The sequence below is a fragment of the Poecilia reticulata genome, linkage group LG7 (genome assembly GCF_000633615.1).
Source record: "Poecilia reticulata strain Guanapo linkage group LG7, Guppy_female_1.0+MT, whole genome shotgun sequence".
NCBI lineage: Eukaryota > Metazoa > Chordata > Actinopteri > Cyprinodontiformes > Poeciliidae > Poecilia > Poecilia reticulata.
In genome coordinates this window covers 21,585,603-21,729,781 of record NC_024337.1, presented here as the reverse complement: position 1 = coordinate 21,729,781, position 144,179 = coordinate 21,585,603, and the positions used below count along the sequence as shown (strand labels likewise).

Genomic DNA, 144,179 nt, shown 5'->3' with positions numbered 1-144,179 from the left:
TTTGTGGTAGAAAAAGCACAGTTACTTTATCCGTTCATAGGCAGATGGAGACCCCAGAATGTTTGCAGCTGTAATTGAAGTGAAAGGTGCTTCTGCAAAAAACTCAAGAGGTGATATGAAACTATAAAACAGGCTTTATTCACATCCACTTTTGAGTCATGTGCTTGCATTGTTCTACCCAAGAGGCGCTGGACACTTTTTTTTTATTTCACGAAGAGAAACTGGAGACACGTTCTTACTGGACGGCATGGCCTCAAACGAGTCATGCTTGTTTATTGATGATATGCGCGACTCCTTTCTTTTTTCACAGCACAATCGTTCAAAAAAACAGTGACGATTCCGCTTATATACAGAAAAAAAACAGGAATAAGCTCTGAAGCGTAAAAAGAAGGACAAGGGGAAGATTTTTATAGCACAACATATAAATATGAGTTAGTTTACATGCAAAAGGAGACTGTGAAGAATGACTTTATTTGCTACTTTTATTTAAAGGCTGGTGCTTATAGGGGGAAAGGTACGCAAGGGAAAGGCAGAATAAACTTTTCTTTCTTTTTTTTTTTTTTACAGTACAGTACTTGGTTTCCATCACATCACTAAAAGGGAGAGTCAGTGAAAGACTGAACTGCACAGACTGGGGTTTCTTTGTCTGTGTGCAAGTGGAGATATTAAGGCTGACCCTGAAGTGAAGCCACGTGATCGAGATCTGTCACACAACAAAACATGAGTGGAAATCACACTCGGATCAGACGTCTCAGACTCCAGTGACAATGACAGAGAGGGAATAAGTACCAAAGTACCACAAAAAAAACAAAAAAAAAACAGGATGGGGTCAGAAGGATGGGGGCTAAAAGTGGAAACATCAGGTGGCCAGCCACAAATGTATGTTGTTTTTTTAAGTTAAATGTCGTTTTTACTTTGTTTCCTTACATCACATTATAGTACACACACTGTACAAGACCCACAGAACCAACACTGTGCCCTCAGCAGGAGTGAAAGCCTCAGAGGGGGTTTCTTACACAAGCATTCAATACTTAGTATAACACCGGAAGGGACTCAAATGCTCAGACACACAAACGCACACACACACACACACGCACACACATGCACTCTAAATGCAAAGACAGACACCTAAGAGTTAATGCTTCATGACACCTTGGAATAATGTACAAGAACTTCATCTAAAAACTGGATTTTCCTTCAGTTATATTACAAATAAATGTTCTTCAGAGATCCAGTTGTTCAAAACACTGAGAAATAAAACATGACCAGTGGCATCGGAGTATTGGGTTTGTGTGTTTTCAGAGAAACACGAAGACGAAGAAGTAGCTGTGTGGTCGAGAGGCTACGAGTCAGACGGCCCGGGACGTATTGAGTGGTCCGTTCAAAGAGGAGGGAAAACAAAAGTGCCAAGGTAAAGTGAATTCAAGTAATGTGTGCTTCATACACAGGAGAGGGAGAGGGAGAGAGTCCAGCTGTTTCGGAGTGGCCGCTACTGGCTTTTCCTGTGTTCAGTCAGGCTCATCGACGCCTCAGCAGGCGCTTCGCCCCGGGAAGCTTTGGAGAGGACTTCCACCCATTTGGCCTGAAGTTCTGCATCTTGGGCACTTAGGAGGAAGGTTTGCTGGGAGTGGCTGAGCTTGAACACGTTTTTGACTTCTGGTTTGTCAGCCGTGGCCGATGGGACCATGCTCACCTCCAAGCCGGGCAGGGGGACAGCCCGCGACCCTTTCAAGTCCTGCAAAACAGCGGGAAATTTGTTTTTAAGGTAAAGGTGAAGTTGTGCAACTCTGACGAGTTACGGCTTGCATATACCGTACTTTTACATCTCAATAAATTAAAAATATCATTAAAGTTTACTTTATTTCACTGCAAACAATTAAACTAATACAGATTAAAATTTACACATGAACACTGCACTATTTTAGGTGTTAGGGGTGGACTAAGATGCAGCAGATGTTGCACAAGTCTGTGTATTATGGAGTGTTTCCTTCACAGTAATACTGAAATCTGCAGTTATTCCAGTTGCCTAGTCAATTTTTCCATACGTTTTTCTTCTACTTAGCTTTCTAACTATATGCTTGGATACAGAAAATTATTGGACCTCCAGTTTTTAGCAACTAACTTTTAGATAAAAAATAAAAAACAAAAAACATTTTCATATATATTTTTTTACACCTGAATTTCCCCACTGTGGAACAATAAAGGCTATTTCTTCTTCTCCTTAACCTGCTATGTACATATATCAATTAATTTAACGCCAGATATTCTTTGAAGATACTTTAATTCATCGAGGTGCACTAGTATTTCACGAGAGATGCACAGCTCTCTCCCCTCCCCCCCTCTTTCTTTCTGTTGATTCAGGAAATGCTCATCCATCTTCTATTAATCCTAATCTTTGTGATGGCAGCTTCCAGCTGTGGGAGTGGGACATTAATCTTAAAAATGAAATGCAGGGAGGCTTCTCCCTGCATTTCATTCTGTTGTGAATAAAACAACAACACACACACACACACACACACAAAAAAGAATCAACATTACTTGCCGAAAACCTCATTTATGGTTGAATTATGCATACAGACTAATAATTACTGTCTATAATGTGAAACCCTGGGTGCTATAAGATGCAGACTTATAAGCTGTCTGATGAGAGTATAGCCGGCTTGGTTTGGTTTTGTGTGTGCGGGATCGTTGCTAAGCATAGGGAGCCGTGCTTTCCCGTTAAACGATACTGCCGTTCCAATCCGGTTGTTTAATCCCTGCTTTACTCTCTCATATATCCTGTATATAGGAATTAAAAGCTCTGTTTTGAACAGATGAGCTCCTCTGAATCTGAATATCTGAACAACAGCTCAAATGAAACGGTGACCATTTTATTTTTATATAAACAACCAAAAACCTGATTTTTCTGATTTTACCAAGTCCTAATGAGCTAGGACGGAAAAAAAAAACACTAAACTGTTTCTAAAACAACTTGGAATCAGCTCAAAAACAACTGACTGAATTTATATTGGTTGAATAATTTAGAAATTAAAAGTCTGAACTGATCAGACTTACTGCATAAGATGGCTTCTGCAATGATATCAATGATTAAACATTGAAAGATTGTTTCAGTTCTCTGTGGTGGATGTTGCAGGGTTGCATTTTTAGTAGCTGTTACTCTTTTGACATAGTCCAAGATATTTTAAATCTATTTATCTTAAATACACAGTTGAATAAAGGCTCAATAATAAATGTGAAAGAATTAGCATTTCTGATCATACAAAACTAAATGGAACCTAGATCTCGTAATTTGCATGCGATGAACCTTTAATAAAAACAGTTAAGCACACTGATGGCGTACTTTGGAGTGAGGAAATTGAGCCACTCCTATCAGTATTAACAATGATTTTTCATTCTGAATAAAATAACTAGACATGTCATCACGTTTCCACAGCATTGTCAACAGACACTTCAGAAAAATGTATGAAAAACCTCCAAAATTGTTTAAATTAATTTTTTTAGAGCGAGATTGTCCTAACGCAAGGAAAAATTAACAATTTTTCAGCTTTTCTTAAAGGTTTATACTTATGCTCCATATCTGCTAAAAGAAGGCTTTGAACCACCCATGATTCATTTTGTACTTGCGGTAAGAATTGAGTCTTTGTTATAGCGCTGATTTTTAACTATTTGATCGTCTAATGTAGGAAAGGCTGCTCATTTTCCTTTAAATTGAGCCACATTTATAAGGACAATGCATCTTGCAGAGTGTCTGTGTGTGTGTTGAGCCAAACCCTCTTCGTCAGCGCCAAAGTGCTTGTTGGCTCTTACTTGATGTTTAATGGATTGGATAATTAAAATTTGTAGAAACAAGACATTTTGACTACTTAACCACTTATTTACTTAAACTGGGTCCACAGTGATGTGTGGGACAACAGAACACGGCCACAACAGCCTGGCACCTTCTCCTCATGCTGGTTATCAGCTCAGTCACACACTCTTGTGGGATGGCATTGCATTGTTTGACAAGTATTTGTTGCATGTCGGTCTCCATGTCATGAACAGCACAACCGTGCTGATCCTACAAATATCCAGCAGGGCGGAGGTCAGGCCTGCAGGGACGTCATTCCATCTCCTACACCAGTGTTCCACAAATCTGGTCCTCCAGGCCCACAGTTTTAGATGTTTTCCTGCCTCAGGCACACTTGATTTGAATTGCTGTTTAACAGGTTTTCGCTGAACTGCAAATCATCTGAGTCGTGTGTGTTAAAGCAGAGAAACCAGTGAGGGATATGCGTGTCCACTGCCTCTATCACTGTTTCTATAATTTAGGCTGTACTGTCTGTCATCTTGGAGAATAAAATAATAATAATTAAAAAAAATAAAAAATCAAGAAACTTCAGTGCGACTCTTTTTGAGATTTCTTTTGTTGGATTAATGAAACTTGTGAGCTTCTAATTATTTTCCATCTTTATCAGTCTAAATCTGGATATAGCTCTCTGAAAACCCTCCTGCAGAGCGTGGACATGTTTTACCTGTCCACTGCTTTGCAAGTACAGCACCAGTGGCTCCGTCTTCGTTAGAGCCACCCACATCTTGGTCCAACTCTTGCCCTTCTCCTGGACCTGGAGGTAGCCGCACAGCAGGCAGCTGTCTCCTGTCAGAGATGACTGTCTCTAAACAAAGAAACAACAAGACCTAAGGTTAACAGAAGCGTTTCAGCATCGCAGGCACAATTTATTTAAAACGAGTTTGCAATTCAAATGTATCTGTGTAATATTGACGGGGATTTAAATGTGATGAGTAAAGGAGAGGACAGATCCTCCAATCTTATGTAACGACAATGTAGGACACAATGGGATTTGTTCAGGGACAGGAGCTTAAGCTTCTATGGCCCTTTTCTAAAGCTCTCGTAACCTGCAGCTCCCCCTTGTGGCGACTGTGTCTCTCTGCAGGGTTGTTCTTTTAAAGCTGTGGAGTCTTGTCATTTAAACACATGAAATGAATCCGAAACACAAAAGGTGTGACTACGCCAGTTATCTCCTTTAGTAAACTGTGTAGTCGTTGGCTTTTTGTAGGTATAGAGTGAACATAGAGATGATTTCTGTTCTGAAAGACAGGGCAGGCGGTCAGGTAAGCCACCTGAAGCTGCCAGACTGTCATGTCAGCAGAGGCGACTGAGCCAGTCTGTAGCTGAGACCGTATTAGCATAATTACTAGCCATCATAGGGAGTTATGTACAAAGCGTACTTCAGTGCATTCTGTGAAAACAGTCACCTTATGAGATCATGCAATTTTATTTTTAGACCAATATTCCATCCTGCTACAATTATGCGCTTCTGTCATTATAAGTACGCCAACTTTTAGTGCCATTTTACCTCAGGTGCAGCTTTTCTCTTCTGTTCACCTCCACACATCATTTCAACGCTGAGGCTGGCTTCGAAACATTCGGGACACACTCGGCTCGTTTTGTTGTCCAAGGTCTTTGAACATTTTGCACAGATGGGCTGCAGACAGACACGGTGGAGGGGTGGGGGTGGGGGGGGAAACAAAAGCACATTGACTGTCTAGGTTATATTTTCCACTTGTTCCAACTTTTTCATTTCCATCATTCCCTTTCTTTATCCCTCACAACAAAATGGCTTCCTCTGCACCTACCACTCCACAGGACTTGCAGTGATGCTTGCGCTTTGTGAAATTGAAGCTCTCATGGCAGCCTCTGCACGTCTGCTTCTCCTTTTCCTTCTTCTTGGAGCTCTTCTAAAAATAATAATCATAAAAAAACCAAAAACAAACAGGAAGGTGTGTTAAGGTGTTGCAACAAGTTAAGAGGAAGCAACATCTGCTAGCTTGCTTTGTCTTCCTCTTCATACTTCTGTTAAGAAAGAGTTAGTTGTCTCAGTCAGCTAGACAAATTTTCTTAGCAGATTCCATCAGGCTAAACACATTCTCTACAAATTGAAAGTTTTTAAGCACATTATGAAAAAAGTGTGAAAGAAATCATCAAACCCTAGATGGAAAATAATCCACTTTGCTATATTTAAAGAATGATCTAGATTTTAAATAAAATGTGTCCCATACAATAAGAAAAACCAGACAATGAAAAAGTGTAAAATGTCCAGTAGTTTTACACTTGTTTTAAACTGTACTAGAGTAGAATTGTAAAATACACATTACCAAAAATATACTCTATGTGACATTAATTAACGATTAAGTGTATTTATTTGAGAAAATATGTGTTTTTTATATTAAAATAAAAATCTACTAAAATTGTTCGATATTGATTTTAACAAGATATTAAAAAGTATATTTGTAAAATACAGATTTTAATATGGGTTGTGTCTTAACACTAAAATTATACTTTCACTTAGTTTTTTTATATGCACTTTTATTCTTTCTTTATATTTACATTTGCATCTGATATACCACTTGTAACAGTTTAAAACATGTAGGTGTCTATTTATACATGCCATGCTTGTATATTAATTATTGTTTGAATGCTAAACACATGTACTGCTTAGTAATTCTGAACAGAGAATTACTCTACATCCAGCAGAGATGGTTTTCTTTTCTAAAAGATAAAATTGTCCCATTTTCTTAAGTTCGCCAGCAGGTACAAAGTGAGATTAGCTCAATTTAGTAGATAAATCAAGTAAACATTAGTAATGTCTGAACAGTTGAAATGCAAGAGAATATGACAGCATCTTACCCTCTCATGAAGTCCATCTGAGTCCATAAAAGTGTTGGGACCCTGAGGACAAGATGAAAAACTCAGTAAGGGCATCATCCTCCTGCAGTAATCTACATCTACCACTAGGTGTCAGCCTAAACCCCCTCTCAGGAGTCTGAAGGAAGTGTTTGGCTGGGTTCCAGCTAAGGCCAACACAAAGTGGGTCAAAGAAGATTCATAGCAGTTCAGTATACACTTTGACTTGTACTTTCCCTATTTGGTCATCAGCCATCTCTGGGAGAAGAGACTCGCAGACGCTACATGTGGAAATAAAGAGCCTCTTTCTGGGAGTGTTTTGTCTGTGTGATTCTACCCACATCCATAGATGGAGGGCTGTTCTGGCAGACAAAGGCCAGACTATGACAAAATCGTTTGGTGGATCATTCGTCTGCCATGATTCACTGGACATCATGACCCTCGCTCTGACTTCACAATGGAGTAATCAAGAGAGGAGGGGGAGATCGACACTCACCGGGGACTCCGGCACATGGTCGTCTTCACGGGAGAAGGAGCTACTGAACGCTTTATTGAACGTTTCGCTGTTTTGTTTGTGCCGCTCGATGGTGGCCTTGATCACCTGAGAGTGAGAGGGCAGAGGAGACAGGCGGGGAAAAAGATTGAAAACCTGCAGCACATGGCTGGAGCATTATAAACCGTTCTGACCTTATCTTCAGATCCCGTCTGGGCTCAGAAGATAAACTCAGGCTGAATGCATCACAATCCCACTACTGCAGCTTTCTGTTTACCTTCCACTATGTCATCAATCTTGATTAGGCTACCATATAACAATTTCCACTCGTCACTCATCGCTACATACCAGAAGTAAAGCCCATTATTTAAAACTATTAGTCCCTTGTCAAATCAGCAGAATGCATTGCTACCTTGTTGTAATGGGATAAATTAGTAAAAAGGGATTTTGTTATAGTTCAACAAGACTCGAATACTGAAAAAATGATCTAAAAAGATTTATGCTATTTCTGTTTCCTGATAAAATGGAATGACCGGAGTGCCGTCTGTCCCTCAGGGACTCAGATGGCGAGCTCATGTGTGTGTGGGTGTGTTATTCTTGCCTGGATCCAATCTTCCTTCTCCTCTGCTGTCCTGTAGAGCAAATTAATTAATGAAATGAAATATTTAGATAAAAATGTGACATTTTCTCCACACCAGAAATTCAAATTACAGAAATGTGAAACTGTTTAAATGACATTAAATAAGACATTATAAAAACTAGATTTTCTTCACCTTAATTTGTAAGCAAGAGTACGTTAGTTCGTCATGTAAATAAGCCACATTTAGCCATGCAGGCTAATTTTTATGCACGTCTTACAGAAGAGACCGGGTTAAATATGTAGTAGACTTTGCCTCGTAATATTTTCCTAGCATTTTACCCTTTTTTAGATTTTATTTGTCCTCATTTCTGTCGCTGTTGAAGAAAAAAACCAAAAAAAAAACATCCCTATAGCATGATGCTGCCACCACCACCATCTTTCCACTTGTTCCATCTCATCATGAAGCGGAGTCATGTATTCATTACTATGAAGATTGTTTGTTCAGGATGATGCACCGATTAGTTTTCCCACCACACAGTTGTGGGCCAAAAAGCTAAATTTGGATTTCATCTGACAACAGCAGGTTTCCTCCTGAAGATGGCTTCTTTTAGTTTTCTTTCAACAATTCAGAAACTTGAGAAAATTACGAATACAAATGAAAATAAAAATACGTAGGAACATATTCAAAAATATTTAATTGCTTTGTTATGCTCAGAAAAAAACACACTTTTAAGTAAAACTGCACCATAATAGCTTAAGAAGAAAACTACCATATTTTCCATCCTTTAAATCCTACAGCAAGAGGTCTTTTAATTAGACTAATTAACCACTGATTGGAGTCATATCTATAGAGCACAGAGGACAGCAGGGCTGTTTTCTCCCCAAACTTTTGCTCCACATTTTCAGTCAAGTTGCAGAAAGAAGACAGAGACACATTCCTATCTTACAAGCAAAAAAAACTGTCATTTGGAAATATTTATGGTTTCCCAACTTGAAAACTAAAAGTGCACCACCCATCGCTTTTATAAAAGTAGTATAATTTGTTGAGGGACTTCCCTCTGTAATTGACTGCAGGCTACCTGAGCTGACAGTCCGTCGACTCATACAGTTAATGAAAATGTTCAAGAGTCCCAGTGTTCCTCAGTAGAGCAGAACAACTAAAAGGCATAATATTAAACACTTAGCATTAAAAAATGTGTCATTAAAAATAAACAATACATAAAGGTTACAGTACATATAATCTATCTGTGATCAATATTTTGTTTTTTTGTTTTTAAATTAAATCAATTACATCATGAATACATTTTGGTTTAAACTGCACATGTGAATACTGTGAAACGGTAGCATTTTTACTCCACGTTGTCACACCATAATAATCTTATACTTGCCTATTCCCAAAACAGACATGAACTCAATTACTTGCACATCCGAATGCATACGAGTGTGGGTCATTGGTCTATTTTAATTGCCTTTACCTAGCCTGCAGCTCCAGTGAACGTTGTTTACCAATTATAACAAATGTATGAGGAACGTTCTGCTTCACATTTTCTTGGACCTGAGATTAAAACAAAAAAATAAACAGAATAAATGTATTAAACGCATGACAATGCAAGCAGAAAAAAAATACAACAGGATTATACCTCCATTCCTGCAATGTCAATCCTCTCTCTGACACTGAACTTCTGCCCCATCAGTCTGAGTTTAGGGACACAGTATAGCACCATATTGTTGAACTGAAAGCGAAGAAGATGTTAAGCATTTATTGAGCAGATCTGACATTAAGAGCCGTTCTGAGTCCGTGTGACGCGTCTATAATTACACAGTCTTCTCACCAAGTAGAGGTATCGGTCTTGTGCTGTTCCATTTTTGGCTGACATCTTTTTAATATGCCCTTCTTTTATGAGTTCATTGGCAGGATTTACTATGTCCTCCTCTCCCCCAAGCCTCTCGTAAACCTCCAACAGCTTGTTCATCTTTTCCTGAACAAAAATAAAAATAAAGGAAAACAGGAGGATGAGAGGAGCAGAGACACTCTCCAGTCAGAAGACAGACGGAGCTCTAAGCTTAGCTCTCCCTCTGGTGGTGATCTGTGTCAGGCTCGTCTTTTTTTTTGTTTTTTTTATTTTCAGTTTCACACGAAAAGTAGGAAAGCAGAAGTTTTGTCCTCTTCATTCTGGCATTTGTAAGTTGTTTGAAGGATGTGTGAGAAACAGGTGTTATGGAGAGGTAAATGAAAAGGAAAGCAGAGGACCAGTGTTGAAAACATGCGGCCATGATATCTCAGTCATGACACATCAGGCAGGAAGCAGCAACTTCCTGTCTGGGTTAACGCAATGTCGCTGACGGGGAGACAACATGAGCAAGTGTCTGGGTAACTTGTTCTTATAAAGCTGACCAAGACAACACCAGAGAGATGAAAATAGTTAGCTAGTTTGTGTGCAGGAAGAATTTAAGGCCATACCATTTTCCTGATTGCTGCATTGGAGTGGTTGGCTGCAGTAGAGATCAGCTCCAGTGCCTCTGCAGTGCAAATATGAACAGTGATTAAAAAGTGCAAAACTGGCGAGCGAGATCATGTGACTGAAATTCAAACAGAGCAATATTTTTTCTACTTGTCACACAGATAGACATTTGTTGTTTGCAAAAGGTTAATGGTCATTTTTAATAAAACATTGTGCTTTAGAAAGGCTTCCAGCCAGCAGGGAGTAACACAACGACTGTGAGCACATTGGCTGGGTGTATTAATCATAACCTCACATAAACAGAAGAGACACTCAGGCTGCGGAGTGAGGCCAGAGCAACTGGAATGAATTGCTTCTCTGTAGGAGTGGACAGGGGACTCAAAACAAACAGCTATGGTTTTAGTAAATGAACACAGGGTTGATTGAATTTATAAGATTAGGTTAAATACGCTACTGCTTCTCTGCAAATGGGCAATATGTAAAGTTTGCTTTATTGTAACTTCTGCTATTTGTAATACATTTAGTTCTGGATACAGAAGTTTTGATGAATCGAGTTTTTTTTTTATCCTGAAGAAACATCCTGAGTGACACAAAGGGGAAGAAACTGGCCTGGAGGTTTAGGGATAAACATGAAAGTCTAGGATTATCTAAAGTGGAAGACGGTAAAAGATCACAGTCACAGAGAAGGGATTTTAATGTTAACATATATAGACAGAGTGACAACCAACAAATATTTGTCTATTTCAACGCTGATACTTTCAACATTCAGTAAAATTTACATGCGACGCTTTCAAGATTAACAAAGGAGCATAATACAAGGGAGATACAAAAATTAAGCAGGAGGACTACCTCTAGATTTTTCAACTTCAGTCAATTTAACAATTTTGACACAAGCAGGTTTCCAGTAGGACAATCATCTCAAACAGATGTAAAACTGGTTTAAGACAAACTAAAGTTAAGGTTCTGGAACTACTGCAAACATCACCAATCTATTAAAAAAAATAAATATGGGCAATACTTTTATTAAGTTAGATGAGGACCAAGAAACCAATTAACTAAACGAGGTCTACCATTTCTGGCAGAATCTTCATGGTCACCAAAAGTGTTTTGTCTCTTTGCAACCTGCAGAGGGACGATGTCCAGATATCAATATGGGGTTGACCTTGTGAAGTCCTATTTTTTAAAAAAATGCAAGTACTTTATAGTATTAATCTAGGAAAAAAGACTGTTCAAACAAATCATTAAAGGGTGAAAGGTGTTAAGACAGGTAGAGTTTAGACCACAAATGTAAACATGCGGCCATACAGCTATATACATACAGCTGTTTCACTGAAAATCCTCAAGTTCTGATTCACAATCCCTTAGAAGTATCAAATGTTAATATTTTCTCATTAAATCTGTAATCATTATTTTTTACAATTTTAAAAATAAATTCTTACATTTACAAACAGGTGAAAGTAAGCTCATAATTGCTTCCTCGGGTTTTCATGTTGCTTTAAATTGTTTCTTATGCAGGTTTCAGAACATTTTTTTAATCTTCCCAGACTCAAACCAACAAGTAACATCTTTTCTGAATCAGATGCATTTCTCTGTGACAGTAAAAGTTAAATAGCTTATTGCAGTTTGAAACATAATACTCGACTCTGTACTCTTCCAGTAGCTCTCTACCTTTGTCTTTGGGTCAATCCAGGGGGTGATTTCTAAAAAGTGTGTATTCCCTGTTATCGCTAGACACTCGTTTTACTTAGTTTCTTAATTTGCTCGGTGTGTTTTTGTCTCGTCATCAAAGTGAATTGCTACAAGAAAACCGTATCTAGCCTTTGAGGAAGTATTTCTGCTCTTTTCTAAGCATGGGAGTATAATTTTGATGTTGTGTGCAACAATAAAACTCCGATTGACTTCACTTTGCCATTTTCCCACCTCGCAGTGAGCACAATTAATGAATGTCTCAGAGACATATTGTGAGTGAGACAACCCAAGCTGTTAACACGCTGGTTTTTAATTGTCATTGAACAGAAAGGAGTTCTGCACTGGTTCCAGCATTTTCATTTTATTTCACTTAACCTGTAGAACAAGTTATTTCACAGCTTTTGCAGGACGCAAGACAACAGTTTTGCTTTCAGCCGACTCACATAATGATTTTCCACGTCAGAGCGTCAGAGAATCCTGCGTTTGGTCAGTTATTACTTTGTTACATAAACCAATCAGGCACAAGGAACCTGTCTGCATGTTGATACAAAGTTTAAAGATTTCAAAAGTGAAATCCCAGAAATGAAAAAAAACCTGAAGGGTTTCCTTTCAGTCTGTAGTTTACTAGTTGTGACTGACAGCAGTGTGTGTGTGCGTGTGTGTGTGTGTGTTAGCTTCATCATGTCTTACTTTCTGCATCTTTGCGGTCGAGAGCATCGTCGGGCAGCTTCTTCAGGTAGTCTTTGAGCAGGAGCTCGTAGCGAGGAATCCGTTGGACCGGCTCCAGCATGTGATGCTGCAGTGTCAGGTTCCCACACACCTCCTGTTTCTGTTGGATCAAACACAAATTGAGATTTTAGTTCCCTAATCATAAAACAAAACAAACACAAAAAAACCCCCACACATTTCCACACTTTTCCAAACTCACATTTGAGGTCATTGCTGATGTCTTTCCATTCTGTTATTGTGCAAATACTCACCTATATTCTAAAGGTAAACAACCTAAACTCCTACTTATACAGAAGGTGACCCTTGATAGTCAATCAAACATCTTAACACCTATTGGCTACAATGTTGCCTCTTAAATCCTAGAAAAGTATGTACTTAGTTTTTCTCCTGACCCTTCTGACATTCATTTAAACCTTTTTTTTTCTGTTGATAGTTTAAGCCTGGACTTCTAAAATGATCCGGATAAACAGTTCTCCAGGCTTTCTGAAGGTTTTTATTTGAACATTTGGCTCTTTTTTCACTGGTTTTCAACCTGGTACATTGTACGTTTTTGACAAATGAAGTACAAACAAACACAAAAAAGGTTGCAGGATGAAATGGATGAACCAGCATTTCATCGTCATCAAGCTACACGTTGAACCACAGAAACAAACCTGTATGTTCTGGACCACACTCTTGAACTGAGATGACCTCTGGGTCCAGGTGTTGACCAGGTCCATGGATCGGTCAAAGTTCTTCACATATTCTCCGTACATCTTCATAAAAGGAGCCAGTTTCTGGAGGATGTCTCCAATGCGAGGGTTTGATTCCCTGGAGCAAAAACACAAGTGTCACTGAAAAGCTTCCTTCGTCCTCCATGAACTCTGACCAGATTGCCCTGAAGAAAAACATCCACACGTCATCATGCTAAGAATATTGCGATGGGGTGTTTACTCCTCACCATTCTCCAGTAATCCTCGTCTTGAGCTCTGGGAGCAGGAACTGATCGTGGAATAAGTAGATGGAGGAAATGTTGGAGAAGATCCCTGTAATGACGTCCTGAGGGATTGAAGCCTCGGTGAGCTTAGTGCAAAATACCTGCAGACAAAAAACAAAAAAATAAAACAAAACACCTTTGTGAAAATGAAAATCATATCAAATAATTGAAGGTTCAGATCCGTTAACACTAACAGGAAATGTTTCATGCTGGTTGGTTAGAAATAATCTGTTGAATTTTGAGAGATTATTCAAAATAATGCACATTTATATTACACCTTTTTAACATATCTCTGTATTTCGAAGTTGCTTTGTGGAAGCGGCTGTAAGAAATGTTAACTGAAATTTTGAGAAAAAAAAGTCTTTCACTTTGAGACATTGTTCTACTGAAAGTATGTATTTAGAGTTATCTAAATGTATTAAATTAGATACTTGTGTAAACAACACAATGAAATAATTTCAATTTTCAAATAAACCCCAACATGTACTTGGTTAACGTTGACGACAAGCCTTTTTCAGACAGATTATGTTGACCACAACACAATTAACCCGATAACTTTTTAGAGCAAAGCCTTTACCAAAAAAAAATAAACGTCATAATTTTCTGTAGCAAAAACAGACAAAACCCATAAACTGTAAATAAATGATAGTAACAATGAGTTTCATTTATAGTCGGAATTTGGCAGCTTTGACTTCCGAGTCATAAAATTCTACTGAAACGATTTTCCGAAGCCAGACTTTCCACTCAGAAAGTCAGAGAAATTTTCTAACACCGACTTTGATATCCAACATGGCCGCTCCCGGCATCAACAGCAGCAGCTGCAGTGGAAACACGTTGGGTGACATGCTCGTCTGAAGTCAACGTTACATTTAGCGCTTGTAAATCTAAACTGAACAAATTAAAGGTGGCGTTTGCATGCAGAAAATACAGCCTAAAATAATGTTTGTAAGAAGTATTACAAGCAACTGTTGAGTGTCACTGTACTGCAATCAGTTGTGCCACATCATTCTCAACCCCGAGTTCAGACTTTTGAGGTAAATGTAAAGTAGCGCATTTCATTTGTAAGTACAAAACTGAAAGTTGATGGAACAGTTGTACATAAATGGAAGCTGTAAAAAACATCTTTAAAACTCCTATACGCATTGTTACATCTCTCTAATTACCCAGAATAAGTCGTTGGATCTGAAAAAGCTTCTGCAACACACAAGGTGATGAAGACAAAACCATTATTATCGTTTCAAATACCAGCTGCTAAAAACGAAACATTACACTCTGTTCTGCAACGTCTCATTTATTGGCTGCACAACACCGCTGTGTTTGATTGTGACCGATAGCTGCACCGTAGACATGGCTCAATTTGAAACAACCCAGCTTTTAGGAGGGCACAATTAAGATGCATTGAGTCGTTTTCTCAGCCCATTTGTGGAAATGCTTAAGGATCTTAAGCCATATCGCAGACCAGTTATCAGGATATTCTGACTTCTGTTGCAGCCGTTTAATTTCTTCCAAAAACCCTTTCTTCTAATTTAAGTTTAACTTTGAATCACTGGATAGAACAAAGTGGCTGTGAATTTTTTTTTTTTTTTTGGGGGGGGGGGAGAAGGGAAGAGTCTAAAATGTGAGTGGAAAATGTTACATTAAACTGATGCTTAGTTGCAAACCAACTTTCACAGCAGTTCTTTCCCCATTATACCCTACCTTTAGTAGAAAAAAAACAGTGGAAAAACCTTTCCACCTTCTTTTACCTTTAGTGGAAAAAGAAAAAAGTTAAATTCCCGTTTTATTGCAGTTACAAACGCTCACACTGAAAACATTAAAAAATAAATAAAATAAAATAAAAAAAATCAAACCTGTAATTTTCAAACAAAATTACTGGTGCCACACTTACTGGTACATTTACTGCTACTATTTTGCACAACCCTCTGTCAGCCAAAGGAAAAGCACTTGGTGTTCTCCTATAACATTTTACAAGGTTGGAGCAAACAGAAAGAGGACTTTCCTTTGCACAATCTCCAGATCAGTGGTGCCCAAAGTCGGTCCTGAAGGGCCAATATCTTGCAGGTTTTCATTTTTTCCCATTTCAACACAGCTGCAGCAAATGATGGTTCATTAGCAGGCATCTGCACAACATTATGACCCACTGAGGAAGTAGTTGGACCATTTCAATCAACTGCAATCTCCTGACTTGACAAGACAGACACATGTTTGCCTTACTTGAATAGCATGTTCTTTTGTCTTTCTCATTTTGAAGAGTGACTATGAGAAACACATCTTTATCAGGAGTGCCGGCAGCTGTAATAGGTGAAGCAACAAATGAAGGATTCACGGATTTGCTTCTTTAACAGTTGATGTAAAATATTTTCAAAAAGGCGAAATTCCACTTCTGCTTGCGTGCAAACTGGTTCTGTACAGCATGCACAAAAGCAGAACTTCCTGAAAGTAGAATGTGGCTCTCATCATAAATGTAAAATAATAATAATAAAAAAGGAAACACATCTGCTTGATGCGGCTGCTAACATTTCAATATATTACAGCGAGGAAGACGCAAGGTCAAAAATTTACAATCACACATAAAACTTTTGTCATGACTCATGTGACATACTCCTCTCGTTACCTACATCCACTTTCACCTCCGTACCAGCCCCAACCACAGGTGGGCTTTACAGTAACCATAGAAACGGGCACTGATGTAGCAAGAACAAAAACAGGAAGCAAACTATAAGGCTTTTCTGCCCTCGGGAAACAAATAAACCAACGCTACTCTGCGATAGGACAGCTGTTTATCTGCTGCACCACATGAGCTGAGCAAAGAGGAAGACAAGTCAACCACTGGCAGAGGATTCTCATCACAACGCAACAAAACCCTAACAGACCAAGGAGCAAAGAATCAGCTGAATATTCTGCATGAAGCAAATAATGAAGTAGTCATTTCCATGAGTGAACAGCGATTGTGTTTATTACACTGGATTAACACGAGCTGCTTACCAAAGCTGGTAAAACAAAATGACCAAAACAGATGCAGAGCAGTTGAAGATTATAGTACTACCGACCAAAAGTTCACACTTGAGCCACAAAGCTGATTTTTTTTTTTTTTTTTACATTTAAATATAACTCACATACACACAGAAATGTTCTCAGAAGATTAATCTTACACTGCTTCCAGTAACCTAGACTGATGGAGTTAGATCACGGTGAAAGCTTAAATCCAGCTCACATCTAACCACCACCAGAAAGAGATAAGTCGGCCGATGTGCATTACCTGGTCGAGGAGGTTGAGTCTTTTCACATAGGCCTCTTCAGTGTGGAGGAGCTCTTTGGCGATGTTGAGGAGCTTCTGAGCCTCCGAGCACTGAGGAAAACGGATAAACACAAAAAGATTAACAAACCGATATTTGTTTTTACAAAGCTTATTTCTTAGATGCCAGATCAAACTGATTTGAATTTTAACTAAGGGAATGATTAAGATGCATATTTTAGTTCATTTAGAAAAAAAGAACAACTGAAAAATGCCAATCAGCTCTTAAAAGGATGCGACAGTATCGCAGTAGATTATTGTAAACTTAACAATTGAAACCAACAGGATGTGTTTATTGGTTGCTTCAGTGAAACTGAGAAACGTCATTCCTCTTTCTTTTGACTCTTTCGGTGACTAGTTGAAACAGTCCAAGAAGCCGAAAAATGTTTGAGTAAATTTAAATAAAACGAGGCTGCAGACTAAAAGTATTCTGCAGACTAAAAGTATTCTGGCTTCGCCGGCTGAACACGCACTGAAGTCACGGAGGATCGAGTCTGATGCAACAACGCGGGTTTCACAACAGATTAATTCCAGATAACTACAGACATTAGCCCCCACAGGAAGATTTTGACGTTCCCGGGTACTTAAAGGGAACACAACATTCACCTCACAACGATCGTTGTTCTGATGAAAACGAAATGCAGCACATTCATTGTTCGTAAGCAGAGGCCACACAAAGTCAGCAGAAGTTGTTTTCAGTCGTCCTCCTGCAGCGTGCATCACTAAAAAACCCACATCCTCTGTGACAAGGCCGTCATTATGCACCCATCAACATGTCAGCTGCAATGTTAGGTTCACACACACACACACACGGAGCAGCAGCAACATGTATTTGCACACCCTTCCTCTGCACAGCAGTGTCGGGATCAGGAAGCGCTGAAGAGCAGCGGTGCCTTTTTCCTCCTGAAACGCTCAGGGTGTGGACAGACGGCAGCGGCTGCACGCGCTAGCTTTCATGTGACAGTTATGAGAAGTCTGGGTGTGTTCTATATGCATAAAAATCATCTGTGAGAGAAACATTTTGAGTTGGCACAAAGGTCTTCTTTGCACACGTTTTAATCTCTCTGGACTGTACTGGACTGGTCCCCATTTGATCCTCTGAAATCAAAAACTTCAGGGTACTTACAGGACAGTCTGTCTCAGAGGGAAATGCATGCACACAGTTTCAAGTACAGGTGCTGTTTACAATCAATAGCCCAGCTGAAATCTTAGTCCAGCTGTGGGAAAACCTAAAGTCGTGGACTTTGATCGAGCGATCCGCTCCAGCTCCTGTTACAGCTCTCGGGCAGGTATTTACCCTTTTATGTATGGGAAGAGCTGCTTTGAGATAGGAGTCAGTCACTTGTGCCGACTAAACTCAGGCTATTAGAGTGTCTAAGGTTTCATGCACAAGAACTCTTTGAAACCATTCACCCAAGCCGGGATAATAATAGACACAGGCTGTTTTTTTCCGTGACATAAAAGGCCGTCTGAGTGTCTGAGATGAAGTTTTTTTTTATCTGCTGAAAAATCCAGAGAAATTACCTCAAGACATGAAAATTAAACAGACTGCTAGAGATGAAAGCTTTGAATTGGATTAATGAGAAAGTTTTGCAGGAGATGGGCATGCATGGTACTCACTTTATGTGTGTCTGAGTGCGCATCTGTCAGATACCCGGTCTGTGTGTCTGTGAGAGACGGGATCTCCCCGCTGCTCCCCTCGTCTAAGTCACTGTCCTCGTCCTGCGTCGAGTCCCTCTTATTGTCCAGCGTAACACAGCAGGACACACTTTCCGTTTCGGTGACGCTGTCGTAATGATCCTCCTCGTCGATGGCGTCCTCGTTGGGGAACGCCTCCCCTTCGGTGGCACACGACGGGCTGTCGATGCCGCTGTCCCGGTTGGGGATCTTCCCGTTCTGTTGTGAGGAGTCGGTATTGTCCATAAGTTTATGGGAAGAGCCCTGTTCGCGGTCCGCGTCACTGATGCAGCCCACCCTCTGCGCGATGTCATGCTCCACGCAGTCATCCAGCCCACCGTCGTCCGAGCCGTCTATGTGCATTGAGGCGAGACGGGAAAGTTCGGACAGGCCATCAGTTCGCTCGGAGGGGCTTAGTGCAAGTTTGTCCACGCAGGAGGAGTCTCCCGCGACCTTCGCTGAGGCGTCCGCGCTGCAGGATGGAGGGAGGTCAGACGCAGTGTCCATTCTCAGACAAAGGTGCAGCTGCGACCGTGGGACCACCCCCAGGATGGGCACCCTGGGACAGAAAGATATTATTAATCACTAATTAATGACCAACTGGAAGCCTGGAAGAAGAAATCTGTTATATTTATCCAGCAACAAGTGCACATTTGTAAAATGCCTTGAAAAAAAGTATTCATACCCCCTTAACATGTTTACATTGGGTCTTTTTACAAACTTTATGGTATTTTATGATGATTTTATATGACAGATCAACGCAAAAAGGCATATAATTTTGAAGTGGAAGGAAAATGATTCACAGCTCAGAATGTTTTCAAAATAAAAATCTAAAAATCATAACCTGCATTTGTATTCAGTCCCTTTTATTCTGATCCAACCCAACTAAAACCCAGGGCAACTTGTTGGATAGAATCCACCTTCGTGTTATAATCTCGGTGTGAATCCAGCTGATCTGTGAAATCAGAGGTTTGCAGTACCCCAAAGTGCATCATGAAGACCAAGGAACAGTTATGTTTATGGAAGATTGACAAGAGAAAAGGCATTGCTGAAAGAAAGCTGTAAGTCCCACATTGTGTGGTTTGTCAGAAGACATATAAAGGGACACACTAAGCAGGTAAAAGAAGCCGCTGTGGTCAGAAGAGACCAAGATATTTTTGGCCAATTCTGTGAGTTAAAGCACATCATTCTGAACCCACAGCCCACATGTTAAAACATGGCGGTGGCAGCACCATGCTATGGACATGGATTTCTTCCCAAGGGACAAGAAACTTGGTAGGAGTTGATGCGAGGATGGATGGAGGCTTCTGTTAGAAGAAAACCTGAGACTGGGGCTGGTTTACCCACAGACAGGAAACGACCACAATGGACTTGTTTTGAGAAAAGCACAAAATGACAAAGTCAAAGCTTGAGCAAAAACCAACCCAGAATATGTGGGAAGACTTGTTGCATCAAATATCTCTGAGGTTAAGCTATTATGCAGAGAGTGAGGAAAAATGTAGATGAGCAAAGCTGGTAGAGACAAAACCCCTCAAGACCTGCAGCTTCTGGGGTTTTCACAGTAACATTTGAAAAAAATAAATAAAAATAAAAACACCAAGTGTCACTTTTTCTAAACTTCAAAATTATACAGAACATTGTGTGTTGCAAAAAAAAAAAATCTAAATAAAAATACTAAAATTTGTATTGTAACATGACAGAATCTGAGAAGATTCAAGGGTAGGGAGAACGGGACCACTAAAAAGTGCAAATTATGACTTTGATAAATGAACCGAGAGTTTCCTCACAGCCTCTTACCTGGAGTTATTAAACTTCTCGATGAGCTGTCCAACCTTCTGAGGCTCTTTCTGCGGCTGTGCTCCCTGGCCAGCAGGGCTCAGGCAAGGCTTCGGCTTAGGAGGAGGAGGGGGCGCCGGCAGAGGTCTGGAGGGCGCCGGGGGTATCCTCTTAGGTTTCTTGTCTTGGCCAAGGGCGAGCAGGTGCGCAGGTTTAGGGGGCACTGCACATGTATAAATCCAGACAATACGAGAGCATCAGAACAGGAGGAGACACATGGGGCTGATGGCATGAAGAGAAACGATCAGGTGACACGGATAAATCCCAGAGAGAGAATCTCCATGGCTGAGTCAAAAGCCTTGGTTGCTCCGTCCTGAGGCTTCGAGAGAGAAAACTTTTAAAAACTGAAAGGAACGGTAGCAGCAAGGCAGAGTAACATCGACCGTCTGCGACAGCTTTCGGACTACTTCCTTATTTCAGAACAGGATGCTGACAGCTCTGTGTTTCTGCGTGTGTAAGCCACAACACTTCCAGACAAAAAAAAATAAAAGAAAAAACTATAGTCTTGAAACCAACACTGCTTCATGCGTGCATGCACATTACTGGTTTACCATTTTGATCTCAGTCTTTATATTTGGATATATTTAACTTTAGGAACCCAATTTGTTTGAAAGCAGGAAATAAAGTTTAATGTCACAGTCGTTCTAGTGAGCACTTCCTCTGTGTGCATGTTTCAGTCTGATGAAGCTAGACACAGAGGAAGAACTTTACTTCGCATTCAAATGTCCAAACAGAGCCTCTGTTAAAGAGACCAACCACTGGTGGACGTTTTACACTGACAAATATAGGAGGATTCTACAAAATGCAAATAATTTCCAAAAGCAGGCTGAAAAACAAGAGTGTATTTGAGACGAACAAAATGACTCAATATGACATGTTCTACAGGAGACAAATTTTAGAGAAACCATCCAGCTAGTGGCTTTAACTGAAGTTGAAGTTAAATAAATTTTAATCCAGTATTTTTGACTAAATACCAAAATTATACATTTTAGATGTCAAATTTGAAATGGATTATCACAAAGTCTTAAAAACAAGTTTATTTTAGATCACAATGAATAGGTATTATTAAGTTTTCACTAAGCAAATTAATGGCTGCATAAATGAACGCAGTATCAGTCTAAACAGAAGAACAGGAAAAGACGTGGAGTAAATATAACTGTAGCACCAAAACACTAAAATAATGGAAACTTTCCATGAAGAAATAAACAGAATATCAAGATATTTAACTGTAGGTCTCCTTTAAGGGGAGTGGCTACCGACCTTATTTTGGATCTAAAAAGAAAATAGACCCTTCCTTCCTGCCAAACCTATACTGACTCACCGGCAGATGTGTGTTCAAACAAAAAGCCCGTTTCCAAAATTTACTCATAATTCCATCCCAGGAAGGAGCTTCACTCCCATTTTTTCCTCTCATGTCAGAACAAAATAGTAAACCCTATTTTTATCATCCAGCCAGGTGATTCGTTTGTGACAAACTGGATGGTGGCAGCTTTTCTTCATACAGTTTTGTATTAGATTATGAAAAGTCTACTCAGTGTGTGGGTGTAACGATGATAAACCAAAAACTATTCAACACTAAATCCTACATTCTATATCTCTTAGAGGTCAAATCAGATGAGGCAACACGTCAGAGTTGTTTTAATTCTTTTTATCCATTTCTATCTGTCTTGTTTTTTTTTTATATATATATATTTATTCAAACGACTTCCATCAATTCCCTCTTTTAGAGGCTTTTACTAATGCAAACTGATTAGTGATGTCGTCAGCTCAAATACACACTAAACAAAACTAGAAGCTGTTTTTCCTCATTGTGCTTCTTCAAAGCTTGGTTTTCTGCAAAAGTCTGCTGTGGAAATTCATATCAGATTATGCAGGTTTATCTAGCATCTTGAAAAGAGCAGATATTTATTCATGTCTTTATGCTCTATCAGACCATGAAACATGTCCAAAAGGAAGAATTTGTGTCAACACCAGTGGCAGATGAGTAAGAATAATTCTTACTCATCTGTTTAAAGAACAGGATTTGATCATGTTATACATTGCTATTTACAGTTTTGTTACTACAATGAAACCGTGGCATTTCTACAGAAGGATATCAACCGGAAAGTCAGCCCACACCTAATCACTGTTGACAAAACAAGACTTAGTTTCCTTTTAATTCGTGTAGAGTACATGTAGAGTGTTGTGCACATGCAAGCATAAATATCCACACAGAGGATTTTAAATGTGCCACAATAACTTGTTGTTCAACAACAAAAAATTCTAAACATTTCCAAATCTTTTCTGCATTCTCTTTAATTTTGAGAAAAGAGCATATTTATAGACTGGTGATTAAAATCAGGCTTTTTCATCCTGTTGCACTTTAGAGCGTAATCTATTTCAGGTCTCCTATTTTTTTTCCATTTCCATGTGTATATCTTTTTTAAGCAGATTTTTAGTAACATACTTATTTACTTTACAAAACCATCTAGTTTGCAAGTTTTAGCTCTTTTGGCAGTTACTTTACATTTCAAAACGCACAAAAAAAAACTTGGTATTCTGGAGCCAATGCTTTGTCATGAAGAGCTAAAAAAGTTTATTTATTTGTTTTAAAATATTTGCCTACAAATTATAGGAGTAAAAAGTATCGGAAATATTCAGATTCAGATATCTGTTCCAGTTCTAGTTCCTACTTCAAAATACGAAAAGTGTGACACTTATTTATTATTAAGTATACATTATTATGTTGAGTTCTCTGAAGGACCAAGACTTTAATTTTATTTCAAATAAACATGATTTTCACCCAGATTTTTTGAATCTTGTTAAATTATTTCACCCACTAACACACTTAAATGAACTGTGATTATATATTAATCTTCCCACGAGAATTTTCAGCTTTAGAACATTTCCAAAGACAGATTTTGCTTTAAAGTCATCACCACTTTGATGATGAGCTATGTACAGTTAGAGGGATTTATCCCAGCACCTCTCTCGGCATACGAGGGCTTTTAAAAATCGGGGACAAGTCTGTGGTGTCCCAGCATTGCTCCTCAGACGCCCTCTAAACTTAGCGCATGTTGTTCATATTTTTCATTCTTCAAATGAAACCAAAACACAAACACTTGGGAACCGCTGGCCTCCTTTTCCACCAGCTGCTCCTGCAGCAGCGACCTACTAAAACAGCGTGAGTGGCAGAGTGAGGCCGTACGGAGAAAGGAGGTTTGACGGCACAGAAGCAATGACAGATTAATAGCATGGGGTCCGATCCTGCGGACACCCTTCAATTACGACAGCAGGGGCCAACACCGTGCCAAAGGGGTTTTTACCTTGAGGTTTTTGTGCAGTCGGCGGTCTGGGTAAGGTGGAGGTCTGGGGCCGCGGCTTGATGGCGGGCTTGTCGTGACATGGTCTGGTGGTTGGGCCTTTCTTTGCCAGCCGTGGAGAACACAGGTAGTCCACTGATCCACACGAGTACTGCAGGGAGGAGGCCGGCAGATCTGCAGACAGGAAAACAAATAGCCCGCAATATTAGATATCGATCACTCCTAACAAGATTCCACTGAAAAACACATCTCTATCCCACTATAATCCTGCTGCCCCAGAAACGCAGCGGTGTCAATGAATGACCTTCACGGCAGTGTGTGCTTTGGGAAGTCGCTCTGAGATCAGAAATGGAGAAGAGGAGCCTGAGAGCATCAGTCCTGCAGAGAAGAGCCACGGGCTTCTGTCAGTCTTTGTGGCCTGAATCTGACTCATTACATCTGACCTACTCTGAACGTCTTCTACAAATAGATTGTGTGTTTCTATGTGTGAGTTACATAAACAGAACAGAAGTATGCCCTTCTATTTTCTTTTTCCGACATAGAAATAGAGATGCAAGATATTCCAGTCAATTGACTTCCACTTTGAGGCAAAGGTAAAATGCAATTTTATAAGAGCTTGATGTGCTTAACGGATATTGCAAATATCCAATTTTTTTGCAATATAGTGTTCTTGACTTTATGAAACTCTGGTGTCTTGTAGCCAGTTTCTGCCTAAGCATATACATGACTGTGAAGTACAAATTTTTCACATTGGACATAAAAAACTAAGTTAACACTAGTTCCAAAGGTGATATTAAAACCTATTTTGCATCTGCAATCGACAAGTAGGTCGAGCCAAGAACAGCTGGAGTTTTCCAACATAGTCTAATTATCTGAAGAAAAAGAAAACACTCCAATAACTGGAGTTGGCAGAGAATGTCTTCCTGAACCTGCATGCTAACGACAGAAAATCTGTAAAAGATGTGGTAAAAAAAAAACCAAACAGTTCCACTAAAAGGAAACATTTTATTCTTTGTCACAAGTCATGTACAAATCGCTCAGCTTTTGATCTGACCTGTATGTTATTTTGTTTATTAAATGCATCGAAACTGAACTCAATCTGCACATGAATAAAAAACATCGTGTTCTTGGATGCAGTTTTAATGTTTTGAGTTTAGTGAAAATCAGATAGTTTGGGGACAAAATGCCTTGATGCACAAAAAGGGATAATCTTGCAATCCCTTCATTCTCTGTTGGATTTTAAACTTCTGCTTCAGTCAAGAAGACTGCAGCCCTTTTTCCATTCATGGTCAGTGTTTAGTGGAATAAATTGTTAAAAACTGACGTATTTGCATCAGTTATACCTAGAGCAAAGTTTTCTTGAAAAGATAATGTTGCCTTCCATTTAAACAGTGGATGTAAAAGTTGCTCAGGCTAAACAAGCCTGGCTTTCGTCGCCTTCATTTAAGTTTAATGGGAACTAAAACAAATCAGATGGCAAACGGTTAACCTGAAGTAGCTGAGAAAAACATGTCGGTCATCTTGAAATCGCAAATCTGTCATTGATTTAAAACCTGATCAGTGCATCTCTATCTGCAACAGATGTAAAAAACCCAGAATTTGCTAATTTCCTCCCCAGAATTTAATGTGTGACATCAAGGGGAGAGATAATATGATAATATCCTGCTAGACAAGAGAAGATGACATTCAAAGAAGGTAAATGTGTGTTGAACTTTACAGGTCAGGAAATGGCTGCAATAAAACTGTTTAAACTTGATAGCAATAATTAAAACATTTAAAACAACTACAACAGTAAAAAATAAATAAATAAAAAAATAAATAAATAAATAAATAAATAAATAAATAAAACAAGGCCGGAACATATTATACCATGCAGTGAGGAGGTTTGAAAAGGAGGTATATAAAAAAATCTCTAAAGCTTACTGTTGCAGAACTGCAGCAAAGAGTGTCATCTCCAAAGTAACCTGAGGTTTTTCTGTCCTACCAACACGAAAGTAGACTAACATAGCCACTTTTAACCAAAACAATGGGATTTCATCAGATGAGAAAAGGATTGAGCTTTTTTGGGGTATGGATAAAAACTATGGATGGTAAAGCACACTGCAGGATCTCTGATGCTCTGGATCCGTTTTTCTCCTAAAAGTCCTGGGAACATTGTTAGAGCGCAGAGCGTCATGAGCCTTTTGAAACAACAGGACATTTAAAATATCAAGGAGGTGGACTTTAGCTACCATCTTCTAATGAGATTAAGATCCAAAATGTGTAGCCAGTGGTTCACCAGAACCAAAATCCCACTTGCATATGCAAAATTACCAGAACTTAGATCCTATAGAAAAGCTGTGATGTAACTAAGAAAAGACCCAGTTCCTTCTCTCTGTATATATAACAACTTTATAAAATCTGAGATCTACAATAAAACTAAGTGCTTTCTTATTGGCAGAAGAAGGTTGTATTAATAGCAACAAATGGGTTCTACAAATAATGGCAGCTGTTATTCCCTCCACTGAATAAAAATAATAAAGTTTGGATTTTTCTAAAATGTGCCAAATGCAATACAATATGAATTTATTTGAAGGATTTTCTTACATTTCTTTAACCATAAATATACTCAGCACCATATTTAGGATCAACTAAAGAAAAAACAGGAAGTAAAGGCATTTACTGATATATTTGTAACATCTACAGATCAGTTCTTTGTTCCATTTTGCTTTTGGCAAAGAATTTAAGTTAACTGGTAAAAAAAGAAAATCTCATGTTAAAACTCATTACATTCAAGACCTGTGATTGGCTTCAAAAGCAGCAAGAGAGTAGACTTTCGTTTGTGTGGCATCTAATTTCTTGGTTGGTTATTTTCCTCAGATTTGAATTTTCCCCAGTGACACAGTGTCACAGCGGTTCTTTCTCAAATGAATTTTAACCCAAAATTACCCCAAGCACCTTACAAGAGTCCTGGCACATCTAATTTGGTGTTTGCAAGAGGTGCTGCAGGCGGTGGAAGCAGAAAGAAATTCATTCGGTAATGAGTCCTGTTATGCGTCCCGCCCCGTGTGGCAGTCGGCAGTGGAATAAAAGCAGCTCTTCAGGCTCTGCGTTTTACACAGGAAGGAGGCAAAGAAAAAAAAAAAGAACATTCTCCAAGGAGAGGCTCACCAAATCAGCGCGGTAATCAGAGATGACTCGAGAAGGCAAGACAGGAAATGCTCAACCTGTGATGAAGAGGACAAAAATGTCCAGCAGGCAAATGAGTGGATCGTCAAGAACTCCCAGACCCAAGACTGGTTGAGGTCTCTCCTGGGAAAAGCAAACAGCCTTGGCAGAGGGAGGCACAAGAGCTGTTACCTATGGAAACACGGTGTAGCCATGGTTACCTGAGAGCTCAACCTGGCCCTCAAGTCGAGCAGCAACTTGATGACACAGCAGAGAGGAAGGCAGCTGATTCTCGCGCTTTTTAATAGGAAAATCCAACAAAGCAAAAGCAAAAAGAAAAAAAAAAGCTGCACAGCTCAACTAAACCATCAGTAGAACACCTGAATTAAAAAGAAGGAAAACACGTACAATGCCATTACCTTGTGTAAAGTCTTTGAGCGTCAAATATCCAAAGTCCAAAGAATAAGTGCCGGTAAAACTGTGCTCAGCCAGTATCACAATAAATCCTGCCCTCCCAGTTTTTTCCAGTGCGCGTGTGCGCAGCCGAGACCAGTATGTGTCACGCACACACCCTGGGAAGTCCTTCAAAGCTCACCTATGCATTACGCTCGAGCACACACGTTTTAGCTGCCGGTTCCCAGCAGTGTTCCTGAAGCTGCACCTGTCTGGCTCACCTGTTGAACTTGATCCTGGTTCCTCCTCCTCCGCCTTCTCCTGGGGCCCCAAGTGACAAGACTACATGTCACAGAAGGAGCCCCATAATCCCTGGACTTTGTCCATGACACGCAACAACTCGAATGACATTTAATAACTAAGCAGGCTTTACGAGTCCGGTACAGAGGAGATCCTTAAAATGATTACACCGAAAACAAGGAAGTTTTAAGAAGAGTTTTTGTTCTAAACAAAAAAACAAGACAGATCTAATCTCAGTCTTTTTTTCTCTGCTCACGGTCACAGACGAACTAGTAATCTCTCGTTTTACCAGTCTCTTTACACCCGGTGTGAGTCAGCACCCTGAGAGCAGTCAGTGGGAATATGTTAAGCTGTAACCTGAAACTTTGCATTATGGTGTTTTCTTAAACCCATTAACAGTGTCTGAACTGCACCTGAGTGATAGAAACATTCAAACACTTTCAGGTATTTCAGTCTGATGCAAACATAAGGACAGTGCCATCCTCTGTCTGAAACCTCTGGTTGCATCATGACGGGAGCAAAGAACAACCCAAAGGAATGTGACTCTTATCCAAATAAAAACAACATGCATTCCTCTGTGTATTTATCTTTCAGTTCTTTTATCTTGTGTACGATTCATAAACAATAAGCAACACAAAGAGCTTAACATAGCGACCAGTGGTAGGTGTTGGCATAGGTCCTTTGGGTGGTTTCCCAGGGTAGCATCAAAAGGGGCAGAGCAATGCACAAGCACTACATAATAAACGTAGACCCTATTCAGTTTCCCCTTGAATATGCTGCATGCATGTGCATAGAGAGCAGGAAAGAAAATGGTAGCCGTTTTATATTTCTCCAGGAGTTCCATGATTTTCCTGCATTTTCATTGGTTGGAGAGCAGAAAAAGGAGGGACTTTCCCAGGGAATCATTTCTGTAAGAAGCACCACTGATTAATACCAGTTATTACATCAGTGCAATCCATTGTGATAGAAACATTGCACACCAATATTGCAATTCTGCAGCTCTATTTAAAATAAACTAAAAGTGCAATAACAGCTTAACCTTATGTTGGTAGAAAATATGGATAATGTAAAATATGTTACATCCATATTAAAAAAACTGAACGCCTAATCTCTAGACGGCGACTTAAAGGGAAAGATTCATACCCTACCTCTTATCAGCCTTCAAACACGTGCAAACACACACAATTCACAAATGCAGCCGCCTGTCAGTCACTGTCAGCCCCGAGGCGACTCCCCTCCGTCCTCTCACAATCATTTATCACCCATCACCCCCTGAGTACAGTCCTCTCGTCCCACTGATATCTGGGAGACAGATTGCTTTGAGTCAGCAGAGTCTCCCTGCTCAGACAGACAGTCAATTGGGTCTCCAGCCCCGGAGAGGACGACCTGACAGTAGGGCTCTGATAACAGACCGCCATGTCTGTGATGCAGACACTAGAATAATGAAACGACACACTCACAAATGTTTGCATGTCCCAGTTTCTCTAACTTTGTTGCACACATTCCATTACTTCAATTGTGATTGGCTACATTGGAAATATTAACTGCATAACAAAAAAAAGGCAAATTTGACCAATACATGTCGGATCAGTCTTTTAATTTCCCCTAAAAATGAGGAAATGAGAGTGATAGGTTACCCATCACTAATATCTCAACCCCATTTTATATTCACTATTGCAATTTTTTTTCTCCCAATCTTCCTGCTCCTCCTCGTTTTGACTCCACTTGTCTATTTTACTCCAGGTGAAGCAGGAGACAGTAATGAGAGCTCTGACCTCGATCTACTTCAGCTTTTACCCCACGGTTTAACAACAGAAACAGAAATCCAGAGACAATAACAAATACAACAGTATATTCCGTTTATATAGATCCACAGAAAAAGAGAAACAAAACGCATGGATTAACATAAAAAAACAGAAAGCTGGCAGGTTTCAGAACATAAACAGATTTAATCTTTAAGTGACTGGTTAATTTTTATCCAAACCAGAAACAATCCAATATTTCATTTTGGTTCCTGATTTCCTATCTTTGGTTTTTGTGAAGCTGCGACCTGCCAACTTCTCTTAATTGGCAGCATTTTATTCTTTTTCTAGTTGTTTCTGTTGCCACTGGTCATTCAATGTTTATATTAGGGGCTGAGGCAACGCGGTTCGAGACAGAAGCCACAGTTTTGTTCTGAAACTATTATTTAAAAAACAAGCATATTTTGAACCATCTTTAGTCCTTTAGTATTTTATATTTGAGATAAACAGTTATTGTGGCTAGCGCTACAAACCAGACATCAGACAATGCAGATCTTTGCATAACTGTGAAATTGTCAAAACGATTTTTAACCCAACATGTTCCATGACAGACAAAGGTTAAAGGCTTTAAAAGAAGAAACGTAATTCAGCCGTCCTGTTATCTATCAGAAGTCTTGATCTCTCTCTCGCTATCTCAGCCTACACAAACTCTTTCTTCTTAAGCTGTTCAAAACCGTCCTTAAAAATTACTTCTTAAACCTCGGGGCAATGCACACATTTTTACTAGGAGAACCAGCACTTAAGGGTGCCGTAAATGAAAGCCAAAGTTCCCACTGAACACTAAAACAACAACATAAGAGCCTCACATTAGGAGAATCAACTACAAACACCGAAATAACAAAAAACACCCACAGTAATGTTAGTGTGGCGAACTGGTGTCAACAACATATAAAAACAGGACTGCTGCAGGATTTAAGTCGGTTTCTACAAAGAGGCTTATTTCCTTCATGAACCAACAAAGCTTCAACTGTCAGTCCACCGTTGGGTTTCTGAGCACTTGCACGCATAACATGCAGAGGGATCAACAGATTTCTAATCATCCATTGTGTGGCTGCAGATTGACCATCTACATTCATCCATTTCTTCTCTGCCCAGTTCCTCTAGTCAGCAGATCCATTTCAGATCCATATTTATTATGTTGTTTAAGGATCAGTGGCGCCTGAAGTTTCTGCTGTATCAGTGCTTCCTGGGAGCAAGCCAGTGGGGTGGTAGGATATCTTGTTGGGTGCCCTTACTCGGGTCAGTAGGCACAGCGGGCACAGTGACATGTCTCCCACAGTAAGTGGGAAGATTTCAGATAAGCGCTATGTGATATACTAGCAGGATAAGATGGGAAGAAGCTGAGAGCTTAGAAAGAGGATGAGGGCGCAGCAGACGGCTGGGATATGTTAAGGAACTCAAAGAATCAGAAAATGAATAAAAAATGATTGAAATTATTTTATAGCAACACTCTTCAGTGGGGAATGTCGTTACTGAGTGAAGAGAGGCTCACCAGGGCAAAGGTCTTATAAGAAATCATTTCCTACTGAGGCATGCGAGCTGTTTATTCAAGCTGCCTTGACATTTCACAGCCTGGCAGCTTGGTTTTATTCTGGTAAAGAGTCCAGGTTTATTTGATATTTGATGTGCATTTAGGAATATTTAGAAATAAGCCAGTTAAGCTAAGGGTGTATTTACGCCAGGGAACACAAATGTTTATATGCTAATGGGACCAATTATGGTAAAATATTTGTGAAAATAGACTATAGATCACAACAGAAAGAGTAGTTAAAGTCTCCTCTCAAATATCAGATGTGCAAAAAAATTGTTTGCGACTGATGGCATGTTTTGTGAAGGAGTAATCGGGTTTTACTATATCTTTTTTGTGTGTTCGTAGACACACAAAAAAGATATAGTCACGATTATATAAATAGTTCTGTTATTTATCATTTTTAAAGAGGATTTGGAATATGCTAAATTTTATATAGACCAATCAGAGCTTTACAAAATCAATTATATTTAGTTAAGAATAATCAAAAACAGTGATTGGCAAGTTAATATTAGACTAGTAACTCGAACAGTTTCAAAACGAATCAGCTCCCTCTAAAATGTGCTCCCTGTTCCCTGAGAAAACAAGGGAGAGGGCATTGCTGTGGCAACAGGCCTGATTTATACTGCTAATTTAAAAGCCAGGTCAGAGTATCCTCTTAAATGTAAACTCCCTCTAGCTGGAGCTCAAATCTGATAAAAGTGCGGGTGTTTAGTAAACGAATAAGTCAGAAATCTCTCTGAAAAGCACAGCACACATGTGCATCCTTTATTCCCCAGACGTTCCACTGTCCTTGGCGACCGGTCACAAGAAAAGCCGAGGGTGAGATATGACACATTTAGTGACCTTTTCCCCACCACATGACTCAAGGCTTCACAATCAGTAACCAGGAACACATTGAATAAGAGTCACAGGAGGACAGTCAGAGGCTACAATAAAAACACAATGTCATCAGGACTTGACAGAGGAGGATTATTAAAATTTCAATACAGTCCTGTGGTTGCTTCCTCATTACCAGAGCTAATGTAACCGGATGTTTTAGAGGCACGGTGCAGAAAAATGAGTCCCTGTTTGGCTGCAGTCGGCTCTGTAAGCCTGAGCATCCCTGTAAACAACTACAGATTGGCAATTAGGACAGCGCGCACACACATACACACACATACACGCTTTGATGAAAACAAGGGGGTTTACAAACCTGCCGTTAGAGATGAGTGCCCAACTGTCCCAGAAACTACTGAGGCCTTACTGAAAGCTACTGTGGCTGCTTTCAATGGTGGGTTTTCACGGAGCAACAGAAAAACCCAACTGGATTCTGTGAACAACAATCAAAGCTGGTGCTTTTTTTTTTTTCCATTCCCAAAGGGAGTGAGGGAGGTCTTGACAAACACAGTTCTGCTCCATGACTCACCGGTACCTAACGCCCAAAATAGCATTTTCAAAACAAATTTCAATCAGTTTCCACCCCAAGGGACGGGACTGTAATAGGAAAAATCCTCTGTGGTCAAGGCTTGATCAATTGTTGTACCGACAAAGGCTCTTTGAAGTGCAAATACATTGATTATCTCATGCTGACAGGTGGAATTTACCAATCATTAACATAGTCAAGACTCGTCAAAAAACGGCCTCACTGGCTTAATTCATGATTGATTAAACGTTGATTGAATGAATAAATGCGGTTTCCACCTGGAACAAATGCATCAATGCATGGATGCTAAGTCTCAATGCATAATAGCATGCAAACGCTGCAAAAAAAAAAAAAAAGCTTCAGTTTTTCAATTTATAGAAACCCGTCTGCAGCACGGACCACTAAGGAGCACTTCGCTCATCCCATATAGCAACTATCACACAGCGATATGCTAGCGTTTTACTGCAGACCACAAAGGGTTCAAATCCCACCAAAGAAAAACATCATGTTACCAAAAACACGGCCGTCTAAATCATTGGCTTTTCCAAATAAAACACAGCCCACAGGGAGAGAACATTCTGCAAGCAAACAAAACACAGCTGGAATGGCCACAAAACTACACCTCTACAAATGACAGAGAAGCAATTGGTTTATGTTGAACTTATTCAATGAGCACAGTTTTTTCTACCTATACATTTGAAATTAAAATTAAACAGATGTTGAAACCACAGGAAAATAACTTAAAAATATCATTCAATCAGGTACACTACCCTACTGGTCCTCCATTAACTTAATATTCACTTGCATAAAATATTTTTGAGGGTATTTTGACCCTGAAACGTGTAGTAAAACGAATGGAGTTACAACAGCTTTTATTAAAAGTAAGGAAGAATAAATGTTTATATTTACATACCTCAATGTCAATGCAGAGATGGTTAAGATTTCAACTGCAAGAGATCCACCACCATAAAATACGACACACTGGCGGCAGCCAGGAGCTCACTCTACACTCCTTTACGACATACACTGTTCTGTGTAACTGTGTCATCATGAAACACACAGCTGCACAGCTCATGCTTCACAAGATATAATCACAGCAGGTACAACAATATGCTCCAAAAAAAAAAAGAGAGAAAAGAAATTAACCCCACAGAGAAAACAGCTCTAACCCACACCGCTGTTAGCTCCGATCAATAAAACTAATCTGTTTAAATTAAAGACGATATATATATATTTTTAACATGTCTAATCCCACAGTGAGGCTGAAGCTCGTCTCCAGCGGTGAATGAGTGAGAGTCATGGCTTACGCTACACACCTCACGGTTTTTGTTTGAGGGCACCGTCTTACTTTAATCTTATTTTTAAGATTTAGTAGGAATAAACCCCGTTTTAAAAAATCCCATCTGTTCCTGTTTTTGCTCTAGAGTTGCTTGCTTGCCTTGGCGACACGAGCTGTAAGCGCTGCAGCCGCCGCAGCTTTACCCAATCAGCCTCTGGCAACCTTCAGATCCCACTCAGTCATCTCCGTATCAGGTTTATTTCTTTATCCTATTTAACAAAATAATATTTTTGTCCAAATATTCTCTTTTTCCAACTAATTTTATCCACAGTGCTCAACAATTATTATTTTTAATGCGTGTCCATGCCTTTAACCGGGCTCCTCTCACACCACCCTGCATCTGTTCCAGGCAGGATGGATGTCAGCATGTGAACAAGGAGTGCCTGAAAAGGTGCTGACAGTCAAACAGCCCCAGAGTGGCCCAGCCCGGCCCCGTGCAGGTCAACGTGTTGCTCATTCCTGTCTGGATCAGCCCAGTCTGGTTGGTCTTATCCAGGAAGAGTGTGTGTGTGTGTGTGTGTGTGCAGGTGTGCAGGAGTGGGCTGATGAAATCGAAAGGTTGAGGTGGGAGAGGAAGCGGGATCCTGCTCCTCTGTGCTGATACGTCTTGGATTCACACCAACACACACAGGGAAAGAGAAAGGTCACTTGTCCTGAACAGCGAAAAGTCTTTGTTGACGTCAGAATAATTTTCAAAATGTCACATGGCTCCTCGGAGGCAAAGTCAGCATCGAAGGCAGACTGAACTTTCAAGAAAACGTCTGACTCACAGCAATTTTCAGGACCGGTCGGTCCCTCGAACTTCAAAAAGTAGCAAAGGAGGTTTGTACTAAAAATCAGTGTTTGTAGGGAAAGCTCTGTACCGAAACAAACAGAACAATTTTGATATGTTCTGTGCATCTGAAGGGTGAGACATACCAACAGCCATGAGGAAACACTCACACAGGAGCCAGGTATACAGTAGACAGACTAATAAAGGCTCCTGTTTCCTCTGTAATGGCTCCCTTGAGTTGAGCACAGCGCAACGCAGCTTGGAGGCTCATTGGTGTTCTCACAGTACGGAAAGAAGAGGACCAAATAACGCGCTTATAAAATCAAACACTAAAGAACCTGTCTCAATATTTAAACTTGGTAAATATGTGCTGACCTGCATGCAAACTGGCACTATCTTTCAAAATGACTGCACCGTAATAGATTAGTCCCTCTGGGAATAAAACATGCAATTATTATAATCTCCGAAGTAATTAACATGCAGGCCACACACGGGCAAGACGTTAAGGGATTATTCTGAGACGTAAACTATAGATTTGATTATTTTTCAGCATGGGATTTAATTAAGGCAAATATATTGCTTTTCTTTTTTAGAGTCAACACCTTAACTGAGGAAAAGGTCAAATAAGAAAATAAAAGAATAAAAGTCAAATCTGCCAGTTAAGGTCAAAGGTAAAATTAACATTTTAATGTCACATAGCTATATAGACTGTCTGGGTGATCGTAGTGTTAAACACTTAATTCTGAGGTGGTAGCAACATAAATAAATCCACTGAACCAGAACCATTTTTGAGGGTGAAAATATTCCAAAATAGTTTCTGTCATGCCCTGACCTCTAATCCTAATCAAATGCTGACTTCTTACATTAACATCAGGCTTAAATTATTTTTGTTTAGGTTTCTCTTTTGTGTATAAGCATTGGGAGTTTTTATCCAAGTGTTACTAGACAGGAGCAGAAAGAGGGAGGTCGCTTGTTTAGGCTGGATAGCATGTTAGAAGATTTGCTGCTCAGTATTAGGATGCCGACGCTGTGCGGTACAGATCAGAAATCACTAGAAACAGAGAGAAAGTGGCTCTGGACTGGAATCAGACGATTTTCAGGATTATCCGCCCTGACTGTCCGTTGGAAACCAAGTAAAAACAACATTATCGTTTTCTTGTTAGTCACCATATTATTTTTATTTTCACTCCATCTGAGTTGAACTGGATTGGTAGTTTTCAGTATCACAAGTTCAGTCCTTGTGATCTACTATCCTGCAACTTCTAGATGCTTTCCAATAACACAGCTGAATCGACTGACTCATCAGCATTTTTTTTTAGCTCTACTCTGTGAAGAAGTTTGTCCAAAATTAGAATGGATTTGACAACTCGCATGAAAACAATCTTACTAAAACTGTCACAAATCTTTAATTAAGACGTAGTTACCCACTATTCTCATTTGGTCTTACTACAACTTTAAAATGTAATATTAGTAAAGAGAATTTAGAAACCTTTGGAAATTTCAGCTCGGACACACCTCCCCTGATTTATACAGTTTATATGGTTAGTCAACCTTTCTAAAAGCTGCTCATTGTTTTTTCTTTCACCCAACTCGTGGTTAAATCAAAGCTTTGGTGGAGATACTTTACAAAGAGCTGCAGGAAACTTAACTGCCTGCAGCTGGCTAATCTGCCCACCTGTCATCTGTCACCTCTCTCTGTCTCATTAGTTTGCTCCTCAGGGGGGTTTAATAACCTAGATTTATCAAGTGGGATCCCCACAGAAATCTCAACACAATTTCACTGAGATATACAGCACTATAAAAACGAGCGTGAAATAAACATATCTATATGAAGGCAGCACTTTGTGGATTTTAATTTTCCTCCCTTTTGTCTCGTTGACAACCGCCCCTGTGGCTGCTCCTGCTCAGAAAAATGAGTCCGGCTGCGAGACGAACAAAACAGAGATCACAAAGAATGGCTTACCGTCATGAAATTTACCATTTATGGTAGCTCCCCGCAAGCAGGACCATGTGTGCACAGGTACCGACTTCGCTTTTACGAGGAGAGACATTAAACTCCGCCTGCCACTGATGTGAATGCAGCAAGAAAAGGACTCAATAGAATACATTCCTTGAGACAGAAAAACTATATTCATAACAAAAGAAATCTCACAATTAAACATAAATATAAAAGAAAGAACATCAAAACACCTTCAGAGTTTTCAGAGCAGAAGAAAAGCATTTCAGCTCCACTTGGCAGCCTCTGGAAGCCACCTTTCTGTCCGCCCTGCAGCAGCAGGCTGCATCTACAAAGCCAGTTAATGCTGAAACCCTGGGCGTTTAAAGGAAGCTGTGATTTTACAGCACAAGCCCACAATTAAAGGCAAATGGCCTCTGTGTGTCTGAGGGGGGTCACATTAAAAATACGTGAAGTTGCTCCTGACAGACTTTTGCAAGATGCGAGTGACGTCTGTGGGCATGTGTCATTTTCACCCCGAGCGTCTGATGCCAAAGTTTTGCACGAAAGCAGGACACATGCTTCAGCAGAGACGAGAGCGCGTCTAACAGTTTCCGACTGACTGCCCCGACTAAATGGGGAAGTAAAGTATAGAAGCCCACAGATTGCACGCAAAGACCTGAGGAGACACATGATCCTCGAAAGCAGAAAAATATTTGTCTTGCTTGCTAAGCAGCCTGAGGCATGGGGAAAAAAATTAACTCAACGTCAAACAGCTAAAGGTTTTCAGAAGGCTGAATGGCAAGATGTCTGTAACGCACTTCAAAAGAGGTTCTTAAGTTAACCGAGCAAAAAACTCCAACTGTTGGATTACAAGAAAGTTTCCAGTATTTCCATACTTACAAGTAAATATGGTCGCTTCATGTCATGTTTTTGTTTTCTGTCTGTGTGTGCCATGGTCAGTGTCACCACACGTTCTTCATTATTTCTGACCAACACGAAGCACTTCCTTCCCCTGAAAATGACCAAGGAACTGAGAGAAAACCACAAGAAGGAGTTGAAAGAGTTCACATCCCCAAGAGCTTGTCAAATGAGAAAATCCACTTCACAAATACAAACTTTCTAATAAAGGGGAACAGTTTTAAGGAACAAGAGTAAATTGCAAATGGACACAGAAACTACAGCGATGCTACAGGAAACCACAACACCCAAAATATATGTTCAATTGCAAGTTTATAGAATGTGTGACTATATTCTATTTGAGTGAGACGAGGGTCAGTGAAATATTTTACCCCCTGCAATAATAGATGTACACGCAAAACTCTAAAATTGGCTCTGGTTTGCCATGTTTTCATTTAACTTTAAAATTCTGCTCTTTTAAAGTTAGTAAAAAGAAAAAGAGCATCAGTGGTTCCGGATTGAAATGAAACTCATGAGCAAGCAAAACCATTTTGGGTCGTCATCATGAACAGAAAAACATCAAGTGGTCTTGCTGGGGTTTTTTTAACGTCGTTGAAATGGAAACAATTGTTCAACCACATGAGCTAATTTATCAGTATACACATCAGCTGCTCACAAGAACGAATCAAGGGTTCACGCTCTCATAAGAAGAAGATTTAACAATTTGCCAACAACAACAAGCATATCCAGAGGAGTCGAGGTGAGGCTTTTAAAGAACACTAAACTAACCGACAGGCATGGTGGTAGCAGCATCATGCTCTGGGTCTGCTTTCCTGCTAATGCTGCTGGTGCAATGTAAAGTGGGAAAAATAATGAAGGAGCTTCAGCAGCCACGTGAATACCTCAACTGAGAGAATGACTGTTTTTAGCACCAAGTGTTTTTGTTCACTGAATGATTTCGACTCAAGATTCCATGTTATTCTTTTTAGCCAGCAACAAAAGATTGAGACACTTTCAGCTTTTAAAAAGTGCAAAAGCACAAGTACCTTAGTGATAACCTCGTCTCCGGCACAGTAGAGCTACATGCCAACCCGGTTACAGACCCAGCCCGGCATTAAATACTTGTGGACACTGTGGGCTTACAGAAATCCTTTCCTTTGGCTTCCTCTAAAAGCAAACCTGACCAGACGCAGGAAAATGGGTGCAGTATGACTAACTACTTTTTCCACTGCCAACGGGGTTCTGGGCTCTTTGCTTTTCACACAAGGTTACTGTGCGAGCCCTTTTGGCCTCGAGTGCTGACAATTTCTACATGGGAGCGCCAGCATAAATCTCAGCTTGAAGAGTTCCTGACTGGTCCGAGATCTCCTGGTTAACCTGCTGTTGTTCAGAGTGTACCGTAGCAACTGACTCTGTTTATGCCGTCTTTTGGAAAACATGGATGTTTCTATTGTTTTTGGAAAGAAGCAGCTATTTTGCAGCAAAAGACGTCCTTAAGATACAGGAAAGGAGCATTCAAATTCACATAATTTAGCCTTTTAAGACCACTGTGAGTTTGTTCTTGAGATTTATATTTAAAATTGAATTGAAAGAGAGAAATCCTTCAACTGCTAGAATCTAATGTCAGTCCGTTTTTGACTATAGTTTGTGAAGAAGGAAGCTGCGCTCGGTGTCTTCTACAGATGTTTTTGTGTCATTTCCTTCAGTAGTTCTTGGTGCAGCGCCACCACAGGGGATGGGGTGAACAGGTTTTTCAAATTATCGGATGGTTTGACACAGTGAGCCACACCAGCTGAAAATGTAACAATTGTTGCAGCTTTGGTCCACAATCGGTGTAAAAATAACTTTAGACTGCCATTTCATTTATGATAGCTGATCTAAACTACAAACATAAGAAATCTATGAGGACTTAAAATATCATTTAAAATAGTAAAACCCTTTTTCATGGTACCTGCCTTATCGGAGTGGTGCGACTTCACAAACACTAAGCTATTTGAAGGATCGGGGCATAAAAAGTCCTCAGGCTATACATGCTAGACTATATATGCATATCAGTTCCACTCTTAGGCTGCTAGTCTCATTTCATTGATCTGGGTCAAAAGGTTGTTGATCAGTCTTGCAGTCTAAGCAATGCGACAGTGTCTGGCGCACATTGGGCTTCGGCTCTCCACAGCTGCCACCGGTCCTCATGGAAACACACACAGACTCCCCTCTCTTCAAGACGCCTTCCTCATCGGTCAGTTAAATTATAGCGTGGCCTGAAACAACTTGAAAACACTGGCTCCAAACACCAACATAACTGCGAGAAATAACTGTCAAAGTACACAAGTGGCAGCTGTGCAATCTGCTAAGCTTTAAATCATCTGTTACGATGATTCGCAATGACATCATTGTGCAAAAGGGGGTCATCTGTGTTGCTTCAGCTGCCACATTAGTGACCTTTTATTGATCGGTCATTGAAAAATTGGCAAAGAAGAAGAATCTGAGCGTTTGTTTATTACAGAGACATCAGAGGGAGGATGAAATGTTGCCACTACTTCCCGCTAACTAAATTACTCACCAACTCTGAGCAGTTCAAAGACCCAGAAGAGCTCAGTGCTTACTCCAAACAAACTGCAAGAAGAAAACATCTTAAACTGTGATATTTCCTGAAAGAAGAAGAAGAAGAAAAAAAAACGCTGGAGGGAATCCAGGAATCAAGGCAGCAGAAAATTGCCCTCGATGTTCTCAATAAAACATGCAGCCTGGCATTTATATTTCAGAGGGCAGCGAAAAATAGCCTGGATTCAGGAGACATCTGCAAGCCCACACACTCAAACGTACGCCAGACTGAGGTTTGGTTTGGGGGAGAAGCACGTACAGCGGCTGCACGCCATCATCCTAATACCACCTTACATTAAATGTATGGTACACAACATGCTTATTTAAGAGGAGATGGTGAAGAACAATTACCAACTCACCGGACAAACTCAGATTCCCTTCGACCTCCCTGACCAGAAACTTGGTATTTCCAGTCAACTCCTGCTGTTTCACGCAAACGCGAACAGAAAAAGTAGATCTAGTCCATGGCAGAGCCACAAGGAGGTTTCCTGGTGACTGAATATTTTCGGCGTACAGCGCAAGTCTGCTACTGCCGCTACTACTACTACTCCTGCTCCCTCATCGATTCTGTCTAACCACCACGCTAGCCCTCTCTCTCCTCCTCTTTCCTCTTGCCCTCCTCCTGCTCTGTCTCCACCTCCCCTCACAGCCTACAAATGCACAGTGCCTGCCCTACAAAAAAAAAAAAAAAAGAGGGTGAGATGCGTTCTTCCTGTCCTACGCTCTGATCCCCACATCATTCAGAGTAGCGGACTAAACAATGCCTCCACCGCCGCCGCTCTGAAAAGAGCCTAGAAGCGGTTCTCAGTCGGCGATAATGCCTCCCCAACTGTCGCTATGGAAACTAATGACAGGAGGGAGGGTGAAACGCGGGGAGATGGAGAGGGAGGGGAGAGTTAAGTGAGAGGGAAGAGTGGAGGAGGGAGAGAGGAGAAGAAGGGGCTGAATGAACGATGGGGGAAGTGTGTATAACTACAAGTGGGTGTGACCGCAGTTGAGAGAGTGCATGGGGGTATGAGGGAAGAAAATTGCTGTAAAAGTTGCCACTTGGCACAAGGGGAGAAAAATTGATTTTCCAACTAATTAATTAATCAATTGGAAAAGTTTATTTTTTTTGTCCAGAAAATGCAAATAAAATCCAAATAAAACCAGTATGTCTTCCTTTTTAAATTATTTTAAATATGATATTAATTTACAGACCCATTAATACATTTGAGTATTTCTGAAAGGCCCACTTATTTCAGGAACGCTTCAGTGAAACACATTATATAGATTAACTGCACAACGATGGACATATGAAAGTCTGTATTTTTGTTAACTATGACGAGTTTTCAATTAGTCAAAAAAAAATTACATTTATAAAAACAGAAATGCAGACCATGTCTGATACCTGTTTAAAGATTATTTTTATGAAGTGTTTCAATCTTACAAACATGGCTCATCCGCACACAGATTCTAATTTATAGACTGTGCACATCTAATTTTTTCCCTATTTTTATATATTAATTATATTTATATTTTTTTTCATTACATTTATATTATATATTGGAATTTACATGCTTTTGTTACTTTTTAAAATAAAATAAAATCTACATTTATTCCGACCGCTGCTAAAATGTATTTTTACAATTTCAATAATGCTATGACATTTACCTATTGCTGCTTGAATTGCAAAATCATACACTATACTAAAAATAAATATTTTAAACACTTCCATCTTCAGAAGAATGTTAGATTTTAAGTCACCCATTAAACTGTCATGCTGCTTGTTGATATTTCCAAACATCCTAATTTGTCCTTTTTTGTAAGCTAGAGAAACGTGGAGAAGCCTTCCTTTAGCCAGCTGACCATCAGTGCGCAGGTACAGGTGGCGGAGTGACTCTGTTGCATCACTGTTCAGCATAAAGCCAGAGAAAACTCCAACGTCTCTCAGAAAGACTGAAGGGACGACATGGTGGAAAATTTGAGCAATTTTTAAATTGTGATGCAAATGAAAAGAAGAAAGGACTTTATATCACTGGACAATGCACTTTTCAGCTGCAGCCCTTACGATAGTTACTGTTTCTGATGTGTAAATAAATAAAACATGTTGCGTCTCCTGGGGACCCAGTTAACCAGCGTTCTCAGGGGGACGCATCCCTGTGCAGCTTCCCCCCACAGACATGCGAAACACAAAAGCTGGCAGAATGACGCGACCAAGCTGCTCCGACCCTCTTCGTATGCACATATAATTACAACCACCAACTCCCCCCCCCGTCCCTCCTTCACCCCAACCCATCCCCTTCATATATCTCTGTGCTCCCCCCTTCTAAACACTCATGAGCTGATGTGGGCTTTAAAGACGGGGTGACATTGCCTGACACCGGCTCTGAGACGAATGCCAGCAATAACCATGGAAACACTGGTGAAGTATCACCAGTTTCAAAACGATAACAGGGCTTCAGATATGGGTGTGAGGAGTAGAGTGGAAGCGATGAAGAGCAAGCAGAGGGGGATGGGAGTCTGTGTTCGATTTATATTTAAAGGGGGGGGGAGAAAAAAAAAGCAGATAATTTCAAACCAGAGGAGAGTTGTGAGTAGGAGTAAGTGGGTTAAATTACTCCTTAATTTATCTTCATGTCGTTCTACTGAATCATCAGTGACAGAATCCCCCTCCTCAAACCCCTCACCTCCTGCAGCTCTCGCTAAACTGGTTAAAACTACTTTGAATGGTGAATTATGCATCAGTCTGCAAGGACGGAACAGGTGCTACAATAAAACTGGCTGCTCGTCCCAGCAGACCTGACAAGGAGAAATCTCCTTACACAAAGCAAAGGTCAAGTAAAAAATTAGCTCCGCAGCCACGTTGGAGTCTAATCTAAAAGGAGGAAAACAAGACCACACTTTCCTTTGCTGGCAGCGAAACATGGGGCTAATGTTCACAGCTTCTCGACCAAACAGCGTTAGCTGATGGTTAGTTAAAAATATTGAATCTGGCTCAATTTAGTTACAAACTAAATTATGTCAAAATGAGAAAAAGGTTTAATATTATGTGCACATTTATTTAATAAAAGGTACTTAGTTAATCATGTATGTTTTGAATTTAAATGTTTGTGGTGATAGAATGATATTGTTAAAGTATTTTGACTCAAAGTACTGTCAGAATGACTTTTAGGTCCAATTCCTTAAAGATTGAAAAAAATGGCAGTTTTTATTTTTTATCAATAGCGACATTCTGACGGTCACCACGGAGACCAGGAGAAAACCAGCACAGATTGTCCGTCTTTCTTTCACCCATTTCCTCCTCTCGCTAATCACAACATTTTCTTCCCATCTGTCCACAAATGGAAAACTTTGCGAGTTTATTCTGCCCGCCGCACACAAACCCCCTGAAATATTGACGACCGACCGCCTAAATCTCCTTCGCCTCGCTTGACCTGCAGATGGCATCTGTCAGACATCTGCTGACATACTTTCTTCTGTCACTTAGACCTCGGTTAACTTGGGAAGGGAGATCAGGAAAGGGAATCTACTTCTTTTTATTAAGAAATAGACACGCAAAACAAGCTCTTTCTTTGTTCACGTTTGTTCCTGTGGACGTTCATGCATAAACTGTGTGGTCACAGTTTATAACTTGACAAGACTGCTGCATGAGCAATGCGCCGTCAACAAGAAGCGAAACAAAACAGTGCCGCTGTGTGAACGGCTGCCAGAGCTCTGTCAGCTTCCCCTCAGAGGTCTGCGCTGGGTTCCATCAGCACAAACACACCGCGCACATTTTCCTCTAGACACGCAGGCGAACTCAGGAGTTCGTCCAGCTCCACTAAAGGAAGGACTCTAAAAGGACATCTGCATGGATAAATCAATAAAGACTTCCTTATTAATTCTTTATTAGGACTCTTTTTTGTTTGTTTTTTTTTTTTTAATCTGTGACCGATTGCATGGCTGATCTGGCTCGGTTTCCTCAGCGCGCACCCCGCTGAGGAAAGCCGGAAGAAGGATGCTGGGTTTTTGTCATGGAGACAATTCAAATTCCTCTGCATGTTGGCCCGACCAGAAAGCCCTTTCTGAAACGCAGGGAGACACATGAATAAATCCCCCCCACACACACACACACACACACACACACACACACACACACCCACACACGCAGACATAAGCTTAATCTGAGAAAATAAATAACCCTCTTATTCACACATCCCTGAAGGTCCTGGAGCGCCAGGAAGACACAACAACGACTCAGACGTCTGGTGATCGAGCAAGGATGGAGCTTTATTCTTCCGTCGGTGGCACACATTCATGTTTCCTCATTTAACCTCTGCCTCAGCTAGAATTGCGCTCAGTACAAACTCAAATCTGTTTCCTGGAGTAGATTAGAGACGATGATGGAGTCGGCTAATAACAGCGAGGTGAGATTTTGCTAGTAAACCTTTTGCCGTCCTTGTTTAAACAAGTCTTTAGTGGTCATTCCCAAATATCTCCCTGCTCAAATATTGACCCTGGTACCCACCTACATTTCAAACATTCGGCAGCTAGAAATTAAAGGGCTGCTTAAAATTACTCCAACAAGCACGCCATCAGCCTCCCTCTCTCAAAGGAGCGTCTCATAAGGAGAGGTCATTAATATTTCACCCGGAGGACAATCTTTTAATTCATTATTAATGATTAAACTTATCTGCAGGAGGAGAGAGGTCTTATCTGAATTACAAAGAGTCTGGAGCCAACGATAATCCGTGCATCTACACAACCCCCACCTCTCGCCCCCTTTTTGAGAGGAAAGTGAGGCGGCAGACCTTCTGTCCCGCTCTGTTAGAGCTGCAGAGATCTGCAGAATATAGTTCTGCATTGGTCCCATGCTGTGAGCGAGCGTCTGGCCCTGGGGCAAGGTGGCAACGATGGGTGCAATGCGAGGAAGATAAGGTGGAGATTTGTCAGATGATATTTTTCTCTAGCATAAAACGGATACAAACTGCTGCAGTTTAGGATAATATTTGTGATAGATGCCAAGCTGAAAGGTCAACATTAACACAGAAATTATATAGTCAATTATTTTAATCTAAAAAAACAAACTGTAACTGGCTAGTTGAAAAATTCAACTCTTAAACCAATCATAAATGCCCTATGTTTGTGTTTTTCCAGCATATGTCTCCATGGTTCCTTCACATTATCAATAAGCATCAGTGTACTTGAAAGCATGACTGCAATTATTGTGTGCTGTTAGCTGGTGTAATTACACTACCTAATGCATTTATTGCAATATTTATGGCAAAGATTTATTTTTAGAGCATGCTTGTGTTTTGGGGGAACCAACAATATTCAAGGACAGAAGTACTGCCAAAAACTTAAATTCTTAAATACTCTTCATCATCACTTTTGTCATAATAGCATTTGCTGGAAGGCACCACCATGCAGGCCAAGTAAGAAATCTATATGTATCACACAAAACGATTTCACGAAAAGTAAAGTTTAAAGTGATGTAAAGGCTTCAAGCTGGGGATCGTCAGCAGGGTGCATTTATGGATCTCGGTGAGCAGGAAAGAATATACCAGGTTGTTGGGAGTCTGGTATGCATTTATGTGTAGGGTCAATTTGGGTTTTAAGGCTTTAAGGGTGAGTCGTGAGATTTTAGAACCGATTTATAAGTCTACCAAGAAGGCAATACTGGAAAGCCAAAAACAGAAAGTAACTTGTTTCTGCATTTTTAATTTGCCTATGCAAGACAGCAGGGGGAGCTCTGACTGATACGATCAGTCATTAGTCTCGGTGGGAACAGAACAAAAAAGCTTTTTGTACAAATTTAGCTGAAAAGAATGAGACCAGTTTAAAGAAGTCTGATTTAAGTAACTAGTCTTAGAGTAAAATTAAAATATATATATATCAGTTAAAACACAATGTATTTGATGTGTGGATTGGTACACTAGGGGATTAAATAGCTCAGATTAAAAGAGATTAAAATGAATTGCACAACCTGGCAAAGCCCAGATCAGTTTTTGATTAAGCCTAGAGATAACAAAGGGACCACTTTCTTTTTACCATGACTCAAGGTAAAAAGCAGGTCGTAAAATTAAAACAAGTACTGAAATAGGCTTCATATTTAATGTTTAGTTCTGTAGTTGAACAGCAAATGATTATTTAATGACTTCCTTCTTCTTCTAGGAAGAAATAACTCAGGAAGAAAGTTTCTTTATTTTCCATAACATTGTAAATATGTCATTTTTATAATTTTTCACAAGTTGTGTAACCCAATCTCAGTTTCCTGCTTTATTTTCAAGTAAACATCTCCGACAGGTCTCATCCGAGCAACTAACAGATAATCTGGTGATCACCACTTGCTTTAGTAAAATCACTTGATCTATATTACTATTCAGAGAACAACACTGTCGATATTCACTCACAGATTTATTTGTAGAATTATTTCAGCTACAAAGTTCTTAGTGAGCACGCTCTATTTCCACCATGTCATTATACATTAAACAAAGATTGAGCAAAAATGGGAAAACTCTGTCAAAACAGACACAATACGAGACATTCAAATGTGATGGTACTTTTACAATATGAGCCTTTATTACAGATTCTGGCACTAAATGTAACAAACTAAAATTAAATGGTTGCACAAGGCATATGGTTTTAAAATCCTGAACATTTTGGCAGTGTTTTTTTTTATGTCTATGTTATATCTAAAATGTAACTAAAATTAAATTTCAATTTAAAATGATTTGCTAATCAAAGTATTTCCATTTCTTCAAACATTTGCCAGTGTATTGCTACTAGGATCGATAAGAAAAAAGTTACTTTACACATTGCATCAATACAGCTTGGACCTGTCATCGCAGCACTTTTTAAAACATGCCTTACCTGGTTCCTATGCCTCGGTTTAAAACTTTAAAACCCAGGAGATCAATTATAGAGTCATTAGGTGGCTTATAATGTAAAACTGTGATCGGTTTTTCCACAAACAGGATGATTTAAGCACCTTTAAAATTTTGTGGCAGTCAGCATTTCCTAATGGTAATAAGCTCTGCTGCAGCCAACCATGAGGAGGGCATCGAGGACACTGCAGAGCAATTTTAGAAAGAGCCTAAAAAAAAAAACAATAAAAAGAAAAAACACAGAGAGCATGGTATTTGGATTGGACGGCTGTCTAGAGGTCAGATTATTAAATTTCAGACAGCGTGAAGCCTGTTTGTACAAAGCAAAAATTACAACCCCATTATTTTTTCAATTTTTCTACCTTGTTTTGGGATTTATTCCACACCTCCACCCCCTCTCGCCGCCTAGTTGGGCTTGATCCTCATCACAGGTACAATGGTCACTCTGTGGGAGATCAATACCTACAAATGAGGTTATTTTCTCCGCCATGAGTCACAGCAGCGGTGTCCTTGAATAAGCTCTCGTAAAGGTGTGATGAACATAAACAGCCACGTGGCAATTTGTGAGCATTAATGGTGTGACTGTGGATGTGCGTGTCTTTTTGCCCCCTGTGGGTTTGGTCATCTGATGAGCTGCAGGCTCATCTCTCCCTACAGCGCCCAGATGGCCTGTGATTATGAACGGCTCAGTAGAGATTACCGTGCAGCAAAGAGATGAAGAGAAATGGAGAGTAAAAAAAAAAAAAAAAGAAGTTCAAATTAGGATAAAGAACGGATACAATCGAATAAAATGAACGTGGGGGTATGCAAGGTCAAAAAAACGGGCCAACAACATGACACGGCGGCAACGACAGAAGGCGTTTGTCACAAAGTAAGGCAAACCTCTCATCTGTCCTTCTTCACAGAACCGTGAAGACTTTCAACAACTTATCGCTTCCCTCGGCTTGCTTTCATTTCAGAAATGCTGACGACCAGTTATTATGATCTCAGATTTCACCAGAGCGGAGTGCAGGCGGAAAAGTGTGAGTGTGCGTCAGATGAGAATGTGTATAGCAACAAATACACTCGGGGACATTTGTCCCCAGCAGCTGGCCGAAATGATGGATCACACACAGACAGGTAAGCTAGCCCAACAGAGTCGCATGAAAAATTATCAATGCTCCGCCGAACCGACAGCAGTTAACCTCTCGATGCGTTTGCTGTAGCAGCTTCACCTGAGGGAAAACACAGAATGTCTCCAAGAGAGCAAAGGATGGCAAAAACACCTCAATGCACATTTCTGATCCATGGTACACAGATATATGTCATGGAATATATATTTCTGTGGTAGCATGATGGAGAAGCGTTGTTACTTTAGTTCAGATTTGTTCTTATACAGACTTTTTTTTTCTGGTTGACAAATTTCATGTTTGGACCATTATTCCCTCTGGCTTTGGATGCTATGCATCAGCAAGGATTTTGCTCTGTATTTCTTTACTTTCAGACTTTATGATGCGCTACCATGGCAACACAATATCGTTTTTTTAGAACTGGGAGCAACTGATCAGCTTCTCAAAAGCTCTGATAAATCTTGACCTACAACCCTAAACCTCAGAAAGCTTCACGGATGCAGAGACGGACTACAGAGCAGAGTGCAGCAAAGGAAGTTCAAATTATTGCTTCCATCGAACACAAAGTTGAGGACGCTCATACACTGAAAGGCACATCAGTAGGCAAATTCGGGTCGCCTGCTGATCTCCACATTGTTGTGCAGCAGGACGAATTTTGAATGAAATCCTTACTGATTGCAGGATGATTACCTAGAGAATTACACCCATCCCAGTTTGTAGTAATGTTACTATTCATGTTTTTTTTTTTACCATATTACGTAATAATGTCTAAGGCCTTGGGTATTCTTATACATCCTTCTCCTGGCTGATACTCATTGACATAAAGATCTCTCTAATACTTTCAAAGCTCTCTGTGGACCATGGTGTTTTGTTGAGAGATCGAGACGTAAAAATGTCAGCGAATGTTTTATAGAGCAGCTAGACTTTATTTGGGGTTAATCAGAGGCAACTTGAGTGGTGGTGAGTGTATACTGACCTCTCCAAAACAGGAGTTTGAATGCAGTGGTTATTTCTGTAAATAACCACATCCCCAGTTATATGAGTGCTTGCACAGCATTATTTTAGCTTTATATTTCCACCCTTAAAATATATCCGTTTGCTTCTAAATCGAATTGTGTGGGTTATAGGTCGTGTCAAACGTGCAAAAAGCTCGATAATGATTTCTCAAGGCCTTATTTTTCCCATTTAACAAAAAATCTACCATTTGTATATTCATTTTCGAAGTACGATACATGGACATGCACAGATAGATTGAACTAGAACAAAAACAAGATTGCTAAACATTCAGGGAATCTCTGAATGAGCCAACGCATCATTAGCTTGGACAGCTCAACCATCACAAACACTAAACTGGTAGTAGCAGATTTTCACGGCTCAGCCCAGCTGCAAAACAGATCAGAAGAAAAGGCAGCACACCCTCCAGACTTGGTTTTAGATATCCTTCACTGAGTGAAGGCAGAAGGCCAGGTTTAATAAGACTCATCATTCACGCCACAGAGTGACAGATGACAGTTTAACAACCTACTGTACAAGCCAAGCGTTTTTCAAGGATGTTTTTACAGGAAGTCATTAGACAGATTCAGGGAACTCTGAGACAGCTTCAAAGGTAATCAGCTGATGCATGCAGACACAAACCTTCACACAACATACATGCCTGGACTAAAACCCAGATGTTGTACCACCCAAGGCAGTCATCTGTTTCGTTACATGTCGACCTTTTTAGGTTCTTCCTAAATCTAATGAGGAGCTCGTTAGTAACTAAAAATAACAAAACAAAACATAAAATAAAAAATAGAAAACAGGCAACTCCTGAGATATCAGCAGGAGGAAGATAATCCACAGCAGGACACAGGAACAGGATCCATCTGTGTGGATGTACCTCTCATCTCCTCATTAGGAGCAGGCCGTTATGACTGTCCTGTGATAAGAGCTGAGCAACACACACCATGAAGTGGGAATTTAAACTCAAATGCTCAAAATCACAGCATCAAGTCTTAAAAGCCAATTATATTTAAAAAATGAAAGTTTTGTCACAGAATAACCACGAAATTGAATGAATTGCAGGGATATTATATGATAAGAGCAGCATAAAATACTACGTAACTTTCTAAAGTAACAAAAATTTGGTGTGTTTTTCTGAATAGTGTTGCAAGAAATACTTTGTAAGACCACCTAAATTGCGATTACATCTCAGCCGACTTTGCACAGCTAAAGACTAAAATTTTAGTTTCAGTTGTTAATTGCACAAAAGGTCTAGTTCAGTCAGATTAGACGGCGAATGTCAGCACAGGGAACATTTTAGGTTTTGCCACAGATTCTTGACTTGGATGCAAGTCTGGACTTTGACCAGGTCATTCAAACCATTTTCTGATAATGGACAAAACAGTGCTCAATGAGCTGTTCAAAATTGGAAACATTTTAATTTTCTTTTCTCTCTGAGCTGCCTGGTGTATACTTGAGAAATAGAATTATTTCTCAAGTACTGTGAGTAATCAGTTTATTAACATAGTCCGCCTGTGTGTAAGTTTACTTACACACAGGCGGAGTGTGTAAGTAAACTGTGTGTAAGTTTACTTACACACAGGCGGACTATGTTAATAAACTGATTACTTTAAAAATATTTGCACTTCACATATTTAGGAGTATCAGATTAAATAATTAATAATTATTTTTTACAATTATACAAAACATTAGGTTGGTCTATCAAACTGAATTCAGATAAAATGGATTAGTTTTTTGTTGTAAAATGATAAAACGTGGAAATGTGCAAAAAATTTAAATACCTCTTGCAGGCGATGCATAGTTAATTCAGCAGCCATTAAGCAGTGAGCTAGAGTGCAATTCGCACCACCATCTGACAGGGCTACGTCGCTTCACAAACTCATTACAGGAGCAGCTCATGATTAATGGCCAAGGGCCAGCACAGACTATAATAGGAAGAAGAAGAGGAGTCCGTCGAGAGTCAGTCATCTGCTACTGGGGTGACCTTCAGCATGAAGAACCAAAAGGACACCAGCTCAACTGCTGCAGCTTAGAACCTGTCTGAAACGCAGGGACATGATCCCGGTGAGCCATCAGGGTTCACTGTCCCTAGGCCGGTCACTGGACATGTTTATTCCACTATACTGGATAGGAATAAAGCAAAGTTAAACATTTAATATGTAAAATGAAGTATTTAGGCACGTCTGACTTGAGTGCTTTAGCAGACTTCATTACAGGGTCTCAGTGGACTTTCAACAGTTTCAGTCTTAATGAGGCTGATTCCAAGATTTGGAGGTCTTTTACCCTTTATCAGGAGACTTCCTGGTCTGCGTCCCTGTGGGTGTAAGGCCTTTCTCATGCAGAAAAACAATTAAAGACAAATATAAACTAATGATATTTCTCAAAAAGAATTATTCACGGCAAACTTAATGCAGAAACCCTGCTTTTGGCATCCAAGTATTTTTAAATCAAGTGAAAAGAATTAAGGTTTGGGGTCTCCTGAAGCTGAGATTATGCTGCCACCTACTGGCAAAATAATAGCTGTACAGTCAGAGAACAACAATGATGTATCAATATAATTTTAATGGGGAGGGGCAGAGAAAAGTACCCTGAAGTTTCTGGCTTTAAAAGCAAAAAAAAAAAAAAAGAAGGAAATTACATGCCAGAGGTTTGTGAGGCCTCTTCGCTTGCTGTTTATTATATTACTTAGAGTAGCAAAAGGACTCCAACTTACTGCAACACCTCGATTCCACTAATGAAGTAAATACCAAAAAGAAAAAAAAAAAAAAAAAAGAAAAAAACATTTGTTGACAGATTGAAGCAGGTGCCTGTGAGGAGGAAAGGGACAGAAAAGTTTAGAGCTTCCTGCTGACAGACGGGCCCCGAGGCTGTTTGTTCATGTCTGAGTGCATGAATCCTACCTGTGCGACATGTCAGCTTTTAAGTGCAAAATGTTACACAGACCAGACACACGCACACACAACTCGGAGAATGTGAATCTTAAAGTCTGCTTGGCTTCTTTTGGATAAATACTTAGGGCTTAAAAGGAAGGAAGAGGACAGAGAAAGACAATGGTTTAATCAGAACAGAAGGACGCAGCAGAAGGAGGGGCATCCACAGGCGGAGAGAGCCTGGAGAATTGAACACAGGCTGCTTTTGTTGGCTACAATCAGCCGGACTGGGACGGCATTTACTGAAGGGTTTATGGTTGCATCTGGTGAGGCAGTGTGAATAGCAAAGATGATTTAGGAGGCTGGTTAGGCTGAAGGAGGAACATCAAGCATGAAAAGTCCCGCAGGACAACTTTCAAGAGTATAGATCCAGTATGGCTTGAAAGCAGTAGTATGTCACTTTTATAAAAAAGAAAAAAAAAAAAAAACACGCTTTCACATATTTGTTAAACCTATCACTATGTCATGACACAGATGTTATGTGGAAAGAAAAAAAAAGAGCTCATCTACCTTCTTCATCTGGACAAATACACACCTCCATCAGAACCAACCGATTAGAGCCAGGAAGAGGGTCTTAGCGCTGTCAATCATTCTTGCGTATGCACTGCTCACATCTTCCCATTTGTACATGACATTGACTGACATCACTACAACACCCCTCCTAGCTTTGATTGGTTGTTTTTGACTGGGACCAGTGCATTTCTTTGGACACCAACAGTAGCTCAGGGAGCAGGTGGAGGAGCTTGATCTTTTCACAGATTATCAGTCTCATATTATCATGTCACAACGTGGTGAAATTATGTAGAAAAAAAATGTATCTGCTGTAGCTTTAAAGCTTGCAGACTCAAAAAAAAAATGTGGTGTAAAATGAAGCTTCAGTCACATCATCAACCAGCAAGTAAAAATGATGCAGACTGCATTTTTTAGTTATAACTTGATGGCAAATAATAAAATACCTGAAGACTGCAGTTATTTCTAAATGGCTAAAAAGCCAATGCACAACTCAGCCATCCATCCATGTTCCTACAGGGTAACTAACCAGCTTGAGTATTTTCACAGAAAAAATGCAAATATCTGGTTTGAACTGTAGATACCCCCTTCATTAGGTTTTTAATAACCTGCAGAAGAGTACATCACAAAGTACATGTCAGGTGATTTATTTATAGAACAGAAAAGGCCAGAGCTCCTGCTTTTTTAACGCGTTTAATTAATAAAAACTGTCAAACGAAATCAAGAAAGAGAACAACAGAGTCAGATACTGAACCACATATCTCTATTGTGGATATTAGCCCTTCACCCAACATTTGACCACATTATGTTATTACCAGGTTTATTAAGTCACATTATGCTTAATCTAGTTATAAAAACTATTCTCAAAACCAAAATAACTAAATTATCTACCTTCAACAGAGGAGGCAAACAGAAAAAAACAAAGATAAATCTTTACAGGCTTTGTGACAGAGCCTTGAAGAGCAAATCTCCAGAGACAGAACTATTTTTGGGCATCAAAGTAGTAAAAGCAGTTCATTGTTGCACGCCATGCAGTAAAGAGCTCATCAAAGAGCAATCTCAGGCTTTGTGTATACAGACAATAGTTTATTTGTCGATGGCTTTGTGCTTAAGCTGGTTTTGTTTGGAATTATTAAAATATCTGTAACATAATATTCATATATTCAATAATAAAATGTGTGCAACTCACTTTTTTTTTTTTTACTTTTATCAATGGATTAGCTTTTATGGTTATATGCCTGTACAGAAGCTGACCCTTCTAACCTGACAGCAACCTTCACCTGGCTCCGTTTCCCACTCCCACCTCGTTTCTTCTGCCCCGCTTCCCTCCGCTCTAGATCCCAGGGCCTCACCCCACTGTGTACAGGAAGCTCTGATTCTGTGGAGCCTGCTCTTCTTGATGATGAGAGAGAGAGAGGGAAAAACACAATGCTTTCTGTGTGCTAGGAAGGAGCTGAACTCATAAAATGCACACACACAGAAGGAGAGAAAATATAATGGAACATGCTTTTACTATTAGGGCTCAGTTTTTTTGTTTTTTTTTACTTTCCATATGACTTTCCCAGGAAAATTCCCCTCATCAGGAAAGGTCAGATCCAGACAGACAGCAGACTGGAGAAGAGAGACAGAGATACAGGCAGGCCAGCAGAAAACGCTGTGCAGAGACATTCCTGTAGCTGAAAAACTTATTTTTCTGGAACCGACTACTGAATTGTAACGAAACCTGAGAGCATATCTGCAGATTTAAAATGATTTTCCACCACTTTAAGAGCGACCACGCTCCCACTCTCAGAAGCCCAAAATGTCTGCAGACAAACATCTGGCTTGCAAACATTTACAAAGATGACCAGCGTGAGATTTATTTGGTCGTGAAGTCGGTGCTCAATATCTCACGTTAGCCCCCTTTATTGGGTGACACAGAGTAATTGTGTTCTTTTCTGGAAGGCCTCCGCAGTTGGTACCATTTAGAAAAACTAGGTCACTTCCGCCTTCTGTGTGCGTGTACGCGCAAGTGTGTGAGGCAAGAAAACTCCAGTATAAACAAAACGTGCAGGAAGAAGTGCTACTCTGAACAGAAACATCCCAATCATAAACTACAGTTGACTCAGTTGTGCTGCCGTCGCTGTCAAACTCCAGCAGGATCTTATTAATCTGGAAATGTGACTTCTTCGGGGCAACAAAACATTTTCATCAGACTACGATTTGTTTAATTATGTTTATCTTAATCTGTAGTAGCTTTAGTAACAAACCACAGAGTTAATTAACTCTGTACTATTACTACTGAGATCTCATCTGAGGTCACTGGTCTTTCCAGATATATATAAACTTTCATGGAAAGAATAGGGCTGCTTTGTGTAATTTCGAGACATCGCAGTTTGTCCACAACACTTGTTCACACTCTGCCATTACAACACCTCCCGTCCTCTCCACTAACGCTTTTATAGCAGTGTACACCTCATAGCTTGGTTATGTTGTCGCTTAAAGGATATAATTAAGGGAACAAAGAGGCTTCGGTAAAGCCACCAATAGTAACTGATAGGCTACATTTTATAGTAGGGTGGGAATTATTTGAGTGACTTGAATGACAACACAAAAACATTCCTGAGGATAAATCTTCGCCTCGATACCTCAGTCAATTCAATTCACTGCAAGCTGCTAATTACAGGTGAAAAGAAAAAATCTTGTACTGCAAGGTGTTTTGATATTACAACAGCACTACTTTTCCAGTCCAAGTAAACTTTGTCTTACAATGTGCTATCCAGCTGACTTCAGTCCATGTTAAGCCGGCAAATACTATTGTTTCTATGTTTGAGACTTTTATTTTTGATGTATGCAAGGACGTTTCCCTGCGATTGACAAAGTCAGCTAATACAGACTCAAAGGGATTAACAAGTATAGAAGAGCACTTTCAATCTTTTTTTTTTTCAGAATTTCAGTCGTGAGACTTTGGTTGTAAGTTGGTATAAATAGTAGCTTTCATATATTTACAGCATTCATACACTATAGATAGTATCTGATTAATAGCTACATGTTGAAAGTAAACCTAACAAGTAACTCACAAAAAAAGACCCTGGAGTGAACTGTGTCATCTTTAGGTCAAAATCTAATTTATCAAAGATAATTTTAACATTTTCTACTCTGAAATGAGATTCTTCTACCCAAATTTTGAGAATCATGAAAATCCAAATAAACATTTGTTTGATTTTTTTTAGCATTCGCACCACCTTAATATGAGGGAATGTATAAAAAAAACAATATATAGATTAGACATGATAGCGCTACATCTATTACAGAGCTTTTTAAAAGCAATTTTATTCTATTTTTTAAGTTAAAATACATTTTTTTAAAAAAGCTGAGATTCTAAGTTTCCCTGAATGCAAAAATTGTCTGGTTCTTGTGAATCTTGTCCCAAGTATTGTCTTGTCTCATTAGTTGAATCCAGTCCAGCTTCAGTCAACAGGAGCGGCTTCTCCGACACACCTGAATTCAGTTAGGGACCACTTTCTGAAAAATATATATTTTTTTCTGTTTATTAAATGAAACAAAAAGAAACATTTTTTAATTTAAAAAGAAACAAATTAACAAACAGCCTACTCATTGTTTCACTTGCTTTGAGCAAAATTAAAATAAGGTTTGTGACATTTGTTTTAATAATAAAAAATAATTTATACTCCTGGCAAATTTTGGTTTACAGTAACGTTTTAAAATTTACCAGCACGCTTTTTGTGATTGCAAGTAATATTAATGTTTATGAGTGACCTACAAAAAGAAACATTTTATTCATGATATGTCACCCTGCTCTCGTTTGGCTTAGCATTACTGTAGCGGTGCGTGCTTGCTTATGGACGCAATGCTTGAGCCATGCCTAAAACTTATGCAATAACCAGTTAAACAGGAGAGTCAATTATGTGTCTGCCATAGTTATAATAGAAAAGGAAAAAAAAACACATTGAAACAAACCAGTTCCTAATTTCATACAGTCCACATTCAAATGATCCTGCGCTTCGTTCTCCCTCATCAACTAATGTTGCACCTGCGAAATACAGCAAACCAGTGTGTTTATTAGGCGCAAAAAAAAAAAAAAGAAGCTAAGCCGACTTCTAATGCTATCACAGTTTGAATAGAAAACTTGGTTATTAAAATGAAAACTTCTATGTTCCATAAAACATACTTGAGCTGTAGACAACAAAAAATGTTCTGGGTACACATGTTAACGTATAGCAAAGAAGACCTGTCAGAGAAACGCTCCGTCACCTCCAGGGCTGCTTTTCCGCTCACGCAAACAAACAAAAGTCACGCGTCACGTTTGGATGAATCTCAGCAACAGCCGGACACATGCATGACCACCATCAAGGGAATCAAACAGACACCCGGGCTGGCCAGGAAAGAGCCTGAAGCTTCTCAATGTTCCTGGATCTGAGTCATGCTGTCTCACACAGTTGTAACCAGATGAGACAGGAGGATGTAGAGATCCACAGGATGTGTTCTGATAACCGAAATACACCCAGTTCTTCTGTTTATAAGTATTAGTCACCAAGGAGTTTTGTTTCAGCAAATACTCAATGGGGTGTTGCTGTAAGAAGTCAAGCAGATGATTGCATTAAGCTCCTCAGATTCCGGCACATGCACTCGAGAACAACACAGGACGACAGACATGTTTGCTGTTATTCGGAGGCAACATTTATGTACGAAGGGCGGCGGCTTTGTGGTTTCTGGGTTGAAAGGCGCGAAGCACATATGTTCACATGGGCTAAAACCTCTCGACTGATATTGTTTCCCAAACTGCAAAGAAACAACCGGTGGAAGCTGCGACATACATTTATATCCTGTCATATTTTTTTTTGACACCTCAGATTAAATTCCAATGAAATAAAATCAGTAAATACTGTCCACCTGTGCATGCCTTAATCTCATTATAGGTGTAGCTGTTCTGTGGAGGTCTTAGAAGTTTATTAGAGAATTAGGACATAAGGGAACACAACGAACAGGTCAAAGATGAAGATTTGGAGAAGCAATGATAGCCTATAAAACAATACCCAAAGCTTTTGACATCTGAAGGAGCTCTGTTCAAACCATTATCCGAAAATGGAAAGACTCGGACTGCAAACCTGCCAAGATAAAACAGTCCACCTATGTACGTAGACAGATCAGACAAGGAGAGCATTATTCAGAGAAATGAGCAGTGGTGAATCTGAAGGAGATGCAGAGGTCCACCGCTCAACTGGAAGAATCTTGTGACAGGACGGCTATAAGCCATCCAGTCCACAAATATAGACGTTATAAAAAAATGGCAAGCAGAAGATCCGTTCTGAAAAGTAATTGAATACAGGACAGTCAAGAAAGGAAACAAGTTAGGAGCTGCAAAAGTCTTGAGACCGGTATCGAGCTTCCTCTCCCAGCAGAACAACCATAAACATCCAGCCAGAGCTGCAATAGAAAGTAGTTGAAACTATGTGTGTCACAATGGTCCAGTCAAAGTCGAGGCATAAGTCTAACTCAAAATTTGTAAAGTTAAAAACTTATGTTTCCGGTGTTCTCCAACCAAACTATTTGGGCTTTTTTTTTTTTAAGAGTAATGGGCTAAAAGTCCCTGATAAATGCAGCGAAAAGGAGCTGACTTTAATTTTCACTTTACACTAGATGGCAGTGGTCTACATAATACAAATGATCAATATACATTGAAGTTTGTGCTTGTAACTCGACAAAATGTGAAAAAGGTCAAAGAACAAAAATACCTTTGCAAGTCACTGTTAGAAGAACTATACTTACGACCGAGAGATCAGATTAGCAGTCTTATAAAATTCAATAAAACCTGAGCCTGATTTAATTTAACCCATGCGGTTATCCGATCCACATGGTTACACAGACTGAAAAGGTGCTGAAATCTCTTTGAAACTCACCACGATCAATATTTACAAGACACCTTGAGTGTCTGCTGGCATGTCTGAGGAACTGACTCACATCTTTCAACTCTCTGTCTGGTTCACTCTCAAGAGAAATAATTTGAGTTCTTGTAAATCCTGTTTTGTTTTTTTCCAGCTCTGTACATCTGTGTAGCATCTCTAACCAACTGCCAGATATGGTCACTGAGCTCTGACTTTGTATATACAGCTCTGTACAGTCTACGGTCAAAGTGTGCTGCGTTATTGTAACTCCAGCTACAGCCAATGAGCAGCCGATGCTAGCATCAACTTCTCTCTCACCAATCAGTAGAAAACATTTAGTGTACTTCATATCTGCTCCTGGAATGTATGCACAAGCCTAACAAGTCTTGTCTTTGATGCGTTCAAGCATGGTGATCAGTGGCTGCAAATCTAACAGCAAATTTGCTCAGATGTGGGCCATTTGCTTCCAATCTTCAAAGGCTAGAGCAGCTGTCTACTTTTGTTTGTAGGGCTTTACATTTTGTATAAATGCCAGAAGCTCATATTTACTCTTTGGCCAAAGTAAAGTGCAACACTTTATTCTGTCTTTTTGGCCCAAAACAAAGTGTCTTTTTTTAAATGCTCTGCTACGTTTTGGTTAATCGCTCAATCTCTAAGATCTCAAAGTAGACAGAGCTGAGTGACGACAGTATCACCCACAAGAGAGGTGTTGCACATGTCCACTTCTACTTCTACTGTGTATGCCTATCTTCTCCAGTAACAATATGTATTATTAATTCCGGGTTATATCAGCTTCAACAAACTATACACCCAATACATGTTTATATTTACCTCCTGAATACTAGCACATGCACTGGTTGGCAGAAACCAGGAGAGAACTACATTATCAGCACCAAGATAAAACTTTAAACGAATCGAGATAATGCTGATTTTCAAAGAAAACAAGCAAACAAAAAAAAATGCTTCCTCCAAACCCAGAGTGGGGAGGAATGCTGGAGAGGCACAAAATCCGAGCTGCTTGAGTTCCAGTGTGAAGTTTCCACAGTCGGTGCTGATTTGTGGAGCCGTGTCACCTGTTGGTATGGGTCCAATGTGTTTTATCAAGTCCAAAGTCAGAGCAGCAGCAGTTTGGGAGAATATTTTACATCACGTGCCTCTGCTGACTGGGTTTAAAAAGACTGACTTCATTTTCCAGCCAGACTTGGTATGGCCTCCCACACTGCAAAAAGTACCTCTAACCGCTTTAATCATCACATTATCGCTGCACTTGATTGTCCTGGAAACTCACCAGGAAGGTGAAAGTCACCAGATCCAACAATGCAGACAAGTTGCTCAGCAGGCTGATAGGTGATGCAATAAAAGGAGCCCAGACCAAGCATTGAGTGGATTTACCCTACAGTACTACATGGAGATACTGTTTAGTAGGTCAAAATCTATTTTAAAAGTATTTTTTATTAGTCTTAAGTAATGAACAAGATTTCATCTCTTTCTGCTTTTTAAACTTGTTTAAAAACACGTTGTTTTCTCTGGCTTTTAACCCCAAGACAGAAAGCATCTGCGACTTTTTAATTTCTATTTTCTTATAGCTACAATTCACTTTTTCCAACTTAAATAATGCATTGATGATTACAGATGATGGCATCTGTAGTACTATAACAAGCAAAACTATATCTACTAGCTGTCACATTATGTAGAAGTGCAGCTCATCCTCCATTATCCCCGTGTTTCGTTTCCCATTTGAACCAGTGATTAATCATCTAATGCCAACGACAACAGTGCATAGGGACACATTCAGAAAATCTTAATTTAGTAATAGAGCTAGATTCATTTTAATCTGTTTTTTAAAAATAACCCAGGGTGTGTAAATCCTGTTTAGAATCCAGGATTGGAAAAAAGGCCACGCTGTTCAAGAGAAAATTTTCTCTTGAATACTTGGTGACCCCTTTAACCCAGAGTAACTGCTGGGTACTCCCTCCGTGAGCTGCTGTAAACGGTTTCATTTATCATTACTGACACACAGACTTTACTATAAACAAGAAAAGATACAGTACAGGGCTGAAACCCTCCTCAGTGCTCCACGGGGTTCCTGTATAATAATTCACACCCTGGTATAATTATGCTATGTTGCACAGACAATATTTACCAGCTACGCTAAACAATGGTCTAAATTGCAAATAGTTGTGGGCAAATTTTTGCTGCGCAGGAAACTTTCCTTCCCGTCCCGTTCTCAAACTCCTAAGAAAAAGAGGAGGTGCTAGTAGTAGATCTGATGCTGAAGGATTTTCTTTTCATGATACAAACTCCAAAGCAGCCAGCCAGGACATCCATCCTGCCACTCGTGAACCACAGTCCCCCCCGTTTTTGTCAGAAAGACACTGACCCACCTCTGAGTGTAGGAATAAGAGCAAAATCTGTCCATAAAGTTTATATAAACAAGTCAGAGGACTGCGGTGGACCTCAGACTGAGAGGCATGCTATCCATCCCACCACAGTTTATTTGTGATGTGGTTTGTTTTAATAGATTCTCCGATGATTCGATGCAAGCAGCCCGCAACCCGCACGACCCTGCTATCGTAAATACAAAAATAAGCATCGGAAAGCGCTCTGACTGGGGTAGGGTTCCCACGTGGTAGTACAGTTAAGGGAAAAAGAAATAACATATCTGATTGTGTGTGCTGTGCTGTGCTTGGGGGAAGAGGGTTTAAGGAAGAGGGGGCAAAAGATTGATCTGAGACAGTGTGGGAGAGAGCAAGGGAACAGGAAAAACACAACAAACAAAAAAAAAAAATTATGAAGAGCAAGGCCTTGAGAGTGAATATGAATGTGTGTGGGAGAGAGACGATACAGTGCTGAACTGCAGGAAAAAGAAAGTCAGCCAGGAGGACGGCAGATCGATCCCTCCCTTGAGCCTCACAACAAACAGACTCTCTTTCACTCTGCATAGTTTACCTCAGCTGCAGCCTGATATCGTCCCATCAGCACTTCACGTCAGCCATACCCTCCTACCACTTCTTTGTCTTAGGCATTGCTAAAGCAGATGTTTACAAAAGTATGAAGAAAGAAAGAAATCCCCTTTTTTTTTTACTTAATTTCCAGTAAATCCATGGTTTAATATTAATAAAAACAAAAAAAAACATTAAAACTATGAGTTACACTATCCTGTAAAATCAATCAATCTCCTTAGAACACGTCATGCTCAGGTTTTCTATTTGGTCTGATTTTTTTGTGGTAAATTGTAACGTGATCCATATTTTCCCAGGAAAAAAAAAACAAGAATATTTCTAGTAACGTCTGAGTTCATTTAAAAATGTAGGTTAGCTTTTTTTCCCCCCCATTTTTATTTGTAATCATAAACATGTTTAGTAGTGTTCTGTATGGCAGCAACACATCTATCATGAGTTTTCTGTTTACTGTAAGCATTTGCAGCTCCAATGATGATGTTCCAGTGAACATCTAATGATGTTCTGGACGATCAGAATTACTTTGATTTGATCAGGACTCATATATCATAAGCCGTAATCAGAACCACAATCAATACAACAATTTTTGAAAAATACACTACAAAATTAAATCATATATAGAAGTTTAGCCTTTTAAATGAGAACTCATCTCCATTATATTACCCAATTACAAATAACAATAAAACGACGCACAGCTATTTATGCACATGTTGACGAAATAACTTGCTTATGTCCATAAGCAAGCAGAAATTTAAAGGAATGAAATGGCAAGGGTTGGGCAGAAAATGTCAAAGGGGCCAAACTGACCTGGAGCCCAATGAAACACATGGAAGCGGTTTGTGAAGGGGACCAGTGCAGACCGGAATGGCCAGATATCATTATCAGAGATCAGACCGAGTTAAAATAAAAACCATCTGGTCTGGTCAGTGTGTTGCATTAAGACGGTCTTAAGGTCCAAAGGTTTCCTGCAAAACTGCCGGCTCACAAGCTACGTTTGCTAATAGATACAAATATAAATCAGCCTCATACTGCCAGTTATAGTACAGTCTGTCCTACTGCCATCATTCAGTCAACATCAGAAGGAAGAAAGGTAATCCCAAAGATCGGCAGTCAGCTCCACAATACTCACAAATCATTTAACAATTTAGGTCTTGCAGGCGGAATACACCTTTTTACCCATTTTACAAACAAGGAATATGAACAGGAGCCAATAAGATGAAAACATTCAAAAAGAAATATAAATAGATTCAGACCATTATGCAGGTCCTGTCATAGTTAAATTTACCTTACCCTCATCAGTCAACGCACCATTAATCCTGGCTTGGGAAAGATGCAAAAAATGTGCAGTGTTCCAACAAAATGCATCACCATCTTTGTTAAAATCTGTCAAAGTCACTTGCTAATCCATCTACCAGACATAATTGTATTTGTATGAATTTAATTTATTGCTCTATCGTGTTACTGAAAATTAGTTTGATCTTTTTTTGTCGTCTAAACGGTCTTGTTGCGTATTTGTTGTAAATTGGCGCTGATCAACTCCATTCATGAGCCTTTTGTGACCCAAATACGTACAAAATAGTGTTTGCATTTTTTTTCTTCTTCAGTACATTTGTAATTAAATCAGCCATTTCTGAAATTTTGCACTGGAAATCCAAACTTTAATATTACTCACCTTTAACTTCCTTGACAGTGTACATCTGGTAGTGGAACAAAAATAAATAAATACAGCACTCGATATATCTTTAAGACTGAACCAACGTGAAGATGGACAGCTAGGGAGTGTGTTAATTATTTAGCTGTGGCAGAAATGCAAGTCAGGATCTCATGAAATCATCTTGCTACTAAAAATATGTCTGCCCACACTGCAGAAGGGAAACCACAGAACACACACTCATCTCTAACTTATGGCCTTCTACCGACCTGCAGGACAGATCAGACACATTCATCGACCTCCAGACTTTTAATATCTGCCTCACACACACTGCTACTCCTCCACTTAGATCACATTCCTCACAGGGACACGGTTACAGCCACTCACAATAAGGAGGACAGTGCAGAAGCCCTCTTGTTATCAGAAAGTGTGTTTACAGCTTGATTTCCGGTCACGGCTTACTAACTAAATTACTGCAGATATAATGTGAGTGTCTGTGTGTGTGTTTCAGAGAGAAGGGGCTCAGTCAGACCGGAGACACAGTGAGGTCAGGGCCTTTTCTCTCAGGGTTTGGCACCGCTTTGCTCCTATTCTTGCCCTTTCTGTCCGCCAGCCCGAGCTCCCAAGAAGCTCCAATATTAATGCTCCCTTCAGTTTGTGTTTATGAGGCCGCCTGACGAGCATAACAAGTCTTTTTTTTTTTTTTTTTTAATTCTCTTGTTAGATACGGGCCTGCAGCTGCCCCGCTGACAGCTGGCAAAAGCATTTTTGGAGATTCAAATCCTGTGCGCCAAACCCGCCGCGACTATCTGGAAACAACTCCACAAAAGTGGAGGCTGTTTTCAATGCAGACCGAATGATCTGGGAGGGCAGTTCACTTACCCGTCGCTGAAACCCCCTGCATTTTTTTCCACAAAGTTTCTCTCAGGTCCTCCCCTGCTGAAGTCGTCTTTTTTCTCGGAGAAACTGGCAGCAACAGCGGTGGCTCCAGCGTACCGCGGACTAACAAAACTATTTAAGAGCGCTCCTCTTCGCCGACAAAAACTAACAGAGACACCGGGGACTCTTCATTGTGTCCTAATGTACAAAAAAATGTTATCCAGGTCAGATTTTGTGCAGAATTAGAGCCCTGTATTCCTCCATGTAGCCCTTTCTCCTCCCCTCTCCTCCGGAGGCTGAACTCTCTCCTCTCCGTGCCGCTGGAAAAATGAATTGCGCGTTCCCGTCTGTGCAAGGCGCAAGCACGACAATCCCATTCATTTATATGTAGAATTGAGTCTTTAGAAAATAACAATAAAAACTGTTACAAGCTAGAGTATTTTTTTTAACAATTGAATCTGTTTAAGCTCTATGAAACTGATTTGATAGAGTTTAATGTCAAACACTTAGCAGTGGCGCTACCAAGGAGGGGCCAGGAGGCTTGATCGTAACCAATCACATTCTGATTGCAGTTGAAAGAGAGAAGGGTACGCTTAAAATATAAAAGATCTCGTAAAGTGATTATGGTTAAAAAAAATCTATGTTTTTTTTTTTATTAATTAAGTCCTTTCATACAGTGAATTTCCAGTTTATATTGTTATAGGGACAATAGTTGCATACAAATAGCTAAAATCTGCACATATTTGGAACCCACTTCTTAACAAGTCAGATAATTGTCTGCTTAAATAGTTTAAACACCAATTAACATGTATGGTAAACTGTCACAGAACCTAATATGGTCTTCCTTATTTCCACTGTTCAGACGACTTTAAGTCCCCCATTGGATATCAAGTTCAATGACAATTAAGGCACTCAGACTGAAAACACTGTATCTCAGCTTCCCACTCTGCATTATCTTTACCATATTTTATGTGCTTTATGGAAAAAAGATGCACAAATAGGCAAACTTTCTGTGAATAATGTGGAGTTGCACTTCACAGGAAAATCAAACAACAAATAGGCTTGGGTTCACTGTGTCTCCATATTTTTGAACTACATAAGCCTGGTTTTTGCTCAAGTCAATTTGCTAGCTAAGCAGAGCTAATTTTCGCTACTATGCTAATAGCATGTTCAAATGAGCTAGTATGACATATTTAGCTAAAAAGCTAACATCAACCATTATTAGCACTTTAACTATAACAATATGAAAGTACGAAACACGTAACATAAAATTGTAACATGAATAAATAATGTGAAGCTAAAGTCATGAGGTGGCAAAGACAGTAAGAGTTTGTCCTGCAATCAGTGAGTCACAGTTCAATTCTCAATCCATGTTCTTGGGCAAGATGCTTCACCCACCTTTCCTGCTGTTGTTGGTCAGAAACACTAATGGTGTAAAACTGCAGCCTCACTTCTGTTAAACAGTGGCTATTATCCAGAAGCTTACCAGCATCAGTGTTTGAATGCGTCCTTCCAGATCTCAATTTGACATATCAATAAAATGTCTAATTATAAAGAGCTGAACATTTTGATATGTCAAAAGTTGAAATAACATAAATGTTTCAAAGAAAATGGAGGTTAAAAAAACAACACACACACACACAGAAGAATTGTAAAAGAGTTAAGACTCAAGGATCTCAGTATGTTCTAAAGTTGTATCAAACTCTACTCTTTTGCTTATTCTAATTCATTATGAATTGCTTCCTATTTTTAAGCACTGCTGTATCTTCAGCCATGACATGCCCACTGGCACAGAGGCATGACACTGGCTGTCACGTGAAATCATGAAAAGGATGAAGAGGCCCGTTTCAATAGGCGGCTCTGCATGGAGAGCTCCACATCTGCCAAGTAGTGTGGAAAAAATCTTGGAGCACAAACTGGGACAAGGTTTCCATGTCACTGCGCAGGCGTTCTCCGGATCTCCTAACTGATTCCAAGTTTTCAGAGTATTCAGTGACTACTTAATAAGCAAGAAGAAATGAACAAGGGAGGAAAAATGCTGGGATATGCAGTCTTGGTAAAGTAAAGCCTTTTTATTTGTGTTTGCTTTCATCATTTTTATCTAAAAGTTGAGGTCAGGTGGTACTAAAGTAGAGAAGAAAGTGATTTTGTCATTTTACACCTGATTTGCCGTAGATTCATTTTAATTTATATTGCAACTTGTGATAAATTAAGTTAAATCTTAAAAACCTTCTAAGCAAAAGCCTACAAATGGTTTGATTGAACAGAAAACAATAGGATTAGGAAAAGAATTGCATTTAAAAAAATCTATGAACAAACAAATGTGTAACCATATTTAATCTAGTCCAGCATTTTGACACTATAGTATGTATTTCTCTCCCTCTCGCAACTCCTTACACATTTTTCAGCTCTGAGATTTATTGTCGAAATCCTCCAGGTCCCAAACCTTTGAGCTGACAACATCCAACCACCTTAACTGTACATAACATAGTAGCAACTCCACCCTAAACAGCTGCAACAACAAAAACAACAGGCTGATCTGCTGCTGGATGATTAATAATTCAATATTAGTCACAGAAGCATCTACAGGGGTGGTGATTAATCTTTTCATTGTCACATTAACCACATGAAATCCTTCCTTACTAATGTTTTCTACAGCCAATCCTTAGAGGTGTGTGGCTGCCATCAATCCCTACGCCTCTCTGTGTTTGCAGTCACTCCTCCTCTTCCTCCTCCTCCATTCATTCGAAACTTGTCTATTCAGACACGCACCATTAAGTTCTTTGTTGCAGCTGCTTTGGCTGCACGCTTGCCGTCGGCTCGGATCGACACAGACAACAGGAGAGTCTCTAGATGATGGTCTTCCTCTGTGTAGCCCTTCTTCCTGACCTGTACTCCTCTTTGTGGATCCATCGCTACAATCAGAAACAATGAGGTGTACTCTAGTTTAAAAAAAAAAAAGACATTTTCTTTCGTTATTTGCTTTGGATTCATTCTAAGCTTGTTACCAGAGAGAGGGTTTTGATGGTGAATGAACTTGCGTTTGTTATAGGCCTCAGCTCCTTCTAATGGCTTGAACGGCCTGTCAGTACAAACGGAGCATGCTGGTCCACAGAAAGGAGAACGCCAAAGAGCTCTCTGGGAGAAGTCCTCTGTTTCCCCTCCCCTGAAGTTCTTCAAATCACAACCACAGAGCAGAGAGAACATTCATGAAGAGAGGGTAGAAATGTTAACAGGAAGAGGGGGAAAGGGTGAGAGACAAAAGACAATTAGAAAAAAAAAAAAAGATTGGAGCATCCAAGCTGAACAATGGGTGTGAAAGCCAACACGTGTGTCAGATCAGCTTTTTACACTCATCTGAAGTCGTCTGGGTGTAAATATAAATACACCAATCATATGACTGATCACACCACACGGATGTGCCACTCTGTAGCTTTTTCACTCCTTTTCATGTGCAAATTAAAACCTCACACTGTGGTTATCAACATCGCAACTGATATTTGGCTCAGGCAAAAGCTGCTGATTGGAGACAGTAGTAGAGACATTTAAAACCTCTGTCTACGTTACGTTTAGGGAAAGAAGCTGAGATCACACTGCATAGCTGAGACACGCCTCAACCTTCGTTTAATTAAATTATATGTGCTTCCGTAGTGCAGTTCAGAAATGTGATTTTTGTGTGTGTGTGTGCGTGTGTGTGTGTGCGTGTATGTTCATTGCAAACCGGTCTATGTGAAGCACGTGTGCTGTTGACCACCTGATCACAGCTGCTTGGTCCTTCAGGCTCCATGTAGATTTATCACATGGCAGCGCAGTCTGACTCACATAAAAAAAGACTTTTTGTAAGAGCTGAAAAAACACTCACTCTTGTTTTTTGTGTGTGTTTTTTTTAAGGCAAATACTCACCGTTGTGGTAAGTTACCGCTCTTGATGCGGAAACGGTTGTAGTATAGTGACCCCATGTGGCAGATTTTAACAGTGTGCCAGATATGAGAAGCAAAACAGCTGCTGTAAAAGGCGGACTCAGCTTCCATAGAGTCTAAATAGAACCACCTGAATATTAAAAGGGCAGGACTGATGGCATGCCGACCCACATCTCTACTGTCAGCTGTGGGTGGATTTGAGAAGGGAGTGGCACTAACAGAAGCTCCAGTATGAGAGAAATGCTTTTAACGTGTCCCAAAAAATAAAAATATTTGGAGCGGATGGTCTATTTGTTAAAATGAAAAATAAAAAATAAAAAATTTGCTCCCTAATAAAAGTACAGAATTCAGGTTGTTTTAAGAGGGTAAGGTTGAGCCTCCACCTGTACTTTTCTTCTACCTTGTCAGGGATAGACAGAATTGAGTTAGATGTAAAAAGTTTTAAATTACCCAGGGAAATAAGTAGCTCTCGGTGTTTTGACTGAAGACCTGGGATTAATTATTCATTTCTGTAGAAGAAAAATAATTTATTTATTTTTCCTAATGTGAAGTGAGTATCTGAATCTACAACAGAGATAACTGCGCTTGTAGCATGACAAAAATAAATAAAGGTTAATTTATTCATTAATAAATGAACCTTTAGTTCATTTATTAAAATGCTTCTTTAAAATTAGAGGACAAAATAACTAAAATAATTTTACCAAACATATTATAAAATATCTAAAATGTAAAGCTTTTTACATATTTTTTACATATTAAAGTACTTCATTAAAGTACTTTAATGAAGTACTTAAATATTTTATTAAAGTACTTTAATGAAGTACTTAGTTATTAGGTTGTCAATAAATGTATGCCTGATAAAAGAAAAAGGGATGCAGTGCTTTGCTACACTCTAGATCAGTGGTTCTTAACCTTTTATGAGGTACCGAACCCACCAGTTTCATATGCCCATTCACTGAACCCTTCTGCAATGATAAATAAAATATGATCCCCCCGCCCATCAAATTCAAGACATAGTGACCCCATGATCACTAAGTCTTCTTAAAAGGTAGAGTCTCTGAGAACAGTTCTTCAAAATATCGTCAGTGTTTTCAGCAAAGTTGAGCTGACTGTCCAGGAACGACCCAAATTTGCCACAGTTTCAACAGGTTGGCCATCGAGAGAAACTGGAACCACTTTAAGGTCTTGTTTAGATTATTTAATTAGCGCCACATTCTTAAGAGAATGAAAAATGTATAATAAATAATAAAGACTTTGCGGTATTCTGATTTAGTAATGTAATTATATTAGTTGGGTTACCACCCCCACGCCACTAGAGGCAGTAGCAACCCCGAAAATATGCGACTAAGGAGCAGATTTAGAAGTACACCGAAGGCTTCAGAATGGGGTATACATATGCCACATAGATTGGTTCCGGTTCTGAATCCCTGTTTCCATTTCAGGTGAAGCCCTTGCCGAGCGGCACTCATTTTGATGATTTGAATTATTTAAGTGAGACAAAAAAGCAAAATCAGAAAAATCTTTTCGGCTTTGTGTTAAAGGGCAGTATTATGTATTTTCCAGGCACACTGTGCTATAAAATAGCACCATTACGTACCTGTTACTTTCAGCTGTTGACATGTTAAAATCACATCAGATAATGTCTGATTTTCAGTATCTCTTTAGCTCTGAAAAGTATTAATTAGTCAGAAAGCCGGCCTCCACAGCCTGGAAAAAATAAAAAAAATTCTGAATGACCGTAGGTCAAACTTTGTTGGATCATATGTAGGCGTGTCACCAGACGGAAGTGAGGAAATGGAGAAAAGCAGGAAAGGAAAGGACAGAGGGGGAGGAGAGAGATTTAAGTGAGACAGCAGAAAAAACACAGGGAGAAGAGCTGAGAAGGGGGATGGAGGTGCCTTTGTGTGTAATGTGATCACATCCTGGAGCCCACTTGGACAGCTGGGAAGCCCCCTTCCCTTCCCTCCTGACTTCCAGCTGGGAACACTCAGACAACACATCAGAGCAGAAGAAAATAGACGTTAACCCTTCATCCTCTCCTGCTGTGCATGAGCTATAAATAACACTGAAACAAAGTGGAACTTAGTCACATTTATTGATTTTAACCAGTATGACTCCCCTTACACAGCCACCCCACCTCTCAACTAGAAAACAAACACTTTTAGAGCAATAATTCAGCAGTAATACATCAGACTCAACTCGCTTCTTTTAATTTTTTTTTTCTTCCATTTTTCTTTCAAAACATCCCAGACAAAACTTTACATGTTTGTTTTCAATCCTGTGTAAAGGTCCCATGACTGAGGAACATGCATATGACATTTAGCTGGAATCAATATGCCACTAATCATAATGCACATTATTGATAAGAATACAGTACTGCATGACAGTTCAAATAAATACCAACATACAGGTGAAGTGGTTATTTTATATAAAGATATCAAACTCTTATGGATCAATACTGAAATACAATATGACAATAGTTTGCACTGCTAATTTTATTATCACAATGCTATAGCTTCCAGCAAACAGAAAACTTTTCAGTTGAGAAAAATAAAAAAAAAAAGTAAAACAGCATCTGAATTGCACTTTAATTGTTCAGCTTTATCTCCGTATTGGTAACTTTTAACGCCTCAACAAGCAAGCATTGGCTGTAATGGCACTATTCAAGCTTGTTGATGCTAATTTTTTTGTTTTCTGTTTACTGAAAACGTAAATGTTGAAAACATGATGTAAAAAAAAGAGATAATAATAATAATAATAATAATAATAATAATAATAATAATAATAATAATAAAAAACAAAAAAAGAGACAAAAAGAAAAGAAAAAAAATGTGCAGCAAGCACATTCCCCCCCCCCCCAACAATACTATTAAGATCACATTACCTTCACCAAACACAGCTAGAGATGCGTAGATGTTTCCAATTGTACACCGATTTGCCCCTCAGCACATTTAGTTCAACAACAGGAGGCCAAAGGAATTCTTTTGGTTCCCAAAGTTTGATAAAAAAACCCAACAACAACAACAACCTTTTCTTAATACCCCTGAATTACTTGATCACTGACCTGCACAATTCAATACAATTTTAGTTATTGAGCTAATTTTAAAACTATTACCTCTCTCACGCAGAAAAGGGGGCTGAAATCACTTTGCTCTTTATTGCTGCTCATAGTAAGTTCAAACCCCATGTCCCTCACCTATAAAACAACAACAACAACAACAACAAAAGAACGTAAAATCCTAATCTAAGATTCTCCCTTGAAACAATGAAAGGCACTACTGGTCAGAAACGAAGAACTAAACAAACCAACTGAACAGAAAAACCCAAAAGCCCAGGTGCCCGCTCGCACGGAGAGCCGCGGCCGCCTCGTCTTCTTTCCGAGTTCTGATTCTTGTCGACCTAAACGGTGTGCCAACATTTGGCACGATAAAACGAAGAGAGAATGAAGCAATTCCAATTTGGAATTTAATAGTCGCAACTTGCAGAGAATTTTGAAGGCCAGTGATCGGTTTCGATGGAACGCCCTCGGTAAGAAGCTCGGAGAAAACCTTGTCACGCCAACCCCAATTTTATCTCCCGAACACAACTTACCCATTTGAGTCAGAGCGTTGTCAAGTTTCATTGCGTAAAATTTTTTGTACTATTCCTAGGAATAATAAATACATGAAAAAACCCCAGAATCTGATCACCCTGGATTTTTTTTTATATAGACCATGGCAGTAGAATGAACATACATAGAAAAAAACAACGTAACATGTAAAATGTAACAAAACAATTTAAGAATGGTTATTTGATGGATAAAATCTTGAGGACAGACTCATAATAGTACTCTTATGGTTTGTGGAGCATTTACTCAAGTAATTAGCATATTTAATCTGTGTTAAACTTAGATTGGTTAACTCACAAACCATAGTACTACCACGCTTTCCTATTAGGTTAACAATAATATGTTATAATCCTATATAATCAAAGTGCACATACAGAAAAACTAAAATAAAAAAAATTTAATTCAATAAAAACAGCTTGTTTACAATGAGAAACAGCCACATGTCCCCTGGCTTCTAATTGGACGGTTAGATTAGCCAATCATCATCCGTTTCAGAATTTTCACTGGACTTGTGAGAAGTTTGCTTCCAGCAGCGATGCACTTTTAAAAAAGAAAAAAAGATTTGATGTGCCACATTTTAGTGTTCAGATGTAGAAGGCAGACTAGTTTTTTAGTCTTTACGTCCAAATCGGCTACAGTTCTAAGAGTTTTTGGAGCTGCGAGGGAGAACACCGTGTTGGTACTCCGTCGTCCTCGAGGAATTACTGTAAAATTACTGCAAAATGGAGACATAAAGAAATGATCAGCATCGTTAGCGTTCAGATAGTCTGAAAGCAGCTGTCAGTAAAGTCAGGTGATGAAGAAGACGGCAGCCGGTGTTAGTCAAAGCAGCAGAAGGCGATTTTAGGAGCTCAAAGCCAAATATGGTCTCATTTTGAAGTTTTTTTTCCAATAAATTAAAATTGGAGCTGCGCACACACTGCATTTTACCCCACAAGTGCAATTAAGGAAGCCAAAAACTGTCACAAGTACTGTGAACCTCTCTTCTAAAGACAGCGATGAAGCCACAGAGAGATGCCATGCCGGTTAATGAAAAACGAGTGAAGTTTTCACATGCAGGCTTTAACGAACAAATACAAGACATGGTTTAAGGTGAAAACTCAGACGTGATGAGGGAGAAGCCTGCAGGCGGAGGTAGGAGGAGCTGCACAGGTGCCGTATTGCAACGACACCGGATTAGTTTAAACACATTGATTTCAAATTCGACGGGGCAGTCGACACTCGTCTAAGGATTCTAGTCACGATCACATCCTGAGATCTATCTACAGCTCAGTGAAGCCACAGAGCCTATACATGGGAGAAGGTCGGATCATTTCAATCAATGTCCTCGGGTCAAACCGAGTGACCATTTATAGGTTTCCTGCCTCTAAATGTCACCAGGAGTTTCTCCGTCTGGAAAATCCTGGACTTGTTTCTCCACATTATTAGACAGACATCGCGTTTCCCATCTAACATGAGTAGGTCTCCCTCCTTTTCAGCACCAACTGATAGAAACTGAATGCATTCTACTTGTATGTTGAGTGATTATAAAACATAGAAGTAAGTGACCTCTAAGGAGGCTCGTTTTTTTCATGACGTCGTACAACAGCCTCGAGTGCTTTGTGCTGTGGCGTACTGATGCACGCTCAAGCAGGGTTGATCACTAACAGTTTTTCTTTTTTTTATTTATTATTAGGAATCAATCCACATTGCATTGTATCAAAGATGGAGGAATACTGTCGTAGGATCCTGCAAGATTGCAACCTGAAGGATTATATCAAGAATATAGAGTTTATAGAGCTTTGTAGCGTTAGAAAATGGTTCAATTTAAAAAAAAAAAACCTTGCAGGATCACCTTCCATCAACCCTGCTTTTAACATCATAAAGCGAACATGTTTATGATCCACAAGCATTACATGGATTTAATAAACACGAGCCCCACTTTTATTCTTTTTTTTACTATTTGCTTAATACTAGCTTGCAATGGTTTAAAGCTATTGTAAATACTAAAACAGTGTGCGCCGTGTCGTTCTCGCACACCAAACGACACAGCAATGAGAGGCCCTCGTTGTGCAAATGGTTAAAAACATACCGCGCACACACATACCCACGCATACGCACACGAGGGCCCCTTCACTTCCCAACACTGACATATACACACGCAGCGTAACGAGAGGATGTTACCTGACAGAAATATTTTCCTCACAAGTCCTCTTTCTAGTTAAAGGGTGATTGGTGATGCTGAGGGAGCAAGCTGCTGACGATCTACGAGAGAGAAGGCGGTTATAGCTAACAAGACACTCCGATCGTAGAACTTGAGGAGAGCTTTTCTTCATTTTTAGTTGTAGGCATGGGCTGGTTACTGGCATCAAGGTGTGCCACGGTTTTTTAAAAGGAACACTTTCAGACTTAGCGATGCTCCTCTAACATCTGTAGCTATGAGCTATGTTTTAGTAACAATAGGAACAAGTATTGATTTCCGGCATAAAAATAATTTCTCACGTTATACAATTGTGTTCAAAATTAGTCATATCCCTGGCAGATGTAGATTTAAAGTAATCTATTGGTAATGTTTTGAAGTTGGCCAGAGTCTCGACTTGGATCCAATTGAGAGCTAAAGATTAGGGTGATGGCAAAGAGGGCTTCTATCATCTTAAGACTTTGAGCTCGTTGCTAAATGCTCAAAAATATCAGTGTGTCAACACTCATGACAGGCCTTTAGCTGGCAAGAAAGGCTTTTCCATTGATTATTTAGAGAGGTATAGGTATTTTGATATGACATTTTATAAATTATAAGACAAATTGTTTTTCTTCGAAAGTCAAAAATGCCTTTGAACATAATGTTCTGTGTTTTGGGTGACTGTTGCTTCATTTACAACCAGGAAGTCGCTTCCTGGATGAAGGAAAATTATTTTAAATCTATGTCCGGCAGAAATGTGAATAATTTTCAGTTCAATTCAACGATTTTGAGCTAAGCTATACATTTTTCTTTTTGAGTTCCATAAAAAAAAAACTAAAAAAAAAACAAACAAAAAAAACTGTGAAATTGTGGTACTTTTACTCAATCTTATACCGCTGTGGCTATAATGTAGCTTATAGCCATCAGCGTGGGTGAATGACTAAATGTAGAATGAAGCACTTTGGGGTCCTCTAGACTTGAAAAATATGCTATATAAGCATATTTTTCCCTGCCTAGCCATTTACCATTTCAATGGTAAATGGCTATGTACCATTTACCATTTAAACTATGAACATCTGGTACCGGCCCATGCCTACTTGGTCACATGACTTTATGTTCTCTATTATACACTGGAAAGTTGTGGCGCGATCTCCTACAGATGAAGCAGGAACATGATAATGAGCGGGGGAGAGCTGAGACATGAGGACAGGGCTTTGCACCATCAACAGATAAATACACTGAATGTTTGCGTCGACAGGCACTTTCGCCGAGCGGTCAGTTTTGCTTAATCCAGATTTGAGGAGGAAGTTCCTCTTGAAATAATTTGTGCTCTTCCAGGATTTTGCTGATTATTTCAAAAATAACCTTTGAAACAAAACTATATTGTATCTCTGTTCACAGTAAAACAGAAGAAGTAACCTGAGGCACCTATGTTGAAGTGCACTTAATTTGGATGCGAAGATCGATTTGTCAAACGTTCTCCTTCTCTCTCTCTCTTGTGATATGGCTCTGATCGGACCCAACGCGACACGTCGGGTCGCGCGGCGCTCACAGCCCCTCCTGTGTTTCACCGTACACCAATTAACTGGGATTTTTGCAATGTAGAGCCCTGCAGTTCATCTGATAACACACCTGATGACAGAAAATAACGGTAAGTCTTTTTTTTTTGTTTTTTTAAGCGTTTTCAGCTGCAAAGCCATGCAATCCTACTGACGTTATTGTATTGGTGCGCTAGCATCACAGCTTTAAACTGATCCTGAAATATACACCTGCGGTCACAGGTGCTCCTTTTTCTGCCCGAACCTTTACAATATAAAACCAAGAAACCTTCCCCCCCTCCCTTTCTCAGTTTAAATTGGTACATAGATTCGTTTTGATGCTCCCCTAGCCACAAAGCAGAGGGAACTTGCATATTTTAGTTCATTTTCTTGTAAACATCAGTTACTTGATTTAAAAAAAAAAAAGGGCTGCCGCATACAGGAGTCCCTGGTCAGGATGGAAAGGAAGGGAGAGAAGTTAAGGGCTATTTTCATCAAAGGAGCACCGACAGACACGCCAAACAGAGGATGACGTTCAGTCCGACATCTTTACATGCCTCCACACCCCCCACCATGTGTTTATGTTACTGGGCCAGAACAGATAAACACAGAAGCTGCAACCTTTTACATCATAGGTACAGCACCATGACAGCGGAAAGAATAGACACTCCATAAAATCCACAACACCCCCCACCCCCATTATAACCAGGGCTCTTGAACCCACATGCCAGTTATGTCTACTACAGTCCACAGCACACTGTACATACATCTGCATTCCCCTAAGCGGTTACACGAGCACAAACGAGCAGCCGGTTAGTAACGCAGCAGTCCCTAGAGGAGCGCAGGCTGGCCGGGGAGCAAAGCGAGCGAGTGGGGCTCTTTAACACTAAGGGCAGGGAGGGTTCGGCCCCCCACCCTGCCCTCTGTACACAGCAGTCCAGCTGGACGTCCGAGCCGCCTCTCAGTCGCAGTAGATCTTGTACTTCTCACTGCAGAAGATGGCGGGGCCTCCCAGGATGCCGTTGGGCATGGCGTTGTTGAGCTCGGGTCTGCCGGAGCCAGAGCAGGTGAGACTCTGACTTACGTGGGGGTTGCTGGTGGCGGTGGTGGCGGTGGTGGCGGTGGTGCCGGCGGCCTTGCTGCGGGCCTTGGAGCGCCCGCTGCTGCCGCCGCGTCGGGTTTGCTCGTGGTCGAACTCCAGGTCCTCCAGGCGCTGCGTCAGCGCCAGCTTCTGCTGGATGGCCATCCTCAGCAGAGAGTTAAGGGTCTTCTTCTCGTCCTCGGCTGCGGCCAGCTGCCTCTGCATCTCCTCCAGCTGGGTGACGTATTCGTCGCAGCTGCAGGAGGGAAGCAAAGGGGAAAACGTGAAGCTTGACCTGCAGGTTCACCACAACCTGAATTTCGCACAAAACTTTTTACACAGGAATGTCGGTCTAGTGACCATTAGGCAGCAAATACTTGGTCAGGGATTCTTTCGCGTAAATAACTGCATCAGTGAGGCGAGGCCCAGGTTGCACACAATCTTTTAACAGTAATAGATTCTGTGCAGAAGAACACAAACTTTGTCAAAGTACCACTAAACCTAACCTTTAGAAAGTTTAGAAATCCTCAGTTGTTTTTGCAACCAGCAGATGGCAGCAACAAGCCACAAAGCTCAAGCTTGCACACCAAAAATGTTCCTGTAATACTAACTTCTGACTCAATCAGCCATTTTGCCATCTCTGCTACAAATACTGCATTCAGTATTTGAATGCTCTGAAATCGACTAATTTTTAGAGAGTATTAAAATAATTTCCAAGTTGAACAACTTGTTTAAAGCAATCGAAATCCTCTCGTTTTAGATTTTCTTTAATATAAGTGATATGATCAGGTGAGATACAAAGCTCAGGGTTTCTTTAAATAAGCTCCGTGCAAGGATGAAAGCATTAATGCATTAACCTTGTGGTCATTCAGTAACAAAATGAAAGGATGAGAAGAAGACTCTGCTTTGTTACTCTCACCAGCTGCAGTGAGACGTCGTTCCACCCAATCCATCAAACACATTGTCTCAAAAATGCAGTATAACTGTGTGCAGGGCTGCTGCATTATTTCCTGCCCCTCATTGCGTGTGTGTGTGTGTGCGTGTGTGTGTGTGTGCGTGTGTGTGTCTGTGCCAATGTGAATGATTTAAAGCTGGACAGGTAAGAAAACCTGGTCACTCAACAGGATTGGGTTTAGTGGGTTGTATCTCCTGTCTCCATCTGCTGTGGCAGCACTCCTGTTTCATTTTCATCCTCCTCCTCCTGGGTCTCATCTCACTTCACAAGCCTCAACACTTTCTGCTGCTTGTATCAGAGCCTTCCAATTTCATTTGTGCTCAGCTACACTTTTTTTGTTTGTTGGTATAAAAATGCAGCGGGTTTTTCTTCACCGAGTGAAAAGGAAAATACAAAGAACTTTTGTTTAATTTTCTTGGCAAATTAGTAGCGACAACCTACTATTTTGCAAAGCCTGATTAGTGCTGTTAGTGCCAAAGCAGGGAAAGTTTATTTGTATAGCACATTTCATCAACAAGGCAATTCGGAGTGATTTAGATGATGAACTGCTTGTGGTTTTACTCGGCAAACCATTTTGGATGGAGACGCACAGATCAGGTTATTCTTGGCTGACAAGGATTTCTGTTTTTTAATATCTGACTTTGCAATTCTGATTCATTTTCCACAAGGACTGCAGCACATGAAATAGAAAATATCCTATAATGCATTTCTCAATATCAGTCTGGTTTTCAATGCTTACACATAAAATTGTCACAAAAAAGCCCAAAAGCACTCAAAGAACAAGTGGGACTGCCAACACCATCTGGAAGAAAACCTTTTGGAAAACTTTTCTGTGAAGTCAAAAGTCATCCGTGCCTGCAGATGTTGTTGTGTTCAGTTCTGCACGTGGTTCATGGCCATGTGAACTCTGCCCTTATCAGACCACCATACAAACAAACTAACACCTCCACCCTGAACCTCTGCTCTGCTCCACCCTTTGGGACACACCCAGACAAAAGGGATCAGTGCCTCTTCATTAAACCCAGTGTGAGACTCTGGGGGGGTGCGACCTTGTTACGTGTCTGGGGGTGGGCGCTAGTGTCTCTTCAGACAGTTCAGTGTGTCTTGCCTGGGAGTGGGAGGTCGTGCGATTTTTTTTCCCGGGAAAAAGACGACGGGATACAAAAGGAGCCTTTTTTGGGCCCGCTGATGGGGTCATTGTAGCACGATAAAGGAGGAGAGCCAGGAGGCGGCTGCAGGCTTGTGTAGGATGAATACAAGCCGTAATGACGGCTGTGACAGACGAGCATATTATCTGCATCCTTTGTGGAAACGTACAGTGGCTCACTGCATCTTACCGCCCTCACAAACAAGATGTTTCATGTCTGAAACTGACCTTAAGGCACATAAACAACCTCCTGAGCTGCAGTCCTGATCTGAACATGATTGATCACGTTGAGATCACACAGATAAAATGAAGAAAACAAAATTTTTTTTAATAGCATGAACACAACAGGTTATGGTTACAGTTACGGTTTGACCGTTGATCAGTGAGAGCAGAAAGGGAGAGCATGTCGAGGCATGTCTGAGGAATGTTGGAGGCAGGACTTTAACTGTTAACATGACACCAGAGCCCGCAGCTGGAGGGGCTCAGACTCTCGCAGGGAAACAAAGAGGAGAAAGTAAGCACATGTGAAATGTATACCATGGCCTTCCCACTGCAACATCCACTCCTGTTTTCAACAACTCCATAAGTAAAGAGTTACAACAAAACCCTAAACTTTCCCCAATTCCACTCCATCTCCGGGTTTTTCTTTCGTGAGGACCATACATCATTTGTGTGCGAGAGATTTTTCCCCAAATCCCCCTTTTCATTACTGTCAGAGGCGATCACTCTGAAAAATTGGGCTCCTGGAGTGGACTTCAACTACGAACCTGGCCCTTCCTCTTGTCACCAGATGCTTAAAGATGTGTGTGTTTGGTACTGCGGAAGCACAGGAGGGGGACAAGGGATACAAAGGAGATGGGGAGTGTGGGAAACTTCACTCAGGCAAGTCCCCCAGCTTTTCAAAGACCCCCTGACCCAAACTCTGTGCCGTATAAGCACAGAATTTACATACCAATGCATGAATCCCATAAACAGACTGAATGTAACCCTACAACAGTGGTGGACAACCAGGTCTGGGTGGGCACAGAAACAAATGTCATCTGAGGTAGGCATTTTGAGCATATCAACGAAAAGACGCATCGATGGCAGGTTTTAAGTTACAAGAACAGCATCTTCAGAAAAGCAGAGAGTGAAAACTAACAAAACTGACAATGTGTACAAACCTGTGTGTAAACAACTGTAACTACCTGCTGAGACACTGCTCTTATACAGTGTTCCATCAGAAAGTTCAATGCAGATGAAGGTAAGGTTTCAATTTCTACACGGGGAAGATGAGGTCCTAAAAGCTGCCAGTAGCCTTCCTCCACTATAAAATTGCATTATCGTCTCAGAGTGCCATCGCCATAACGATTTATCACTCAGTTGTGCATTGAAAAGCAGTCCTTAGTGCAGGAAGATGGACCGACTCTGCTATGAAAATCACATTCAAATGCATTTCAATTTAAAATCGTACAACAAACGCACACTTTGTTAGCTTTAACACGGGGTATGTCCTCCTATGTGCACATAATGCAGGTAAACAAATAAGCAGTGTGTGAGGACTTAGTCTGCTATGTGATGAAAGCATAATCGCAGCCAAGATGAGGTGGGATTATGGACACAACCTCTGACCGGCTTCTCTTGGGAATCAGAAAAGATTAGTGAGTATGTCGGCCCATCCGAGACACAAAAAACAAAACCAGTAAACAGTAAACAAAACCGATGCATAGGTGACATATTTTAGCGCTAAACAGATGAGACTCATTCACTCTTAAATGAGTCTCATCGTAATAAAAAACCTTTTCTTCTCCTTGGTATGAATAAAACTAGGGGAGCTCAACCTTGGCAGACACAACATATGGCAAAAGATGGATTACATTTTAACAATAATCCAGTCTTTAGCTACCTGCTTACTGTGTGTTTGGCCTCTGCATGCAACAATAGCTCTAAGAATAACACCCGTTCCCTTTTTTTTAACACGAATTATACTTGTCCGGTTTCCTATAGTAGCATGGCAGACTAGCACAGATTAGGATTGATGCCAGTTCATTAGTGTAAAGAGGAAATGCTGCCTAAGGCAATTTACCAGGAGATACAAACATAGTAAAGATTTGAAGGTTTTAAAATGCTTTGTCTTTTGAGAGGTGCTTCTTACCGTGTGGCAAACATAGCTCGGAGAGAGGAGAAGGTCGCAGCGTCTTCCTTCAGAGCCTTCAGCTCGTTCCTCAGCTTCATCATGGTCTCCGTCACCATGGCCTTCTCGTTCTCATACTTGCTCTTCAGATTGGCCAAAGCAACCTCAGCTGTCTGTGAGTGAACAAGAGGAAATACAGAGTGAGAATCGCTGGTAAAAATTTCTTTTTCTGTCGTAACAACCAGAGAGACACTGAGAAATCAGCAGCACATTCAGACAAATGCAAGAAAATGCAGTTTGAGGACTTAAATAAAATCTACCAGCAAGACAACACTTAGAAGTCTTGCTGTAGATTATAGTATACAATTGCATTAAAATATATGTGACACGTCACAATTCCCATCCTTTGTACATGAAAATGCTTTTACACCATAGCTTGTTTAAAGAAAATGTTTACAGATACAAAATAGAAATTTGAAGGGACAAAATTGATAAATGTGATATCAAGGGATACAAATTCTCCCAAAGCCTCTTCCAGACTGTACAGGTGACAACACTCTTCCGTGTGGAAGTTGTTACTTAGCTAAAAAGAGTAAAAATTAATAATCAATCAACCACTGAGTTGTTACAAAATTAAGTCAATTAAGACAGGAAAGAAGCTATTTAAAAAAGAAACTATTTTCTGCATCATGTTGTGTCTGAATAAATCAGACAATATGACTTTTCGGAGGATTCCAAGATGGTTTGGAACATGACATGTGGAAATGTTGCCATTTGCTAGTACAAGATGCTAAAGAGAGTTCAACATGCCATCTTAGAAATCGACTTGTGTAATTTACTGTAAAATCTACAACTTCTCTCTCCAATACCGAGGAAGTAAAGAACCACTTTTCTGCCCTCACAGCAGGAAGGTGGTTCTTATAGTATCATCATGGCTCTCAAAGAGAAATCAGAACCAGCTGCCAGACTGGAAACGTCCCACAAAATTCTGGTGCATCTCTACAAACAAGTCGTACTGTAGAAACATCCTTAAATCTAAAAACGAATTAATTGCCGAGTCTACAATTGTCTGCCTCTCAGTCAGTTACCTCTGTTTAAGTGGACCAGTTCTCACAGCTGAATGTCAAATGCTCATGTAAAAGCTGTTATTTGTTTTTCTATGTGCTCTCAGTGAATAGCCCCACACATAGCTTTAAGGGCTGCCACAGCAACTGCAAACACACCCAACATTAGGGCTAAAATTCTTTGCATTTCACCCAGCAGCTCTGTTTTCCTAAACACATTGATACTCAGGGCAGCTGCCACCATATGGCCGCTTCCTCAGCGTGTGTTTGCGACTGTAACCCGTCTGCAACCTGTTTGGTGCAGCAGCTGATCAGACCTGAAATAGCTCCGTCTTTCACCGTTTCTGTCTGATAGTAACAACAAGCAGGCTGAACAAACAATGACAGGAGCAGACAAAACGGATTCACCCACCTGCTTGTTGGCCTTGAGGACAGTCCGCAGAGTAGCGATCTGCTCCCGCTTGGTGCTCAGCAGGGATTTCAGTTTGAGGATCTCCTCCATGCAGGCCTCTTTGTCCTTGTCTGCCACGGTGCCGAGCTCCAGAGATGCTACCCGCTGACGCGACAGCTCTGTGGTGCGATCCACGGCCAGCTGCAGGTGCTTGATCTGGTCTCTGATGATTGCCACCAGGTTGTAGATGTTCATGGGCTCGCGACGGTGGTCCGACACAGGGGAGGGGAGAGAGGAGACGGGCGAGGGAGCGCCATCACTGAGGTCGGCCCTTCCGTGCTCTGGGAAGAGACCCTTGGTCAGCAGGATGGGAGAACGCCGACCGCGGCCCTCCGGGCTGCTCCGGCCACCTTTGCCCTCCTTGTAGAAGTCGAGCATCACTCTGTTGGGGGTCTCGTTGTTGCACATGCAGACGTGGTTGTAGAGGGTGGCCAGTTCCTCGCTGAATGTTACCAGCTCGTCCTGGGCCACGCTCAGACTGCCCTGGGACTCGCCCGCCACGTCACTCAGCTAAAACGCAAAGAAATAAATCAGCTCCTGCTTCTTTGGGAGCACAGAAATGGTTTCACAGAGAAGCCTCTCACCTTGCGCAGCTCTTTCTCCAGCTTAGCCTTCTCTTCTCTCTCCACAAAAGTGGTCCTCTCCAGATTGGACAGCTTATCTCCCAGAGACCTGACGTCGTTCTCCAGACGGCTGCGCTCCTCGTCGTAGCGCGACTGACAGGTCTGGTATTCTGCTTTCAGCGTCTTCAGCTCCTCCTTCAGCTCCCCTGCCTCAGACACGGCCACCTGCCGGAGAAAAATGATGATTGAGCTTAAAAAGTCAAAACACAGACATTTTGTTGATTTGTTCGAGAGACGTTTGAGTTACCTTGTACTTGCACTCCAGGATCTCCGGTCCGTTAATGTCCACTTCGTAGTAGTCTCCGTCCTCGTGGCTGTCCCGCTCTTTCTCGTTGTCCAAAGCAGACTGGCGCTCCTTGCTGGCTTGGAGCTTACGGATGGCGCTGAGGTTCTCGGTCAGCCGGTTGACCTTCTCCTGATGCTCGGACAGAGCCCCATTGGCCTGCTCCAGCTGTTTCTGGGAGTCCTGCAGATTGGACAGCAGGTTGACCTTTTCCCGCTCCATCTGAGAAGAGATGCACAGAGATGCAATTTATTAATGTTTTAATAACTAAATGACGGGAAACGGGACTCCCGCTTTTAAGGATAATATTAAATCAGAGGATTAACTGTCCATGTGATAAGCTGCTTCAGCATCAGGATGGTGTTATCGCAGAATATGAGGCAGAGTGCCAGCAATATCAGCATCAGGGTCAGTGTGACCTTAACGGTTCAGATCGACCGGGTAAGGGTCGACTTACACACGTGAACAAAGCTGGGTTTATATCAGCACTGAGCTATTTCAAAAACTATGCCCGCATGATATGTGCCCGAAGTTTATTAATGAAAGATGAAACTACATTGCAGAAAATAAGACTTAAAATAAATTTGGTACCATAAGGTGGGCCTAGGTAAAAGCTGCCTTAGGACTTTATCCCATTAGATCTTTTTTAGGAGCCTTTAAGGTCACATCACCCCTAAAAAGAACCAGATGGTCTGCCACTGAAACAGATGTTCCCCAGCAGCCATTTCTACATCTGATGAAGGCAAAAGACAAAACAAGACATAAAAAAATAATAATAGTGTGCAAAACAATTGCTATCCACAGGTTCAGGTGAGTTTCTGGTGACCATGGTACCCAGACATGTGTGATCTTGTGGCGATGAGCAAGCAGATGGCAGGACCTCCAGTGGCACCACCTGCTGCCCTGGGAGCCCAGAGTGTGTGTGTGTGTGTGTCTGGCTCTCCTTGGATTAACTTTACTGTAATGGGATTTAGATGCCTGAGGCTGATGGGTCAGGATACAGCAAGCCTCTCCTCTGAGAAACACACCTTTAAATACAGATGAATTCTGTCTTGGTTAGAAATGGACCAATCAGGACTTTACAGCTAACTTCTCGGACCCATTTGTTTTCTTGCAAAGCTCTGACCTGCTGATGCCGATTACAGTAAATTCCACTTTCTTATAAAAAACACTGGATAACAAAAGAACATTCAAAAAGATTTTCTTTTTATTTAGCATTCTTTAATAATTACTTAATTTAGGAGCAGAGGCAAAATCACACCACTCTGTAAGAGTAACTGCAAAACAAGTGTTGAAACCCATTTTAAACTGAGATCTTTCAAACTGTTTCTACATCTTATATTAGTGATAAGCACAATTTCCAAAGTTTCCTAAAAGCTGTCAACATGTGACCTGTCCAGGCTGTACCCCGCCTCTTGTCTTCTTAGTCCATTTTTAGAAATAATGCTTTAGGATAACCTAAAGATTTTTGATCCATTCAAATTTTGTCTTTTGCAATTTTTATCTGTTTTTTTATTCCACTAAAATGACGTTCAACTTTAAAACTGACAGAAACAAGTAAATCTCTAAGACATGGCAATACTGCTGTGTGACAAAGAAATGTGAACAGAGACCAACCTGCATCAGCTGCTGTTTGAGCTTCTGGATTTCTGAGATGTTCAGCTCACTCAGCAGGTCGTCGACCAGGCTGGGCACTGGGCAGAAGAGCTCCTCCTTATTAGGAGTGGAGATGCGGTTGTCCTCGTTGATGGTGTTGGCCAGTTTGGTGAAGCTGTTCTCATATCCAAGCAGAGCCTCGTCGTTGTTAGGTTCCGTGGCGGCGTCGTCACTGAACTTGAGGCCATCCAGGGAAATGCTTAAAGGACTGAGGGAGAGATGTTGGAAATTACGTTATTTGATGCTTTGAACGAGTTTCCTAAAGCCTGACAGCAGCTTGTTTGTGTTCTGGTTACCTGTGATACAGAGTGTCTCCGATGTTCATGTAGTGGGAGAGCTCTTTCCTCAGAGAGGTCTTGAGCTCCCGCTCCGTCTTGATGGTCTCCAGAGCCTCGCCCAACTGACGTTCAGCGATTTCCTTCAGGCGGATGGCGTCCTCCAGCTGGCTGTTCAGGAACTGAGTGTCTTCTTCCAGACGACGGATCTCGTGCTTCAAACCCTCAAACTCCACCTAGACAGAGCAGAGGCAAGAGGAGTCAAGATTTCTGGAATTATAGAAAATCAGCCATTGGGTTAACTGATGAGGAGGCACCAAAAACAAAAGCATCATTATAAAAATGTATGTTTAGCACTTTAGATAATCTTATTTAAAAAAAAAAAAAAACATGTTTGAGATCCTTCTAAATTTGGAAGAATTTTTATTGAGCATACATTCATATACGCGTATGAGTAGGTTTAGTTTAGTACAAAATAAAACACCAAAGGTTCACTGTCAGTCAGAGATTGTGGTGAAAACCACCTGTAAATATTATGACAAAAACAGTCAGCAGTAGTCAGTATGCACAAAGGCTTATAGTTCCATACATGTTGCATTTTAATAAGAGTGTCATCAAAAAGTAATTTAGTTCAGGAAGTCAATTAAAAATGAAACACTATTCAGACAGAAATCGATATATTTCAAATGTTTTTTTTTTCCTGCTAGCTTTGATCATTTTGACTTACAGCTAATAAAAATGCTCAATGATTCAGCAGTTGTTCAATAAACGGATGATATATCACAGCATAATAAGTAAAAGTTGGGTGGAAGGAGAAAGTGTTGAAAAAGTTCCACAAGCAACAGGGACTTGTGCACCATACTGTATCAACATACTGTAACAAAGAACCTTAAGCAGCATTAAGGTTGCTGATGTTGTTGCTCCATTACTATGTAAAGTTCAAAACAATTTGCAATAAAATATAAGTATAAACTTCAGGGGGAAAAAAGAGATGTTTAGTTACAGTGGTTATTTTTTTTTAATTATTCTCATGGCGGACTTAAAACATGTAAAACTCAACAGAGAATTGCATTACATGATATGAAAAAGAGGCAATGTTTTTTGTTTATGTCATCAGTGAAAACAGGCCAGTGAGAAGTAGATGAAATGATAATCGACTTTAGGGTTTATATTTGATAACTGGCTTGTTTAAAATAAATTCAGCCCTAAGAAGTGGCTAAATGATACTCAAAAGCAATTAGAAATTTGCTAAGAAGATTGATCTCAAATCATTTTATAGTTAATCATCTCATCGTTTTATGCGTGTATGTAATTTTTACCGTGGCAACACTCTGCCCTCTGGCACTTCCTCACCTGACTCTGTTTGAGCACGGAGACTTGCTTCTGCAGAGAGATGTTCTCCTCCTCCAGCTCGGTGTAGTCCTGCAGCAGACGGCCCTCCCGGAACTTGTACTCCTTGATGTCATCACGCAGCTGATTCCTCTGGAGCTCCACCATCTCCCCGTTCTGTAGGTGAGCAGAGTTAGAGAAGCCGTCAGCTTGAGCAATGCCGACTTTGATCGAGGAGAGCTGCAGCACTGCAACCGTTTTTAACGTTTTCAATCTTACTAAATTATAAAGAGCTCCCATCTGGATGAACCAAATGTGTGCCTGCTGGAAGGTAGGTGCCAGGTGTCGCTCCGGGCAGTGGGCCACCAGCTCTCTCACTTGACACTTCTAACTGCACTAAAGGGATTGAAGCCTGCCTCGTCTCTCTTAGGGACGAGTGTTTCCTGTGAGTGGGTGGAAAAGCTGTGCAATGGTCTAATTATCCAAATGAGAACCCCATTATGAGTCTTTCTTTGCATCTAAAGAGTAATCGACACAAGTGAGGAAGCTACAGAAGAAAGGTGGTGCAAAAACTGGCTGAAATGTCCCAGAAGTGTGCCAGAGAAACAAGAGGTTTTGCGTTGACTTTTTTGTTAGCTCCTATTACCAAACCCCACTCTGTTTCTAATGTCCTGTAAGGGCAGTCTGATACCTCATGCTGCTCAGGCTTCATTAATAAAATAAAGCACAGAGAAGCCAGGAACCAGCCTTTCCACCATAAGGCTTCTATCTCCCTACTGAACCATGCAAAACCTTACCAGTTGCCTAAAAGGAAGTACTTCGTTGCCTAGTATGCTTAGTTAGAATAATAAAAAAAAAAAAAAACAGCATATGTCTTGGATTTTACATCAATGTGTTAATGAGAGTGGTCTCTCAGTCAGGAGATTACCTAATACCGAAGAGACTATTAACTATCAATCTGTGTCTGCTCGTTTGACCCCTTCCTCTCATGCCATCGCCATGTGGCCACGTCAAAATCCCCTCCTCTGGGGTCATTTTATCGGTCTCCCAAAGTCGCTCTTGAGGGGGTTTCACTTAGACATTCATCTAGATTAACTATCATTATGATACAGGGCTTTGCAACAGTATTCACACCGCTGGAAACTTTTCAGTTTTGATATGTTACAAAAAGACGTCTTTTTATGATAGCCCAACAAGCACATCATTGGGAAGTTGAAGGATTGTGTTTTATTTATCTATTTATTTTCAATCGAAGAGGTACATTTGTATTTATTGTAGGTATTAAATCCAGGGCAACCATTTGCTTTCAGTAAGGCACACAATTAATAAATAGAATCACCGTGCTTATAATTTAATTGTAGTATAAATCCAGATGTTCTTTGAAGGCATCAAAGGTTTGTTAGAAAGCATCAAAGAACAAAAAGTATTATGAGACAAACTAACAGCAGACAGTTCAGACACAAAGTTGTAGAAACATTTAAAGCAGGTTTACCTTCCAGAACATTACGTCAAGCTTTGAACACCTCACTGTTTTTAATCCATCAGCTAAAAACATACGAGTACACCACAATTGGAAACATACCAAACTATGAATGTGCACCTAAACTGGTAACAAGGAGCTAAAGATAAGGATTTTAAACCAAAAAGGTTCCAGTTCTCAACTTGTCTTTTACTACCCAATAGTTCTGTCTGAACCACGTCATTTTTGATATAAGTAAGTGCCTCATTCTTTTATTGTTTGAGCTCACTCTGGTTTATGAAAGATTATAGTGCTGATCGTAGGCAGTTTAAGCTCACAAGTATTATTTATCTGAGTATCCCTGCAATTAGATGCCATTAAACACCTAATTTATTAACGCTGTCTTAAACAAGCAGCAGTGTTTCTGAACGCTCGCTCCTTTTACAGCTCACTACCCTTAATATTTGGTTCGGATGAATAGCAAGGCAGTGAAATGTTGTTAATTCCCAGAGATCAAGAGTATGATCCATGTTAGCAGCTCAATAATTAAACGCCAAGTGCAGAACAGATAGATTTAAGACCATCATTTGATGAATTAAGATTCATCAGATGCACATGTCTGATGAACCATGTTGGTGCGTTAGTAAATAAGAAAGTCGTACTTCTATGACTTCTGAGAGAGACAAGAATCAAAGCAAAGTTGAGAAAGCAGCATTAAGAGCATCACTAGCTCAGATGTATCAGACAATATAAACAGTGAATTCATTATGTCTGAAGATAATCTCATCAGCAGAGTAATCTCTTTTTGTTAGCTGAACAATGCAGAGCCAGCTGGCTGCTCAGGTCTCCTCCTGGTCAGGGCTATGTGCCTCAGCTGGTGGGTTAGCTCCAGATGAAAAGACGCTGCTCCGATCTGATTGAAATGCACACATGGGTGGTGACCTTTGACCTTCTGCGTCCTCCATTACCCCGTGCCCCAGATTGGAAATTGTGTTCCAAAACTACAAAGTGCTAATAACATTTATTTTTTGTGAGGGCCGTAATGACACTCTGGGGAATGTTACTGGAATTATTCTGGGGAGCAATCTGCTGCCTCCAACAGAGCTCATTAGGAAGAAGTCACTCACAGGCTTACGTCAGGCCAGCGGCTGTAGCTTTTGTCACTACAGCCGACGCCTTGACAGCTGTCCTGTCAGCCACACACGTTCCAGACGAGAGTGTCACCTGGTGGCAGAACTAACACAACCAGGCTACGCCAAAGCGCAGAACTGCATCGTAAAATTTCTAAAGGCACGCAGATTTTTTTAAAAAAATTTTCATCTTTGATTTTTTTTGCAAAGCTTTAACCCGATTAAGAATTTAGCTGGTTTATAGCCAAAAAATAAAGACATTTTAAACAATGAAGGATTTAGAAGTCTTTGGAGTCTTTAATGTCTTATATTAGCAATTAGCATGACTACCATTACAAAGAGAGCAATCTTTTTGTAATCTTCTATTCTTAGTCTGCCTCTTGCTAAAGTGATGGACAGACTAATATGGTACAAGACTGTTTTATTTATACATTCAGCCAGTCTGACTGGGAAAATACATATTTTGCCCTACTTCTCTGCTTTCGCATAAAGCCCCTTGACCTCAATTTCCCTCTCCATCTTATTCACTTTGCACTTAAGCAAAATGTATGTCTCAGTTCTTTCCAAACACATTTCCTCACAAAGTGCAGAAGCCCAGAAATGTCACGACAGAGAGGCAGAGCATCAGCTTCCCTGTGCTTATATTTACTCCATCTCTCTACTTCTCCTAGTGACACCATTGACCTCCATCTTGCCACTTCACCATCCCTGTTGCTCTAATTTTTCCAACCCCCACTGTGCCTCCATCATCCCTGCATCCGTGTGCTTTTAAAAGCCATGAGTCAATCACTTTTATTCCCCCCACATGCTAAATCTATAGTCCGTCACATCTGAAAAGTAGAAGTGAGGGAAACATTTTCCTGAAATCTGCGCCATAAATTAAAGTTGGGAATGAGGAGCAAACCGACACGTCCTTGAACATCCTTTCAAAGTCATATGAACTCACGTTAAATCCACCAAGCCAAATCTACCTCAAATCACTTCCAGGAGAGACGGGGCATGAATAACAGATGTAGAGCGGCTACACAAACAAGGCCAAAGAATATCAAAGCTCAGAGGCATTGTACCACAGGAGGGTGAAAGCCGATCTGCTTTTATCCCCGGCCTTTGCTGCGAGTGGCTGCCATTGTTTGCATGGAGCTCCAACTCATCATGAAACCACAGTCAAGGTTGTACATCTAAAGGAAACAGATCATATAAAAACGTAGAGAACTCTAGAAGTGACTGCCTTGTCGTACTTTTCCCTTTGTATGATGACATAGAAACCTACAAGGTGACTCTTTCATTCCCTGAACTCAGTGAGTTTGTGAATTTGAGGTCATATGGGTGAGATCAAATCAGAGTGGAAAATCTGAGTTTACACCCATTAATGGAAGTGCCCATGAGGGCCTGTGTGTGTATGTGTAAGCTGTAGTTGATTCATTAGTAAACATTGATCCACAGCAGGAAATCTCTGTGGTCTAGTGATGCAGCAGTTAAATGAATAATTATAAGGATCAATTGAAAATATCCTAAAGGTGTTTAAGAAACACACCCCAAATATAGGAACCATACTATTAGATGCACGACTCAATGTTTTGCAGAATGATTTTTTGTTACAATTACAGCTGAGAGTCTTTCCGTGTCTCTGATGTCTCTACCAGTTTCTCCACATCTAGTGATTGATTCCATGATTGGATAGAATTCATCCGCAAAAATATAAAAATTTTTCCACAAATTCTCAATTGAGTTTAGATTTGAACTCTCTAAGCTACTCCAACACATAAAAATGCTTTAAACTAGGCTACTGTTTATGTTTGGGGTCTTTGTGTCGCTGGAAGGTAAACCTCTGCCTCAGCCTTGGGTATGTTGGTCTATCACTGAAAAAACAAATAAAATCCATGGCCTGTAATTAGAAGGCAATAAACTCTAAAGTTCAGGGAGTCTACAGTTTTTTTTCAAGCTTCTGTATCTAAACAGGGAGTAAAACACAGTAATCCAGAAATTCATTAGGTTGTGAATCATACGTGCCAGCTGGAGTAGGAATAATGCTACCAAAACAGACCGATCCATCTCAGTAATAGCCCATTCTTATAAAGAAGCAGTTTGTCAGCCTTCTCTCCATTTATCTTTCCTTGCACGCTCTCCTCCTCCAAAATGCCGTAGAAAAAAAGAGGGTCGATCTCAGCATTAATGTCATGAGAAATGATGAGGAGGCAGACATCAACACCCCGGAGTCCTCCAGGACTAGGAGTCTTATTACATTAGCCTCATGATAATGACAGGGAACAAAGAGCAACCTTCCTTGGATCTCTATAGGACTCTAGTCAGACCGTTCAACACGAGGCATGGCTTTAGGAGTGCCAACAAAATTGCTCTTGAGCCTCTGTGAATCACTATTTCACAAGTAAAAACATGAAGCCCCGTACTCAGATTTCTTCTGGGTATAATAAAAACAGTGGTCTTGTTTGTAATGAGGCTCACCTCCCTAGCTTTATCCACCCCCCTTGGAGAATTATTCCATCAGTAAACAGTCCTTCCACTTTCACACTCTTAAACAAACTGAAAAAAAAATTGTGCCTATAAACTGTTAAAATGAGCTGAGAAATCTCATCATTTGAGGGCCAACATTAGCTTTTTAAAATGGAGGCGTAGAGAGGAACCCTTAATCTGGGTGGAAAACACAGTGTGAAGATAGGCTAAAGCTCACTGATAACATTTACAACATGGCTATGGCTTTGCATGATAATGTTCTGACACTCATCCATCTGGGCTTCCTATTCTGTGAAGATAATGAGGCGCATCACTAGAGGCATATTCCCCACAATACATGAGATTGGATTTAATGAAGTCATGCCTATAAGCGTGCGCCTCCTCACAATGTTACTGGCTCTTTGTCTGACTATAATCCTATAGACTGAGACGTACCAGTGGAATATGTCTCATCTTTGCTTTGTGCCACCATATCAGTGTTTGGCATTAAATCGCCTGGTTGGTTTAAATGGAAAATATGGAACCAGCTGAGATGCTTCAGCTGCGACAAAATCCTGTTAAGTAAACGGAGCTTCCAGATATGTGAAATTTTGCTGTAAAACAACTGGTTTTGGAACAAAAACCATCAAATTGAGAATGTTTGGATGCATTTTGTTCCACATATACTGAGTCAGTGGAAGCTGTTAACTAAAATATATTGCATCTTGGACTGAAAGAACTATGCAGACATGTATGGCTAGAGTCATTTCAAACAAATAAAAGAAAGAAGCTACAGTTGCAGACTGTCAGCTGCATTCCATGTTAAACTTATGATAATTGAGTCATTCAGTCAGTCCACCTTCTGACTCTACATGATTAGCCATGCACGCTTAGAAAAAGCAGAGCAATCCACTATTGGCAATGGATTTGTGCCCATTAAGCCCAGCTCCTTCTCAAAATGGATTTTAGGTCTCCTTTTTCTTCTGTATCAATCTCAGTGTGTCCTAGTGCCTCCCCCCTTTCCTCTTCCAGCATCAGCTCAGGGCTAATTCGAAATCCCAGAGACAAAGGCTTCTTTCAGGCCTGCCAGTGTGGTCACAATGCCAGCCTCAGTGCCCGGGCTTTCTCCATTTGCCCACCACAACACACTCCTAGCACCCGGTAAAGTGGCACCGGTGGGGTGCCATTATCTCGAATACATGAGGTAATTTACACATCAGAACCTTTTATCCGACTAATTAGTGCGGATTGAAGTCCATTGCAATACTGCCCGGTGGTCAAAAAGGGGATGGCATTGGCCAGAAAGACACCAGTGAACCACACTGCAACACAGTAAATCAGAACTGCTCTGTATTTAAATCCACCATGAAGGTATTTGTTGTAAATATCCCCAGGTGATCAATCAATCAATCAAATTTTATTTGTATAGCACATTTCAGCAGCAAGGCATTTCAAGGTGCTTTACATAATTAAAAAACAAAATAAAAACAGCATGTGACATTGAATAAACAGTAAGAAAGAGAAAGAGATTTTGGAAAAAGAAAAAAAAAGAAAAAGAAAAAAAAATTAAAAAAAAGATAAAAACATACTTTTGTTACAGAATTTAAGCGCCTGTCGTCGCCGGACTCCACCATCCGTTTAACACGGGTATTATCCATGCCCCGTCGCCTAACAGGACAAGGCCTCCAACCTTGCAGCACTAGGCTCCGTCTACCTATCACACAAATTTTTGCGCTAGGATTTCGCCATTCTACACGGATTTTTGTGAATTATTTTTACCTGTTAGAGTCTAGAATTTACAGGTGATGGATTTAATGTGTAAAATGTAACAGGAAAAAGAAACCATGTTTTGAGTAGATGGTTGGCTGAAGGCACAGTGGATCAATAGCATGGTAGAGCACATCTGGCTTCCATAAAACTAACTTTCACCAACACAGAGAAGCAGCAGCTGACCTAATTATTGCTGTATTTAGAGCTTTTCAGAATTTAAGTCGTTGGCAGGAACATGCCATTTTTAAGTCTTTGCCTAATCTCTGTAAGAAGCACTGCTGACATCTGTTTCGAACAGTGACTCAAAAAACAGCAGTAGGTCTTGCGGATGTCTACGGACCAATGGGGTTTCTTCAGAAATTCATCAATTCCCTTATTGAGGACTTGACCTTAAACACAGAGCACTGGGCTAAATCTGCTGCGGATGAGCAGCTGGGTCTAACAATATTATGGAAAGATAATTAAACCGGAAAGAGAAACAGGAAACAGTTAGTCCCATGCGGATGCACAAAGAAACAGGTGATTTTGGATGGTCAATTCATGTTTCAGACAATTAGTTAATAAAAAAAAAAAATGTATATATTTATAGTTCAGTGAAGGGAATGTTTGGCGTTTGACCCGGCTAATTGCAGATGGTTGTCTGTAATCCTTTGGAATAGAGCTGTATCAACTACAAATAGCTAAAGATGGTTCGAAATATCAAACCTGTCATCAATTTCTAAAATCCTTTTTAGCAGTGATTGCTCTCTCTCTCTGATTTGGCTAAAATGAGCATCTGCAGGTCAAAAAGCTGGGATCAGAATTTGTCCACAATCTTTTGATCAGTGCATCTAAGAAAAGAGCACAAAGTCAGAAGCAAGATTCAAGGTGATGCATTGTAGCTTCATTAACGTGCTATAAAAACTAAAGATGATGAAACCTAAACAAACAGGCTCCAGGTGTCTGTTCCGTTCGTTGCAATAAAGCTCATCTCACCATGCAATCTGCTACACAAAATCCCTTCATTATTATTCCAGTTTTGACTTGGCCGCCAAGGGAACATAGACCTCATCATCAAAGAAACAAATCATGCCCAAGGGCCTCCACCTGCCTCTCTGTTCATCTCATTTCATCCTTTCATGTCCTCTTGTCTCGGCTGCATCAAACACACCTGTCAATGTAATTCCAGCCTGTTCTGCTATCTTGCTAATATAATGTCATCATCACTTGTGGAATCACATGCAGAAATTGCTGCACATGCATCACACAACTCCTGGCAAAGACACGCAGCCCACGTCCTGAACTGGGCTGTTGTCTCTTCAAATGAGGTCAATTGGCTGTGAATGTATGTAAATAGCAGCGATGAAGAGGACAGGCTTTGTCCAAAGTAGGGCAAGAATAATGGATTTTTACATGATATTGGGATAAGCTTGCTGGAATGTGCGCCGAGAAATGGTTTGGACTGAGCGTCAGACAAACACTGACAGGTTTGTTTAATCGGAGTTGAGAGTTATCCAATAAAGAAGCATGCCTAGGATGCAACAGCAAACGCAACAGGCTGAGAACCATTTTCATGCAGGGATGTGAACTAAGATAATTGGTCAATTTGTGTGGGATCCCGTCATCTTTTTGGAGTAGACACTTTTCCCATGGTCAATCAATCAATCAAGTTTATTTGTACAGCACATCTAAGCAACAACAGTCCAAAGTGCTTTACATCGCAAAAGCACAAATAAATAGCTGACTCATCTACTTTTTTCAGGATTATAGCCACACCTCACCTGAGAATAGGGTGGAGTAAAGAACATCAAGTTCAAAGATGAAGCGTTTCCATAATTATTAGGTAATTAATGTTGTCAAAACATGTCAGAAGCACGTGAAAGCATCTCTGCCAGAGCTAAAACCCCTGGATGGTTAACATACAACAGAATTAATGCAGCAACATCAACCATACTAGAGCATTCACTGAAATCGGCTACCATGGTAATGATGTGTACAAAAACATTTCAAACTGTTGCTATAGAGACTCAGTAGCCCCCCTCAATCCCCCCAAAGATGTCACTTTTTTTCTCTGGTTCTCCGACAGTGAGCTTTAGAGACTCACTGTAGAGACTCCTCTACATGTGAATGGCGGCAAAATGTCTGCCCTCATACTGCCATATCAGTCACATTCCCAGTTCATTTCATTAATGTTTATCTTGGTCTGACTGTACTTGTCTTGAAAATTAACTAAAACTTGTAAATAACTTAAGAATGGCACTAAGGCAAACCGGTGTTCACCATCTTATGTAACCTTTTTGTCTTTCCCATTTTGAAGAGAGGCTAAAAGAAATCGGCCTCAATCTCTCATCATATCTGTATACCTAGGAAACAGAAAGTCACAAATTCCTAATTGAAAGCCTTTGCACAATCTTAAATTAAAAAAAAAGTAAAATAGAGATAAAAATGCTTCAGATAGAATTATTTTAGAAGGCCAATATGTCTTGCAGCAAAAGAGCTCACTTATGTTCCAAGTCGCTGTGTGGTGTTGGCTAAAAGGATGCGCAATGCCGTAATCCTGAATATTAAATATACATAATTCATTATTCTTTAGAGCAAATAAAGAGTGAGCTGCACAGTAGGGGCTTTGTATCACTCCTTACCTCTTTCATCTCCTGGGAGATGGCAACAAGGCGTTCATTCTCAGACTGGGTATTGGTCAGGATGTTGCGAGTCTGCCGCAGTTCGTTCTGCAGCTCAAGGACCCTCTGCTCATAGTAGGCCTCCTTACACGCCGACTCCTGGATCAGAGACTCCTCCCGGCTTTCCCCATCTGCTGCCACCTTCCTGTGGTTGGTGTAAGCTTGTCCAAAGGCCTAAATGTGCAGAAAATAATATTTTAGTGCTACAGAAATAATGTTTGATACATGGCGACCAAGAGTGTGTCACATTTTGGAATATAAGGGTCAGGAGTTGATGGAAGAAACGTTTGCTTGTGCTTCACCCGCTTTAAACTGACACTGATCTCTTCTTTAGTGGTTCACCTGAGGACTGTGGAGCAGAATCTACCAAAACACTCCCGTCGCTCAGTGGAGATTATCATTTAGGGTCCATCTGGGCTGTATCAGTGTCTTACCCACCAAATCCCGTCCCACCCCCTTCCTTTGGCTGCAGGATGCTGGCCTCTCCAGCACGTGCACTGCAGTGACCCCACAGATGGAAACAGGCAAACAGCAAAAGTAGAGCAAACAGACGAGTGTCCAAGTGATTGTGAAAGGACTGTTTTTAATGCTCTTTAATACCTTAGATCATAGCAAAACAGGAGGTCACAAGATCAGATGAGGAGAGGATCAACTTTATGTAGATTAAAAGAACAGATGAGATAAAGCTCCGGCCTCTAATTTTTCTCAGCATTAAAAGGCAACGAACTGTCATGTAATTTGAGATGTGAAAAAAATTATTTTGTCCTGTTGATACAACCTTAATGTGTTATTAGCCTGCAAGGCAGAAACACCAAACCATTGGAAGAGACAGACCTTCATCACAGCGGGAACTAGGTTATGCCACGCACTGCTTTCTCAAACGAATCACCCGTCTGATAACAGATTTCATTTTCAATCCCGTAACCGTCGTTGTTTGGGTGGAAATATTCTTTTTTATCTCTCCTCGTAGCGGGTGTGCACACAGTAATCTAAAAATCACATGAGATAAAGAACATGACCTTATTTGCCTCTCTCTCTGTGACCAGCTACTACAATTGGCTGCTGGCAGGCTGCTGCATTGTATGAATCCCAGTGGTTGCTTCTAAGCAAGCAAGGAAAAAAAAACTTAACAAAACAAAACACTTTTATATTTGTATTTGTCAAACTGCCCTACTTGCAGAACCTGGACAAATTTGTGCATTTGTAAAACAGGAGATTGTGGAAAAGGCTTGTGCAATATGACCAAATGATGGCTCCCAGTCATGCTGTGTGCTGTTGGCTAAAAGGATGCGCAATGCCGTAATCCTGAATTCAGAAGGAACAGGGTTTCCCCCAGGGTATTATTGTATTATAAACCTGGAGGGTCACCAGGCTTTACTTGTGACCCTATCAGGTTAAGCATTTCTTATTTACTTAAGTCTTTTTAAAATGTTAGCATTTTTAAGACTAATTTTCAAATCTTTCATTAACAAATAATTATCAAGTGATATTTTCAAATTTCATGTCAACTTTAAACATTGTATAATAATTCAAAAACACAACGGGCTGCTGCATGACTGACTGTCCTAACGCCCAACCACCGGGTTTAGCAAGTTTTCTGGAGAAAACCTTGTGGAAGAATAGATTAAATCTCTCTTAAGGTTCACACCATCTGCTAACAGATCCTCATCGACACACCTTCCAGAGGTAAACCACAACTTATTAAATCATTGCCACAACTTGCTGAAAGGAGTTGAGGAATGTCCCAATGTTTTTTTTATTTGCTCAGACGATAGAAACAATCTTACAAAAGAGATAAAATACAAAGATTAGTACAAAAAAGAAATACAAGCTTCTGTGGCAAACATCCAAACTCTCATCATTCAGGGAAAATCAAGGAGAAAGACGTTACTGTGAAACAGTATTTTTGATAAAATAAGATTGTCTTTAGCAACTTATATCATTGATCAAGTTGCTAATCAATGATATACATAAGTTGATTATTGATTATTACTTCCTAAGTAAATTTCCAAAAGAATTTCCAAAACATTCTTTTGGAAATGTTTCAAAAAGCATGCAAACATGTCAAACACTTTGCCATCAGATTCATAGGCTTAAAACTCGAAAAGATAGAATGAAGTTTCCTGTATTCAGTTTAGCCTTCATGTTATCTACTAAAGTCTTGGTCTTTCTTGCAGCCACAATGAACTGCAGAAACATTACAACATGTGGAATATATTTTCCTTTTAAACAGCTTCCTTCAGCTTTAGTGCTTCCTGTTTTATTTTATGAAAGCTTCGCTGATGCTGAAATGTAACTAACTCAAACTCCTGTTTGCTCTGTAACAGCACCCACACTGAAGAGTGTTCCTGTCAGCTGGATCTTGCAGAATGAGGAGGTTGCATCCGTTTATTACAATCTTTAGTTTCTGACTAGCTAACTAGGAGAACGTCAATCATTATCCATCAACAGAGAATGTCTCTGTATATCTCGAGTATAAACAATCTCTTACCTATGTAGAGGTGGTTGGTCGGTAAATATATAACCAGTAGTGGGGATTTTATAGAAAGCCTGTGTAAGTCAATAGACAATTTGTGCTTTAAATTGTGGATTACAGTGTGTGTCCTAAATGTCTTTTCAAACTGTGCCACATGCCAAGGAAATCATATCAATAATCAGCAGGGGGCCGTGTTTGATTAAAATGTTATTAAACACACAGGAACCAATCAAAATCAGGGGGAATCCCATCATTATAATCTGAAAGCAGGCTTGGTTTCTGAGGGGACAATCAGTCCAATCTAAAGAGGGCTATCACTGAAGCAAACAGAGTCCCCTGCCAAAACCCCACTGACCCATTGAATTTAATCTCAGTTCCCCACAGGGGCAAGAGTTTAGGCTACTTTTGAGGGAGGGAACATTGATTGCACGTGGCCAAGGCTGTAATCTCCCAGTGAGCGGTCAACTCAGTTTATAATTCATCTTTAGCCGACCATATGTTGGAGTTGTGCTGGTTTTTATAAGCTGGACTGCAATTCAAAAGCCAAAGTGTAGAACCAGAAGTGATCTCCAACCTCACGTGTCTGAGGAGGAGATTACTGAACTCTGATCTTGTTTTGATTTGCTCAACTTTTCAGAATCTTGACTTCCTCAAACAATTTCACACATAAGAACTGAAGATCAGTGTGTTGAAGTGAATCACAACAGACTGCTGCGTGGGTGAACTGATGCAAACCATCAGGAGGAGGAAGCGCGAAGCTATTTTTATAATTTAGTTTTACATTAAGTCTTCTTCAGGCGGTGGTTTGTTTTACAGATTTAAACTTGGAAACAAACACTGCAACTTAGCAAGAGTTGCTATGAAAGACACATGGCTCAACATGGCGGGACTCGTGATGCAGCATGTCGTCTAATCTGAACAATGTTGCAACCTTCAAAGACAAATCTGCTGATTAAAAGGTTGGGAAAATGACAGGACACACAGGCTTTGGTTAAAAAAAGCATCTCTGTTTCAAAACTTTACATGGAAAAGAAAGGCAACGCAGATGAAACACAGACCAAAGCATTCACTGTTTGTTTTTCCAACACAGAAGCATTCTGTTGATGATTCACTTGATCTGTAAGGCAAGTTCACAACGGGGGAGGGGAGGTGAGGGGCATCGGGGTCTTGCAGGTGAAAAATAGATCAATACATAGCTCAGAGGCACAGTGGAACTGAAATACACATATATCGTCTTATTTTATTTTCCTGTTTTCCTGGCTAAGATGGTGCTTTTGTAGGAGTGAATCAAGCACAGGGGTCATAAAATAGTCCTAGACTCTCAATATAGCTAACACGAGTGAATCAGTATGAAGACACCTAAAACCCACTCATAACACCTATGATATAATCTAGAGGGAAACTCTTCAAAATCTGAGAAATAGATTACAGCTGACTTCGATGCAATCACTGGATTACCGTGTACGACTGAGAATTTGTGGGCTGACAGACGTAGACATGCACTAATGTAATAAACTGACATTCTGGCAGCATCTGTAGTGTGGGCTGATGCTGAGCTGAGATTTCCGTCTCCTCAGCAGCATTCTTGGGCTCTGAGAGTCTGTAGCGAATGCTAAACAATAACGCTGTGTGGTGTCGACCGGTTCCATTTCTCAATACGCAGAAGGCTGGAGAGCCGGGGTCAACTCTGGATGCCAAAGCAGTGATTCAGCAACCCTGAAGGCTGATCAGTGGTAGGGTTCTCATTGTATGCAACTGCAGAGGAAGCGAGGAGCAGCGAGGGACAAAAAAACAGCAAATACACACACACTGAATAGAATCTCCTGCCTCGTGAGTCTCAGCTCACATGGAGTCATAAACTGTGATGATAAATAGTCCTGCTCGTTTCCTTCCTCTTCCCTTTGGACTAAATTCGCAGGCCACTGCGCATCCAGTGAGTTTAACACAAATTGCTCCGAGCTCTGTGTTAATTCTATATTTAGCTGGCCATGTCTCTAGAGGGATGGAGTTCAAATGTGTCCGACAAGCTTGTGGTTTCCAGAGAATGACCCACTACTCTATACTAAGAAGACTTATTTTTTATTTTTGTCTGGGATTTAGAACCTCTTCAGTGATCCACCAATCAGAATTTTAAGGTCAACTCCAATCTTCAGTTTTTGGTTAAGTTTTGACTTGCCAGTAAAGATTTTATCTGATTACTATTTCTCTTTTAGAACAATAAGAAAAAATGAAGTGAGAATTTAAAAAGTATTTTTTAAAGGCCTTTTTGCCATTTGTCATCACAATGAAGATAAAATGAAGAATTGACATTTTAATTAATAATTAGGAGCTTAGCATAACTAGCATTACTGCAGCCCAAATGAACTGCAGAAATATCCTGACATGTTGTAGGAAATGGATTCTTTATTAATGTACTTCTCATGACTTTATTGTTCAACACAATGCTAAAGCTGAACATATTCAACACAAACAACATTATGAGATGAATACAAACAAAAGCATTTTTTGTCTATTGCACCTCTTATAGTGTTTATTAATGGTGGGTTCAGTGACAGTGACTGGATAAAGTTTGTATTTTGGACTTTCCAACTGGCTGGTCATCAGTCAAGGTCAATCCAGCTGAAGATCAGTCACTTTTAGCCATTTTGGTGCATTTTCACTCTACATGTTATATCATGTATTAATAGGATGTAAAACATGCAACACCTGTATCACAGCACCGGTTCTTTGGTTTTACAACCCTGCTGTTCATCTGTCTTACACCTATGGCATTTGCTATAATGAGTAACACATAGCCAGCTAATCATTTACTCGTCTGTAAATTGGGGGATGGAAAACTTAAATACAGATTCACTTTCATCCTGAAGGTCATCTTTCCAGTGCCGTCTTGCAGCTTACTACTGATCTCGTCTTTTGCTGCTTTAGCACGTTCCTGTGGTCAGCACCAGCAAATCACAAGTCTCAGGAAAACTGTGTCACAGCACAAAAACAGCTCTTCATGTGTAGGAAGAGAAAACGGAGATGGTTTAAGGGTGTGATGACTGAAAAGCGTTGCAGTGCTAAACAACATGAGAGTGAGAGGAGAATAAGGAGGTGAGAGAAATGCTAACCAGGGAGGCAGAAATGTTTCCTGGCACAGAGCCACCGACTCCCTGCAAAGCACAGAGCCGTTGGGCTATTATTCACACACAGGCCTGGGCAATTTCACAGACTCAACACACATACACTCGTGTCCTATTTACAATTCATGCAGCACGCCTCGCAGTCAGCCATTCTGCATCACCCGAAGCTGTAGTCATGATGCACGCTGACCCTTCTATGGAGCAGGAGGTGAGAGCCTCACAGGGGTTCCACCAGCACTAAAAGCATCTCGTGCTTTTAACGCACACAGGAAGAGCCGTGGACTCCAGTGGCGAAGAATACCAAACACAGACGATAAGGCAGCAGAGGTCAGAGGAAAGCGTTGCAAAAGAAATGCTTTTGCCTGAAGTAGACACCAATCGTAAGACTGAAAGGCATAAAGCTTTAAAAACAACCAGGAAGCTGCAGAGGGAGAAAGTAGATACATGCTACAAATGCACAGGTGTATTAGTGCATTCAGTGTTCTACATGCCATGCACTAATAACACTCATGAGGCTCATTAGGAAGCCTGACTGAAAGGCTGATCCCCAATCATAAAAATATGAGACTCAGATAATTGGGCTGCAGGAGCTCAGTGATACACAGCTGGTACATGAATTCTCTCCGCTCTCAGAAGCCTGTAATGATTCAGCAGCGGTTAATTCTTCCAGCAGCTCTGGCTGTATCTGATGTTTTATTCTGACATTGGAAAGGCCAATAATCAGAAGTGAAGTGATCCTTTGGTAAGAGCAGAAATCGTGTTCAAACACGACGCCAAATTATCGTCATCATGCTTTTAACAAAGGCTGAAAAAATAAATCTTCAAAGGGCAGAACACCTGCAAGTCAAGGACAACACTATCAAGTAAGCCGACTGAGGTTTCGCTGTGTGTGTGCAGAGACTAGTTCCTCTACTATTACACAGTAAAAATAGTCATTAAGGCCATAACAGCAAGCTAGGGAATCCGTGTTATTTTCTCAGCTTTAAATCTGGTTGTATGTGATTTAAAAGCCTCATACATGACACTGGCGAGCTACTACACATGTGTGAACAGAAAAGAAACAGACCAATTTGGAGTTGGACATAAGAAATTTTCTGACAGGATTTCTTTTTTCTGTTTGTGGTGTAGTACTCGGTAATAAAGTCATTGTTTTAATTATTTAACCATAACAATCATTTAATAACAAGGACGCATCTGTTAATGTTTGTTTACTGATTCTATTGTTCAACTGCTACAGTATGGAGGAAAAAAAGCCTTCGGGGTCTCAGGAGGGAGGCAGGAACTCAATAGGCCTCCCGTTGCCCCCGTACGTCGGCGTCAGAGCAGGAATCTGGTTTCTTTATCTCTGGAAGCTGTAACAGCACCAGCTTGGAGCATTCACAACCTCAGTCATTTGCAATGCAAAAGGAGCCTTATCTGTGCCTGCCTGTAATCTGCCTGCCGCTTCCTCTTTCTGCCAGGCAATCTGTCTGGATGAGATCTCCCAGGTCCACGCGCCCGCACCCCAGGGGAGTAGGCGTCGTTATGGTTACTAGGCCAATTACAGTGACAGAGCGGGAGGCGGCCGGTTAAGGCGAGGGCTGCGCAGATGGCTGTTTTAGCTTTCCTCCTTCGTATCCTGGTGGCAGCCCACACCCACATCGCCAAGCCTCTCCAATCAGAGATCTGGTTGAGCAAATAATACACTGCTCAATGATTGGTTTGATTATTTTCATTGCTGTTTTAATCAAGTCTATATTATAGCAAAAAAAAAAAAAATCATTAAACCACTAAATAGATCTTTAACCTATTCCCCCCAAAGAAACAACTCAAGGGGGTAACCTTTGCAGAAAAGCCTTTTTTTCTGACCGACAGAAACAACCAACAAGGGAAGCAGCTGGGACCATGTGCAAAAAGACACATTTGACATCCACCCACACAAAATGATCTCTCTCTAATGTTAAGAAGTTCAGCTTTGTAGGACTGGGGGTAAGACTGAAACAAACAAACAAAAAAAAAAACTGATATATTATTTCACAGCCACAAGCAAAGAGTAAATCAAGACTTTTATAGACTCATGCTATATATAACGGAGTTCTGCATCATCGCTTCCATCTCTTCGCTTAGTGAGAAAACATTTCTAATAAACCTGTCATTTCATATCAACTGTAATAAATCCACCCACATATCTAAACCCCAATAGGCAGTTAGGGACTATTGGCACTTGGCCAGTACCAAGTGCCCTTGGTACTGGCCAAATACAAAACACTGACCTACTTTACCAAGTTACAGCAGTACGATTCCCATGTTCTGATCACCAGTGCAGTCAGGCCAAGTCGAGAGTCAGATGGATAACTGTTTCATTTCAATTTGCAAGAAATAGTGGCGGCTCAGTGACCTTCCTACCACTGTGGGCTTAATAGATTTTATACAAAGTGGAAAAAAGGGCTGCAGAATAAAGATAACTAATCATTTGTTCAATGCCTACAAATTATTATTTTAATCTGGCATTTCACACAGCAACACTGCCATGTTCAATTATAACATGGCAGAGCAAAAAATAAATTTGATGTGGGTAATTACTTTTCCCAAAAGGTCACATGAGTAGATGTGATTGTTGTTGAGAACTGGAGATATAATGCTATTATTCTAAAAAAATATATATTTAATTTTTACCTCCAAGAAATTGGGTTTTTCTTGGCTGTGGTTAACAGTAGTCATGGCAACAGAATAATAAGTGATAGATTAAACTGACAACTGGAACCTCCAATTATCTTCATGTAAGTGGCTGTTGGAAAAAGAAATGGAAAAGAAAAATGTACAAAGTCCTGTCCTCCATTGGATGTACAGTCTGATTATGTTGTTTCAAGCTTTAATTTGTGAGGACTACAGCCTGTGTTAAACAAAAAGAATCACATTACCACTAATATAGGTGTTTGCATTAGGATTTTAACCTTCATCTTGGGCTCAGTCCAACATCTGATTCAGATTTGGAACTTCATCCAACAGCCAGAAGATCATATTGGAATGCAAAGTGAGCAATCATGACAACTGGATAAGAGCAAACAAATACTAAAATTCAAAGAGTCTGTTGCTATACAATTAATGCACACACTGATGCTGAAATTGTGGTATATTCTGCATCCCTTACTCAGTTTACTTTACGCATGAGCTAGCATTGGTGCACACACAAGGGTGCTGAGGTAGTCCCCCAAAATGATTACATTTACAAATTTTTTTCTACATAAAAGCACCATGTTCAGATATTCATGCAGAATAAACACTTTAGGATAATTAATTTCTGATTTTCCATTGATTACCATGGGCTGGCTCTAGAATGCCCAGGCTGGGTTTAGGTGGTGCATCGTCTTTGTTAAGCAAAAGCCAAAACCTGAAAGGGAAACTTTAAAAGAGAGCTGGATAGTCCAAGACCTTTTAAACCCTTTTAGTCAGCTGATGGAGTAACCCTCAATTGTCTCGAATATAAAACAATACAAAACAACACCAAGCTGGTTCCCACAGGAAACCCATGCACTGCTCCGTAACTCCTCCTTCAAACCCATTTCCCCTCTGTCTGCTTTTCTCAAGGACCCATGAGAGTCTGGCACACATCCAGTTGCAATCTCAACTCCCTTTACTTCTCCAGTTTCAAATATTAATGTTCCATCCAACCTCCTGCATAACTTATGCCCTTCTATTGACTAGATACCCACTCCTCCATTTCTAATAAGCCCAACATGAGAGCTTCAGAGTATGGGACCGATGGAAGTCACATTTTGCAAACTGTAACGGGGAAACCAGACTGAGTAGTCTATTTACAAAAGTGGGCCTGGCGAGAGCAGAGAGATAAGTGGGGGATGGAGGAAGATGGCAGAGGGTGAGCATAACATGTGGGAGGAATGTAGCCATGCTACTGTTCTGTGATCACACAGTGGTATTAAAGCAAGACGAAGCTCCAAGGCAAAAGGGTAGCCCTTGAAATTAGGTTTGCTAATGTTTGAATAGATGGCTTATTAAAAGTTGACAGTGCTTCAGAGGATCTGGAATCTGGTTTAATTACTTTACTTGACACAGAAAACACCACTCAGTAAATCAGAGTAGAAATACGACGAGTGGGCAAGACTAGATTGAGGAAACGCCATAATGTAATATCATCAAAAGGGAACATCTGTGCACAGTTTCATCTTGTTATCGGCTGCTTCAAATTAGAGGACAGCGCACGATTTGGAAGCAGAATATGCAAACAAAACTGCTGTTTAGTGGTCGGGCCATATGGGTGGAGCGTGTCAAAAGCTTCAGATCTGAGGGAGGGGTGGGGCACAGGCCATCTGTCCATTAGGACCAACCTCAAGTTTATTTGCTTAATGCATGCGCATGAAGCCTGCGCCAGCATTTTTTTTACGTTTTTGTTTCTTCAGCAATGCTTTACCTTAGAATTTAAAAACACACTTTGGCAGCTGTTTTTAAAATGCTCTTCACATTAAAACAAGATCCATACATATTTCTAATTTTGTAAAATTGTGGGGAAAAACAAGAAGCTAGCAAGAGTTGGCCATCTTTTAAGTGTGGACACAAAAGTTCACAAGCAATTGATGAAATAAATTTTTATAGTTAAGTGATGGACAAACTATAAATCTTTATTGGGATGGTTAAATCAAATGTCATTGACAGACATTTGATTTAACATTTTGATTTAATTCAGAACAAAACAGGAGAAAAAATAGTTAGATAATTCCTTGGGAGAAAAGGAATTGTATTGTAAATTAAACCAAAAAACCAACATTCTGCTTTAATTTAAACGAAAACTAGGGTGAGACAGAGCCCTGCATAATGAAGAGACTTGCTTAATGAACCAGATGTGGTCACTTCCCACACAACACTGAAAAAAATATCCGGACTGATAAAGGCTCATATTTCATATACTTCCTCTACGTTAAAAAAAGGACCCTTCACATGTAAACAGGATGCTGAGCTGGGCGCAGGGGAGGCCGGCTTCCACGTATTTACAATAGAAGGAAGAAGAAAGATTTGATGGAGAATCAACTAAAAGACCTTGTGATTGAGATAAGACTCAATCAAAACAAAGATGCAAATAAGCATCTGTCGGTCTTTACATGTTTCTTATGAAGGTGCTATTATGTCAATCATGTTGCTTAGACTGCACCACAGCAGATAAGGAATGTCTGTTGATACGAGCCCCAGACAAAACCTTTGGGCTCTATTTAAAGAGGGATGTAGGCAAGTTCATCTAAAACATAAGGGATGACTGTTAGTTTGTGGAGCTACGATAAACAAGAGACAGTGAAAGAACTGTGCCTCATGGGAGTTTAAGGGTAAGCAAGTGTTGTGTGAGACAGTACTCTCTGTCACTGTAGAAATACAGTTTAGAGGAAGGAAAACAGGAGTCTAACCTTTGACTGACTGATTCATGTTGTATTGTGTAAGGCATACAGCCACCGCCATGACCTCATGCCTGCTTTTAGCCTGGATTCCTGCCTTATCCTCTCCGAGTCTTTACTAAATGGATTACAGTAACAGAATCATGACCCTCCAGGGTTGCTATACATGTATGTCTGACTTTATTCAAAAGTTAATTCTATCTACAAAAAATACATTATTCCAAAACAGAAATTCGGTTCCGACACAGTATTATCTTAAGCATGTCAGTATGGAGGTGCAGTGGAATAACTTCCTTGCTGTTGGATCCCTGAGAACAATTTATTGTTAGCTTGATGTAACAGAAATTCCTGGTCCATACCTTCAATTTTTAGATTTCAAAAACTTCTCCAAGAAGAGATTGGCCAAACATAGCCCCCTCCACACAGGGCACTCAAAAAGTTGCATTTATAAAATTACTTTACTAAAAGAGGTACATTGTTAAGAGACATTAATAAGTGACTGCTTCAGTTGATCTCAAAGAATGATCCACAGCAGAAAGGAGCAGTGAATGTGAAGAATTCATAGAGAAATTCCCAAGGGATTCCTAAATATTTCCTTTTTTTAAGAAAAACTTGATATATCTACTAATAAAACCACCAACAACAGATCAAATAATGCATTCACTGAGATCTGGAATACTCGCTAATGTTTCAGCGTAAACTTGACCTCTGTTTGAACTGTGGATGGGTGCTGGCGGTATTCTGATCATCTGAGTGGACGACAAAAGCTTTTAAAATCATTCTGGATTATGGCCGGGCCATTTCACCTAAACTCTGCGCAGTAAATCTTTCATTACCGTTTACCATATGTCTGTCTAAGTGGACTGTAAGGATAAGCCATGAGGATGGACAGGAAATCACTTTTTATAAATATTAAGTACTGTTTTCGCTCTATTCAAATGCAGTGTGGAGTTTACAGGTCCAATAGGTGTGGCGATAACTGCAGTATAGGCTAATATACCAAAAGAGGGAGACCCGAGCTTAGAGACTCTCAGTAGCCTTTTCCCAAAAAGCATGTAGCTGGTAATAAGTGTGGTTGGGCCTGACAGACTCCCAGACTGCTGTAAGCCCTGCACATAGCGGCTGGGATTCATCCTCTTATGTCCAGAGGGTAGGGGATTTGGGACTTTATTTAGTGCCATTTAGAAAAGATTACCCCTTAACTGCAGCATTGCTCTCTGGCAAAATAAAATCATGGACAAAAAGGCAGATCAGGCTGCCCAAAACAATGTTGGAAGCTTTGTTTTGGTTGAAGAAATCAACCAGAACAATAATAAGGCCCAGAAAGTAAAAAAAATAAAATAAAATATATATATATATATATATATATATATAATAATTGAAATAAGGATTTCTGAAAGTTTTGGGGATGATTGGTTTGTTAAGTCCAAACGGAGAAGTGAAAAACAGAATCGAAAAGAAAGTGAGTGACTTCACAATTCCACAAAAGGACATTGGCTTTATTTAGACCACTTCAAACAAAGACCAGACACTTTTGTGTCCTTGCATTTTCCACTGACATCCAATCACCATCCAAACCATTTAACATCAGCGATAGGGTTCAGTCAGGGAGTTTTGTTAGGGAACACTGGGATTTTTAGCCTTTAATGGTTTCCCATTTCAAAAGAGACTAAAGAAGACAAACCTTTTAAATGTAGCCACAATGGGATGACTCTCTCAATATTCCTTTTGTTATACACAGTCCTCTCATTTCACCAAGCCATCTCTACATCTGTGACACTACTTAACCCCAATGGGCTACAGGCAAAGAGTCACAAAGGCTCCAGGCCTGCCTTTGGTTCATGATTTTTCATGTTTCTCTGGTTGACCTCAACACTGCATTGTACAGCTGCCGCCTTACTGATTGGACACCAGAACTGGAAGGGAGTTTAGAAGAAAAGACAGACCGGCTGTGTGGGTCTCAGATATACAACGCTGAAGGCTTTTGTTTAAGTTGGAGACAGTAGGCTGAATGGAACCAAGAGCAGAGAACAAGTAAATAAGAAACGAAAACTGTGACACACATAATAGCCGTTCTGTCTTTGGGGAGAAGATGACGTCTTCGTGGTCACAGTGTTCATCTCATGAGATTCAGAGTTACCAAGAAAGACAAGAGGGCTGAGCACAGCCCTCTTGTCTTCTGAACTGCATTAGAGCAGAGACATGTGGTCGGACATGCGTGGAGGCAAAAATAAGGTATAATGACTAAAAACTGAGAGAGCACCACCTTATGCTGCTCTTAGACCTTTGGCTCAGTAGAGAATGTTTCCACTACTGAGTAACATCTCAGTCAGCAGCCAAAATATCTTAATTTGTTATTTTAAATACTTCAAATTGATATATAATGTATTCATAGCCTTCAAACATTGTTTTTAAAAAGAAAAAGAAAAATGCAGTGTTCCCATCTGTCCAGTTTAGCTGATTCTGTAAGAAGTACCTTTAGCTGCAGAAAGAGAAAGTGATTTCTTTCACTTCCGTCTATGTAAAAAGAGATCAAGCTCCGTCAGTTTTCCCAATATATTATTTTACATGTAGGCCTCCAAGTTGAATTTTGCTTCTCTCTCATTCTCTTCTTTCAACAATTCCATCCGTAATGCCTATTTTCCATAAAGTCCAGATTTATGGAGAAGATGATTAGTGGTTGTCTTATCAACAGATTCTCCCATCAGAGATGCGACTTTCTGGAGTTCCTCCCGAGTTAGCAAGGATCTCTTGGTGGCTTCCTCTGATTAATGCTTTCCTTGTCCAGCCTGTAAGTGGGTGGACACCCACATATTTGTAAATTTTCAATGCTGGCATGCTCTTTTCCTTTCAATATGATACGGTGGAACATGCCACAACTTCATCCTTGACCCTCTAAATTGGTCCTGGGTCTTCGTGATGCTGTTTGCAATTTCTTTCAGTGGAATTTTTTAGAGTTATTATTGGAAAGAGAGTGCTGAACACATAGGCTCACCACACTTTTCAGATTTTTATTTCAAACAAGGCTTAAAATTGTTCAAGGGGTACATATACTTCTGGAAAGAACAGCAACACCTAAGCTTTTCATTGTTCCTGCATCCAATAAGTAGCACTGGACTAAGGTTTGTAATGAGTATAAAGCAGGAGGGGGATCACTTTACTGGAATACTGCAGTGGGTCTGCACTACAAAGCCACAGGGGGTGACATCACATGCAGCCAAGCAACTGCAGAGCTTTAGAGGAAGCAAGAAATTAAGGAAAGGACTGGTGGGATCAATGTGTGTAGCAACATATTCCCACTGTCAGCAAAAACACCAGTGTTATGGACTATGTGAAGTAAAAAAAAAACATTAAAAAAACAGGCAAACCGATAAAAACCATCAGAAATCATCCCGACTTAATAATATGTGATGCGACATGTTTGCCTCACCTGTGTTACTTGCGTTCAATTTTCCCGGTAAGTCTTTGCTTAATCCTTCAGCTTTTACCGACAAACACTCTCACACTGCAGCACCCGCTGAAGAAGCAGAACGGCTGCTCAAATTAAACCACGAGGACGGACGTTACTAGGCAACAGCAATGCACAGCGTTTCTCCATCTTCCTGCCACTAGAGCTGCATGGAGGGGGGTGTGGTACATGAGCACAAGAGCAATGTGGCCCAGAGGCTGAAAACTGGCAATTCGTCAAAACTTTACCCATGTCCAAGAGATTTCTAGCGCTTTTATCCACAAGGACGTACAGTGGCATGTTGGCATTTTTAAAGCTGGACCAACTCTTACAATCCTGAATGATTTACTTTGTTTGTGCATGCCAGCAAGCGAGGGAAAAGGTTTACAGTTGCTCGATGGGATTGGGTGTTAAGCAACTCATTAAGTCTTCCAGAGAAAGGAGCAGTCACGTCCAAACATTGCTGTTGTCAGTGCAAATAGTACAGCTGCAGACAACCTTACAGACAGAAACTCCTTCACGTAAAACATGAAGGTAAAGAACCGGGAATATTTGCAATGGACAGAAACCCAGCAATAATGTTGAACATCTCTATGGTGCTTTTGTCTTCCACAACTTTGATACTTCGTTCAGCAGTGCAGAGGAAGTGTTGGGGGATGTTTGAAGAATGTGTTTGTGGTTCTCCTGCGATAGCATCATGTCTACCCTTCACGGCTGAACTGAGGGCCAGGGCAGAGGGATAAGGGTTCAAAGGGATCTCCTGAAAGATCTCCACCCAATGCAGCTGGAGCCAGTGGCAAAAGAGAGAGAAAAAAAATCTCTGTCACAGCTCTTAGCAAACAACTGATTTCATTAACCACAGGCAGAAGGCTGGACTCCCGTATGACACATTATGATGACAGAGAAGAGAAGGGAAAAACTAGCCTTCTGGCACAAACATCATGTCAATATTTCATCCTCAAATTTCCAGAGTTTTATTCATTTTTAGATATTTTATAAAGTATAGATACAGAAGTTCACTATAAAACGGAATAACAGCTGGATGGACAGATGAAATGATGAACAGCTGGATAGCAATATTTTTCTACAATCCGTTTCCTTTCTCCATACTTTTCCCGAAAACCTAAAACCAAACAACTTTTGGATTCTTTATAAAAATTTCATTGAGTGTATTTCTAAATAAAAGAAAAAAAAAAAAACTACCAATATCAGTTAAAGCCATGTTACAACCATTTAGACAATTTCTGACTAGCATCTTCTATATAGAACTTTTTGGTTGTCATTCCTCTGCAACATAGTGAGACCTTCACGCAAAAAAAAAAAAAAAAACATGGGAAAATTGTGCAGTAGCAGCTGAGACAGCCCAAACACCACCTCCTCTCTCTCTTTTTTACAAACCTCAAGAGAGATGGCCACCGGAAGACTGAGAAAAGCAGCAGGAACAGAGGGCTGTAAAACATTCCTTTAAGCCTAAAAAAAAAACCAAAGAGACGAGGAACAGATTTCTGGCAAAAAAAAAACAAAGGCGAGCACCACAAAGTTACTTTTGGTTGCTGTTCTGACTGAAAGGACACAGGAGAAATGAGTAAATCGGAGGAGGATATGAGCAACCATGAACAAGGCAGTGATTCCAAATCTGGAATTTGTTTTTTTGAATCTCCTCAAACCGTGACACAAGATCCACATTTGAGAGCAGCACACTTCTCCCTGTCTGAATTAGAACCCAGCGACAAATTACTGCTGGAAGAAGAAAATTGGAAGCGGCATGATCAGATAGAGGGGTAATAAGTTCAACTATTGTCCAGGAAAAAACAGACACATCCTTTATCAGGCTCTCAAGGCCGTTTTTAACCACGCCGCTCAGCATTCTTTCCATTCCCAAAGGGTTGTAACTCTGCTGGCGTCAGCTGTAGGCTGACGACCTGACATGTGAGCGGGAAGGTTCAAAATTCAAACCTGCTCCCGCCCTTCTCAACCGAACCAGAATTTCTTGTTTCCACAGGCTGAGTGAGCTCAGAAGACAACTTGGCGAGCTTTAAAACTGACATCCTGAACCTTAAAATATACAAAATGAGGACGTCCAAAATAGGAATATAGCAAAATTAACACTGAAGAAGTTCTGTTTTTGTATCTTAAACACTCTCCACAAAACACAAAGCAACAGGATCTGAAGCGTGGGCTAACACGATACCCTCAGTAATATTTTTGAACCTGTTAACTTGTCAAAATCTTGGCATACCTTTTTACCTGTAACTGTTCCCACATTACCCAGATCACTGCCTATGACAGTGATCCCAGCAGCGCACTTAGCAAATCCACTCATGATGATTAAAGAGCAGGTTGTGGAAACAAACCAGGCTTATCTGTGAGAAAGACTTGAAGACGAGGAGCTGCATAAATAAATAAAGGTGGCAGTGCAGTGGGGACTCCCTGAGCATGAAGGGGAAGGGGAAGTGGGAGTGGGGGGTCTGCCCACAGTAGAAGCCAGCATCCCTACCTCCCTTTACAGTTTTGACCTTGTAGAATGATTCTGATGCATATTCAAATGTGATATCTCTTTTTGCGCATAAATATATAACATGAAACAGCCACAATCAACAAAAAAATGTGAAACAGATTAAAATGCTATTAGAATGTATGGTTAATAAACCCTTAGTTATGTGATGATTTGAATTTTTTTTTTTTTTTTTATGTTCTACCTCTTTCAGTTGGTCCAGCTCCTGCCTGACAGCCTCATACTCGACCTCCAGGTCGTCATACTGCTGCTTGAGTTGTTGCTTCTCCTCCAACACCGCCAGCCCGTACTCCGCCGCCTGGATCTTCTCGCTGGTTGTCTCGCTCAGCTCCCGGGAAAGACGCTCGACTTCTGCCCGCAGCCACTCCGGCCTGGCCTCCAGCAGCATAGCTTCGGGGTATCCCTGCTCCTCCGTGGACATGATCTCTATCGACCAACGTGCGCCAGCTGATCTGCGACGAGAAGACGTAGGGGCGGTGTAACCTTGAAGAAAGAAGCAGCGACTGCTCAAATTCGTCTGTATTTAAATTGCATGGTTATTATTTCTGCGTTTCTTGGTGCTGGTCCAGCTTCTTTGGTCATGTAGTTGTTTAATTTTCTCTGTATTTTCTTCTGCCGGCTTTTTTTGTTATCTCTTAGAAACGCTCCATCGTGTTGCGCTGAGGCTCCCCCTCAACTCTCCACCGGCTTGTGGAAGTGATTCAACCGGAGTCATTGGACCAACTGCTAATACAGGACCGGGAGGACACAACTTGTGGTTCCTGCTTTCAGAATAAGAGTACACTCGGCTAAAGTAGGCAATCAGACAGTACTTAAGAAGACTTAAACTATAAATATAGGTTTATGTCTAAATAAACCACTATTAAAACACTAGCTTAATGAAGTACATGTGTACCGTTTTTATAGGTAATAATCTTTCAAAAACAGCATAATTTATTCATTTTATTTTGAAAACATAATCTTTCCTTTTCCGGTACTTCAACTAGCTTGTTGTCAGTTTGCCGAAATCAGACACCTACGCAATCAGCTGGGAAAGACGTCGCCTACCTTTTGGTAGGGCTTCTCGGGAATTGTAGTCCTTATGGCGATGGAAGTAATACGACTGCAACGCAAAATGGACTCATGTCCCACAAAGCCTTGGAGACGTGCTTATGTGGAGCGCGGAAATCTTCCTACAAAACCGCTTGTTGTCGCAGAAATAGAACGAGCAGATTGGCTCTTTAGCAGTGGACAGATGCATATCTGCCGCCATCTGTTGGAGAATCCTTTTCTATTTCAAAATTAATCTTAGTGGAAACTTGTGGAGGCCCAATAATGAAACAATTAAATAAAATTATCAAACAAATAATTTCTATAAATAATGTGATAATGAAAAAAATGTTAGGTTGTAATACAATATCCATAGTTTGAACGTCTCTGGTGAGCTGTTGAATCATTCATCTGAAAACAGAATGAATTGCCACAACAAATTTAAGAAAACATTGCCATTGACTTAATCTCATAGGCGAGGCAAAAGAGAGTGTTAATTAAAGAAACATCCGAGACGCTAATGTCATCCTGGAGGAGCTCCAGAGATTAAATCCGTTGACACAAAATCTATTAGTCTCTATGAACTTGACCTGTATGGAAGACTGGCAAAAATAAATCCATTACTGAAAGGAAGTCATAAGAAATCTTGTGGAAGAAAGTGCTCTGGTCAGATGAGATCAAAATCAAACTTCATGGTTCACATACAAAACGTTATATTGCAAATAAACTATACATCACCATGAAAATATTAAATCCAGTGGTCTCAGAATCATTATGAGAGAATGCTTTAGTCCAGTAGGGACAGGGAAGCTGTTTTCTATGAGTGAGTTTGAGCTATTTTGCCAAGAAGAATCTGCAGAGATATTCTTTTGTGGATATCCAAAGCTGTTAGAGTCCCCAAAAAATTAAAAGGATGAATAAATTTTCTTTCATCTTACAGTTATGCCCATCTTTGTGTTGGTCAGTCAGATACTCATACTAATAAGATCCATCAACATTTACGGTTATAATGTGAAAAAGTCTTGATAAGGTATATACTCTTGAAAAGGTGAATGTAAATAAATTTTTTGTACTACCATGTCTAGAAAAAGATGATAAGGTATTCTTTCAGTCTCCAAGCTGACTTAAGTTTTTTAACATACTAAAGTTCTTCTTGTTATTTTGTCATTAAGAAAAAACATATTTCTGACTGAAGTGCAAACATGTATAGATGCCATTTTCCCCCTCATTATTATAAAATGTTCAACAGAGTATTGAACTTGCATGAGGACTATTAGCTTTGAGATCTCAAAATGCTTTATTTAGTAAACTGATCTCTGCAGTCACCCGAAGCCAACCTGCTTTAGTAAGGTGAAAGCCAAGCTAATGAGATTTGATCTATGTGCTACATCACTAGGATGACACAATTTGTACATTGCAGTTGGTAAGTCAGCTTTAGTGTGCTGATATGAGAAATTCTTCGACCTTTCTGTCATGTCTATCGTTATAGCCATGTTCAGTAATTAATGTGTTTATCTGATTAAATAATTTAAGAATCAAATGTATTTACCATTTAGCTAAGTGACAAAAGATGATCCAAAATGTAAGCAAGCCCATTAAAAATGTAAATGTGACATTTTTCTTGAAGAGTGGGAACATTTTTGCTTTAACTTGACCTAATGAGATTAGTGGTCTAATCTGGGAGGAGTCAGAAATAGGTTCAGAATGTCCTCACAGGGTCAGAGAGACACACAGAACCTGTGCATAGTCCTAAGCAAAATAGACAAAATGCCGGCAGTCTCTCCACACTCTGCAGTTGATTTGATCTCTTGATCTGTCATGGCTTCTTACAGAGGAGTCCGAATCCATAGCTTCACTTGTGCTGCACCGTCTCACGACATGGAGATAATCTGAAGGCAATGAGGCCACAAGATTGACTTCTTAAAGAGCAAAGTGGGAAGGACAACGTCAGAGCTCTGAGGAATGATGTCAGAAATGTCGACAACTGGAGCATTGGATAGTTTTCCTTCTGAGGTTGGAGCCACTGGCTGCTCCTCTCGAGTTCTAAAGGTAAATCTTTGCTTGTATTTCTTTTAATTTTGTTCTGTTTGTCTGTTTGTTCTGTTTAAGACTTAATATTTTTCCAGCTATTGGTTTGAGAATCATGGCCACTATTAGCTTAAAATGCAACACAGGTATACTTGAGAATTAAATACTGATAAAAGAATGCTAGCAGCCTAACACTGGTGTTTAGCCAATTTATTTTATAGCTTTACACATTTTCTGACTTACACACAGAGAATGCAGTTAAAATTGTCTGTTGTTGCATTGCAAAAGTACAATTTTAACAGCATTTGTTGTATGTAGACCAGAAAGTGTACTAAATAGTATAACTAAGCACATTTGGTTTTCCAGGCTCTGCTATGACCATCAGTCTGAGTGAATGTTCGCATGGCATTCCATGGAAGATTGGGAGGAGAATCTCTGATGGAATACAGTAAGTAAGGATAATTAAAACTTGAAAACATACCAGCCAATGACTTCAGTATGATCCCCCAAAAGCTATACCTCTGCTTTTATCATGTCAAAATATTCCAATCAAATGAAATAGAAACGTACTACAATAGCAGCCATGTTTAGTATGTTGGCCATTTTACTTTTGGTCTCTAAACAATGATGAAAAGGTCAAGCATGTAAAAAAACTGAATATTAAATGCATCAAAACTGAAAACCACACACTTTTATGTTGCTGAATTTGAATCAGTCTGAAATTAGATATTTTTGTGTCGTAAAGGGCCAGAGATTAGTTGTGAATTAGCTCTGTGTACATTACCTGGATTGAACTGAATTTTCTTTTTCAGTCTGTTAAATCATCAACAAACAACGTTGATTAATTTTAGCTAAAGAAAAACAAAAGTTTACATGAATGAGTTTATAACCCTTAAAAGGATATATGGGGATCAACCAAAATTAGAATCATCTCTTTAACCCTCAAACCAAAGCAGAAATCTGTGTCAGTCACTAAATGCTTGATTAGTGCATCTCTTGCTATTTTTACTGTAATACCCTGGTGACGAACTTGCAGGACCAGCACAAGGATTAGAGAATCCTCACCACTGATGACCTTAATTATTAAGTACCACAACTATTGATCAAGGTGGTTCTAAAATTATTTTCAAAACAAGTATCACCTCTCTAAATACATATTTTTCTAAGCACACTGAGAGAGGTTTTTAGACAATGTTGCAACCAGACTTTTTCAGTTTTTATGTGTGATGTTATTACAAAGATCAGTAAAACAGAGAAGAAACATACAAGTTTTTTTAAAGTTAAGAATTCAAACTGGAAAATCAGAGGTTTCTATGTTGGTCCAACCTCAAAATCCAAAATGGCCACCTTGGATATAAAACATTGTTTTTTTTTTTTTTGCTTTACATCATGGTTTTTCAAATTTTCTTAACAGATGATTTATACCATTTATACCAAAATATCTACAGAGCACCAAATTTCATAACAAATGTAAGCGTACTGTAACTTTTGTTCTCAAACCAAAGGGGCGTCCAAAATGCAGCACAGGGACCATTTGCAGGCCTCTCAATGGCTTTAATGGACCCAGATCACAATTTTAAAATTGTGAGAGGTGAAACACACATATACAGGCTAAATGTAGCCTGTATATCTCTAGCTAATCCAGATTAACAGTTTTTTGTAGGGTGAGAATTTTCATAGACAAAAAAAATCTTACAGGATAAAGATATAACACAAAGTATTAGTCTTAACCATATTTGTACTTTTATTTAAGTCATTTAGTAAATATAAGTTCCACGCCCCCCTTTTAACATGGGTAAACACAGCAAACTCTGGGGTCCTCCTTTTGTTGTTGCTATAGCGCAGACAATTCATTTAAATAAATAAATAAATAAATATATATATATATANAAACTTGGTGATTTAGGTCCCCACGGCAAAAAATTGGGACATCATTGGTTTAAACTGATTTCTCTCTTTTTCTTCCACCCTGACAGTAAAGGCCCCCAAACCAAAATACACATTCTTAGGAGAAGCAATACGAGGCGTCTTTCCCCCACATATGCAATGCTCACTTGGCTGTAGAGGGAAGGACTGCAAGTATGACAACCCAAACCACTGGAGCGAGGACAAGCAAGCAATAAGAGGCCTCTATTCGTCCTGGTACACCAATATGTTATGACTTACTGTGTCATCAGAAAGTATTTGCTCCCTGATAGATTTATTTTGTCTTTGTTATTTTGCCCCACTGTTTCAGATCATCAACCTAATTTTGAATGTTAGACAAAGATAACCTGGGTAAATACAGGTTATCAAAGCCATTAATTTATTGAGTTTAATAATGTTTTAAACATTTTATCTTGAAGTGATGATGTAATTTACTAATGGGGGGGAAACATGTAGCCACACTTTGACCTATTTGTAGAATTTAAGAAATGAAGATGAGTGAACCACACTCAACCATAGCAATGTAAAAAAAATTCTTAAATAAAGCACTTGATGGCAGTTGCTGACCATCAAAACCATTTATTATTTTTATATGAAGATTACTTTTTCCACATGGGACCAGGTTAATTTGGATAGCTTTAGCACTATAATGAAAAAAATTGATCAAACGTCAGACTGTGGTAATCTTTGTGTTTAGTGATCTGAAACATGTCATTGTGACAGCACTATGATTGTTTTTTGTTTTGTTAATTAAATAAATTTATCTGATGAATTGAGAAAAGTTTGAATTCATATGTACTGCACGTGCAGTTGCTGACAGTTTTGTTCTTTTGCTTTCTTTAGGGTTACTGACAATCTTCTTGCTATGTCTAGACCTTCAACAGAGCTCATACAGAAATATGACATTATTGGTCAGTTCAAAAGGTATTCACATCATTAATCTATGGCTTTGAGCACAAGAATGTTTTAAATGAAGCACGGAAGAAACGAGAACAGTGACATGTTCTGTGCTCTGTTTTTTGTTATTGTGCTGAAGGAATGGCATCAAAACAGTGATCAACCTACAGCTACCTGGAGAACATGCAAGCTGTGGAAATTCTCTGGAACCAGAAAGTGGATTTTCATACAACCCCGAAGTGTTCATGGAAAATAACAGTATGTACTTTTGCAGGCATTTTGAAATATACAGCTCTGGAAAAAATTAAGAGACCACTTAAAATCATCAGTTTCTCGGATTTTACTTTTTCTAGGTATATGAGAATGAACTCCAATGTAGTACTAACAATTTTGTGGTTTTCAAGAGAAACACTGCTATAGCATTGTTAATCTGTGAAATATTCCCTCTCTGTTTAAGTGTAGTTGTGAGAAGAATGTTTAATGAAAAAAATAGCAACAGGAAGTTAAGAGTCTACCTGAAGTGGGATCAAACTCAATGAAGATCCAATTATTATGAAGATCATTAATGGATTCTATGCTCTTGTCAGACCAAAGTAGAAAAATGCTTTCCAGATTGGAGGGTTTTAAGTTGCGGTTTCAAAACATGTAGTCTCAAAAAGAGGGACTTTGTAAGTCAGAATGCTTTCTCTTGAAGGTGTTTTCAGTCATACATGCATAATGTTAAAACGAGGAATGCAAATGCATGTTGCCATTTCAGTTTATTTCTACAACTATGGCTGGAGTGACTACGGAGTAACCAACCTTACCGCCATTCTCGACATGGTCAAGGTCATGTCCTTTGCAGTGCAGGAAGGGAAGGTAGCAGTTCACTGCCATGCTGGACTCGGCAGAACAGGTATAGGTTTGTAGTACAGAGAGTTTGTTTTACACTGTGATTTTTCGCATGCAGATCAAAGCATTGCGCTAAAGTTTTCCTGATCTCACTCCAGGGGTACTCTTGGCATGTTTCTTGGCCTATGCAACCAGGATGACTGCGAACCAGGCTATTTTGTACGTTCGTGCCAAACGGCCCAATTCCATCCAAACCCGGGGTCAGCTGCAGTGCGTCAGAGAGTTTGTCCAGTTTCTTGCCCCACTAAGAATTGTTTTCTCCCACGCCAAGCCTCACTCTCAACCTGTAACCCTGTCCCAGTACCTTAACCGTCAGAGGCGCATTCTGCATGGCAATGAGAGAAAGCAACTGAGGCACTTACCCAAGATTATACACCTAGTGTGTGGCCTCTTGGTGGACATTGCAGAAAACCGGCAGGTGATTGAAGAAGACATTCTTGAAGCCCCTGATATTCAGGAAATTGAAATGACTCTCAGTCTCATTGAAAAGATGGAGCCTGAATTATTTGCAAAGGAGCCCCGCTTGCCCGGTTCACCCACCTTACCCAGGCATTTCCACGAGCCTCCCATCTTCTACCACCGCAAAAGTCTGAGCTACAGTGAGTCCGACTTGAGACGATTGGGCTCGCAGCTACACCTCCTCACGCAACCCCTGAACTCTGTCTCCAAATCAGAGACAACTCTCCCCTCATGCCACAAGCATGGTCAGAACATCAACACGTCCGATGTTTCCCACAGCTCGACAGGATCGCTCTGGCAAATCAAGAATGAGGAAAGCCAGAAAGATGGAACAATTGTGGTGAAGAAACTGAAGAGGAAAACCATGCATCGTAGCGAATCGGTGGGAAATGAGAAGCCAACTAAAAAGGGCAACATGCTGTCCAGGTGGAAGGCAGAACAGAGAGAGGAGCTGACAATGAATGGTGTGAAGTCTATAGATACAGAAGATGAGAAATCAGCACTTCCCTTCATCACACTGCAGTCTGAGCTGTCTCTGGAGGCCAGGAGGCTGCTGGTGGCCCAGGCACTGGCAGTGGACCTTTTTCTTGAAGGAGAAGAGGAGCATAAGTCCAAAGTACTGGCCTGGCAGGTAACCGACTTACCATACTGAAGTTTGCTAAATGTATAATAGTAAACACATTTGTAATTGTAAACCTATTCCCATTACTATTCCTTGGACTTTTCTACATTTTGCTAAATGATAACTACAAACTATCCTGCTGAAAGGCGAGTCACTACTGCAGTCTTCAGTGTTTTACAGTGTCTACAGGTTTTCTCTTAGCATTGTCCTGTATTTAGCTCCAACAGCCTTCCATCAGCTCTGCCCAGTTTCTCTGCACCTAATGCAATCACCATTTTTAAAAAAAAAAACATGCATCCTTTTCCTCCACTTCACGATAAAGCAACATGTGGAGAAAAAATATTATAAAATTCATTACACCAAAGACACATTCAAACCTGCAATGTTGCAGGGGCTGATGTTAGTGCTGAAATGTGTGCAGGAGGACATGAATCAAGGTAGCGCATGGGAGAGACTTTGCACAGAGCGGGACCCGTTCATCCTGACCGGATTGATGTGGTCATGGCTGGAGCACCTTAAAGAGCCAATCATCTCCATCAAAGATGTTGAAGCCCTGAATCCACACAACACAAATGCTGAAACTGCCCTCAACAAACTGGGCCAGGTAAGAGGCTATTCTAAACTTCTGAACTACAGACATAACAGGAAAAAAAACAAAACAAAAAAAAAAAAACATTTTAAAATAAACCTTCATGCCATTTCTTCTCAGGCACCCAATGAAACAGTAACATGCATACTGAACTGCATGGCTCATATGATGAATATATCAGAGGAGGTTGAAACAGCTTTTCTGAATAGAGCGATCAAGGCATTCACCGGGGTAAGAAAGTGTGAAACCTGATAATCTGGGATCGCAAGTGGATTGTCTCACCAAGTGTTGCTTATCTTTATGTTGATTTTAACAGATCAACATTAATTCAACGGAAGAGGGGAAACTGTACAAGAATATGGCAGCAGTCCTGAGGTGTGTTCTTCTGGACCTGAGGTCTATGGCTCTGGAGGAGGAGGAGAAAGCCAAACCAGCGCTCCCTCCAACATGACCACTGCTGGTCTTACTGTACATGAAATACATATTTCTGTGCCTTGTGACAATTTTTTTTTATAAGTCAAAAGCCATATTGTAAAAAACAAAACAGCACTTTACCTTAGTAGAGTTTAGGTGACACTTCAAAGAACAAATCAAGATAGTTTCAAAACATTCTGCCTTAAGCCTGGTCACACTCATCTCTCCTTGCTCTACCCCACAGTCAATGAACGTTCAAAATACAAACTATTTTATAGTCATTTATTATTTCTCAACAACCAAATTGCAGGTTGTTACATTCCTGTTAATTGCCACCGCACACCCACCAAAGAGTATAAGAGTCCATAATAAAATCAAATGTCAGAAGGTTTTGTACACCACGTGTTGGTCTTTGTGCTGGGCCGCCACGCTCAAGATGTGAAAGAGTAAGCTTTAAGAACGTCCTTCCCATTATTTCCTTCTACTGAAGCCACGATGCTGGCGTAGTCACAGGCAACATGAGTGAACCCTCTGCAACAGAGAAACACGCAGTAATCAAAAACATGGAATAAATGTACTCCTCCAGAGGTCGGCAGTAATTACTGTCCCATTTCAATAATCATATATTGAATATTTTATCAGATGTATTACCTACTGATACTGATCACATGTCTATAGTGATATATACTGTCGTTGATCTATTGTCACAATAATGGCGCAAAAAAATAAAATAAAAAATAAAACCAAAATGTGGATTTGGGAATGGCCTAGTTAAAGTCGTGATGTAATCCAACTGAGATAATATGGCATGAGCTTAAAGAAGCAGTTGGTCCTTAAAAGCTGTCCAATATGGCTGAATTTAAAATATTATGCAAAGAAAAGTGAGCTAAAGTTCCTTCACAGTGATGTAAAAACACTACGCAGAAATAGATACACATTCTAACTACCCAGGAATGCACAGCCGATTTTAATTTGTAAAGCTAAAAAAAAAATGTTTTGTATGGCATACACATTACTAAAAAAAGAAAAGGCAAAACTTGTTTTTACCTTTCACAATGATTTACAGTAAGCGATGAAGATTGAATTGGCCTTTTCAGCTTACTGTCTGTGTTACATGACCTATTATGGATACTTTTTCTCAGGAAGAGCTGTGCAATGCATAGATAAAACTCTAATCAAAACTACTTAGAAACTATAACTTTCAAAAACAGGCCTTTTCTTAAAGAAACTTTTTTCTGTCAAAAATAAAATAATAACTAATATTTAAATAAATAGGAGATGGGCAAAATATCTGTCACAAAAGATGAGAGTAATGTCTTAAACACCACTATAGAATAAGTTAAGTGGGGAAAACAAAGTCTAAATACCAATTCAAACCATATAATACTGGTGACATTCTATAGGTTATTGTAAGTGTTCGAGTCACATACCACTAATTTTGCTAATCATTAATGGTGTCAAATTTAGACTCAGTATCAGAAAAAAAAAAGCATGATCAGATCTGGGTGGGACATCCTTGGTAATGACTTCTTGGTAGATGAAGGCGGTATGTTACGACTGAGACACTAACCTGGACATAGTGTGAGAGCCTCCCAGTAAGTGATACTGACTCTCCAGCGTGAGCCCGCCGTCTTTGTCGTTCTTCCACGTCAACACTCGTAAGGAGAGGTCCTGAGATGCCGTGACGACACGAAAACTGTCCTACAAAACAAAATTCGTAGCTCGATGCTAAGCTTCCAACAGTTCAAACCAATTCAGGAACTGGACTTCTGAACTTCAAATAAAAAAAGCCTACCACACATATTGAGGAGATGGGCATGATGTGATCTTTGAAATTAGCAAGCACGACTCCTTTCAGCGAGTACACCCACAGCTCCTGCCCGGCTGCCAGCACAATGCAGTTGCTGTTCTTGGCCTCCAGAAGGATTTGTGATGAGTAGTGGTTCAGCGTCAAGGGGAAGGACTCCATCTGCTGTACTAAAGTTGGAAAGAGATTAGAATTTATTATATTAATTTAATTAAGGGTTTAATATAATGTTGACCCACCCCTTGCAACTGGAACGTGTTTGGGAAAAGCTTTCCACAAGCTATAGTGGTGAGCATGTCGGAATTTTCACCATTTATCCCAAAAAGCACTTCTGAGGTCAGACATTGTTGGAGGAGAAGATGTGGCTTGCTGTTTCCATTCTAATTCATTACAAAAGTGTTCTTTTGGGTTGAGATAAGGACTTTGTGCAGGCCAGTCAAGTTCATCTATGGAATCTGCTTTTTGCACTGGTCTGCTGTCATTTTAGCTGTTATTATGCCTTGTTGTTGTACAAAACAACAAGGCATAATAATGCAAATCAAAAACCATGTGGTTAAGGTGCAAGCTGCTAAGTGAGATTCTTGTGTGTATGTACCTGTGTGGATTAGAGGAATAATCTAATCCACACAAAACAAATTATTCAGTTTTGAATAATTTGTTTATAGAAATTATTCAAACTGTTTGCCGTTCAGTCATTTCACCCTGGAAAAAAAAAAAAAGAAATATCAAGCCAATGATGAGCATTAAGTAAGCTCATCACTGGCACTGAAAATTGTTGTTATTAAATCCAATAAACGCGTAATAAAAATGTTCTGCATGCCATGAGAGTAAGCTAAATAAAATACTGGTGCCAGGAAGATTTCCAAACCGTTCCCGCGGTGACGCAGACATTTTTCCTGGATGACTCACTAACAGACTTTTTGTTTCCCAATGATCTGAGTTCAGAGCCAAAGCATTTTCCAAGTCATTGTGCTAAACATCAGGGCTCACCCTGGATCTCCGTCTTGTACTTCATCTTTTTAATGCTGACATCGAAGACAGTGAGGGCTTTGTTGCCTCTGAGCTCAGTGTGGTGGATGATGGCCAGTCTGGCAGGCTGGGTGGGTATGAAGACAGCAGCTTGGCACCCGAGGACCGGCACAGTCTGGCACAGAGACTCTTCATCTTCAGACGGTGAGGTCAAACTCTCACTGTTAATCACCTGGCAAAAAAAAAGAAGCAAAGTAACACAGGTGTACAAGGAATGCATCTATACTTTCCATTCTTATCAATTTTCCTTCTGGTGGAATTTGCACAGAGGTAACGCAGAAGAAATCTGGAGCAGGCAACACAGACAATTATGTAGTCAAAGACAACCTCAAATACCTTTAGACTTAAATCATCATTTTCCGTGGTTCCAGCTATAATCCACTTCTTGTCAGGTGAAACGAGGAGTATGTTAACTTTGAAAGAGTCACACACCATTAGACTTGACTTTTTAGTCAAAGTCAAATCAGCCAGTGTGCAAATTGAGCCCTGGCCAGTTCCAACCTGAAAAAGAAGATAATGCAAGAAAAAAACAAAAAAAACACAACTACATGATCACCAAGGAGATTGTGGGGGTACTTACAGTCAGGAACCAATCATTGTTGATGTTGTACTGCAGTAAAGTACAGTGCGAAGATGCAGTAGAAAAAGAGGCCAGCTCCTGACCAGTCTGACCCTGCCAGGTCTTAATGAGTCCTGTAGAGTCTGATGTGATAACAACTTCCGCCTTCTCATCAGCTACAATCCCTGTCAAAGGACTCTGCACAGGACTACACCACAGGCTCTCACCCTGAGAAACAAAACAGGCATAAAAATCATGGCTCAAAGAGCCCAACAAGGGTCAATGTTTAGATTTCCAATGATTAATTCAAAGTGTGATTGCAGAAGGAAAATCAAACACTGTCATTTAAATGTGAGCATAAGCAGCATCTCCCCTATGTTGTTTTTTTTTTGTATTTATTTTAATGAAAACCCACAGTGGGAAATCCTTTTTTCAACCAACTTATAGAAGATAAATGCAAAAGTATATGCATCACTAAACAAAAATTGGATTTAAGTCAGAAAGCATTTCAAAAGCCACTTTTATTATAACTATCAAGAAAGAGACTGTGACAGGCAAAGGGAAGAACACCTGCTAATGGGTAGAATATGTTAAGTGGTAAGTGAACATTTTGTCCCCTCAAACTTGATGTGTTTGAACAGAGGTAGTCAAAATCCTGTGTCCTGCATGTTTTTAAATGTTCTGCTTGGTTCAACACACCTAAATCCAACGAGTGGTTCATAAGGGGGCCTTCTGTATAACTTTTTATAGTTATTATAAAGAATGAAAATTTGAACAAATTTGACTAGGCCCAAATTGTGATGGTCTGACAACTGCATGAGAGCATCTACAAAACTGCATCTCCTGAGGGGCCTTGCTGATCTACATTGGGAACATTTGTTCCATGTACTCCGATCAATTAGATAAGCTACTGTAGCTCAAATTGCTGAAGAAATGAATGCTTGATCAAACAACGTAAAGCAGTTTACAGCGTATAGGGCAGGATACTCCAAGGCAGTCATAATTCTATGCTAGACTGGTGTATATCTACTATGTATGAGTGATGTTACTGAAGGAGAAGCACTGACTTTTTGGAGGTTCCATGCCCGAACTGTCCCATCAGTGGACGCGCTGCAAGCAACGGCGCTGCTCTTGGACAAGTCTGGCAGCAGGCATGAATTGCCCTGCAGGTACACCAGGTCGACCACCCTGCCTGAAGAACAAGATGTTTGACACACAGGTTAGAAAAGAAGCACAATGAAGTCATGCCAAGGATATTTCTAGTGAACAGGAAAAATATAAATGCATACCTGTATGGCCTCTCAAGCTTTTGCATGTGTAATTTCCCGTCCGACCTTCTGTCATGTTCTTCTCCAGGTGGGAACGCTGCTGTAAGTATCTCTTCCACGAGTGCTTCACCTGGTCACCGCCCAAGGCGGCAAGGTTACAGAAACTCCAGCGCTGCAGGCACATCCTCCTGAGGAGAACATATGTGTTTGGACGCATTTATTATTTTTCAACAACTACTGCAAATAGTGGCTTAAAAGGGAAGTAGCACTGTGAAGTTTACAGTATGTGGATGAAAATAACCTGCTCATCAGGCATCAGTATGGTACCGAATCAAAACGACAATAACACAGTTCTGGATTTGTAAACTTTTAGACCAAAAGTGAATGGAGATTAAATGTGGGCAATCTATTGCTGTTTTCTTAGTGAGCGACGTTCCACAACTTGTCACAGGATGAAAATATTTGCTGCTACAGTAATCAACCCTTCTTATATTTAATCACCAGGATCTTGCATTTTTCGACTGGTATTTGGACATTTTATCTGTGGCAACAAGCTTCAAGTCTTTTAGGTTTGAAGGTTTCCCCCAACTCTTTACCTTCAGCCACAGATTGTGTATCAGATTCAAATCAGAATTTGTCCTGGGCCACTTCGAAGTATTAAAATAAAATAATAATAATAATAATAATAATAATAATAATAATAGTACTATTACTATTACTTCAAAACAAAAGAAACAGATGTGTAAACTGAAATCTGCCAGGGGTATTAATTATATTGGGTTTAAAAGTAGCTATTAAAGAAGAACCAAGTGGCAGACACAAGGAAAACAGAAGAGTACTAAGAATAGAACCCTGAGGTACTCCAGAGTGTGCTGGGACTGCTACTAAGGGCAGATAACCAGAATGGACAGAGAAACATTCATTTTGACACCTGCACAAGTGAAGGCGTCAGAGAAGAATCTTATGGACTTTGTCAAAAAAAAAACAAAAAAAACTACAAATTGGTCTACAAACACACAGACGATAATGTTCCTGGAATAAGCAGTTAAAACGTAGATCAATGATATATATATATATATATATATTAAAAAAAAAAAAGATTAGAGTAGCATTTTTATGTATGCTACTGTACAGTATGACATGATTGAAAATCAGGTAGGTTTTTTGTTGCCATGAAAATCCAAATACTATAAAAATATAACAAATAATAACTCACCTCCATAACCAAGGAGTCTCTACAGCTCCATGCCAGTCCTGAGAAATACAGTTTTAAAAAAACTAAACTTAGTTGTTTACGCGATGTGATCGTTTCTGCCACTTCCGCAAGCGAGAAGTCTTACCTTGCACACAGTAGAAGCGCTGATTAAATCATCCTCGCTCAGAAATGTGAAAATGTGAATAAGACAGTCACCGATTAGATGTGGATGATGGAAATCCATACCAACATCAGTTTTCACAACCTGTAGAGATTTCAAAGAGATAGAGAATCCGTACGTAAAAAAAAAAAACTACGGTAAGCGCAAAGGAACTACGCAGTTCTTTATTGCAGAGCCTTTCTTTCGCCACCAGATGTCACCATTGTAAAAGGTTGGCGCCCAAAAAGGGACACGTACATGCAGAAGCCCCCACTGGATGCATGAAAGTGGAAAATAGTGGTGTTTTCAAGTATAAACACGAATAACATAAAAATCAAATCCATTCGTGATAAAATTATTAATTTCACAAATGCTGACTCAAAATATCAGCTTACCAGAAGAGTAAACAGAGAAGACTATTATCCTATCCGAGTTAGTGCTTGAAGATCATAACACAGTAATTAAAGCCGTGATTATTCCTGGCTTTTGCTTTGTGCTTCTTGGCAGGTGTGGAAACATTTTGTTAGCTGCGGTGAAACAAACACATGCGCATGACACGCTGACTCATAATAAGCCGAATTAATTGCAGTTCCAATCAGTCAAGGTGATTTCTCAGCAGAGGTGTGTGCGAACGTACAAAACATAGGGAGAGCAGCAGAGACTGTGCGTGTGTGTATGTGTGTGTGTGTGTTGAGAGTCACCCCTGGCGGGATTCTTCAGCAAGGGCCCCTTGTCTCCTGTGAACACGCCCCAGATAGATGAGGCAGATATATAACCAAGACCTGCGGGTAGCAGAGGAACTGTGAGAAAGAGATAATCGCACTTGCTCACCCCCAAGGGTTACCTGTGACACCCTCGCAATGACAAGAGGGCCAATCCAGAGGGGGCCTCGCCAAGGGAGTTTGGATGCTGTCCCGCTCGGTTTGTAAAAAGTCCTTCGGGCTTCTTCAGTTTTTGATGCTTTTCGTGGTTTTGGACTTCCCCCTGGAGTTACCTGAGCTGTGGTCGAGCGGAGAACAGGAGCGAGGCGCGTTATTAAAATCAGCTCTGCAGATCCGTGCATGAAACTGAAAGCTGGGCCGCAATGAGCCGGAGAACACGACGTTGGATTTTAAGAGTTTTACTTTGTTTAGGGATTGTTTACCTCAAAATTGGGTAAGGAGCGTTTATTCAGTTTCTGATCAGCAAATGTAGAACAATGTCCCAGAAAGATAAGGCTTTTAACAGGAATAATAGCAGCTCTCAAGGGGTTAATCTCTCCAAAAACACATAAGTCTTTATTTTCTCCAAAACAGGTAGCTGATTTAATGAATACTGTTATTATTATAGAAGCGGGCGCTTTTATTTTACAAAAGCCTACCTGTAATTTATGCAAAAAAACAAAACGAAACAAAACAAAACAAAAAACTCCTGGAACTAGGCTGCATAATGTAACTAAAGTACCTAAACAAGAACTTTTAATATGATTTACCTGTTTCATGGTTTGGGTATGTTCATAATTTTTGTAATAATACATGATTCGATCAGACTCTCAGTTCTATCCGTTTTTTTTTTTTTATTTATTATTATTCGCAGTGGATTTTCGTCGGTGGTGGCCCTTGGTGCGAGTATAATCTGTAACAAGATCCCCGGTTTGGCTCCCAGACAACGGATTATCTGCCAGAGTCGCCCCGATGCCATTATCGTCATCGGAGAGGGAGCACAAATGGGCATCAACGAGTGTCAATTTCAGTTCAAAAACGGGCGCTGGAACTGCTCTGCTCTTGGAGAGAGGACTGTCTTCGGAAAAGAGTTGAAAGTGGGTATGTTGCTGTCTGTTGACGTTTGTTATTAAATATTAAAAAATGTATACACTTGATGATTGTGAGCTCGTTTTAGGGGTCATTTATGATTAATCCCATTCTTAACCTTTTGCTCTGTTATCACTTCCGCTATAAAAGTGAGCAATATTTGATAAAAAAAAAAAAAAAAAAAGACAGAAGTGAACTTTAAAATTTGGACTCATAAAATGATCGATGTTTTTCCCTTGATAAAACAAATTGTTTGAGCTTGATAGGCATTGCTTTTCATATACCCTAGGTGGTGTTTGTCCAGTTGATAATTTGCTCTTCAAACTTTTCTTCTTATGAATAACACAAATAGCTATTGCACCTGTAAGCATCCCTTAGGAGTCAGTGTTGTTTACACCAGGCCTAGTTGCCCTTTATTTTTCTCAGAGGAGGGACTTTCTGAACATGTATAAAAGGTATTGTGAAGCCAGTGTTGGAACAAAGCTCTTCTGAATGTTGGCAACCTTTCTTTTCATCCAGTCAAAGTCTCTAGAGGCACATTTTCCCTGGTCTTTATCCCGTCTGGTGATGGGTGCCGTGGCTCTCACTGTAAGGATGTAGAGCTTACCACGGGTATAAATTACACCGGGCAACAACTCAGAGCAAAGCAAGTGCTAAATAAGAGATAGAAATGATTTCAAGTCAGTATTCCTGCTGCTGAGATGGAGAAACTCGAAGGGCATGAGGAAATCACAGCTGGAGTTTTGTCATGTTTAAGGAAAACCTTTCAGGGAAATTGCAATTGAAATAATGCCAGGAAGAGGAAGCAGTTTAGTTACCTCAGGTGGTTTTGTAAAACTGTTTTAGAAAGTACTGAAATATATTTTAGAAATGTTCCTCCTTCCACCTCAGATGAATATATTTAAATAAAAATATCTTACATACAATAGGTGGCAGCTTGGACCAGCTGTTTAAGGCATTGTTGCCTTCTGCTGTTGCAAAAAGAGGATTATCTTTGTATTCTTTTGAAATGAAACAGTGCTGTTTGACAATCTGCTTTATGAATGGAGGGTCTTTTTAGCCAATCTGGAGTTTTTATTTTCCTTGTAGTCCATGGTATGGACAGCCATACCAAATAGATTGGTTTCACTGGTCAGATTAGCATAGATAGTGAATAGTTTTAAATAGGTGGTATTGTTGATGCCCAGACTAAGGGGAGCTAGGCTGTTTGCAATTGCTCCTGAAGCAAAAGGAGAGATCAGCAAAGTGGCATAATGTTGGAAAACCTTACATTTGACTTATTTTTTGCCCTAAAATGAAAAAAACTTTAAGTTGTACTAAAGGTTTTGCTCTTTTTGCACTTAGATTTTTTTAATGGTGGCATCTTCTCTTGAACCTTTATTACAGAGGCTGTACCTAGGTACGTTTAACCAATGATTTCAGATGATTTTGTACATTTTAATCATAGTCCACTGTAAAAACAAAATGCAGTTATATGACTTCACGCATCGCACCTACCAGCAGGAGGTCACTTAGAAGTATTTTAGGCTTCTGCACAGATAAGCAGGAACAGATAACTGATAAGATGGATGAAATTATACTTGAGATTTGAACTTTTTTCTGAAAATTATTAATTACTGTGGTAACCAAAAATACCATTGGTTTGCATACAGTTACAAAATGGAAGTGGGAAGAGACAAAATGGGGATAAACATGGAGTAGGGGAAGGGGTTAATTGGGCCTAAACTGAGCTGTCTTAGTTCAGAAGTTCATCACAGATATGGTAAAGTGCATCCTTCTCAAACCCGGACAGGCCTGGGATCTTAGATCTTCCATCTCTCATTCATTCCATCTTTTGCGGTGAACCCGTGCACTCGCGACTGAAGGGGAAAGAATTAACAACGGCGCAGTCTGCACTGACACACCTTCTTTTTTGGCTCCTCGCCCATCGAGTCCATAAAAACGTCCACATAATTAATGCCTCAATATTAGTTTTTTCTCCTTTCTTTCAATGGCAAGGGCACACATCCAAGATGTTTATCAAAAAACATGGCAGCTTCACACAGTGAACGGTGTGGCAGGAGGAAGCACAAAGAAAGTATGATGTTTGTTTAGAGCAAACAGTGACAAGAGGAGTTTATTTACACATAGATATGATGGATGTCGTAATCAGCAGTTTCCTGTTTGCATTTTGATAAATCGCGGATTGGAAATTTAAAAGTAAAACACTCTTCTTGCTTATTGTGTTTAACAATAAACACTTTTATTCCATCACAGGGTGTTTTAAGATGGCTTTGCTTATGAGAGGGGATTTTATGATTCTTTGAGACCATAATTACTTTCCGCTTGGCTCATTACTGAGATATTGAAACTCTTTCTGCCAACCCTGTCTGTACTTCTACCAGACCTTCTGTCAAACCTTTACTTATTTTGCCAATATTTCCGTATGTGTAAATGATTTATTAGCTGGAATTGGGGACAGATAACAGCAGGGTGAAGATTCTGACATCCCTATCTTGGGAGTGTACACACAATGTAGCAGCTTCCAAGAGGATCAATAGCCCTTCCTTGTCGACAACCCTCTTATTCATGCAGCTTTGTTGACTATACCGCTAGCAGACATTTTGGTTCATGGGCAGGACAGTTTCCAGGTTAGGTTTCAAAACACTGCAGCTCTTGAGTGATATGTCAGCAAGGCTGTGATGTAAGCATACAACTGGTTAATAATTGACCTCCCTCTTTACTTATTTATTGTATTCACTTTAGCTGAAGGAGATACACCAATCACTTCAATATTTCACAGACAGTGTTATTGATCGCCTTCTTTTCTGCTCCCCCAGGTAGCAAAGAAGCGGCATTCACCTACGCAATCATTGCTGCCGGGGTGGCCCACGCCATCACAGCCGCCTGTACGCAGGGCAACCTGAGTGACTGCAGCTGTGACAAGGAAAAGCAGGGTTTCTACAGCAAGGACCAAGGATGGAAGTGGGGAGGCTGCTCGGCAGACATTCGCTACGGATTAGGCTTCTCCAAAGTTTTCATAGACGCGAGGGAGGTCAAGCAGAACGCAAGAACGCTAATGAACCTCCATAATAATGAGGTGGGACGCAAGGTAAGGGACAAGAAGATGTACTCTATCCAAGTTCAAAGAGAAAATATACGCAAACACACCTATCTATAATAAGACCTTTCCGGCTTAACATGGATATTTTGGAAACAAGATTTTCCACTCCATTCACGCCATCATTTATGGGGAAAAAATTTCAGAATATTTTCTAAAAGTTGAATTTTTTTTAAAAAAGCTGTTGTGGTGTCCAGTCGTGGGGTGGATTTCAAAACAATGACTTAGAAGCTTAACTTCTACATGTACACTGTTGCTTTTTATGTGAGAAACTCCCACAACAGTGTCCTGATTCTGTTTACGTCAAACACCAAATGTTAGCTGAAGAAGCTAATGACCAGGAGCAAAGGGTATGGAAATTTGCTACACCGGTTTCAGGGAATCTATATCCCAACACTACTTTAGCTATGCTCAGAATGTTATTGGAAATTTTTATATAGTTAGTGTTAATTATGGTATTGCCACCTACTGGCTTAGCATTTACTACAGCATTTTTGATTCACCCAGCTATGTAGGTATACATTTCTTTTAAGAATGGTGAAAAGATGTCAATTTAAAAAAGAAAGTAATGTAGTTGGTACCTGAGTTTTGGAAGGAGAAAAAAAATTGAGTTTTATAAAGTAGTGTCCAGACAACATAGAGCTTTAATACAGGACTTTCTGATGCTTTGCATGTTAAAAAGAAGATCATGCAAGGTTGGAACCACTTTTATATGGGCAATATTGAACATTTGATGGCGTTTATTCTGGATTTGGTCCCAATAAACATTATATGGAAACTTAAGATTTTTTTATACAGAAAGGCAAAGATAAACGTAAGGTAAAAATATTTTGTTTTTCTTTAGATTTTTTTAAAAACTTTATATGTGGCCTACATGTGTGAAATAGATATCCAGTGATTTTTAGAATCAATGACACAACTCTGTTTTCCCTTAAACCTCAAATGTACGTATAAGAAGTTAAATATTAAAAGAAAATTGTGAACGGTGTTTTACAATAGGATGTTTTTAGCATAGCACCTCTTTAGCCATGGTCATGATCTTCTATTGAATTAATATTTGATGTAGAGGTCTTCATCATTACCTGCCACTGCAGTGTAAGTATTAGGGCATCTTTGATTGGAATTTCTCTGTCAATATTGACAGAAAAACATACGTTTAAAAATATATATATTTGAAGTTGTGGTGCTAAAACAATTGATAAGTAGTTTGAGACTGATCTCAGGAAGTGCTAACTGTCTCTACCATTTCTTGGCTTGTCAAAGACCTATGCAGAGGGGACCAAGCTTAAACAAGAAGTGGAAGAAAGAACGGCTTTTAGAGGACGAACTGTCTAAGTGGCAGGGTTTGATTACAGCCAAGATCCATGCGTTGGAAACAGACCAACACTGTACGAAAAGGCATTAACTCTGTCTCCCTCACCCCATGTTTTACACCACAAAGACAGTCTTCAGTTACAGTTATGACAATCTGCAACCAACAGTTTTGCTAATCTCACAAACCCACATCAGGTAAAATGTGTCTCCACATGCACCTTGGGGGTGTTTACTTTTTGGCTTGATTGTCATTGGTGATGGATCAGTTTTGTTTTTTTTTGTTTGAAGGATTGCAGTTGCTTTAAAATAGATAAACTCTATCTTTATAACAAGTCAGTTTACAAGACCGAGTGTGTCTTCCTGATCTAGAGTATGACTTTAAACAAAAAATTTCATTATGTACTGTAAACCGGTCATGTTTAGCTCCAAAGGAGATACAATCAACCGTTATTCACAGCGGAAAGCATCAAAAGCAACAAAACGCTGGAGATTACGCCATAAAAACTTAACGAGGAACAAGACTAATATGATAAAATACCAAGGAGGAAAGCTTGCCTGATTGTTTTCATTCGTGTTTTTCTTGCATGCATGGTTGCAGAACACTGCAGAGTGACAAAGAGACTCCAGTGGGTCTGAAAGCTAGACACTGAGTGGAATAATGTGCCAAAGTCAGGGTTAGAGGCAGCATTGACCAAAGTTAACAGATATCCTTTCTCTTGCCGCCTCTGCCAAAAAGACCTACTTCACACAACCAACACGTCCAAAACAGTGGCTGAAAAGTCTCCTCACGCCTGCGTGTATAAAGTAGACCATGCATGTTTTTGCACCTTGAATTCAAATTGGCTTATCTGGAAAGCTAAATTGCCTCCCAAGGATAAGATTGTGCTTGTGGATTCAGTCCCCGAGCCGCTTTTCTTTTTCTCCTTCCGTTCTGCTAGTAAAAAGACCCTCTGTTTTGACGGCCTACCCACCCACCAACTCCTTTATTTATCCTAATCAAAAGCGGTGACACCGAGCGGGAGCAGCGTTCTCAGCTCCCGAGTGGAAGACCGGTAGACAATAGCTGTCACAAGTGTTAGCTTCAGGACAACCGATGGTTAAAGGAGTTGCAGGCAAGGTTTTTATGAAGGGGCTCACCAAGGAAAAAGTTCTTCTTAACACTTTTGTGTTTAGCGTTTACTATTGCAGCTTTGTTTGTCAAGAATACAGTCATAAGTTTCCTGCAAAGGTCTTTGGGAAACAGAATGATGCACTAAATATGCAGTATTTTAAGAAAAGAAAAAGGAAGTTGTGATTGACCTTGCTGCTAAAGAAAACTGCAGTGGCACTTCTCATTGTCATCAGCTCAGGATTTAGCAGTAATCCTAGTCACTCGGCGCCTTGTACAGTCACTCTTGACTTTTGTGGGTTGTGTGTGGTAACTACATACACAGGGTATGAAATCTGATACATTATTTTGGCTTCTGTGTATTTGGTATCATGCTGCATTGTGGTGGGGCTGTAGTTAATCTGCCATTGTACATTTTTAAGTCACATTGAGTCAGTTTCAGCAGTTGCAATCTTGTCTTTAGGACATTACGTTTGACTTTAAGCCCTGTGCGTTGCATTGGAATATAGCCAAACTTGTTAAAAATCCATTGCTCTCACCGGTTCTCAGTGTTTCACCTTGTTTTCTTTCTGCGTCTAGATTCTGGAGAAGAATATGCGGCTGGAATGTAAGTGCCACGGTGTCTCAGGCTCCTGCACAACCAAAACCTGCTGGACTACACTTCCCAAGTTCCGCGAGCTCGGCTACATTCTCAAGGAGAAATATGCCCATGCTGTCCACGTGGAACCAGTCAAAGCAAGCCGCAACAAGCGTCCAAAATTCCTGAAAATCAAGAAGCCTTATTCATACCGGAAGCCACTGGACACGGACCTGGTGTACATAGACAAGTCGCCGAATTACTGCGAGGCGGACCCGGTGACGGGAAGCCTGGGGACACAGGGGAGGGTGTGCAACAAGACAATGATGCAGCACATCAGCGGCTGCGACCTGATGTGCTGCGGAAGGGGATACAACACACACCAGTACTCCCGGGTCTGGCAGTGCAACTGCAAGTTCCTGTGGTGCTGCTACGTTAAATGCAACACCTGCAGCGAAAGGACAGAGGTGTACACATGCAAATGAGAATATTTATTGGAGGGTGTGTGTCTGTGTGCGTGGAGATGTGAGTGTGTGTTTCTGTAAGTTTTCACAGTCTACTTTCTGTTTAAAGTCTGCGTTTTGCAGTCTTTTCTGTTTTAGCAACGACTACTACAGCACTGCTGTGCTGCGTATGCAGCCAGCCGAAGATGGGGCACCACGGTTGTTTTGCACAAGAAGTTCTTCACCCTTCTTCTTGGACTCTTTGTCGGGATGCGGCACAACAACTGTCTGATAAAACACTGGAAACGGACCGACAGTAACCTGGAAAACGGATCACGGTTTCTGTCGATGAAGCAAAACACCCGAGACTTTAAGCTGAATGGACTGGTACGGACATTTTCTCTGCTCGGACTCTACAAGACGCGGATGAGTTGAGGTGGATGTGGTGCTGAGCAGGACACACTGCTGTAGTTTGCACCCCCATGTGCACAGACAAAATTAGAGAGATAACCATTTGAAATATTTAACATGCTGTATTTAGAGAATGAGACTTATTAATATTAATTTATTCTATAAAAAAAAAACTACTGATCTTGTCCTGTATGGATAAAAAAAAACAACTAAATATCAACAGTTTTTTAGTTTGTTGAAGCAATCAAACATGTCTACAGTTAACACACTGGATTTGAGTCATATTGTAGCATAGTGTTGTTCCTTCTGGAACGACTGTAGGCTGCTCACATTGACCTATCTACCTTTTGTGAGTTTTATTTTCCTTCTTCTGTTGCTGCTAGTCTAGAAAATCTCACTAGTTGAGGTAAAAGTCTGTATACTGTACTTATTGTCTTGACTTTGACCTGGTTCTACTGGACTTATTTGCTGATCAAAAACAAGGGCACATTTTCCACGTTTGGTAAATGATAGTTAATAGAGTATATATTTGTAAAGGACTATTTTTATATGAATGTTTTATTTATATCTTATTGTTCCTACTCGTTGTCAGATGTGGACAATGAGATCTGTCTATAAAGCCCATGTGAAAAAAAGCTGATATATGTCAGTTGGCTGTCACAGCCGTCGCTTGTTGTATATTGTACGAGATAGAGGCTGTCTATATCTGTCTGTGTTCAAACCTTTGTTTACTGCATTTCACAACTACTACTGATGGAATACAGGAACAGAACTACGCTAACAAGATCATATTTTCATTCTTGACTCATCACACAACACTTAAATATTGCCAAAGAGAAAAATGATTGATGAGAAATACACTGGAATGACCGGAATGACTAGCATAACTGGAGTCTGACGACATTACACTTGATTTGCCCTGATCGTCGGTTGGTGGTCAGTAAGTAAAAATTAGATACTTTTCCAACTGGTGAACACAGTAAATGTCTCTGCTACAACAAGGACACACTGACTACAACACGCTTTAGTGTAGAACATAGCAATTGCGAAATTGAGTCTTTTCAACATTAGCAGAATATTGACAAAGATTTGCGCACATTTATAATGGAAACGCAACTAGTGAGGCGTTTTAAAACAAAATCAGAGGAAATGAAAAGGTGCTTAATGCTAACCCCATTATATTTGCTGATAATGCTAATCGCTAATAGAATCCTAAAAATCAATGACCTTATGCTGATTTTGTAACTATTTTCTCTTTTTGAAGTTCTGTTCAACTGTAAAGCTGCGTAAGTCAGGCTGGTCTCTCTTGCACTGGTCGTGCTCACAAGATATAGAATTACAAGTATTAAGAAATTCTGCAGCATCACATTTATTAATAATTTAACAAGCTAAAATGAGAAAACCAGAACATCTTTTTGTTCTCTCAGCCATTAAAATGGACTCCACTTAATTTATTAGAAATGTCTTCTGCAATAAAACAAGTCTCCAGAGGAAATCCCTTTTTTTCATTTAATAAAGAAATGGTTTATTGTTAAGAGAGTTTCCCAGAAATTAAAAATAAATGCAATTTTGTTGCCATAGTTCTTAAAGAGAAATCTATAATGGTAGGGTCAAATTAGAATGCTACTAAATCTCTAAGACAATACTTCAAATAGAAAAACATTTTAAGAGCTGTTTAGTTTTCCTTTTGTTTGTAAGCATGAGAGCCAATGTGAATCAAATTCACGGCTATCTTAAATCAAAACAAATAGCTTTAGTTATTTCATGAACAATTTTAGGAGAGGAACTGCAGAGATTTTCCTCATGTAATAAAATAAAATTAGTTGTCAATAAAAAAGAACCCTGCGTTAAATTAAAATGAAACATAATCCCCAAATTTACTTGGTTAGTAGTTGCTGTGTTCTGGTTTGCACCACCATTTATTAAAAGATAAAGATAAATGTTATCCGGTGTGATGTGGTCACCATGGTGTTAAATCAGCTTTTAGGAGGCAAGCACAATGTGTTCAGTGCCGGGCCAAAAGAGAGACGCTCTTTCAGAGGGGGAAAGTTATTCAGGCTTAATTGAGGGCCCATCCTGCAGACTGGGAAGCAGTTGAATGTGTTCAAGCAGAGGAGTGTTTGTCCTCTAATGGTAGGGTACCGCCGTAATTGATGAGGCCGGTGGGGCAGACGTGTCACCGTGATGACTTGCTCAGGCGGGGGAGTGGAAGCTGTCGGGTGATAGATGGCTCGCACATCTGCTTCATTCACTCCTGGGCCACTAGTTGCTACAACAACTCCGGCATAGCGGAGAAAATGCGGGGCGGCCTCCAAGAGAGGCAGGCCGACGTGTCAGGGAAATGTTAACGATGCTAAGGCCCACAGTCGTTACGGATTCCACTCTCACAAGGGAACTGGAAGTGGAGTGAGGAGCCGGGGCCCGAAGGTGTTGAGGGAAAACCTGCTCCTAGTAATCTCCCTGGATTGATGAATGCAGCTTGTAAAGTTTTCACCTGTGCAGGATTTTATAGAATTTTTTTTTTCCACAAAAACAACCTTTTTGTGAAACCGAGCAAATAATTCAGCTTTAACTTACTGTGTGTCAGTGACAGTGATAATCTACCTAGTAAGAAGGGAAAAGGGCGTGGAGGGATAATAGCAGAGGCTTGTCTGCTTGACAAAAGCTTTCAGCTTTCATAATATTGATACAAAAGGCTTGTATAAGAAAAGGCAGCTGTTCAAAAGTTTCTGGTTAAAGCTGAACTAGGGTTTTGTGTGAAGGACTCGCATCACATTATCTTATGCACAGACAGTTGCATCGACTCCTTTATTCGTCTCCTATTAACTTTGGCCTGAAGTGATTTGCTTTTGAAAGAAAACACCTAAAATCCCAGTTTTGTTTTGATTCCTTTAATGTGCTGTTCTCTGTACAAGCTGCCCCCAAGGTCTGCTAATTCTGGATTACCTGTAAGGATTTACACCTGCTATTTAAAGCAGTAAAAGTCTCTTTTTGAAAAATAAAAAAACTAAAATAAAACAAAAACAACAATAGACCCTCACCGGCCTACTTGTCAAGTTACACCTTACAAATCACTGGTGGGTTGCAATTTGGCCACTATGGAGTCGCTGAAGTTTGTGGCCATAAAAGGATTTAGGTCTACAGTATTCATGGAGTGAGAGAAATAGCCACTCACAAACATATAAAATCTATGAATAGTTGAGGTCTCCACTAAAAACACGAGTCTTTTGGAAATGTGTAGCACTACCGCAGACACCAATATGAACAGTCTGACTCAGCCTTATTTCAGTTCTTGGGGCTATAGCCAATCAGTACCAAGGAAAATAAATGGTGTTCTTGGATTGGCTGTTTTTCAAATGTTGACCAACGGTATGTGAAGTATGATTGCATTATGCAATTGCATCAGGTATTTCAGCTTCCCGAGTAGCATTGTCTGTAGAATATTTCAAATGTGCTCTATGACAAAAAAAATCCAGTAATAGTTGGTTTTTCCAGTAGTTATTTGGAATTATGCTCCACAGTAAAATCTGCTGGATACTGAACCACAAATAAGTGGTCAGATAGGCTGAGTTTTAAATTAGGCTAAGTTGCTTCAAAGGGGCATGACGTAAAATATCTCCCACACCATTACACCACCAGTAGCCCCAGTGAGGCAGGTCAGAATGGGTCCATGCTTCCATGTTGTTCGGTCCAAATTCTTATCTAACCATGTAAATGTTGAAGTTGCAGTCTAAATTCACTGGACCAACTGACAATTATCTTGTCTATTGTAAATTTTTGGTGAGCCTGAATGAATCGTTGCCTTAATTTGCAATGAACATTCAGAGGAAATCTTCCACCAATTTTAATGAATGGATATTTTAACTTGTTCGACATGTTCTCTCTGACACGAATACAGAATGCATGTCGACACAAACTAGTGCGCAATTGATAACTCCTCTTTTTTTGAACCATTTTCTATAAATACAGGACGCATTTCTGTGTTTAAAAATCCCTGCAGATCATCAGCTTCTACAAAACTCAGACCAACCCTTACACCAAGAACCCACCATTCTGATGCATGGTCTTCACTGTTTCCTAATGCTTAAATACATTGAATTGCTGCAGCTTTTATGGGCTGATTCACTGTATGCATTAGCAAGCAATCAAGCAGGTGTAGTTAATAAAGTGGCTGGTGAGTTCAGCTCAGAAATCCACCTGCGGTGTTTCTCAGCCAGGTGCAAAGCCCAACCACTCATAGTCCCCCAACACTTCATCCCAGTTGAGTCACAACCACAAAGTGCCACCTTCTTTGATAGTTCAGCCCATGTCAGACACCCTGCAGGATCACTGGGACTCTGATTATACTCTTAGCCATGTTTCTCCATAAACAGGACCGGGCCCATGCCAACACGTTCAGGGGTGTAATATCCTTGTTCCTCTGAAGTAGGGTTGCGTTACCCTTTGGAGTTTTATTTATTGAGACACACTCAGACGCACAAGCGCACGTCCTCGGCCCCATCACCTGCGGTAGCTGGAAATTGGTGGTAGCAGCAGATTTATGGTCGGCAGTCTGGCTCACTCCCTTTGTTATTGCTGGAGGTCTGCCACAGCTTCCCTATCTGCACCCATGACCCTGTTACATCAGGGCCGCCCAGCTCTCTGCTCCAGCCAGCAATTAGCGTCAAAGCCGACAATGAGTCTTTAAAACATATTTAAGCAAGACCCGTCCTGCTCTGTGTTTTATCATTAGATCTGGCCTGACAGCACGAGTGGATCAGATTTATAACTGACTTTAAAAATTCATCTGATGATGCTGGCATTTGTTGAAACCAAAGAACCCCCGTCTCCTTAATCCAATTTTCTGTACAAATAAAGCACAAATGCACACATTAGAGTCAATTTTCTGCAGGAGATTTATAAAAAGAAATAATAAAACTACCAGCAACAATCAAGGAAATGATTCACAGTTTCACTTTAATAAAGCTGTTAAGTCCTTTGTTGTGCAAGGCCTTCACTGAGAAACAGATTTTACCGTTTATGTGCATATTCTTTTAAAGCAACTTCCTACGCTTCAGTCTACCAAGTGGACAGAACTAAAGACGATAATTCCAAGTAGGAGGTGGAGCAAGAAAATATGCTCTGCAGTTTTCCTCTCCCCTCTGCTCCCTCTTGACCATAAATCTTCTGACACATGATTATGTCAGTCATACTTTTGTTTTTCCTCTGGTTGAGACATGCACAAGCACCTGAGTGCTCGCACACTAAATTGCAGAGCACAAGGTTGTCTTTATGTGATTCCAGAGATACTGTAAGGGTGCAGAGCTCATTCATGCACTCTCTGAAAACCGCCTGCCATTTGAGGCTCTTTGATGGAGGCTCCTGATAGCTGACAATATCCACTCCTCACAAGAGAGAAATCCACACGGGCCCTATCTACCTATCTGATTTTACAGGTAAACACGTGGTCAAATCACTTTAGTGTATTGTCAGTGGCCTTAAAAGGATAGTTCAGTCCTTTTTGAAGTGAGGCTCTGTGAAGGTTTTATCAGTAATACAGTTTCCTACCTTTTGCTACGGTAAAGTCACAAAGTGTTGGGATTTAAATTGTTTAAAAAAAAAAAATAGACACGGTTTTTGAAAAGTGTTTATCAAATAAATATTTGAAAAGTCTGGTTTGCACTTGTACTTGGTGACCCTAAGTAAAGCCCAGTGCAACCAAACATCTTTTAAAGTCGTAATTGTTAAAAAAAATAATAAATCCCACTATTCAGTTCACCTAAGTTGACAGTTTGGGCAAACAGCTAGGAGTATCATGCTAACAGTGGAGGAGCTGCATACATAAACAGCTCAGGTAAAAAAATAATCAATCACATACTTTATACATTTGACTTGTATGAAAGAGCAGAAGCAGTAAAGTCAATGTTGCCATGCACCACCCTCAATTTTATAACTCATGTATGTATTTTGTACCTGCTAAGATAATTTGCCTCCAGTTGGGGAAAACCTGTTTGTCAGGATCCCGGTAGCCCATTTTTCTTAAAATCTCACTCTCGCGTTGCTCTGCAGTCGCGTTCTCAACAGAAACCCTCAACTCACGCAATACGAAAGGCCGCCTTCGCTTTATGAGTTTCTGTCACGGCGAACTCTGCTTTGTTTGGCCTGCTCATCCTGTCACCAGACACCAATCCTTTTGAAGAGTGGTGATTTATGGTGGAAGCGATCACTGTGGTATCTGTGCCAGCTGACAATGCCGCTGCTGCTTTTGTTTCCTCCTCAAGAGTTGCAGGTGACATCAGATCATGGATCTGATTGTATTTTTCTGCGCTTCCCCGGAGAAAAGCTGGGCGGATACATGAAGCTGGGGATTCGACTTCAACTTCACAGAGGAGCTTGCTTCCTAATCATATCGCTGTCAGTTCATGACAGAGTCAGTTTTTAATGCAAAGGAGGAACGAGTCTAAAGACTTCCTGCCAAAATCCCTGCAGGGTGTTTGCTATTGTCTGGCGCAATTTTAAAAGTCCCTGTCCATCAGGCTTTCATTCTGGATTCCACAAGAAAAACAGGAGACACTCACTCATGAATACCCTAACCAAAAAACACAATTTATAATGCCTTGGCTCTGTTTTGGAAAGACAATGAGTGCAATATAACGTTACAATAACCATAAATCAGCATACTGTAGGTATAAAGCGCCTCGGCGATCTGCGGAGATGTGTGAAAGTAAGCTCCCCTTCACTGCTCCATTAGTCTCGTCTCACTTTTGTCCTTTTCTGTTATCTCATTACCATCACTGAAGCTGACCTCGGCGCGGAGGATCTAGCTGTTTTCCCCTGCCCCACCGAAACACCTCTGACCCTGTCCTGAACTGGAGGATCATCCAGCACTGTCACGGCCTCATCTACCACTGTCACCGGGCGACCTGCGCTGCTCAGAGGTCACTCGGTGCACTTTACCCACAACTGTCACATCAGCCGTTTTTTTTTTTTAAGTGGGCTTCAGACCTTAATAGTGATGCATAGTGAGGGGAAGGTTGACAATGGAAAATATTTTGTTTGGATGAATGAGCGAAATGACCTAAGATATCACCCATCAGACAGAGGGCTTGTTTACAGCCAACACTGGCTGTTATTTACAGGGAGCCACAGACATAAAACTCCCATATAAGTGGTTATTAGACCTGATGACATCAGTGTCAAGAACTGTGTATGTAATTAAACACATTGTGAGCTGGGATTGTGATCCATACACAAAAACAGAGGGTAAACAAAAGTGTGCCCCACGAAACCATTCCCATTTTGTGACGTTGCAACCTTTAACTTAAATCGTATCTTAATGCGATTTTCTGTGATAAATCAGGCAGTGAATAAAGTAGAAGAAAAACTGCAAATTTTTTTCAGACAACTGCAGAAGAAAAATCTAGAAGTTGCTGTGCACAGAATGTGTTGGTTGCAGCGTTGTACATCAAAATACTAAAATGACCATCTATTATTTGACACATTAGCTCCAGCTCAGTTAGATTGTTAACAGCAACTACTGCTACAGATTTTCATTTCGAATATAGTTTGGGCTTTTACTAGGCCGTTCTGCGTGCTGCCGCTGAAGGTTTTTGTCCTCGTGGAATGTTAACCTCCATCCCAGTCATTTTCAGTCTCTATGAGGTTATCTATCCTGCTGAGACAATCTTCTCACGGCAGGATATGACTACCACCACATTTCACATTGGTATGGTGTTTTCAAGCTGATGGGTGAGAGTTTTCCACCACAGACAGCTCTTTACATGTACTATGGCTATCAGCAGTATGCAGGCTGTGTGTGTTTGAAAAGCAGCTTTTTGTGATATAAAAAAAATTACACTTTGATAAAATGTTATAACTTTTAAATGTGTTTTGCTTCCACCACACAGTTAACTTTGAGGAAATGGTGATTACCAGGCTCAGTTGTGCATAAGCAGTTGGTGCTGCTGGGAACCACAGCTCCAACACACGCAAGAAGGTTTGCATCAAAACTTTATTTTATCCTGTATACATTTTCATCTACCTAAACAAAGCTCCCAGTTTCACCTGAAAGAAAGTGATCCCAGCTCATGATGCTGCCACCAGCATACCTGGATGTGGGTAAGGGATTCTTTTGAGAAAGTCCCCGTTCTTCTGACTGACATAGAATTAGATCTTTTGGATCCCTTGAAGCATCTCTGGAAACCATGGCTTCTGCTGAAGGATGCCAATGAACACAAGCCAGAAAACCTGTGCTGGGACAGACGAAATTCATCTCAGGTTATTCAGATTCTCAATCATCTCAAATAGACTAAATGCTGAAAGTAGATGAAAAAGGAGCTATTGCACCTATATTGTTT

General features: G+C 40.2%; 5 protein-coding genes across 6 annotated transcripts; 2 read left to right on the top strand and 3 right to left on the bottom strand.

Annotated features, from left to right (window-relative positions):
• Positions 1-232: 232 nt before the first annotated feature.
• Positions 233-63,959, bottom strand: fgd (faciogenital dysplasia). Of its 2 annotated transcripts, none has more exons than XM_008414078.2 (19): positions 63,622-63,959; positions 23,725-23,895; positions 20,381-20,582; positions 18,527-19,142; positions 16,871-16,960; positions 13,576-13,712; positions 13,289-13,445; positions 12,597-12,735; positions 10,217-10,275; positions 9,588-9,734; positions 9,396-9,488; positions 9,231-9,310; positions 7,777-7,807; positions 7,179-7,283; positions 6,686-6,727; positions 5,635-5,733; positions 5,355-5,483; positions 4,512-4,652; positions 233-1,735 (listed from the first exon to the last, which is right to left on the bottom strand). In XM_008414078.2, the coding sequence occupies exons 1-19, from the start codon at positions 63,641-63,643 to the stop codon at positions 1,490-1,492; spliced, it is 2,706 nt and encodes a 901-aa protein (XP_008412300.1). In that variant the 5' UTR covers positions 63,644-63,959; the 3' UTR covers positions 233-1,489. The 2 variants fall into 2 exon arrangements, with proteins under 2 accessions (XP_008412300.1, XP_008412299.1); XM_008414077.2 differs by having other exon boundaries at positions 5,635-5,736; positions 63,622-63,958.
• Positions 63,960-74,799: 10,840 nt separating this feature from the next.
• bicd2 (BICD cargo adaptor 2) lies at positions 74,800-112,873 on the bottom strand. The gene is made up of 10 exons (XM_008414086.2): positions 112,412-112,873; positions 95,250-95,462; positions 85,843-85,995; positions 84,511-84,725; positions 84,176-84,422; positions 82,523-82,780; positions 82,237-82,440; positions 81,614-82,162; positions 80,159-80,310; positions 74,800-76,178 (listed from the first exon to the last, which is right to left on the bottom strand). The coding sequence occupies exons 1-10, from the start codon at positions 112,646-112,648 to the stop codon at positions 75,803-75,805; spliced, it is 2,604 nt and encodes an 867-aa protein (XP_008412308.1). The 5' UTR covers positions 112,649-112,873; the 3' UTR covers positions 74,800-75,802.
• A 57-nt stretch (positions 112,874-112,930) lies between these two features.
• Positions 112,931-121,165, top strand: ptpdc1b (protein tyrosine phosphatase domain containing 1b). Its single transcript, XM_008414081.2, has 11 exons — positions 112,931-113,020; positions 115,089-115,305; positions 115,651-115,732; positions 117,261-117,426; positions 118,054-118,134; positions 118,247-118,365; positions 118,865-119,002; positions 119,097-120,088; positions 120,501-120,683; positions 120,789-120,899; positions 120,985-121,165. The coding sequence occupies exons 3-11, from the start codon at positions 115,687-115,689 to the stop codon at positions 121,117-121,119; spliced, it is 1,971 nt and encodes a 656-aa protein (XP_008412303.1). The 5' UTR covers positions 112,931-113,020; positions 115,089-115,305; positions 115,651-115,686; the 3' UTR covers positions 121,120-121,165.
• A 185-nt stretch (positions 121,166-121,350) lies between these two features.
• fbxw12 (F-box and WD repeat domain containing 12) lies at positions 121,351-127,261 on the bottom strand. Its single transcript, XM_008414087.2, has 10 exons — positions 127,086-127,261; positions 126,962-126,999; positions 125,767-125,933; positions 125,545-125,669; positions 124,499-124,705; positions 124,255-124,419; positions 123,880-124,090; positions 122,878-123,059; positions 122,653-122,783; positions 121,351-121,613 (listed from the first exon to the last, which is right to left on the bottom strand). Exons 1-10 carry the CDS (start codon positions 127,182-127,184, stop codon positions 121,514-121,516), a joined length of 1,425 nt encoding a protein of 474 aa, XP_008412309.1. The 5' UTR covers positions 127,185-127,261; the 3' UTR covers positions 121,351-121,513.
• Positions 127,262-127,747: 486 nt separating this feature from the next.
• Positions 127,748-136,629, top strand: wnt7ab (wingless-type MMTV integration site family, member 7Ab). Its single transcript, XM_008414088.2, has 4 exons — positions 127,748-128,255; positions 128,676-128,902; positions 131,710-131,981; positions 134,992-136,629. The coding sequence occupies exons 1-4, from the start codon at positions 128,185-128,187 to the stop codon at positions 135,472-135,474; spliced, it is 1,053 nt and encodes a 350-aa protein (XP_008412310.1). The 5' UTR covers positions 127,748-128,184; the 3' UTR covers positions 135,475-136,629.
• Positions 136,630-144,179: the final 7,550 nt, after the last annotated feature.

Coding starts and splice junctions, on each gene's coding strand:
- fgd (XM_008414077.2), bottom strand. CDS start 63,643: ATGCAGGGGGTTTCAGCGACGG. Junction 13,713..16,870: donor GACTCAACCTCCTCGACCAG/GTAATGCACATC, acceptor TTTTGTCTGCAG/GTATTTTGCACTAAGCTCAC. Junction 9,311..9,395: donor TTGACATTGCAGGAATGGAG/GTATAATCCTGT, acceptor TTTTAATCTCAG/GTCCAAGAAAATGTGAAGCA.
- bicd2 (XM_008414086.2), bottom strand. CDS start 112,648: ATGTCCACGGAGGAGCAGGGATACCCCGAAGCTATGCTGCTGGAGGCC. Junction 80,311..81,613: donor TCCTCAAGGCCAACAAGCAG/GTGGGTGAATCC, acceptor GTTCACTCACAG/ACAGCTGAGGTTGCTTTGGC. Junction 76,179..80,158: donor CGAGCTATGTTTGCCACACG/GTAAGAAGCACC, acceptor TCCCTCCTGCAG/CTGCGACGAATACGTCACCC.
- wnt7ab (XM_008414088.2), top strand. CDS start 128,185: ATGAGCCGGAGAACACGACGTTGGATTTTAAGAGTTTTACTTTGTTTA. Junction 128,256..128,675: donor ATTGTTTACCTCAAAATTGG/GTAAGGAGCGTT, acceptor TATTATTCGCAG/TGGATTTTCGTCGGTGGTGG. Junction 131,982..134,991: donor ATAATGAGGTGGGACGCAAG/GTAAGGGACAAG, acceptor TTCTGCGTCTAG/ATTCTGGAGAAGAATATGCG.
- ptpdc1b (XM_008414081.2), top strand. CDS start 115,687: ATGGCATTCCATGGAAGATTGGGAGGAGAATCTCTGATGGAATACA. Junction 118,135..118,246: donor ATTATTGGTCAGTTCAAAAG/GTATTCACATCA, acceptor ATTGTGCTGAAG/GAATGGCATCAAAACAGTGA. Junction 119,003..119,096: donor TGCTGGACTCGGCAGAACAG/GTATAGGTTTGT, acceptor ATCTCACTCCAG/GGGTACTCTTGGCATGTTTC.
- fbxw12 (XM_008414087.2), bottom strand. CDS start 127,184: ATGGATTTCCATCATCCACATCTAATCGGTGACTGTCTTATTCACATT. Junction 125,670..125,766: donor AAGCTTGAGAGGCCATACAG/GTATGCATTTAT, acceptor CTTGTTCTTCAG/GCAGGGTGGTCGACCTGGTG. Junction 124,420..124,498: donor ACAATGATTGGTTCCTGACT/GTAAGTACCCCC, acceptor CTTCTTTTTCAG/GTTGGAACTGGCCAGGGCTC.